General features: G+C 40.1%; 1 protein-coding gene and 1 pseudogene across 3 annotated transcripts; one reads left to right on the top strand and one right to left on the bottom strand.

The window, feature by feature from the left end:
* Positions 1–35,526: 35,526 nt before the first annotated feature.
* On the bottom strand, positions 35,527–98,504 carry AFTPH (aftiphilin). 3 transcript variants are annotated; one of them, XM_090281393.1, is made up of 10 exons: positions 98,255–98,496; positions 74,811–76,762; positions 62,478–62,629; positions 60,076–60,202; positions 59,615–59,671; positions 56,286–56,408; positions 50,424–50,484; positions 48,823–48,906; positions 44,803–44,926; positions 35,527–36,642 (listed from the first exon to the last, which is right to left on the bottom strand). In XM_090281393.1, exons 2-10 carry the CDS (start codon positions 76,728–76,730, stop codon positions 36,498–36,500), a joined length of 2,793 nt encoding a protein of 930 aa, XP_090137519.1. In that variant the 5' UTR covers positions 76,731–76,762; positions 98,255–98,496; the 3' UTR covers positions 35,527–36,497. The 3 variants fall into 3 exon arrangements, with proteins under 3 accessions (XP_090137519.1, XP_090137520.1, XP_090137521.1); XM_090281394.1 differs by lacking the exon at positions 48,823–48,906; XM_090281395.1 differs by lacking the exons at positions 35,527–36,642; positions 44,803–44,926; positions 48,823–48,906; positions 50,424–50,484; positions 56,286–56,408 and adding an exon at positions 58,889–59,067 and having other exon boundaries at positions 98,255–98,504.
* LOC150006071 (ubiquitin-ribosomal protein eL40 fusion protein pseudogene) lies at positions 41,042–41,440 on the top strand (annotated as a pseudogene).
* Positions 98,505–144,179: the final 45,675 nt, after the last annotated feature.

Genomic DNA, 144,179 nt, shown 5'->3' with positions numbered 1-144,179 from the left:
GTGATTACGGGAGGAAGTGCGTGCCACTGTTTGGTGTGGTAGTAGCGCGGGGAGCCAGGCTGCCTCTAGAAAAGGATTTATGGTCACTTATCTCCCAGCTGAGTGCCTGAAAACAGTGCCAGGTGGCCGAGTGCTTTTGAAATGGTGTTGTTCAAAGTCAATCCAAGCCACACGCTGGCGGGGAATGCGGCTTCCTTGGGCCTGGAGAGGTTCCAGCGCCGGTGATAATCACCCTCTACATTCGCGCGCGGCTCGCTGGTGCAGGAAGCATTGCGCGGACATTCATTTTATTGGATTCTCATTTCGATACTGGAGGGGGTAGGCCGATCACGCGTGGGGAAACTGAGGTACAGGGCGGGGTCAAGTCTGCTAAGTGGAGGAGTAGGGGCGACGTGCAGTCCCAAGCCCTGGCTCCTATTGTTAATAGCTTCTGCTTCAGAGTGTAAAGAAAGCGGGCAGGAGCTTACTTTGAACAGCGAGCTGTGCAGCCCTGAGTCTCATGCTCTCTTGGAGATTTGTAACAGACTCAGCAGGGACTGAAGCCATTCAGAGCTTCCCTTCTGTTCTTTCCTCCCCTGCCAGCCTCCCTCTCCAGGCCAGGGCACATGCACAGTGTCCCAGAGTGGAGGGGAGCAAAGGGGCTCAGCTGAGGGGACAGCCAAACAACACCCTGTGCCAGTTCCAGGTTGTTAGGCCCAGGCCCGGTGACACCCACAGAGCTGGCCCAAACTTTCAACCTAAAAGAAAGAAAATTCTCGATGCCTCCCTAACCACATTGCTGCTCCTAAGCCTCGCCAGGGTGGGACTTCTGCAGCATCCCTGCCCTGCCTGTCCTGCCCCCCTTCACCCCCCAGGCCTGCTCTCAGTCTCGCCTGCCCCGCCAACCCACCCACCCAGTCTCTGACTCTCAGGCTCTTTTGCCTTCGCCTCCCTCTTTGGCCTCAGTCAGCTGCTCTGCTTCTGCCTGTCTCCTACACTGTTTCTTGAAAGCCAGCTTTGCTGCTGCAGAGTCTGCCCCAGGAAGCTGATGACCTGGTCCCTCTGGCCTCTCTGGCCTCAGTCACCCCAACTCAGAGGAGCCCGGCTCCAGCCATTGGGTTTTGAGGCCCACCCAGTGGGCCTGGGAGGCTCCAGGTCTCTGGGGACGTCTGAGTCACCATGTGAAGGCCCCCTTGTCTATGGCCTTGGTGCTGCCTGAGTGTCCAGCTTTCCCATCTGGGGCTACCCAGCCTCCCTGCTATGGGGTCAGTTGGGGTACTAGCTCTGTTTTCCAGGTTGGGTGAGCAGCTGTGATGGGATGAAGTACAACTGGCCTGCAGGCAAGGAGGGTGATTCTGGGCTGGCTGAGCTGGCAGGGTGCCAGGTGCTGGGGGAGGTGGTCTCTGAGGAGAAGTGTCCACCTGGGAGGGGGACAGGAGCCAGTGATGATTCTGTTTTAAGTGGCCTGCAAGCAGACCATACAGTGTGGGCAGGGGCTGCTTGGGACCCCAAGTGAGGGCTGCGCCTTCAGGGAGATGGGGGAGATGGGAAGATGGAGACTGCCTTCTGTGAAGCCACTTCTCTCAGCTGGCTGCCCAGCGGGGCCCTCTCTGGTGACCCTCTCCTGATCCAGACAGCTGGCAGATGGGATCTGCGTGAGCCCATGGCACCCTGTCCTGCCTGGCTGTCCAGGGTGCCCAGGCCACACTGTGGGTCACTGTGGAGACAGGGACACACAGAAAGCTTGGATGTGATCCGTAGCTGTCTTTGGGCGGGTTCAGAGGGGAGTGAGGCACTAATAATAAGTTCTGGTCCCTAAATCCTAGCAGTTAGCATCCCCAGCCTACCAGACCCCTTGGGGAGGCTACAGGGAAGACTAGACTGGGCACGAGAGGATCTCTGGAGGCCAGAAGGGCTCCCACCCACCAAGATGATCTGTGTGGGCTGTAACAAATTGGAGGACAGAACCCTTCCCAGCTAGAAACAGCATGGGTAAGAGAGTCAGAAGGACCGAGAAGGAGAGTGGGATCAGACCAGCTCCTGCCCCAAGGTGGGCAGCCCATAGGCATTACCCAGGCCAGATCATTGATCGAGAGAATGAAGTATGTGCTGGTCTCATTGCTGGGTGACAGATATTTCTGTTTCCCAACGGAGATAATGCTGTGCTTTTAGCCTAGATCCCGCCCCCCTTGTCTGAAGGGGTACATTGGGCTGGTTCCCTGATGTGCTCTTCAGAGCTTTGGGTGGGGAGGGGAGATCACCTGCTGGCAGCAAACATCTTTCTAAAATTATGTTTTAGATATTTTTAAAGAATATTTAGATTTATAAGAAATTGGGGGAAAAGCACAGCCTTCTCATATATATGCATCTATGCTCCCTGCCTTCCCCAGGTTTCCCTATTATTAACCTTCTGCATTAGTGTGTTACATTTGCTACATGAGCCAATGTCAGTACATTATTATTACCTAAAGGCTACAACTGACATTAGAATTCACTTTTTGTGCTGTATATTCTACTGGTTTTGATCAATGCATAATGTCATGTGTCCACCGTTACAGCATCATACAGAAGAGTTTCAGCACCCTACAATCCCCTCTGCTCCACCTATTCGCCCTTACCCTTCTCCCTGAGCCCCTGGTAACCCCTAACCTTTTTACTGTCTCCATAGTTTTGCCTTTCCCAGAATGTCCATAGTTTAGCCTTTCTCAGAATGCCATATAATTGGAATCATACAATATATAGCCTTTTCAGATTGGCCGCTTTCACTTAGTAATATGCACCTTAATTTTTCTCCATGTTTTTTCATAACTTGATAGTTAATTTCTTTTTATTGTTGAATAATATTCCACTATTTGGATGTACCACCATTTATCTATTCACTGACTGAAGAGTTCTTGGTTATTTCCAATTTTAGGAATTTCTTTAAAAACTAATAAAGCTGAGATAAGCATTTGTATATAGGTTTTTGTATGGACATAAGATTTTAGTTCCTTTGGATAAGTACCTATGAGAATGTTTGTTGGATCATATGATAAGAGTAGTCTCTCTCTCTCTCTCTCTCTCTCTCTTTTAAATCTTTACCTGAGGATATGTTTTTATTGATTTTAGAGAGACTGAGAGAGAAAGAGAGAGAGAGAGAGAGAAAATGGGGGGGGAAGAAATATTGAAGTGAGAGAGAAACATCAACTGGTTGCCTCCCATACACACCCTGACTGGGGATCAAATCCACAACCTAGGTATGTGCCCTGTCTGAGAATTGAACCCACAACCCTTTGGTATATGGAACGAAGGTAAGCATATTTGTTTTTAAGAAACTGCCAAACTATTTTTCAAAGTGGCTGTACCAATTTTGCATTCCCATCAACAATGAATCAGAGTCTTCATTTCTCCACATCCTTGGCAGCATTTGGTATTGTCAGTGTTTTGAATTTTAGCCATTTTAATAAGTGTGTAGTGGTATCTGATTATTGTTTTAATTTGCAATTCCCTAATGACATATGATGTTGACCATCTTTTCATATACTTATCTATCATATGTATATCTTCTTTGGTGAGATGTCTGTTCAGATCTTTAGCCCAATTTTAATTGGGTTATTTGTTTTCATATTGTTGAAAAGTTTTTTGTACATTTTGGATACTAGTTCTTTTTATCAGATATGTGTCTTGCTAAGATTTTCTCCCATTCTGTGGCTTCTTTTAATTATCTTAATACTATCTTTCACAGAGTAGAAATGTTAAATTTTAATAAGTACAACCTACTAAATTTTTCTTTCATAAATTATACTTTTGGCATTTTATCTAACAAGTCATCACAAAAATCAAGGCTATCTAAATATTCCCTTATGTTGCTTTGTAGAAGTTTGAAATAGTTTTGTACTTTCAATTAAAGTCTATGATCTGGTCCCTGGCTCAGTGGATTGAGCGTCGGCCTGCGAGCCAAGTGTCGCTGGTTTGATTCCCAGTCAGGGCACATGACTAGGTTGCACGTTAGGTCCCCAGTTGGGGGTGCGAGTAAGAGGCAACCACACGGTGATGTTTCTCTCCCTCTCTTTCTCCTTTCCCCTCTCTCTAAAAATAAATAAATAAACAAAACTAACAAATAAATAATTTAAAAAATAAAAATAAAAATAAAGTCTATGATCTGCTTTAATTATTGTGAAAAATGTAAAGTCCAGTTTAGATTCATTTGTGTATTTGTGTGATTGTGTGTGCATGTGTGTGTGTGTGGTGTGAATATTCAGTTGTTCCAGCACCATTTGTTGAAAGGGCTAATGTTTCTCCATTGAATTGTTTTGGTCTTTTGTCGAAGATTAGTTGAGTATATTCGTGTGGGTCTATTGCTAGACACTCTCTTCTCTTCCATTTATTTATTTGTTTATTCTTATTCCTATACTGTGCTGTCTTGATCACTGTAGCTTTAGAGTAAATCTGGAAATTGGGTAATCAATCCTCTAATTTTATTTTTCTCCTTCAATGTTGTGTTGGCTACTCAGGGTTTTTTGCTTCTGCATATAAACTTTAGAATTAGGTTGTCAATATCCGCAAACTAACTTGCTGGGATTTTTATTGTGATTTTGTTAAAGCTATAGGTCAATTTGGGAAGAACTAACATCTGAACAATATTGGGTCTTCCCCTCCATGAACATGGAATATCTCCCCTTTATTTGGCTCTTCTTTCATATATTTCATTAGAATTTTGTAGTTTTCCTCATATAGATTGTACATACTTTGTTAGATTTATACCTAAGTACAAAGTGCTAAAGTAAATGGTGTTAATGTTTTTAACTCCAAAATCCAAAACATTCAACGTTTCAACATTCTGAACATGAATCAGGCTGCATCCTGGCCCTCTTAACTCCCCATTCCTTCCCTGACCAGTCCTCCCCTCCACCCTCGTTTTTCCTAAGTGCTGCTCTCTCACTCAGGGCCCGGCCCCTGCACTGGCCTTTCAATCTCAGACTACCACTCCAAGCACAGTTCTGTCTCAGCATCTTTGCATCTGCTATTCCCTTCCCCTCTATCTTCGTATTTCTTTGAACCCTATGAAATTACTACTTTTGTAAATCAAAAAATGGTTAAATTATAGAGGGTTCTACTTAATATTTCCTGTTCATTCTCATCCTCCAGGTCTCAATTCAAATGCCACCTCCTCAAAAAGGCCTTCCCTGACCATCCCACCCCAAGCCAGGCACATCAGTCTTTTATTTTTTTCCACAGCATTTATCACCATGTGAAGTCATCTCATTTATTTATTTGCTTCCTTGTTTCTTACCTGTTTCCCCTCCTCTAGTATACAAAACCTCCTGACAGTTAGGGACCCTGTCTTGGTCAACAAGCTCCTCAGAAACCAGATGTGCTAGAGACACCAGGTACTTGAAACACCCTAGGGACAGAAAGGTCATCCCCCAACCCTAGTCACCAAAATTTAACTGATGTCATATTCCCAATCTCCTAGTTCTCTGGTTGGAAATAGACCCTGATTTACCTGATGCAGAGCAAAAGGGAAACATGATGTTTTTCCCTGAAGTGTTAAGGACCAAATTCAAAACCTCTATGATCATGTGGCTGAACAGTAGCATGGATTGTTCAGAAAAGGAATTCTACTGGAGACAGGGGCATGGGGTGAGAATCAGCTTTGCCCCAGCGACACTCATTTATTTTCTGGGCTTCCACCTCTTCTAGCCTGTCCCCCACTCAACAACAGAAGAGTTCTCCTTATACTCCACCGTTTTCCTCCAGTTCCCACTCTGATCTACAACCTTTAGTGGCTCCCTATTGCCCTGAAGAACGATTCAAACCCTTTTCCAGGCTTTTGAGGCCCTGCTCTCTCATCCACAGACTCTTCCTGGAGTGCCCTGCTAGGATGCCCTCTTCCCCTCCCTACTTTGCAGACCCTGCCTCACCTCCTCCAGGAGCCCTCCCTATCTGCATGAGCCTACAGGCTACTGGGGTCCTCCAGTCAGTGCCCCTGTTAGTTTGCTCAACTCATGGGTTTCTTTGAGAATTGCTGGGACCTATTTCAGAGGTCAGGCTTCTGAAGAGCAAGGACTGAGTCCAGGGACTGGGAGTGCCAGCCAGCGGCTGAGTGTGACTTGTTGGAAGGGGAAGGAGGGGGCACTCAGAGTCCTCCCAGTGAGAAAGGATCTTTGTCTCCTCCCTGGTGGGGCTGGACCCCAAAAGTACATCAGCTCAGAAGGGGGACTCAAATCAAAGAGCTCTGGAGGTGAGGGCCATGTGGCAGCCCCTCCTCCCCCGAGTGAGGAGCCAGCCAGGTTGACTCGAGTGGCAGGAAAAATGCCCACCACCCCAAGCTGCTGCACATCTGTGCCCAGACAAAGCCAGCTATTAATCCTAGCTTTTGTGTGAGTGTTTGGGTGTTGAATTCCACTTGGATCTGCCGGCTTTTGGAAGGGGAGATTGGAGGGGATTTAGTGACAACAAAAGGAACCCACTGAGGGGAATGGGAGGTGGGTAGAGGCGCTAAGAAACCCAAGTGCATTCACTCTGAGTCTGGGGAGGGCCCCTGGGAACCCAGCTTCAGCCAGCGACAAGCAGGGCTCCCAAATTCCCAGGGTTTGAGTGACAAAAAGGGGCCACTCCCCAGGAGAGAAGCACCAGCTTTGCAGGACCGCCTTCCACTGCAGATGCCTCGTGGGCCCACAGCCTCAGCCTGGCAGGGCTTGGGCACTGCCCCTGGCACTGCTCCTTTCAGACTGGGGCAGCACATTGCCCAGGAGAGTTCAAGAGTAGAAGACAGGAGAGGGGACCAAGCAGAAGGCTGGAGCCCCAGGGACTGTGTCCAGATCAGGGAGAGCCTCAAAGCCACCAGGAATTCCCAGCTGAGTCAACAACGCAACAATAAAGCCAGAGGGCCCGAGGCAGTAGGCTGCCTGGGGGCCTGGGAGTGGGGCTCTCCAGGAGAGTTCTTGGTCCCCCTCATCCCAGCCAGAAACTCAACCTTCAGGGAATCCAGTCCACACAAACCCTAACTCTGGCTCAAGCATCAAATAGCCAGAATACCAAGGACAGGGGCACAGAGTGTGTGCATGTGCATGTGTGGAGGGGTACATCTTAGAATGTCAGGCAATTCCGAGGCAAAGACCTGCAGCTCATTTAGGTGTTACTTGACTAGCTTAGCAGATGCTCTGGCCTCTTGACTAGCTTGCTAGCAGAGCAGACTGGGGTGTGAACTGAACCCTCTTGATCTAGCTGTGCCCCTTCTGCTTGGTTAATTTCACTTTCTGAAAATGAGCTTCCCATCTGTGGGTGCTTGACTTCAAGGGTCCCGCAGGTGTCAGGTCACACCAAGAAGTACAAGTGGCTTTCACTCCTTGTGGGGTGAAGACACACCCATAGCTCTCTCCCCTTTTCCCTACCTTACCTGAGCTGTCTGGTAATCACTCATTCATCCATTCAAGAGGTGACTGAACTATGGCACTGTGGGCCAGTTTCTGGTTTAGCTGCTGGGCAGCAAATGCAAAATGGGGCTGCCTGCGGACACTGGTGTACTCACCTATGCTTCCAGGCTTTTTTAACTATGTGTTTTCCAGTGACTGTAGCTCATCCAGGGATGTTTTATTCTTTCTCTATCTTAGTTAACGCTAGAAATAAAAGGGTAAACTCAAGTCAGTCATTCATTCATCCATCCACTTATCCATCCATCCATCCTCTCACTCAAGAGACATGAAGTCCAGACTGGCCCACCAGATCCTCTGCACATCCTATCTGGAATCTTAATGTGAAGTTGATGGGTTAAAAGGCATGTGCATGTCACCGAAGTCCCTCGGGAAAGGTTGCAGCCATTCATTCTCATAAACAGTGTTTGAGACCCTCCCTCCCCACCCAACACACACACACAAACACACTGCTGCTCTTCCTGGGAATATTCTTTCCTTACAAAAAAAAAAAAAAGGTTGATAATTTGATACATGAAATTCTATCTCATTATTGTTTTATTTAGCATTTCTTTAATTATTAATTGGGGTCAACAGTTTTTCATGTGCCTATCAGCCATTTTTGTTTCTTCTCTAAGAATTACCCATTCATATCCTTTGTCCATTTTTCTATTAGATAGTTTTCTTTTCAACATGGTTGTCTTATTTAGGTAAGTTGTTCTCAACTATGGCATACTAGAACCACCTGGAAGACTTTTTAAACAATGGAAGGAAGAAAAGAAAGATAGAAGGAGGGGAGAGAGAGAGGGAGAGGGGGAGGAAGGAAAGAAGGAACCTCATCATCTCAGAGCAATTACTTGGTGGAGCCTGGGTATCAGTATTTTTAAAGTGTTCTTGTGCTTCTAATTTGTAGCCATGGCTGAACCCTTGTTATAAATTAGATTTCTCTTACTATCTGGCTCCAGATGCTTTCATTGCAGAATCTACTCTCATTCCTTTGACACCCAGTTTTCTCTTGTGAAAAATGGGCAGCAGAACTGTGAAGCAGCACAGCACCACCCTCCCAAATTCTATAAATCCCATGGAGGAGGCCAGAGTTTCAGGAAACAGGGTACGGCAGATGTTGTGGTCGGGCTTTCTGCCAGGTGGATTGGAAAAATTAAAAGAGTTCACTGAGGCAATTAGACTTAGCCTGAAGACAGCCTGAAATCTAAGTGGAGGGGACAAAGCCAGGGTCCTTTGGAGCATTTTTGTTCTTCTATTGTACTCACTTTCAGGTGCTTAGCAGTCTTGACCATTCTGAGGCTTCCAGGCTTAGAACTGAAGCCTTATCTGAGATAGTTTATCTTTCAGATGTCAGGCTAAGAGAGAGAGAGCATGGGCCTAAGGCCACTAGGCCTGCCCTGGTTGGGAGTGACCCCATGATGTGCAGGGGCTGCCTCTACCACCTCTCGTCCTCACAAGGGGTATATGACATTCTCAAAAAACAAAAACAAAACAAAAAAACCTTATTTTAATTAAAAACCTAAAGGATCTGCCCCACCCCCTTCCCACCTCTGGTCCACCTAGTGCAGGGGGCATGGTCTCACCTTGGAGGACAGAAAGGGATGAAAGGGTCTTTCCTATGATTCAGTCAGGAAGGTCCCAGGAAACCCCCAGGCTGGCTCAGTGCCTTGGGAGGTCAGAGGTCACAGGCTGCTGAGGCCTTGCTGAGGACTGCAAACCCTGGTCTTCCAGGTGCTGGTGCTCAGAAAGTTAGAAGCACACACTCGGTGGCTTGAATCTTAGTCCACGTGGTGCTAGTGTGTGATCCTCAGCTTCAGTTTTCTCATCTGCAAAATGGATATAGTGATGTTCAGGGTTGCTGCGGGGACAAAGCAATATGTGGTGTATTGTAGGTCCTCAGTAAATGCTGGGTGCTCTCTGTACTCCCCTCCATACCCTTTCCCTCCCCTTCGCAATCAGATCTACTGGGCTCTGAATCCAGTTCTGGAAACTCCATCCTCATTTTTTTCTCCACTTTCCGCACTTACTCCGTTGGTCAAGGGAGGATGCACAGCTCCCACCCCCACCTCCACCCCCACAAACGCGGTCTCCCAGCTGCCAGCGCTGAGCAGAGCTTACACCAGAGGCTGCGCCCCTCTGCCTGTGCCCAGCTCCCCCATCCAGGCCATCCCCATCCCCCTTGCCTTCTCTCCCACCCTCCCCCCTTGAGACCCACACCCTGCACCCCCAATTGGTTCTCCACAGCCCTTGTGCTTTCCCACCTAGACTTGATCTTAAAGCTTCTACTAAAATCTAATTTTTATTGAGCACTTATTTTGTGCAGGGACCATGCTTCATCTCCATTATCTTATTAATTGTTCATAGGAACGCTTTTTACAGATGAGGAAAGTCAGACTAGTTTGGAGTAATTTGCCTAACCTTACAGGGCACTGGGGAGCCAAAGTGAACTCTGATGCCACCCTACTCTATGTTTTGTGTCATGTACACTGATCTCACATGTGCCTGCTGCCCAAAACTTACATCCAAGCACATGCTCCCTCTCATTCTCTGAGCTCCCGCTGTGCCTTGCTGGTCACATCAGCATTAATCCATGCTGCTTCCATTGGGTACCACTCATGTCTTTTAATCATGGGCCCAGGGCAGAAACTGTGTCTTTGTAGCTTACTCATCTTTGAGTCTGGCACTGTAGGTTCTTAAATAGTTTTTCTAATTCTAAGTACTTATTACAGGGAAGAAAAAAAAAAGGAACACATAAAAAGTAAAGCAGAGAATTAATGTCACCTATGAGCCTACTATCCGGAGAAAACCTTTGTTAATTTTTTGGTGAATTTCCTTCCAGTCCGCATATATATTTTATGTATACATATGTTTTACTTAGATAAATATGTATTTTACATAAAGTAGACATCATACAGTACTATTTTCTATGTGACTTTTTTTTACATTATATTAAGAGCAATTCACATGTCAGAAATTCTTTGATGGATAAAACAGCCATGGTACATGTACACACTGGAATACTACTCAGCTGTGAAAAAGAAGAAAATTTTACCCTTTGCAACAGTGTGGGTGGACCTGGAGAACATTATACTAAGTGAAATAAGCCGGTCAGAGAAAGACAAATACCATATGATTTCATTCATATGTGGAATCTAATGAACAAACTGAACTAACAAGCAAAACAGAGACAGACTCATAGATGTAGAGCAGATGACAGCTCTGGGGCGGGGGAGGCTTAGAAGGTGAAGGGATGGAGCAAAAAAGAGAAGAACTCATGGGCATGGACAACAGTGTGGTGATTGAGAGGGGAGCGCGGGAGGTAGAAGAGGGTATAAGGGGGATAAATGGTAATGGGAAAAAATACAATAAAAATAAATCTTTAAAAAAGAAAAAAAGAAATTCTTTGAAAGTGGGATTTTTTTTGTGGCTGGAGGTTGTTCTGTTATGTGATGGGGCCCCTCCTGATTAAACCACTCCCATATTGTTGTGGCTCATTTACAGCCTCTCTGATTAGTCCCATAGGAGAAATACCTGAAGTGGAGTTGTTGGGACAAAGAGAAGGGATAGTTCTAAGACTCTTGACATTGCACAATTGGCTCTGCGCCATCAAACCCTCTCCCAGCCTCCTCAGCCCAGGGGCACCCACTGACCAGCTAGAGGCCCTATCCTTCCAAATACCTCTGCCCTTTCAAACTGCTCAGAAACATGTGGGAATGTCACCTGGCAGGTGTGACTTGAGGGACCTGGCCAGCTCTGCCCAAACCTTCCCCTCTCTCTTATCTGGACTCCATCATCAGAATTACTCCTTTAGGCTAAGGCCAGTGTGACTCAAAGGATGCTGGTTGAAAAATAGATTTCCGGCTGGAGACATTCCTCACTAAGCCACAGCCACTAAGCTAAACTTCTGTCACTTGGTTAGCAGCAGAAACTTGGCTTAGGGACTGGGGTACATTACAGAGTTTTGCAGGTTTTAAATTTTGTTGAAAACATTATGTAAAAATATTAAAGAATATTCTCAGGGGAAAAGGCAAAATATCATGGCTACATCTTTTTCATGTGTCCACATCTTTCTAGGTCAGGGAAGTAGTCTCTGCCTATGAAATTGGAATGACCTTTAGATCAGTATCTTCAAATGTTTCCCATACCTTCTTGGCTAAATTTTCACTTACCCTATAAATGCCACCCATAAAGCAATGGCCCAGGGTTCTCCAGCAGAAGGCTTGGGGTATGTTAGCCACACCAGGCACTGTGAGCCCCTCAAGGCCATGGGCAATAGAGTCGGGGCGCTTTTCCAGCTTCACTGTAAACAATTTGGGATTTAGTCTTAAGAGACACTAAGCGGATCAATTCTTTTAGGAAATTTGTGTCCATTCCCAAGTCACTCCCCGTCATCATCCAGGAAAGACCTGGGGCTGCCTGTAGAAACAAGTCTCCCTATCTCGCCAGTCAATAATCAGCAGTGGTGAAGGGCTGAGCAGAATAGCCAGCTAATTGGGGAGCAAAGACAGGATGCTAGGCTCAAGGAGCTCAGTCTACCTTCCCAGGCAGAGCTGGAGGAGGCGGTGTTATGGCTCCAGAGCCCAGGTTCTTAAACTTCAGCGGACCTGTCTGTCTCCCTCAGGCCAGTGGCACAGCCTTTGCTGAGCCTAGGGATTCTGATTCAGTAAGTTCCGGCTGGCCTCAGAGTTTGCATTTCTAACAAGTTCTCAGGGGACGCTGATGTTGCTGGTCCCTGGGCCCCACTTAGAGGGCGCTGGCCCAGGAGGTCAGAGGGAGGGACCCAGGGTTGGTGCTCCAAGGAGGCGGACCTGGCTCAGACCCTAGGGTCGAGCGAGGCCGGATCGCGCAGGCCCGAGGCCAAGGAATAACATCAGGAGGAATGTGGGCGCCCGGAGGGGTGGGCGGACGGGAGGCAGAGAGGGGAACTCCGGATTCCCGGTAGAGTGGCGGCCCTGTGAGTCGGTGCGCTTCCGCAGCGCGGGGCCTGAGGTCGAGGCCGCCCGGGAGGCTCTGAAGCTCGTGCCCAGCGGCCAGGCCGGGTTGGGTAGCCTGGGGACAGCGGCAGCAGCGGGTGCAGCGGAGGCGATGGGGTGGGTGGGGATGGGGATCTGCCCAGGGAGTGGCTGCAGGAGCCTCCTCCGGCCACCCCCGGCGTGCAGGCGACCTCACTCTCCGACCCAGCCCGGTTCCAGAGCCGCTGCGCGCCAGCGAGGCTTCCCCGAGTTCCTGCGCCCGCCCACCCGACCGAGGGAGAGGGAGAGTCCGATGCGACTGAACTGATGTTTCTCTCTTGAAATGTCCACACCGACTGGGTCCCTGACTCTCAAACCCTTCTCTTCCCCAGCTGCCTGTCACCGGAGCACAGGGCTCCCCTCCTAGTCCACAGCAGGAGACAGAAGGCTTCAAATGCACACAGCCTCGCCCCCTGCAAGACCACTGGTCACTAGTGTAGACCTGGGTTCTCAAGCCAGACACGCTATTCACAGCTCACTTCACCTTGCTGGCCTCGTTTCTCGATTCTGGGGCTCCTTCCAGCTCTGAAGAGCTGCGATTTTCCACCTTGCCCGTGTAAGGGAGCAGAACAGGGCTGAAGACAGGCAGGGGCCATGAGTTAGTTGGTGGAGGAAAGAAATCGGAGTCAGGAGAGAGGGCATCCAAGGTACCTTTGGTACCTGGCCTCCAAGATGAGGCTGGCAGCGCCCCTAGCGCCTCCACCAGGAAGGTCCCTACGGGACACCCCCCCGCCCCCCCATCTGGAGCCTGGTTTACCGTCACGTATATGCCAGAGGACGAGGGAAGGGACAGAAAGGAACGTGCAGGCTGGACTGGAAAATCCAGCTGGGCAGGAGACAGCCCTTGGCTGTACCTCACCCTGGAGGCTGAAGCTGTGCTTGGCCCCGCCCCTCATCACATCACATGCCCTGATGGACCCTGGAAAGCCGGTCGGGGACTTGGCTGCCATTGGGCTGAGAGCATTGAAAAGAAAGTCCAGTCGTTTTTAGCTCTGAGGCCAAACATATGTGCTTCCAAGATTGTGGAAATGACATTATTGTTAACTTAAATCCATTTTCCTATAGATGTACTCAATGAATTCAAAGATGCTAGTTCTTAACTCATAAACTTGGTGGTGGCTTCCAATATAGTAATCCAAAGGCCTCCATGTCCTCCCCAGCCCACACGTGCCCCCTCTGCAGGCAGGTGAAGCTCCCACAAAATGTCAGACAGTTCAGTGAAGTAGATAAGACAGTATGGTTGCAAGCAGCAGAAACGCCACTCCAAGTAGCTGAGAGATATGGATCGTCGTCGGCAGCCGTCCGTCTCGAGAGACGATGGTGTAGCTTCTTAAGAGTCCATCTGCACCGCCAAGAATGGCTGTGCAGTCCGACTCGGGAGTGACATGGTATCTGTCTCCTCCTGTGTTGAATCGACATCTTGCGATGACGCTGAAGCTACAGAGCCTGGGCAGGGTAATATGGAGGGTCTGCTGTTGCCCATGCAGCAGACCCCCCCTCTCTTCGCAGCTGAAGGGTCCAAGGGAAAGACGGAGTCGATACAGCTTGGGTTCAGGTGCGCCGCAGGAGTTGCCGGTGTTGATCACAGCATCAAACCGCCTTAGGGACTCCGGCTCCGGATTTTCTGTCGGGGTTTACTCCCTTAGCCTTTCCCCTGAAGAGGTATGCCGCAAGGCAGCGGAGGTTTTTTGGAGTCAGAGTTTTCCTTCTCTGATGTACCCTGACTGGAAGATCGAACCAGCGACACTTAGCTCGCAGGCCGACGCTCAATCCACTGAGCTAAACCAGCCAGGGCCCGAGAGATATGGATACACACATAATATGTACATATATATTTGGCTCACAGACTATAGGTAAAGGTTAAACACTAGTGGGAACAAGGGAAGGGATGTGGCTGTGCCCTAAATGTAACAGAATTGCCCAATGGCAGGCCTCAAGCTGAACAACTTGAAGTCTCACTGACACTTTTTTCCAAAAATCTAGAGCAAGGGAATCCTTAGCAAACCACACAGAACATTTGAGAAAGCACTGTGGGAGGCCCAGACTGCTTCACCTGGCCCTGGGTCTCAGGAGGGGCTCCTCTGGATCTAAGCTTGTGTGGGACATGTGGCTTACTTTCTGGTAATGGCTCCAAGTTACAAGAGCCCCCACTCCTCAGTACTGGTGAAGCCCACACCATTCTCAGGCTGGGACCCACCAGCCAGTTCTGGTGGAGAGGCTCTGAGCAAATCTGTCCTCTGCACTCCTAGCTGCTGGTGGTTGCTGGCCATCCCTGCGTTCCTTGGGTTGCAGACATATCATTCTGGCCTCCACCTCCATCTTCACATCACTTCCCTCTCTGTGTGTCTACTCTTCCTTTCTCTCCTCTCTTTTTTTAAAAGTTTAGTTAAATTAAATTTTCATGGTAATAAAATAGGTATAGCATAAAATTTACCATTTTGGCTATTTTTAAATGTACAGTTCAATGGCATTAAGTACATTCACATCCCTGCCTTCTTTACAAAAACAGTTCTCATTCAAGGTAAAGACCACCCCAATCCAGGATGGTCTCATTTTGAGATCCTTAATTATATCTGCAAACATTTTTTTTTTCCCCAAATAAGGTCATATTTACAGGCTTGGGGAAGACTTACTTTTTGAGGGGTCAGCAGTCAACTTAGTACAGCTTCCAAGCCTCAGTTTTCTCTTCTGTGAAGTGGGAATCATCATACTTCCATCTCTATCTTCTTTATTGGTGGCTGTGGGCACTGAGGTGCCATCTGTGCTGAGGGGTTGGTGGCAGAGGCCTTACCCGTCCTGTAACTGTGTGGCCCCTATGAGCTGGGTCTACATGTGGCCTGAGTTCTGGAACCATGGAGGTTTCCTCTCCCCATGAGAGAACCAGAGGGCCCTCTCCGGCAGAGATACAAATAGGCACCTGGTTTGTGAAAGTGGGACAACAGGCCGGAGGGGGAGGGTTGGAGTGGGTCAAACTGGGGAGGCTGCCTTGTTAATCCCTCTCACCCCATAGAAGGCCCCCAGTGACTTAGCTACAAAATGGCGGTGAGAGTGAGGATTAACCTTGAGGCAGGGCTCTCTTCCCTCCTCTACAAGTCACCTTTCCCCCTGGGCTGGGGCCTCTGGAAGGAGGCACTGCGAGGCGGCAAAGGCTAGGGCCTGGGCTTGCTGGCCCCCAGGAGCTGTCCCTCAGGTACACACATCTTGGTGGCCTTCCAGATTTCCACTGTCCCCTGCTGGACTCCTCCCCTGGTCACCCCTGAACAGAGTGACCTTTGCCCCTCTGAATTCCTTGGCCTCTTCTTTGGCTCTCAGCCCTCACAGTGGGAGGTGTGAAATGCCCAGGTGACCTTGGGCAAGTGACCCAACCTCAGTGTTATCACCTGCAGAGTGGAGATGGTCATAGTAGGTACTCCAGGGGGTGGTTGTGAGGCTCAAATGAGACAATGAGCTTGAGGGGTCGAATAGACCGGGATGCAGGTCTTCCGGGTTTAAATCCAGTCTGCTGTGGTCTTTTGGGCCACTTACTTGACCTCGCTAGGCCTCAGTTTTATCGTCTGTAGGTGAGATGAGAATAGGGGTGTCTAGTTCATAGGACTCTGGGGAGATTAAGTGAGCTAATACATGGAAAGCACTTTCAAGAGTCCTAGGTAAGAGCTAGTTATTACTATTGTTGTTGTCATTGTTATGGAGTCTAAGACTGTGCTATGCATATAGGAGGACCTGAAGAAATAACTTAGGAAAACCAATTAAAACCTAGACACCCTAACCTGCCTCCTCCCATTGGGCCTATTTTCCCAATTAACCTGAGCTTCTGGGTGGGATGGGTGCACAGCAGGAGTCTGACTTAACTTTGTGGATTTGCATATCCAAAGAGCTGCCAGGTGCTGTCTCTGGTTTTTCTTACTTTATTTATTTATTTATTTTTTTTTTTTGTGGTGGTGATGATGGGGGGAGGGAAAAGGCAGTATTACAAACTTCACTGGGAAACTGATGCAAGCTAGGACCTTCTCCCCAGAAAGCAAATATTCACAATATGCTGCACAGTGTTTAAGGGGGTCCCTGGGCCCCCTGAGGGCCAGGTGAGAAGCCCCTCTTTAGATGATACACTCTTCTATTTGTGGGTTTTACGCCAACAAAACAATAGCTAGTCCTGCTCCTTCACTCATCAGTGGGCGGCACAGGCTTCCACCTTGGCTCCCAGGCCCGACTACCTCTCCCAGGCCCCCTGGCTCAGTGCCCGCTGTAAGCCACAGCCCTTGGCTAGGAATTGAATACAGCACCTGTTCGGCATTTGAGGGCTTAAAAAAAAAAAACAGATCAACATTAAAAAAATCAGACAGAGGGATCATCCTACCAGCTGAACATCATAATTCACAGGGCTCTTATTTGCTGAGTGGGACTAACTGGTATTTATGACCATGAGGCCCTGGACTCACCCTGAGCTGAGTGATCCAGGAGTTGGCCACACTTTGGCAGGGGTGACTTGAGGGCTGGGAGAGCAGACAACTTGCAGGGGAGATTTTATTGTTGTTATTCACGGATGAAGGGATCCCCCCCCCCCCAATCCCATTAACGTTAAGTATTATTTTTGAATTTTAGTATATGATATGTTTCTGGGAAGATGATAACCCAGATAATATGTTTATCTGAGGTCAGTTATGTGCTTAGAACTGACCTGTTTGCTGTGGGGCCCATTCATTCATTCAATCTTCCTTGTTTATTTGGTGCATTCTTTATATGAGAAGCTATTCTAGGCATTGGGGATACAGCAATGAACAAGGCAACAAAGGTCCTTGTCCTAATGAAGTCTGGGCAGGAGAGGCAGATAATGCAAAATAAATAATAAATACATGTCAGAGAGTAATGTGTGCTCAGAAGAAAAACATGGCAGGCAGGGGGCTAGAGAGGGCTGGGGACACTATTTTAGCTTGTGTACAGGAAAGGCTTCCTTGAGCAGAGGCCTGAAGGAGGAAGGCAGGGAGCCGTGCAGAGGTCTGGGGAAGGTCACAGGGAGGAAGGAGGGCCATCCACCAGGTGGACAGTCCTGGTTGGGTTGGGACAGCTGAGCAAGACTGATAGCCCACAGGACCAGTTCCCACAGCTGGGGTTTCTGGATGACAAGGTTGCTGGATGACCCAGCCCTGTGCTGGAACCCTTTCTAGGGCACATAGTTCCTTCCTTGCTGTGTGCTTGGGTCCTCCTGCCATGCTTAGAGCACCTGAGGACTGTTGCTTCCTCATCCTTCCCCTTCCTTATTGTACCTATGCTTTGCAGAGCCCAATAGCTTCAGTTGAAGGCTGGATGAAGTTGGTGATATTTCAAGATACTAACCTTTAGGAAGGTTGTAGTATTTGCTAGAGATAATGTTTGTGTTCCCCAAATTCATGTTTAAATCCTTACCCTCAGGATGGTGATATTAGGAGATGGGTCTTTGGGAATAATTAGGTCATGGGGGTGGAGTCCTCTTCTCTGAGATTAGTGCCCTTATAAGAGGCTCCCAAGAGCTCCCTCACCCCTTCTGCCATGTGAAGACACATTGAGAAGATAACTGTCTATGACCCAGAAGCAGGCTCTCACCAGAACCTAGCCAAGCTAGTGCCTTGATCTTGAACTTCCCAGTTTCCACAACTTTGAGAAATAAATTTCTGTTGTTTACAAGTGACCCAGTCTGTAGTATTTTTGTTAGAGCAGGCAAAAGGGATTAAGACCCTATTAGAAGAAATATAGGGGACAGAGTGAGGACAAATTAAATGTCACCAGGAGGAAACAATCAGATAAATCCAGAATGTGGGATGTTCTACAAGACAACTGGCCTGGTCTCTTCAGAAAAAATAAAAATAAAAATAAAAAATTAAGGCAATGAAAAGCAAAAGGATGGGAGAACTGTTCTAGATTAAAAGGAACATACAGCCAAATGGGAGGCATATTCCTTGAGCAGACCCTGATTTGAACAGACAAGCTGTAAAAGACATTTTAGGGACATTTGGGGGATTTTAATAGACTGGGTTTCAAATGTTATTCAGAGATTATTGTTACATTTTAAGGTTTGATAACAGGATTAGCAGAATCGTCGTCGTCGGCAGCCGTCCGTCTCGAGAGACGATGGTGTAGCTTCTTAAGTGTCTATCTGCACCGCCGAGAATGGCTGTGCAGTCCAACTCGGGAGTGACACGGCATCTGTCTCCTCCCGTGTTGAATTGACATCTTGCGATGACGCTGGAGTGTCCTCTCCAGTGGAGCTGAAGCTACAGAGCCTGGGCAGGGTGATATGGAGGGTCTGCTGTTGCCCATGCAGCAGACCCCCCCTCTCCTCGCAGCTGAAGGGTCCAAGGGAAAGACGGAGTCGATACAGCTTGGCTTCAGGTGCGCCGCAGGAGTTGCCGGTGTTGACTACAACGTCAAACCGCCTTAGGGACTCCGGCTCCGGATTTTCTGTCGGGGTTTACTCCCTTAGCCTTTCCCCAGAAGAGGTATGCCGCAAGGCAGCGGAGGTTTTTTGGAGTCAGAGTTTTCCTTCTCTGCTTCCTTGATAACAGGATTAGCAGAATATCCCTTAATTTTGGATATGATGTTGATATGTGTGTTGGGAGGGAGAGGCATAAATCATCGGAGATTGTTCAGTGAAGTAAATAAGTATATAAAATCTATGCTATGTGAGATTCAGCATGGTTCAAGGGAGAAGGATGAATGCCCCAAGGGACACAACTCACCTTCTTGGGCTCTGCCATGCCCTAAATGCTTGACAAACCCTGGAGTGGGCACTTTCTGTGTGATCAGGAATGGAATGTGCACCAGCACCTGGCACACAGTAGGTGCTTAATTGAAGTTGAAGGAATGAATGGATAGTCTTTGTGGGGCTCATCACCTAGAATGGGCTTGGGCTAAGTATTCCCTCCCAACACATTTACATCCTACCCACACTTCAAGTCTGCCACAGAACAATGGAAAACATGGGTCCATCACAAGACATAGGCACAGTGACAACAAGGGTCACCTTTTATGGAAATGCTAGGAAGGCCCTCTGAGGTCTCCCAAGGTGATTACAGGCACCGCTGCCATCTCCCCTCCCTGAGCCCCCTCAGCAATCTCCCGGAGGCACAGCGGTGGAACTCAGTTACTTCTGTAGCCTCTTGGTTCAGGTCAAGAGTAGGTTGTTCATAATCACCCGATCATGAGCAGCTGGCGTGCTGGTCCCTAATTATTATACTGAATTAGGTGCTGCATCTTAAACTGCCTGTACCCTAAAAGGCTTCCAAGTCAGACAAGACACATTGTAGGCACCCAATAATAACTTGGTGATAATGATGATGATGATGATAATAATAATAATAATAAATAAAAACAGCTAACATTTATTGAGCACTAGGTATTTCCAAGTGCCACGCTGTCAGAACACGGCGGTGTGGTCAGCGCGACTGGCCAGAGGGAGTGCAGCTTCTACTGCCGCTTCTCCTGCGACTGTGCAAGCTTCTCACCCCGTGGATCCTCTCTTCCCAAATGCTCCTCCCTCCAGCCCAGTTCCTTGGGGGCATATGTGTTGTCTACACTTTTCGTTCTTTCTTTGTCAAAACAGGGCGGTGGCTGGACCAGTGGCCCGAACTTTTGACATATGCAAATGAACCATATGCAAATTAACCTAGTCCCATCTTCTACCCTAAGAAATAAAAATGGACTTCCAGCATAGACATACATGCTGCATCTCTCTCCACAACTAAGAAGGAATATAACTACCTCAAAATTAGAAACAACCAGAAGTTCCAGAAAATCGAGCTGCATGGAAGTCCAACAAAGATATAAAGAAGAAATACTCATCCAGACAGGTAGGAGGGGCAGAGCCTGGGCGGAGAGGACACGCTCCGGTGGTGGCAGCAGTGGCAACAGCAGCAGGCCTGGCGGAAAGCGCAGTTACAGGTTTTAAAAAGTCGGGAGGGACACTTGGGAAGTGTTCCCAGCTCCTCACCAGACCGCGCAGCTCACTGTCCCAGCACCGGGGAAAATCAAGCCCCATTGCTTTTGACTGTGCAAACCAGTGGGGATTGGAGTCGAGGCAGAAACTGCCAGTCTCTCAGCAGAGTCCACTTGTTTAAAGGGCCCCCACGGCCTAGAATGTCCGCAGACCCACCCACTCTGGGAATGACGGCCAAGACTAGAGAGGTACCAGTCTGGTTCGGAAGTGGGAGAAGTGCATGGAAAGGGGGTGAGTGCTGGGCAAGCAGTATTGTTCCTTCTCAGACCCCCCCCCCCCCCCCCGCCGACATACAGCGCCATAACATGGTGAAACAGGTCGCCCATTACTGACCAATACCTAAGGCTCTGCCCCTTACAACGTAGTAGGAGTGACAGCTCTACCTGGGACACAGAAGTAAACAAACACAGGAGACTTCCAGCCAAGATATAGGCCTAGACTGACATGCTCCATCTCCCTCCACAACTAAGAAGGAATACAGCTATTGCAAAACCAGAAATAATCAGAAGTTCCAGAAAATAAATGGAAGTCCAATGTATGAAGTTCTAAAGAAGTGGTGCTCATCTGGACAGGTAGGAGAGGCGAAGCCGGGGAGGAGAGTTCAAGCTGTGCTGTCCGTGGCAGCAGCAGGACAGCGGTAAGCACAGACACCTGTATTTAGGGAGAGGAGAGAAGCACCTGGGGAACACCCCTGGCTGCAGACTAGACCTGTCAGCTTGCAATTCCAAAGCCAGGGAAGGCAGACCTCCCTTGCCTTGTGAGGCCTGGAGGGGTTGGGGACAGAGGAGGAGGCTCCAGGTCTCTCAGTGGAGAGTGAACAGCGGGAAGCCATCTTGGACCCCCACCCCCACAGAGAATGCCAGTCAACCAGTGCAGAAAGAGGAAATGAGAAGTGAGGAAAATGAGAAGAGGCTCAGAAACTTATTGGACAGCTATAAGCGGGCCAACATCCAAATCATAGGGCTGCCAGAAGGTGAAGAAGAAGAACTAGAAATTAAAAAATTATGTGAAAGAGTAATGAAGCAGAACTTCCCTAACTTGGGGAAGGAAATACACTTACAGGTCCAGGAAGCACAGAGAGTTCCAAAACAACTGGACTTAGGGAGAACCACACCAAGACACGTTGTAATCAAAATGTCAAAAATTAATGATAAAGAGAGAATCTTAAAATCAGCAAGAGAGAAGAAGAGAATTACACACAAAGGGGTCCCAATAAGACTTTCAGCTGATTTCTCAAAAGAAACTGCAGGCAAGAAGGGACTGGCAAGAAATATTCAAAGTAATGCAAAGCAAAAACCTACAACCACGATTACTCTATCCAGTGAAGCTGTCATTCAGAATAGAAGGGCAGAGAAAGTGCTTCCAGGACAAAGTAAAACTGAAGGAGTTCATCAGATCCAAACCACTGTTATATGAAACATTAAAGGGACTTGTTTAGGAGAAAGAGGATCAAAACTATGAACATTAAAATGAAAACTGTATCACAACAACCAACAGCAGAAGCTAGGGAACCGAAACAAAGGCAAACTAAGTAGGCAACAAGAGTGTGAAAAGAATTATAGGTATGGGAAACATTTTGGGGGGAGGTCAGTGGGGAGAGGAAAGGGGGGAAAGGGAGGGAGATGGTACAGGAATTAAGAAGCATAGTAGGAGGGAGTGGAGTAGATAGGAAGATGTTGAGAAGAACTATATGCACAATCAATGAGCATGGACTAAGGAGGAGACAGCTGGAGGGAGGGGTCACTGGGTGGAGGGGAACAAAGGGAAAAGAAATTTGAACAACTGTAATAGCATAAACAATAAGGCATATTAAAATTTAAAAATATTTTTTAAGAAAATGAACTTTGCTCGTTCCCAGAAGGAATGTTAATGGACCTAGCAAGACATATTGACTGGGGAAAAGTGGGGAGATGTAAATAACCTGTTGAATGTGTTGATGGGTAAATTCACCCTAAACGAAAGGTATGTTTGGAAAGGTGTGGAGAGGCACCTGCAGGTGCAAATTAGAGTTCTACAAGATCCTGAGATGAACTGGGAGCTTCTAAGGTCCCCAAGTTGGAATGGAATTTTCTCTTTTCTAATTCCTATCTATTCCTTCCTTCAATAAGTCTGGTGTAAAATTGTGGACTGTTCTCTGGGTGACTTCTCAGAGCAGAGACAACCTGACACTAAGTGTTTACCACATCTGTTTAATTCTCTGAGACACCTGTTTGGGTATCTTTTAACTTTAATTTCTATTTGCATTTTATAGACTGGTTCATAATCTAACAATCCAGGGAGTGGCAGTACCAGGACTCAAACTCTGTGGCCTTGTTCCTGCTTCTCTTCCCAGAGTGATGGACAGGCCATATCTGTGGCCCCGGAAGGCTCATGAGTCCTTTGTGCTTTGGCCAGTGAGTGCTTGAGAACAGCTACCTGGGAAAGTCATGAGCCTCCAGGTGCTAAGGCTGCAACTCTGGATAAATCCTTTTTTTCCTACCAAGCTCTGGTGAAACAATGATCTCAAAGAAGAGCTCGTGCCCCTTTCTCTCACCGTCCTTCAGAAGCACACCACAAGACAATGACAACTCCGGCAGATTGACAAGTGCTGTCTTGTATGGCAGTGCCTGGGAGGACCCTTTCCTCAGAGGTCAGCCTGTGGAGGTACAGACCATGGTCTAGAGACACTCCCCTTCAGCTGGGAAAATGCCTTTCTTGGCAGTCATTAGAGAAAGGCTTCTTGGAGGGTCCCCACCAGCATCTGAGCCGGGACAGACTGCCCTTTCTTGTCTTTGCTCCTCTCTCTGCCAATCTCCAAGTTGGTGGAGGCTGATGTTAGAAAAATACCAGTTGTCACCGGTGGGCTCTGCTCAGATTTTCTACCCCTGAATGCATCCTTTTAACAGGTATCTGGTGACCAGGGCCCATGGGCTCCAGCCTGCCTCACAGATGTTAGGTTCCAGCCACAAAACCAAAAAAACCCAGGGTTGGAGAGAAGAGACCAGATTTCCCTGAAAATGAAGCTTTCCAGAGCTGCTGAGTAAGGATTTTTCTTTCCAAACATCTGAAACAGCAAACAGATTGTAAATTAAGCGGGAGTTACAAGATAGTAGCTGAAGGGAAACAGGCCTCTCTGTGTTCTGGGTTCTAGCTGCTGCCTCTTTTACAGGACCTAGGCAGCCAGGAAAGGTGATTAAACAGGGTGGGGGTAGGGAAGAGGGGGCCGGAATGGAGCGGGGTGCTGCTGGGGCAAGTATTAGGTCACTGGGGAAAGAGTTGAGGCCTCTTCTTTGAGCCGAGGAAAAGCGGCTGGTTCTGACGAGAGGTGGAACTCTGGTCTGTGTTACTCTCTTGAGCCAATGAATGAATGATTCCCACCCAGATCAAAGTTCAGGCTCCCAAGGCAACTCAGCAAAAATAAAGCGAAACAAAGTGTAACCCCACTCAAATGGATGCTCCACCTGACCCAAGCATTCAGCAGGGAGGTGCACGGTCCTTGGGCCATGCCTCCTTCCTCTCTGTGAGTTCAAAAACTGATTTCAGTAAAATGTCTCCAGCCACCTGAGGCTTGGATTTATAACGAAAGGAGAGCCCCTAGTGTGGCAATAATCCTGCTGGGTTCCCGAGGCCATGGTGGGGAGCCTGGGCAGGGAACCTCACAGTTAGAAGCATCTCCCCTACCATGCTCCCAGCACCTGCAGCCCCAACAGCAAGTCCTGCTTTGAATGACAGAAAAGGAAAGAGGAGAAGTAGATGGGATGTTGAAAGCGGATGGATGGCCATGGCCAGGCAGGTTCCAACTGGGAGCGTGTGTCACTCGAGTTTGATGACGTTGTCTTTCAGGAATATCAAGCTTTGTCTGAGGGCCTAAGAATGTGGCTATCTGAGTCCTACTGGGCTGCACGCGGCCTTGCTCAGGGCTCTGCTGATTTCCTGTAGCAGCCCCGCAGGGCAGGACCCAGGGAAGGGCAGGGCAAGTCCAGGTGTGGGGCTTCTGTAGGCAGCGTGCTTTCCCCCCGGGCTTCCCCGTGCTGTCCGCGGGAGAGTTGGGCGCAGGAGTGCCCGAGATCCCCCAATACATCGCTCCTACTTGCTGCTTTTACAAAGCGGGGGTTTAGACAAAAACAAACACACCAAAACAAATAATTTTTGGCAAAATGGAAGCCCCATGGAGTTGGTATTGGTGTTTGAGTTAGCTTCAGAGCTTGGAGAATTGGATTGGTGATCAACAGAATAGGGTTCTTTTGTTTTTTGTTTTTGAAAAATTAAGACGGGGCTTGAGGTGGGATTCACACTATTTTCGGGCAAAGGCAAAGCACAGATTCTGGAAGGGTCGCTGTTCATTTCAGAGTGAGATGAGTGAGGAAGCAAATGAAGTGGAAGTCAGCCCATGGCCGGGCCCTGTGCCAGGCGTCAGGGGGACAAACCCGATCCAGACACGGTCCCTGCCCGTAGTCAGAGGGAGAGAAACCAGCATATTGGTCACACAGAGCAAGGTGACAGGTGCTGTGACAGCCCTCATCCCGCGAAGAGGCTGACACTCTTGGCTAAGTGTTCAGTCTCTGAGATCAGAGTCTGGGCTTCAGACTCTCCTGCTTCCTGGCTGAGTGACCTTGGGGAAGTTACACAACATTGCAAGTCTTGGTTTCCTCACCAGTAAACTGGAGATAAGTTCAGTTCAGGTGCCTCTACAGGTTCGTGGAAGGATTGAGAAAGAGAACGTGTGCAAAAGTCCCATGTCTGGAGCTCGGGAGCGCTCTTAATAAACGTAAACTAGGCTTATGCAGAGAAGTTTGCTAAGCACTCTGGGAGGCAGGAGAGCTGGTTGTGTCTGATGGGATGAGGGTGGAGGGCAGAAAGTGACATTGGCCAATGGTGAGAGAGAGAGAGCTTTTTCTGGGAGAGGTGGTAGTCTGGGCCACCCTCCAGGGCTATTCAGTGATGATGGCAAGGAGCTGGCCATTCAGGCAGGAACTCACTGCCCAGAAAGGACAAAGATTCCAGGTACATTGTGACATGCTAAGGAGTTAAAACCTTGCCCAGAAGGCAAAGGGGTTACTGTGAAGGATATTTAACAGAAAAATAGTACTCTGTCACCACAGTGGAAGATGAGTGGAGCAGGGGGCACGGTGGGGGAGGGTGAGTGTGGAGGCTGTCACAGTAATCAATTAAGAGACTAAGGGAGCTAAAGAGGGAGGGAGTGGGCACTTAGGGGCTAAGTGATAGGACCCCAGAACCAATGGGATTAAGGGTGAGGAAGGGGAGCAGGCCAAGAGCAGGTTTGGAGTTTGGGCAGTTCCGGGTGACAGGGTCCATCGAGGTCAGGGAGTGTGGCGGGGCTGCGGGTGGAGGGTCGGAGGCCAGGGAGAAGAGCACGGCTTGCAGTGCCCAGGCTTCACTTCAGGAGTTCACAGGATGTCTGGGTGGGGACGGCCAGGGCGCTGTCAGAATCATGATGTAGAGCTCAGGGCAGGGGCAGAGATGGGGGGCTTGACCAAGAGCGTTTATTACCTGTTTTGATTGAGGATGCCTCCCAGGAAATATTATGTAGAAGACCAGAACAGTCTCTTTCCTGAGCATTGGACACAGCACTGATGACACAGGGCCTCATTTTCATTCCTTGACCCTTGTGATCTTTCGTCACCCTAGTCACTGACCCTCAGGAGAGAGACAATGATACAGGAGAGGAGAATGAGCTTAGGTCGACAGGGTGAGAGCCAAAGGGGCAAAAGTCACAGCTCACAGTGCATTGTAATGACTATTGTTTTAGTCCCTACATCCTGGTTTTGGCAAACTAAAGGAAGGGAGCAGTTTTTTAAAGAGGTCAATTAAAAGTAAAATAAAATACATGAAGTGACATGAAATGCTGTCTTCAGAGGTAGGCTAGGCTTAAAAAAAAAAAGAAGCTAAAATGATAGATAACTTAAGAATACGAGCTATACTAAGGGCAACTTGAGTAATCTAGAGGTCAGCCTGGCTTTTTGATGACTGTCAGGAAGACAACCATATTCTTCTACCATCCGCCTTTATCTGCATCAGCAATGATGGCATACTCACCTGGATGAACAATGGTTCAAAATTTCTTACTGGGTGCTTACCACGTGTCTGTGATTACACGGGCTGTCCTCATTTGATCTCCCATCTTGAGTAGATGTTATTTTATCTTCTACTTATTTTATCACCTTTTACTTCTTTTGGAGCACTGGGTCACGAAAGTCTTCTAGCTGAACAAGGTGTTGGAGATCATCTGTAGAAGTGCTCAGGGGGCCCATGAAATGCCACAAGCATAGTGTGACCAGATTTGGCAAGGTTGCATCTGTTTTTGAGGAGTTGTGCACAAGATGGAGAAATGTAGTTGTCATTGTGTTGAGAAGCCAATATTTGCATGATTTGGATCACGGAGGTTATTTATGAATCTGTAGATAACGAAGCTGAGGAAGGAGGGAGACTATATGATAGATGGTACAATTAAGATTTGATGAGCCCTGACTGGTGTGGCTCAGTTTGTTGGGCATCATTTCATGAAGCAAAGGGTCTCTGGTTTTGTCTCTGGTCAGGGCATATTCCTGAGTTGAGGGTTCAGTCCTCAGTCAGGGCACATATGAGAGGCAACTGATTGTTGTTTCTGTCTCACATTAATCTTTCTCTCCCTCTCTTTTTTCCTTTCCCTCTCTCTAAAAATAAATAAATAAAATCTTAAATATTTGATGAAACAGGCTGAAACAATCATCAAAAGCTAACAAAATAAAAGTTGTAAAAGGATAAATGTAGAACTTTTACATTTTTTAAATTAAAAATTGGTTTTTCAATTACAGCTTACATTCGATTATTCTGTATTAGTTTCAGGTGTATGGTGTAGTGGTTAGACAATCATGTACTTTACAAAGTGTTCTCCCTGATATTTCTAGTACCCACCTGGCACCATGCATAGTTATTACAATATTATTGACTCTATTCCCTATGCTGTATTTTATACCCCCATGGCTATTTTGTAACTGCCAATCCACCCTTTTCAATCCCTTCACTTTTTTCACCCAGCCCCTTAACCCCTTCCCATCTGGCAACCATCAATCTTAGATTTGTTTTTAGATCTAAAAATCCAATGACAAAAGTAGATGACAGAAAATCTGGCTTGATGGCAGTTACGGGGAAAATGCTATTTAGACAATGAATTAAGGAGCCAACGTTGTTGCCATAAATAGTAATGCAACTTTAGGCTACATTTAAAAGAAGAGTCTTAAATAAAATAAATATGAGACCTGTGCCAGTGATGAGGCAACATCCGGCCCAGTCCGGAGCGCACACTGAGGAACTTTGACAAACTGGAGCAATGTCCAGAGAAGAATGATGCACATGGGAAAGACCTAAAAACTGTGTCATCGTGGAAGACCCTGGAAGAAGGGGACAGGGAACCTGATAATGGTCTCCAGATATTTATGGAGAAGGGATTTGGTTTATCTCATAAAGCTTGAGAGGGGATAACTTGAACCAGTAGCAGGTTATGAGGAAGCAGGTTTCCTTCCATTCAACAGAAGCCCTAACAGTCAGTGCTGGGTGGGGGGCAGCCTTGAGAGACTCTGAGCCCATATGAGGTCTCTAAAAATGTTCAGGCAAAGGTTGAACTGGCCACCCACTCCAAGGGGAGATGCAGGAGGGTGTCAAGGAAAAGGTCAAGAGTCAGGAAAACTGGATTCAGGTCCTGCCTCTGGTTATAGATGTGTAATGTTGTACAGGTCAGCTTCCTTGTCTAGAGTTCACGCTCTCCAGCTCTGAGAAGTTTATCATCATTGGCTTTGAATTTTTCATAGCAATGGAACCAACCTTTTCATCAAATGAAATTTTCTGCAATCTCCCCTCCCTGAAATAGATAAGCCCAGTGTGTTACTGCTGGACACCCCATCACTGCACAGCTGAGCCCTCTGGATGCAGAAGCAGGGCCCCTGGGAGTGGTTTGCAAAGCACTGGACCAACCAATCTTCCAGCCCTACCTTAGTTTTCAATTCTATACACTCAAACCCCCCATTTACACATGAGGTATGGGAGACTTAAAAAAGGGATTTATCCAAGATGTTATAGCTGATTAGTGGCAGTTACATTTAGAACACAAAACCCCTATGCCCCTTCCACCCCAGCAGGCTGCTCCCTACTTCCCACCCATGATTTGTCTTAGCATTTGTTTCCCTTGAGATCCCAATGTTGCCCTCTATAAGCAGCTCCCACCTAGGTAAAAGCACCAGAAACACAACACATCTGGTCTGCAGCATTGTTGCAGTTTGAGACAGTGATTCGAATTCATTTCTCTATGTGTCCCTTTAGCTCAGTGAGATACTACTGTTTGTATGGACTGAGAAGTGAAATACAGGTGTGGCCAAGATTTGGGTTGTCCTGACACCTGTTCTCTCCTTTTCCCTTACTACTAGACTCCTTTGTGAACTGTCACCCAGAATAAATGTACGTCCCAGTTTCTTTTGCTGCTGCAACTAAATTCTGGCCAAAGTACATTGTGTGTACTTCATGAAAGTGTCCTTAATGGGAGGGAGAATACTCTTCTTCCATGACTAGATGTAGACATGGTGGTTATACCCTCAACAGCCACTTCAGATCATACGTACAAACCATGTGTTGAGAATAGTGGAACAATACGATAAGAGCTTCAGTCTCTGATGGTCTTATAAAGACTTTATCAGCCCCAGGCAGTTCCTTCAGTTTTACAGGCAAGAGAAATAAGGTTCTATTGTTTAAGCCTCCACTACCATTTTTCAGCAACTCTGTCATTGATTAGAAGACAGCAGTATTTTATACATCATGGAAAAAAAAAAAAGGAAAAAAGAAACCACTGACAAATAAATGGTACCCTATCCCATGGTAAGATACATTCCAATTTCAGAGTTCAACTGTGACAAAAGTATGACTCCTACTACATGAAATGCAGTATTTTGGGTTTTTGTTACAGCTAAGCCTAATCCCAATTCAAGAAACATGAGGGAATAAAAAGACGACAAGTTCTAAATACAGGACACGATAATCACGTAGAGGGAAGTACGAGTTTCTATATAAAAGAATGACTCATAAAAATTGTAGTGACACATGACTCAACCTAGGCAAGCTTCTCCTATACTTCCTAGGCTGGCTGGGATGAACTGCAGAATCAAGTATGGCTATTTGGATCTGGCCATCCAGTGATATGAGACTCTAGGGAATGAGTGAGCTGGCTTTAAGATGTCAAGGATGGACTTCTGGCCAAGATGGAGGCCTAGACAGACACGCTGCATTTCTTTCCACAACTAAGAAGGAATACAACTACCTCAGAACTAGAGACAACCTTGGCCCTGGCTGCTGTGGCTCAGTGGATTGAGCGTCGGCCTGCAAGTCAAGTGTCGCTGGTTCGATTCCCAGTCAGGGCACATGACTAGGTTGCACAGCAGGTCCCCAGTTGGGGGCGCGAGTGAGAAGTAACCACACAGTGATGTTTCTCTCCCTCTCTTTCTCCTTTCCCCTCTCTCTAAAAATAAACAAACAAATAAATAAATAATTTTAAAAAAACAAACAAAACTAGAGACAACCAGAAGTCCTGGAAAATAGAGCTGCATGAAAGTCCAACAAAGATATAAGAAGAAATACTCATCCAGACAGGTAGGAGGGGTGGAGCCAGCATGGAGAGGACACAGTGTGGTAGCAGCAGCAGCAGTGGCAGCGGCTGCCTGGCAGAAAGTGCGGTCACACAATTTAAAATTCAGGAGGGACACCTGGGGAGCACTCCCAGTACCAGACCAGACTGCACAACTCACAGTTCCAGCGCTGGAGAAAAATAAAGCCTCATGGCTTCTGACTGTTCAAATCAGTGAGTGTTGGGGCAGAGGAAGAAACTGCCGGTATCTCAGCAGTCTGTTTGTTTAAAGGGCCCCCACGTCCTAGAACGTCTGCAGACCCACCCACTCTGGGAACAACGGCCAGGGCAGCAGCTAGAGGGGTGCCAGTCAGGTGTGGAAATGGGAGAGGTGCCTGGAAAAGGGGCGAGTCCTGGGCAGGCAGCATTGTTCCCTCTCGGACCCCTCCCCCACATACAGTGCCACAATGTGGTGAAACAGGTCGCCCTCTACTGACAAATACCTAAGGCTCTGCCCCTTACAATGTAACAGGAGTGACAGCTCTACCTAAGACACAGAGGCAAACAAACACAGGAGCCTGTCAAGATGAGGAGACAGAGAAGTATGGCCCAAAAGAGGAAATGGATCAAGGTTCCAGTGGGAGAACTAAGCAATGAGGAAATAGCCATTCTAACAGATGCAGAGTTCAAAACACCTGATAAAGATGCTCACAGACTTGACAGATATGCTTAAGTATGGCAAATGCATAAGGGAAGAAGTGAAGGCTATGCTAAATGAAACGAAGGAAAATCCACACAAAACCAGTGGTGAAGGGAGGGAAACTGGGGTTCCAATCAATGATTTGGAACATAAGGAAGAAAAAAAGCTAGTACAGAATGAGGGAACAAGAATTGAAAAAAATGAGGAGAGGCTTAGGAACCTTTGGGAGAACTTTAAATATGCCAACATCCAAATCATAGGGGTGCCAGAAGAAGAGGAAGACTAAGAAATTGAAAGCTTATGTGAAAAATGATGAAGGAAAACTTCCCAAATTTGGTGAAGGAAATAGACATACAAGTCCAGGAATCACAGTCCCAAACAACCTAGACACAAAGAGGACCACACCAAGACACATTGTCATTAAAATGCCAAAGGTTAAAGATAAACAGAGAATCTTAAAAGCAGCAAGAGAAAAGCAGAGAGTTACCTACAAAGGGGTGCCTATAAGACTATCAGCTGATTTCTCAAAGGACACTTTGCAGGCAAGAAGGGACTGGCAAGAAGTAGTCAATGTAATGAAAAGCAAGGATCTACAACCAAGATTACTCTATACAGCAAAGCTATCATTTAGAATGGAGGAGCAGATAAAGCGCTTCCCAGACAAGGTAAAGCTAAAGGAGTTCATCATCACCAAGCCATTATTATATGAAATGTTAAAGGGATTTTTTAAAAAAAGTTCTATTGACTATGCTGTTACAGTTGTCCCAATTTATTTTCCCTTTGTTCTCCTCCACCCAGTGACCCCCCCCTCCAGTTGCCCGCCCCCCCTTAGTCCATGCCCATTGGTTGTGCATGCAGTTCTTCTCAATATCTTCCTATCTACTCCATTCCCTCCTACTATGCTTCTTAATTCCTGTACCATCTCCCTCTCTTCTGACCTCCCCCCAATATGTTCCCCATACCTGTAGTTCTTTTTCCACTCTCGTTGCCTACTTAGTTGGCTTTGTTTCGGTTCCCTAGCTTCTGCTGTTGGTTGTTGTGATACAGTTTTCATTTTAATGTTCATAGTTCTGATCCTCCTTCTTCTAAACCAGTCCCTTTAACATCTCATATAATAGTGGTTTGGATCTGATGAACTCCTTCAGTTTTACTTTGTCCTGGAAGCACTTTCTCTGCCCTTCTATTCTGAATGACAGTTTCGATGGATAGAGTATTTGTGGTTGTAGGTTTTTGATTTTCATTACTTTGAATATTTCTTGCCAGTCCCTTCTTGCCTGCAGGGTCTCTTTTGAGAAATCTGCTGATAGTCTAATTGGGACCCCTTTGTACATGATTCTTTCCTTCTCTCTTGCTGCTTTTCAAGATTCTCTTTACCTTTAATTTTTGACAATTTGATTATAATGTGTCTTGGAGTGTTTCTCCCTGGGTCCAGTTTTTCTGGAACTCTCTGTGCTTCCTGGACCTGTAAGTGTATTTCCTTCCCCAAGTTAGGGAAGTTCTGCTTCATTATTTTTTCACATAATTTTTCAATTTCTAGTTCTTCTTCTCTGCCCTCTGGCAATCCTATTATCCAAATGTTCGATCGCTTATAGCTGTCCCAGAGGTTTCTGATCTCCTCACTTTCCTCACTTTTTGTTTCCTCTTTCTGCACTGGATGTCTGTTTGTTCCTTCCCTATGTTCTGGTTTGTTGATTTGATCTTTGGATTTTATTTCCTCACCTCTTGTCTGGTATGTGTTTTCATTCGTTTCAGTATGAGTAACTTTTGTTCCTTCCCTGTCTTGTTCCAAATCTCTTAATTCTGTAAGCCACCTTATAACTAAAGCTCTGAACTGAGCCTCTGAAAGATTTTTTATTTACTCCTCTGTCAGGTCTCTCATATGCTGCCTGGTGAGCTGCGTGACTGGGATTTCAATCATTGTCTGCTTCATTCTAACAGATTTATGTTTAGCTTTCTTCCCAGACAGGCTATAGGGGGTGGAGCCTCATGCACTCATTACTGCCTGGCGACCGGGAGCAATGGGCGACCAGTGGCAATCAGCGACCTTTTTTGCTGCTCTGCGACACTTTGTGTGGGGGCGGGGGTCCAAGATGGATTCCTGCCCTTACTCTCCGCCAAGAGACCAGGAGGCTCCTTCTCCACAGCCTCACCGTTCAAGGCAATGGGGGGGGGGGGTTTGCCTTCCCCAGCATTGGAATTGTGGGCTGCCGGGTCTCAACTGCAGCCGGGATTGCTCCCCTGGCGTTTCTCACAGTCCCGCCACTATTCTCGAGGCTACCGCGGACAGCTCTGCCTGATCCTTCCGTCCTGATTCTGATCTTGCACCTCCTACCTGTCCAGAGAAGCACCGCTGGTTTATAACTTCATATGCTGGGCTTCCATGTAGTTTTATTTTCTAGAATTTCTAGTTATCTTTTGTTTTGAGGTAGTTGTGTTCCTTCTTAGTTGTAGAGGGAGACTGAGCATGTCAGTCTAAGCCTCCATCTTGCCGGAAGTCAAGGGACTTATTTTTAAAAAAAGATCAAAACATTAAAATGACGACAAACTCACAATTATCAACAACTGAATCTAAAAAATAAAAACAAACTAAGCAAACAACCAGAACAGGAACAGAATCATAGGTATGGGGATCATCTGGAGGGTTATCAGCTGGGAGGTGGAAGGGGGAGAAATGTGGAAATGGCCCAGGGACTAAGAAGCATAACTGGTTGGTACAAAATAGACAGGGCGAAGTTAAGAATAATATAGGAGCCCTGGCTGCTGTGGCTCAGTGGATTGAGAGTTGGCCTGCGAGCCAAGTGTCGCTGGTTCCATTCCCAGTCAGGGCACATGACTAGGTTGCATGTCAGGTCCCCAGTTGGGGGCGCGAGTGAGAGGCAATTGCACAGTGATGTTTCTCTCCTTCTCTTTCTCCTTTCCCCTGTCTTTAAAAGTAAGTAAACAAACAAATAAATAATTAAAAAAAATATATAGGAAAGGGTGAAGCCAAAGAACTTATATGCATGACCCAGGACTGAACTAAGGGGTTAGGATTGCTGGAGGGAAGGTGGATACTGGGAAGAGGAGAGCACAGGGAAAAGAAATTGGGACAACTGTAACAACATAATCAATAAAATATACCTAAAAAAAGAAAAAAACAGATAATATCAGTAAAACATAAGAAGACCTTGAACTAAAAAAGGATTATCTTTCGTGGTGGCTAATTGTTTTTCCCTTCTAGAGATATTAGTCATTAAATATAAAAATATCTATTATAGCTGTTTATAGAGGAAGTGGTGAGTGGCAAATAAAAAGTAAGAAAATTGAAAAAAAAAAAGTCAAGGACACAGAGCTGATTGCTAAACCAGTCTCCACTATGTGTAATTTGGCAGGTAGAGTTGCTGACTCTGGTTTCTTCTCCCCAGTTCTGCAGGGTCTCCTGGCTGACTTTTGAGAAAGACAAACGAATAGCTGACAACCAAGACAAGCTTGCATCTTACAGTCTCTCCCTTGGCTGCGAGCACTAGACACTCGAGACTCCTCTTGTAGCAGCCACCAGGATCACTTTCGGGGGAGATCTGAGCCCTGGCCTGATGCAAAAAAAAAAAAAAAAAAAAAATTGCTGTAGCACTTTTGGTCTTCAAGACTAGAGACCCAACTTCAACCTGTGACAATCCAATATTAATACATCTGTTGTGGTGAAAACATTCAAGGCTAATATGATAAACAAAAGGGAAATCTGGCTTGGCTTCTCTAAATGTGGTTGTAAAATGAAGCATCCATTCCATGAATCATAAAGCAGGATTACTTTCATGAGGAAGGCACACTTGACTGTTTTAAAATAATAATGTATTAACTTGTTATCTTCAGTGCTCCTTTCTATGAGTGTTTCTTAAATTTACCAGGATTCCCGAGACCTTCATAGATTTTGCTGATATCATTTATTGACTATCTACTCATGTAACAAGAGTTTTACCTTTATTATTTAATACATCAACCCCACAGGTCAGTAGTATCATTCCCATTTTAAGAGGGAATCTAATTAAGGCTCAGAGAAATTGATTAACTTCCTTATGGTAACACAGCTAATAAATGAGCTCTAAACTTAGGCTGGTGAAGGCTGCCATTACAGTTTAGTTGTCATGTACCATAGAAGGAACCATTTAAGCTTCCATTACTGAAATATGTTTACTTTAGTTCTGCTGAGGATAACTTTATCCTTCCATTCAGAGGATCAGTGGGCACTGAAGAGTACTGGAAAACCTTCTCTGAAAGACCAAAAAAAAAAAAAAAAGTTGGGGAAATGACAGAGGTGGACTGGAGGATAAGCATGGTCACTCCAGGCCACACTTCCGTTACACTGAGGTCATTGTTACAATGGCCCGTGTAATAACCTGGCAACACAGAAATCTCTGGAAATGAAGGAGGTGCAAAGGTTTCCATTGGAACAGTCCCATAGCAGATATGAGGTGTTGGGTTTTGGGGCTGACTGCCTATTTCCAATGAAATATATCATGTGAATTTGGGGGGAAACAATATTTAATATTTTAAGATTACATTTTAGAAATTTTCTCCTCACCTTAATTTCAGTCATATATTTTCTTGGAAATAAAAAAATTCCCTACATATCCCTATTTAACCTTGCCAGTTCTGATGAAGATACATTACAATGAATCATGGGAATTTCTTTTATGAGCTCATGTTCTACATAAAAACAGCTCAGCTACTAAAAGGGACTGATCCAATTCTTATGGACCAGATTCAAATTCGTCCTGGTTTCAAGAAAGTGGAAGCTCTACCAAATGATTTCCTCCGGACTGAAATACATTAAAACAGAATAAAACTTAACACCCAAACTTGCTACATTTTCTCCAGTTACCAAAGAACAAAGACACCAGGCTAAATTTCTTTTAAATTATTTTATTTTTGTGTAAGCTAAAAGGAAATTTACACACTGAAATCTCAAAAGACCTTGGGCATGCACATTACCCTTGTTCTTCTACATATCTCTCTTTTTTTCCATAGGAATTTCCCCAAACATTTAAAACCCATAGTTTTTACTGTATATACAGCCTAAACCATAGCAATCTATGATTATGTCATTTTACACTGTGCAAAATCCTCAAAAAATAGTGGTATGATAGAACAAAAAAATCAGTAACAAGTAAATTTCATGGTAAGACATTCATATAATTTGGTCCTTCTCAAAACCAAACTGATTTAAAAGACAAAATCTCTTTAAACCCCTAGAATCAAGTTCTGACAATGATCCATACCTTATAACAGAGGAGCAATCGATGAAGTACCTTGCAAAAAGGTCAAACAGCAATATGCCAGATTGAAAAGATTAACAAGAGCACAAAAATGCTAACAAAAGCCAGATCTGAAACAAACCCACCCCACACAAAAATTTTTTAAAAAAATTTAATGATGACTTGAGCTTATTTATGATAGCAAAAGTAATTCAACATATGATATGAAAAATAGGACATTCAATGCAATCTGAAAAGACTGAAGGGGATTTCACAGACAGTGGAGATTTGAGTTTTTAATTTTCTTTTTTTTTATTTCAAAAGTTTTGTAAGAAGGACACCACCAGTGTATTTCACAAAGACATAAATGTATACACCCCAGCAACACAAAAAGAATAAATCTTCAAAAATGTTCACCCCCAATTATTTACATTTTTTTCTAATATAAATTTAGGACTTCAGTATGTAAATAAATATACATTACTATGTATACCTTTCTAGTGTGGCTTACCAACAATTCAGCTGAACTTGAATTTTTTTAATTACAGCAGGTACGCTTTTGATGGCATGGAAGGGATGGAGGGAAGGAAAAGCAACTGGAACTGTCCAATTCCTATCAGTTATCAGTCTGCTTTCTCTTGGGAGCTTGTGGAAGGTGTTAACGTGGCTGGGAACATCAACACCTTGGCATGCATGAACGTTAAGTCAGGAAGGCTAGTGATCACCTTGATGGCTTCTTCACTGAGGTGCTCTTCTCTTTTTGGTTTCCTGTTGACAAATGAAAAGTGAAAAGTGTGTTAATGTGACTCTGCTGTGGATCAAATAGGATAAAAGCCACTCTCAGGGCAGTCAGTTAGCAATCTATGGGGACTTGACTATCTTTTTCTCAACCTGAACCTCATAATAAATACTTTTGTGCTGTGTACTTCCTTCCACATCTCTTATGAAGATGCATGCCTTATTTATGTATTATAGCTAATATGTACAAACAGATATTCACACGTACCCGTGTGTAGCTCACAGCTTTCCTTTTAAGGTTAGGAGCATCTACCCAGGCATACTTTTAAAATGTTACTAAGCAGAAATATAGTTCAGAAACCCTAATAGCACTCCACCCAAATGGACTTCCCCCTGCTTACAGTGAAACTACCAAAATTACCTCTACATAAAGTATGTCTGGCACAAGACCTTGTAAGTCATTTTAACTTCAGGCACTCTTCAGCCCTAATGGGGGGAATTCCAGGAGAGAAAGCTCTCGGTTTAAAATCACCCATCTCAGCCCCACTGGGATGCAGACAGCTGGTTCAAAAGCAGGACCACTAGGAAGTCAGCTGCTGATGCTGAGGGTGTACACAGGCAGGAGGGACTCAGGAAGAGGGGAAATTCTGAAACACTGTGGGTTCTCTAGATGAAGTACATTTTACTACAATGGCTCTGGGTACGAGAAGTGGGCAGTTTGGTGCCTAGCAAAGATACAAAGAACTCCTGGTGACCCATGTCTTTCTAGCAGGTGAGCCACAGAAAATGCCAACAGAGCCTCAAATGGGGTTCAAACTGAGCACATGATTGAAACCCAACATTTATTGGAAGAATGGTTGTGGTGATAAAAATACTAATTTTAGACCAAAGTTCATTTAAAATCGCTGGCTTTAAAAAGCCTCATCCCTTTTATGATAAAGGGTAGTTGGTACTCTGTGAGGTGTCACAAGTTGTTCCTGCCACCTAAATACTGTATTTTTCGCACTATAAGATGCACCTGACCGTAAGACACACCTAGTTTTAGAGGAAAAAAAAAATTCTGAACCAAATGGTGTACTAAAGTATTTAATAAAATATAACAGAATAATATTTCAGCCATGTAAAGTGAACATCAGTCAACAGTGGTATTAAGAACTATCATCACTGTCATTAACAAATGAGGAGACTTTAAGGTTCAAGTACTCTTCTATTTTCTGGGAACCCCAAGAACTCATCATTGCTTAGTGTCAGAATTTATGGGAGCCTTTAATAACAGGCATTGGGGAAGTTAAGAGGTATCACTAGTTGTGACAGTCACTGAGAGTATCACTATCCTAGTTACAGGTTCTGGCAGACTACCCCCAGTACCTGTTATGGCTAGTGATACCCCTTAATCCCCTCAGTGCCTGTGTTACTACTAGAATAGTGACCCCACCATAACTCCCTTTCTATACTACAAACTTCAGCATTTATGGCTGCTCACCCACCTACTGCTGGCCTCCTCACACAGAAATCTGGTGTGCACTGGAATCAGTATGGAGGTAGACGAGACAGCTGTAGCATCTAACAGAGCCAGTAACCAGCCAAGAACATGTTACTTCAGCTCCACCCATCTGCCTCTCGTGAATGGCAGAGCTTAAGACGCAGTGACTGGTGATTGGAGGTGGTTCTACTGACACAGACACCACCCAGGTCAAAGACAATTGGCAACTGGTACTGTGCCTCATACCCGTTATTAGCCTCAGCTGATTTGACAGGTCAGCGGTCATAGCTGGGAGTGTCAGGTGGCCCTCTGCACTCTTCCAGGTCCCAGCTGATGAGCAGAGGCAGACGGCAACTGACCAGACACCCTGAGATTCAGCAGTAAAGTGGGACATTTAAGCATCCCCAGGGGTTTCGTGTGGGCCCACTGCTTTCTCTTCCAACAGCTGTTGTCACCATTGACAGGTTAGGTGATACACATCATGGTCTGTGATGCAATATTTGCTCCGTAAGACACACAGACATATCCCCCCACTTTTGGGGAAAAAACAGTGCACCTTATGGAGCGAAAAATACAATATGTTCTTTGTTCTGCAAATGGGTAGCAGAAAGTCAGGAGGAATACAAGATAGACGCAGGTTTTTATTTTATACCTAGACTTTCCTGTTACTACTTCTGAATTCAGGCTGAAATCGAAAGATTTTATAGAATGAAAAATCAAACACCAGACTTTTAGGAACACAGCTCTTCCGTGGGGCACAGGTCAGCTTTAGGCACTGTGAAACCATCAGCACATCAACCAATAATGAACTCAGTTCTAGGGCTTTTCAGCAGAATGAAATAGCACTGAAATTTTTTCTGATTAAATCTACATTTAATTGTACTTAAATGGTGGCAAAACTGTAAGGTGGATGTTTGATGGGAAATTAGATATCTGCATCATTCTGAAGTAAAACCAGATAGTTCACTTTTTAGTCTCAAAGTAAAAAATACATAAACTGGAAAATGTTAGCCTCTCACCAATGGTTAATCTTAGTATCACTAATGATGGAGTCAACCAGAATTGATGTGTCTTTTGATGCGATACAAACCTATGATGTATTCTAGCCAAAATGGTTTACCTGGCTTCATCAAACCTTTGGATATACTCTCCAGTTTAAAGGAAATTAGGAGGAATAGAGAAATATTAACTACTACTTGGAGGAAGCAAAAAGAAAAATCCAGAGGTTGGGACATTCTTCAGCACAACTGGCGTGATCTTTTTTTAATAAGCTAGTGTTATAAAATGCTAGGTTAAAAGGGACTTAAGAGCCATAACAGCCAGGTACAACAGTGTCAGATGCACACTGGTTTGGACACAGCAGAGAAAGTACGCTGTCAGAAATCTGAGTACAGCCTGCGGCTTAGATGAAATGAAAATCTGCTGAAGCTGACAGGGGGAGACCACTGATTGCAAGGATAGATTCCATTCATTGTGGACTATAAAGTCTAATTTTTGGTTAAAATAATACACAAACATGTATATTTGCATAGAAAAAAAGCTGAAAGACTATGCACTAAGAAGTTATAGTGAGCTGAAAGGCAAGAATATGATAATTAAAAATTTTTTGTTGGCTTATATTGTCTTACTTTTACAATATATGTTATTACTGCTTTTGTAATAAGAGGTTCTTAAGAACAGTAACAACATTGCACCTAAATGGATGTCTTCAATTGTTGAGTACAGTTGGGGGATGGGAAAGGAAGAACCTTCTACGCAAGGAATGATTGGTAAAGATCATTCTAGGGTTTCTACCAACTCTCATTTCAGAGGCACTATTTGGAGGCAATGTGAAGCTACATTTAAAGATAAGCAAGGAGTTTTCTTTGTGCGTTTATCTGAAGTCACTGTGTATTGACGTGATTTAGTTTTCTTAAAATACAAGAAAATGCTTGTGGAGAATTTGAAAATAAAAAATTATATCAAAACCTTTCTCAAAGCCAAAGGCAATGACCTACTTTTGATCTATACTCTCTCTCGTTAAGATTTATCCTTTTTGTCAACAGAGTACAATTAAGAGTTGGCCCTGGCTGGTTTAGCTCAGTGGATTGAGCGTCGGCCTGCGAGCTAAGTGTCGCTGGTTCGATCTTCCAGTCAGGGTACATCAGAGAAGGAAAACTCTGACTCCAAAAAACCTCCGCTGCCTTGCGGCATACCTCTTCAGGGGAAAGGCTAAGGGAGTAAACCCTGACAGAAAATCCGGAGCCGGAGTCCCTAAGGCGGTTTGACGTTGTAGTCAACACCGGCAACTCCTGCGGCGCACCTGAAGCCAAGCTGTATTGACTCCGTCTTTCCCTTGGACCCTTCAGCTGCGAAGAGAGGGGGGGTCTGCTGCATGGGCAACAGCAGACCCTCCATATCACCCTGCCCAGGCTCTGTAGCTTCAGCGTCATCGCAAGATGTCGATTCAACACGGGAGGAGACAGATACGATGTCACTCCCGAGTCGGACTGCACAGCCATTCTCGGCGGTGCAGATAGACTCTTAAGAAGCTACACCATCGTCTCTCGAGACGGACGGCTGCCGACGACAATTAAGAGTCCATAAATAAACCCATACATTTATGATAAAATGATCTTCAACAAGGGTAGTCTTTCTAACAAACAATGCTGGTACAACTGGTATCCACGTGCAAAAGAACAAAGTTAAGATCCCTATCTCACATCACATTAAAAAACTAACTCAAAATGGATCAAAAACCTAGATCTAAAAACTGAAACTAAAACTCTTAGAAGAAAACCTAGGTGCAAATGCTCCTGACTTTGAAGGAGGCATTAGTTTCTTAAGATGTGACAGCTAAAGCACAAGGAACAAAAGAAAACACATATACATTCTACTCATTAAAAGTTAACTTTTGCTCTTTCTCTTCAGTGAGGTGGCCAAAGAGCCTCCGCATCAGACGCAGAGATGCATATCTTTGCGAAGACCCAGACCAGCAGGACTGTCTCCCTCCAGGTGGAGTCCAGTGGCACCACTGACAATGCTAAAATTAAGATCCAAAAAGGAGGGCATACCACCTGACCAGCAGCGACTGATTTTTGAGGGCAAACAGCTGGAGGACGGCCGCATTCTCTCAACTACAACATTCAGCGTCCCCCCTGCACTTGGTGCTTCGTCTGCTGGGTGGCATCTTCGAGCCCTCCCTCCGCCAGTTCGCCCAGAAATACAACTGGGACAAGGTGATCTGTTGCGATTGTTGGGCCCACCTGCACTCCCTGTGCTGTCAACTGCTGCAACAAGTGCGGCCACACGAACGACAGAATCGAAAGCACATTAGTGGTTGCCAGGGGCTGGGGAAAGTGGTAGACAGGGAGTGACGGCTAGTGAGTACGAGATGCCTTTTAGGAGTGATACAAATGTTCTGGAATTAGAGAGTTGTCATGGTTTTGCTAACTCATGAATATACTAAAAACCACTGAATTGTACCCTGGAGAAGGGTGAGTTTTATCTCAGAAGATAAAAAGAGATGTACCCCTTTCAACAATTAGTCCTTTGGCTTGTATAAAAACTTTAGTTAGAGGTCTGTGGCTACTAACTAGCTGGTCACCCACTGATTAAAATGAGGAAGTAATTCTTCTCTATATTAGAAAAGTTAAGCAAGGAGGTGAAACTATTTTAAAACATTGCAATTCTTTAAAAAATAAGTCACTTTCACAATCAATGTATGGAAAGTGAAGAGCACACGTACTTTCTCTCACACGTGAAAAAGCACTTAGAAGAAAGGGTATGGGGCCTTGTTTGTTACACGTCAAATTCCCTCTGCCTAAACCACTGTCTCTTTAACCTTCTCTTACCTTCCAGTCCCTCAAGGCTTTTCTACCCTGTCTTCTCTGTACTGTCAAGAGCCAAGAAGATTTTGCTGAGCTTTGCACTCTATAATTTACTCAAAAGCAAAAAGAAAAATGAAACAAACAAAAGGAAAACAACAAAGACATTAAAAATGCTTTCTGAAGCTATATATGCCATCCCTTTTCTCTTCCCTAGACAACTGAGAAGCACTTATGGGGACATTTTATAGTATTTCCTTCTAGTTGTAAGACTTGTAAATATTTGTACCTCTCACCATTTTCAAACAATTAATTTCTCAAAATAGAAAACACAAAGTTGGCAACTTATTTTCTTTTCAATTTATTGTATTTTAAATATAAAGCTGAAGCCCTGGCCAGGTAGCTCAGTTGGTTGGAGCATTGTCCGAGTAACACCACAGTGGTGGCTTCGATCCTGGGTCAGGACACATACAGGAATTAATCAGTGAGTGCGCAAATAAGTGGAACAACAAATCCACGTCTCTTTCTCTGTGTCTCTCAAATTAATCAATCCCCCCTAAAAGGTCGTTCCATAACTATAAAGCTGAACAGGTAGTAGAGAGTAATTCAGTGCAGCTACAACAACAGTGGTCACTAGGATATCTCAGTTCATCCCATAATAGCACAGAATAAGGGGGGAAAATTAAAATAACTTCCTAAAGTGATAGAAGAGTTGGAATAGTTCCCTAGTGTACATACAGCATGTTTCAAGGAAGAGCTAAAAAGTTAGGCGAGCAAGTTAACAACGTGGTTTTAGAGCTCCTCCTAATGGTACAAAGAATGAATCTGCAACACTGGAACATCCAAAACTCAACTTGTTCTTTCAGCAAGAGTGCAGAGAAAAAAAAGTTAAGGAAAACAGTATGATTGTTCTTAGAAAAGATTGTCTGAAAAATAGCAGGGTAAAGTCCAAACAATATAAACATCAGTTTTTTAAAAAACCTTAATGTTCATTAGCTTTTGGTTAGCATATACAGAAAAAAATGGGTAAGAAATGTATGAGAACTTCAACTTGAAAATTTAATTTATTTGGAAATAGAAAAAAATTAGAAAGCAAGCAAAACACTCGCAATGGCTTTACTTACAAGTAGGTTCACTTAATAATAGGTTTCAACAATGCCCGTTAGCATTATGTCAAAGAAATAGGGGTAACGAGAGCAATGGAGAGAACCTGTGGATAAATGAGCACATGCATACTACAAATCCATTTCAGGGAAAAGTTAAGGGAAGCCATAATTATAATTATAAAACAAATAATAGCTTTTCATAATTGTAAGTATTATCGTCGTCGGCAGCCGTCCGTCTCGAGAGACGATGGTGTAGCTTCTTCAGAGTCTATCTGCACCGCCAAGAATGGCTGTGCAGTCCGACTCGGGAGTGACATGGTATCTGTCTCCTCCCGTGTTGAATCGACATCTTGCGATGACGCTGAAGCTACAGAGCCTGGGCAGGGTAATATGGAGGGTCTGCTGTTGCCCATGCAGCAGACCCCCCCTCTCTTCGCAGCTGAAGGGTCCAAGGGAAAGACGGAGTCAATACAGCTTGGCTTCAGGTGCGCCGCAGGAGTTGCCGGTGTTGACTACAACGTCAAACCGCCTTAGGGACTCCGGCTCCGGATTTTCTGTCGGGGTTTACTCCCTTAGCCTTTCCCCTGAAGAGGTATGCCGCAAGGCAGCGGAGGTTTTTTGGAGTCAGAGTTTTCCTTCTCTGATGTACCCTGACTGGAAGATCGAACCAGCGACACTTAGCTCGCAGGCCGACGCTCAATCCACTGAGCTAAACCAGCCAGGGCAAATTGTAAGTATTAACAGCATTAATAATAATGAATATCTGCTGAATGAATCAATAAACATTTTAAAATGCTGATGTATCACTGACAGCAGAGATGGTATGCCAATCAACCAATATTTGCTCTTGCAGTAGTGATTTATTGGCTCATAACGATTAGCTTCTTATTAGGAACTGGCTCATTATCAGGGCTAACATGCCAAGGCAATGGCTTAGTTCAGTGATAAACCATGTAAAAAAGGTCTCCTGAATCCTAAACCCAAGGCCTAAGTGACATTCCTTATCCCTGGTTCTGACATTGAGAGATAACTGTTTTTCTTTTCTTTTAATTTTTTTATTTATTAATTTTGGGGGGAGGGGGGAGGAAAAGGGGTGGGAGAGAGGGGGAGGAAGGGGGGGAGAGAGAGAGAGAAAGAGAGAGAGAGAGAGAGAGAGAGAGAGAGAGAGACTGAGATTTGTTGTTCCACTTATTTATGTATGAGTTCATTCTTATATGTGCCCTGACTGGGGTCGAACCCACAACCTTGGTATATTGACTCGATGCTCTAACCAACTGAGCTACTCAGCCAGAGTGATAACTGCCTTTCTAAAGGCCATTCCCTGAAGTGGCCCCCAGAAACCTTGATGAAGTAATGAGAGATGCTGCACATGAGCAAAAATTCAGAAAAAAATAGCGGTCATCTCCCTATCTTCACCTGGAAGTAAAAAAATCAGCCTTGCTGACTGTGGTAGTGTGAGACTGGGTTCCCTCCCAAAGGTCTCAGTAGTGATGAAGGGAGAGAGGGAATGTTTCTACAGTGGCTTTATGATCTCAGTACTTAGAATTAAAACTCAGAATTCTCCTCTACAAACTTGAGGCAGGGGGGGTAACATCTGTTAGCCCTTTCTAGTCAGTCTCTTATGAAATAAACTGCTCTAATATATCTCATAATTAAACATTTGATATTATTTTCTGGAATTAGGCATTAAGTGAATTTTAATACAATACAATGAACTACCATCAACTTATTTGCTTTCCCATTTGGGCTGTTTCAACACAGAAGTCAAAGGGTGTAATGAACACTAATTGTTTACCTGGTAGATGTGCTTGTCTTCTCTACTGTGGACATGAGTCTCGCAAATGCATCAGTCACTTTGAGGCTTGAGGTGGAGATTTCCAGCTTAGAAGTTGTTAACTCATACAACTCTGGATCCACACCTTATAGTATAAAATGATAGTCAGTGATGGCAAGCTGCAATGGGTCACTCAATTAGCCACAATCCAAGATGCAAAAGGCAACTATTCTGTAAACATCTGAGTCTTTTACAAGCACAAGACATCTTTATCTTTAGTACACTGTACTACTGCATTTATTTTTTAAATTACAAGTTCTACTTTTGAGTCTTTATAAAATAGGAAAACACTTTCAAAATTCCACTTTGGTATAAATATAATCTTTATCTAACATAATACCATCCAACACTTCCAAAAATTCTATCTGCTATAGAAAACTCCTTCAATTTTGGATTGGTTTAAAATATGAACGTTAACAATGTCTTATAAATAGAATACACATAATTTGTTATAAAATAGGGCACCTTAATTTTTAAATTGACTGATTAACTTATTTTTTGACCCTTCATCTTCTCCTACCTTCTTGACCACTTTCCTGCATTATTTTCTTTCACACCAGAAGATTCAGAAACTAATATAAAGTTCCAAATATGGTAAGTGATTTGGTTAATTATTCTGACAATCTGAGGGCACAAGATATTACTCAAAACATCAAATTATTACTAAAGGTAACTTAAATATCAAGTTGTTCTTTCTAAGATGTGAGAGGGTTTAATATTCTAAGAAAAAGTAAAAAATAACTATTTTTGGATAAAATAAAAATTGTCTCAAGGGTTACTTATATTTCTTATAGTCTCATATCTAAATCTAGTAGTTAGCTAATAGTTCAAATATCTTGTTAAAGGAATTAAAAATGAAACTGTGTTAGAGGATTAGATTTATTGTAAAAGTCTATAAAAATCCTCCCTTTGTGACTTTAGTAAAATATACATATGTATTTTTATATTTCCCTTGAACACAGATTTATATTAAATATGCCTGAAAACAATGAAAAGAATAAATAAATATTTCAACTCAAGCTAAACTTTAGATAATAAAGATACTCAGATAAAAAAAAATATTTTAAACATATAACCTTCTTGGCCCAGCAAACTACTTGAGAGAAAAAGTTCAGTAGCTTCAGCATATAACTGAAAGACTGTAAGAAAAAAAATGTCTTATAGCTTCATCAATCTACTTATTACTTCTAAAAAAGTTGATGATCACCTGATAAAATTATATATAAATGCACATATTGATATTAACAAGTTTCCTCCTTTTGGTATATTTCAAGATTAAGGAAACAGAAAAAACAGGAACTGCCTTCGATTAACCAACTTTGCAGATGATTAGTAGATGTAAACACAGATCTCAGATGTTTAGAGAAATCAAACGAGCAAAAGCAGCTTCCACAGTTACCATGTCCAACAAGGGAGGAAGGCTATAGAAACTGTTCGTTGACTCTCCCAAGTTCTTAATGTTTCATTAAGGTACATTTCAAAATATATTTAGAAGACCTTTTCTTTATATTTTTATAATACTTTAAAGTATATAGGTGGCAATTAAAATGCAAAAAATTGTAGATGCCTGTTAAGGGGCCAAACGAACCCAGAGTACCTCTTTCCTCCACTGTGAAAGGTTAGCTTCTAAGTAGGCACAAAATTCAGCAGATGTCTAACGAATAATGCAGAATAAACTGCATTCTGACTGGCAACAGGAAAGTGCTGGTAAAAATTTACTTGGATTTGTAAAATACTGGCCACTTGGCTGTCAAACAGTAAAGTAGAAGATAAAAATAAAATAAAACATCAGCCTATCGAAGCTCAAAACAAACACTATCACCAAAAAAAAAAAAAAGTACTATGGCTATATTTTGTATTTTTCAAAAACAAGATAACTACCTACTCTATACTAATAATTAAGAGTAATTCTTTTCAATGGAAGAGTTTACTTTTTAAACAAAACCTTAATGAGGCATAGTTTAGTTAAATAAGTAAAGCTAGCCAACCAAGTTCTATGCCAACCTCCTAAGTCTCACACACAAATAATTAAATAACCGCAAGCTAAGACAAAGTGACTTTCCCAGAAACAAGTCAGAAAAGGTGCAAGCAAGTGATGAAATGGAATACTAAGGAACGTGTCAATAACTGTAGCTTGATGGTAAGTTTTAACAAAACCCAATAGCAATAAAAAGAAGCCAAAGCAACTTCACAGTAATCAAGTTTATACAGCAGCTAGAGCATATTTAATGAAAATATGGAAAAAAAATATTTAAAAGGTTCCAAAGTAATGAGGACTGCATTTGACCATGCTAATTTCACTTCCATCAGAGCTCTAAGCTTCTGAAACACTTGCTCTTCTCTAGCTGTGTATACTGAGCCTGGTTATCAGGTCATTTCTGTACTTCTTTATGTGGTCAGATTATCTGTACTTCTATGGATAGTTTTTAACTGAGTTTGAAATGTAACCAAAAATTAAATTTAAACCAGGTTTTTAGGCATCCAAAAATAGCGACTCATTTAAATTATAATACAGTCATGACAAAACAAAGTTGAGATCAAATTAAAAATGGCAGCTTGGTAATTCATTCTTGGGACTACAGTAATAAGGAAATCAAAACACCTTTTTTTCATCATTAAGTATTAAAAACAACTAATTAGCTCACCCAGATCATTCCATAGATCAAATATATTTAGAAGTATTATAAGTAAATCATGAAATATCATTTTGAAGTCAAAACCAGACACAGATTGGTTTTTTCATATGCTTGCAAAATCCTGGAAACAATGAACATGATAACCAGGGCTTAAATTGGAGGAATCGAGTCATTCTACCAAACGGCCTTGGACCTTCCTTATAGCAGGATCAGATTTCCAAAACCAGACCTTAGAGAAAGGCATCCTCGTTCCAGGTTGACCCTTAGCTGACTCTTTTACTCTCCCCCATTTCCCATCATGGCACCTAAAACTGCTGGAAGTAGGTGGCAGGATTATCTAGTTGAATAGAACAAACCCAGCAAATTCTCAGGAACCAGGCTGGCTGTGCAACTGGACACTAGTGGGGGCACAGAGGGATTCTCACTATGTATTCTGGGCACAGCATCTATATATAGCACCCCAATGGCATCTGATGATCAATGGGCATGATTACCAGATCACAAGTTGGGATGACAGAGAGTTATTAAAATCATAGTAAATAAAATATAAACATAAACATAAAAATGCCATTATATTTTAATCTTTTATTCAGTTAGAAAATGACAGAGTACATTAGTTCTTTGGTCAATGAACTGAACTTTTGCAGGGCTGAACATTAATTTAACAGGCACTCCAAGTAAGATTTAATTTCTAACTTTTAGTATCTCATAGCAATTATTTTCTGCTATTAACTTTTGTAAGTTTTTTTGTCCTTCACATGGAAAACTAACAATATACTTTTATTTAAGAGCTACATAAAAACAATAATAGTTTATGTGGGCCTAGATAACTAAGTGCTAGACTCCAACATTTTGGAACCTAATTATACATTCAGCAGCACTGATAAACAACTAATTGAATGCTAGCATTAATAAAGGTTCTATTATCACGAGCACTACAATGTAAAGTCATCTTTGTGTACTAAAATATTCTTATATCTCTAAACTTTTATTTTTTCAAATGGCTTTATAGAATATGCTTTAAAAAATAAGCATATAAAATATCACATTTTTCATTTACAGGAAGAAAAAAAACACAAAAAAACCCTGATTTAACTAAGGACATTAGGTCTGTTTTATTCCTAGAAACTATTTTGAGCTCTGAAGAGTACATTCTGAGAAAGCTTTCCTTAAAATACATTTCACAGTCAGCTAATAGAAAATACAATATATAGATGAAAGAAAAGTACTAGAAAGACATCATAGAGAATACAATCTACTTGTCTCCTTGTTTATAGGAAAGTCAAGTGATGTGGTCATGCTTTCAGTAAATAAACTAGAATTGTGGTTTTAACACTCTGCTGACCTGGGATTGTGGTGCTGCTGCTAGAGCTACTGTCATCCACGGGCCCAAAGAAATCAAGGTTCAGAAGAGTGGAACCTCCACTAGCTTGAAATTCAGTGACCATGTTGGTAGGCAGCCACACAGAAGGTAAGCCAAGGGAGGAGGGGTTATGTGTAAAAAGGGGTAAGACACACACTTGAACATGCAGGTTATAATTAGTAGTCATTACACATTTTTAAATCAACATTAAAACAATGTGTACAGTATTAGTTTTTCATTCTAAGGACATTTCGGAAATAACAATTAATTCAATGTACATTTTCTCATGTACAATGTAAATAATTTAACACTTAGTAAGGTTTTAGTTAGAATTTCAGTTCTTTCAATCAAACTCAAAGCCATACCAGAAAGACCAAAGGGAAATATACTGTTAAAGGGAAACAATACTTTCATTTCAACCCAACATTAAATCACTCCACATGCCCAAATCAATCTTTCATGTTAGTAATGTTGGTTTCCAATTAGTAAGTTTTCAAAATGACAAGGTTTTCGGTTTTAGGACACACACCAATACATTAACTTATTTTAAAATGAAACAACATAATAAGGAATGTCATAATCGCCCTACCCTGATGTGCAACCTCAAGCTGTACTGTTCCCCTTTAACTCTGAAACAGTAATCAGAAATAGTATACATTTTTAAAGAAGTTGTTTGTTAATAAAAAAGCACGAGGATTTGACTAAATAAGACACCAGACAACAGCAAAAGGTGCATCCAGGCTTTCCTTCAGCACTGTTATTCAATTGGATGCTTTCCAAATATCCTAGGACCTCCACTCTCAGGCAAAACTGACATATGACAGGTGTTTTAGACAATGGTTCAAACCACTGATTGAAGTAAAGGAGTAAGAGTAATAATATCTTAAGGTCCAATTTAAACTTGTAATGTCAGCACACTGGAAAGCTAGCATTCTTTCTTATTTTAAAGACCCTACTTTAACTAGAATAAGTTATTTCTTTTTCAGGAATTTCTTTTAAAGCCATGAGTGAAACCAATTATTTCTAGAACTACCTATCAGTATTTTGAGATAAATTTTAGAAAAGGATTGTGAAAACCATTCACTTTCCATTTGCATATAAGTGCTATATAAAATATTATTAAATCTGAAAACTACTTTGAGTCAATAAGTATGGGTCTACTTGCACATTGTTTTTGGTTAAATAATTGTGCTCTGTGCTTTAAAGCAGCCTCTAGTCACAATACTTGGCATCCAAGGAAATTCTATAAATTAAAACTACAGAAACTAATTTCAAGTAACTTGATCCTACCTAAAATATTAAACTACCTAGATAGTTGTAAAAAATAAAGAAGCTTTTTGATTTACGATAAACTAAAAATTTACCTAGCTACCTATACCTATATCTGGATATTAATAATGTTAATAATAGTAATGGCTAATTTCTTGAGCAATTACTATTCAGAAAGAAAGCCTGAATTTCCAAAGATAAGAATAAGAAGTTATGTTCAAACAAAAAAGGAAATCAGCAGAGAGAAGTTTGTCTGAACTTTGTAGCTTTCTTAACTCTAGCTCTGGTGCTAGAGGCTCTACGGAGAGACGTACCATCTAAAGGGTTAGTAAGGCCACTGCTACTCCAGTCAAACTGGACGGGTGGTAGAGACTCCTAGAGTTGAAAACCAAAAAATCAAAATTAATCAGTACAAATTGTAGCAACGTAAAGAATCCTTAAAAAAAAAAAAAAACTATTACAGCACGATAATTAGGCAATAAAATACCTAAAGACAAAATTGGGATCACTTACAATTTCAGAAGGTTAACTACAACTATTAACCCAAACTGAAATTGCAAAATTTACAAACAGTACAGTTTGTTAACATTAAAGAAGCTGTTTCTGAGAAATGGAATTATCTTTCCATTTCAAACAGAAATTTATGGACTGTTTCTATGTCAAGACTTCAATCTATTCTGAAATCATAATTGAAAGTATTGGCTTGATTATAATAAAAAACACTAAAATATATATTTAAATCACTGACTTTTTTCCCGCTAGTGTGATAACTTTAAATGACTAGCCACGTAAAATTTCTTGATAGTATAATGCAATAGAAAAGGTACCCTAATACAATTGAGGAAATTTGGGTTGAGACCCAGCAACTACTAAGTAACTAGTTATATGACCATGTATGGTTAATTTAGTTGGTGTCATTATATATAAAATGAGAAGATTCAAACTCCAAGGTCTCTGGTTCTTTGCACATTTCCAAATTGTCCACAAGATGAAAAGCAGTATAAAATGTTATTAAAATGAGTATCGCTTTAAGAATATTCTTGATGAGAAAAACTTGTGGTTTTGGGTTTTCTTTCTTCTTTTATTTTGGGGAGGCATTACCAACACTTACTGAAATAACCCTGTGTTTTTTATTAGACTCTTAACATCAACGCGTCTTTTTTTTTTTTTTTTTTTTTTTGGTATTGCTTTACTGTATGCATATGTCTGTGTGTTATTGTAAGGTAGGTACTATTAAAACTTCACACTCATTTTCTTTTTTTTTGGTGTAGATAGACATTGTTCCCTATAGAAAAGGGGCATGAATCCATTATTTTTGAAAGTCCAGGACCATGATATTAACAACAACTATCTTGATAATTGGGATACCACCAATGATACACATGTTACTATAATCATCTAGCTGCCCACAAATCAGGCCAGGCCTGGAGGTTGGTGGGGCGGGGGGGCATGTAAACAAAGCAAAATGCTAACGTTAGTGGATGCCAGGAGTTAGGGATAGTTGTGGGAGTGGGGTGACGTGGGGACAGTGGAGAGGAGGTATTAGGGGAGCTTTTGGCGATGAAGGAAGAGTCCTATATCTTTACTGCAGCTGTAGTTATATGAATCTTTCCAAATGATAAAAGTGACACAGAGCTATACACACATATTTCACAAATGTCATATCACTGGTTTTGATATTGTACTGTAATTATAAAAGATGTAATCATGAAGGAAACTGGTGAAGGTATAAGGCACCTCTTTTGTATTACCTTGGCAGCTTCCTGTGAATGTATAATTATTTTAACCAAAAATGCAGGTGAAAATATAGTTTATAACCTACTTGCAAGCCAGATAAACAACATTTAGAAAAGTTCTTCTTTAGCTGACCTCAAAAACAAGCAAACAAAAAGCTCTAGGCATTCCAACAAATTCAACTTATAATATTCTACTTCTATATCAGTGATACCTTTATTTATATTCAACAATGACTAAATAGACAAAACCCAGTTTATTCAGTAACAAAATTTCTGGATAAATGGAACAAAGCTCTTTCATTAACGTGTTTTACCTAAATGATGTCAAGCAGCTGGATATTTAGAAATATTTCAGTGATTTGCTAGAATTTTAGCTTTTCATATAGGTGTTTGGCATTTTAAAGACACAGCCAATAATACAGATGGAGTAAAATAGGTTTACAGTTATTTGTATGGAAAATAATATAATAATAAATAATAATACAAGAAGAAACTCTGTGTTTTGTGTGCTCACAACTATAAACCTACTTTTGCCCCACACTGTATAATAATAAGGTGCTACAACACAAATCAACATTTTGTGGAAATGAGACAGATGAAAAACAGGACACCTATGCAATTTTGGCTAATAACACTGACAAGGCAACTTGAAAGAAGAGCACTGGAACAAAGCATTTTAAAACAATTTGAAACATTGTGGTATGAATGATATGAATGATTACTGTAGAGACAAAAGAAAACAAGGTCATTAAAAAAAAAAAGGAGACTTGAGACAGGAGACTTGGGTTCTCTGATCTTAGCTGTACCACTCACTATTGGATGATTTTGGGTATATCACTAGCCTTTCCCAATATGTTCTCTTATTGTAAAAGGAGAGGACAATGATAGATAACAATTTTTTCTTCCTTCTAATTCTAAAATTTGGATTTACAACTGAAATAGCCCCATCAGGTAGTCTAAAACAGGAAGCTTGATAGTGGTACTAGTTGAGTAACTGGTAGAGAGTCAGCACTGGATATAGTGTGGTTATAAGTATTGATCCTACTAAAAGGAGAATCAGTAATGACACTATGGATAGTGTGAGCTTGAAATTCAGTTGATAAAGATTTTAAAAAGGAAAATAAAAACCAATGAATCATTACTGCTTTTTACACATAAGTTGTCTTTTCAAGTAACAGTATCTTAAAAAAAACCCACCATTAACAGTTGTTGGTAAGTTATTAAATTCATAAAGAAGATATACAGAGGTTACAAAATTTATGAGCACAAGCTAATTTGGAAGAAAGAACAAAAAATTCAGTGGGTACCAAAACTGAGCTAGAATAGACAGATCAAAAAGCATGTAGTCATAAGAAGAATTATGCAACTATGCTAAGTTTGAAAGTCAATGTTTAGTGATGCCAAAAACAAGAACTTTATAAGAAGGTTTGGTATATGTTCTTTTTTTAAAGAGATATTAAACAGGTCTTCCTGACACACATTTTGTTAAGCTTCTAGCACTTATTGCTTTTTCATCTGAAAACTATGACTAGCAGGGAGATATGAACATTACTGCATGCCCCAAAAGTAAAAGTAATATTTATGTTGCATGCCAAAGAATAGTGGTAAAAAAATAGCACTCTGTATAAACAGAATCTTCATCATCCATATCAGATGTCTGTTAATTGTTTTAACCCACATCACAAGTATGGAGCCAAGCAAAGATCATACAATTTAGTGAAGGCGGTCAGGCTTCCCAGCACAAAATTCTGATATGCATACTGAAATCTGTTTGAGAGTGTGTGGGGGTTAGAATGAAGGCTTGCTTACACAGTCTCAAGTCAATTCAGAAATAAGTTTGAACAACTTCCACTGGAAAATATTATTTTCACTGGTTCCCAGAAAAGCTTAAAAACTAATGCTAAGGAGGATCACAAACTACAACAAAAAAGGTACAAAATAAACTTAAAAAAAAATTCATTTCTTCAAAATAAACTTTTTAATTCACTATTTATAACTATTTTTTTTAAAAGAAATGTGTGCACTAACAGAATAAAAAGGATGAGAAAGATTTTTTTTTTTCTTTTTTAATTTTTAGAAAGAGGGGAAGGGAGAGGGAGAGAGAAAGAGAAGGAGGGAGAGATCAATGTGTGGTTGCCTCTCGCACACCCCCAGCTGGGGACCTGGCTTGCAACCCAGGCATGTGCCCTGACTGGGAATTGAACCTGAGGCCTTTTGGTTCGCAGGCTGGTGCTCAATCCACTGAGCCACACCAGCAACGGCTAAAAAGATCTTTTTTATGTAAGTAGAAGAGACCGAGTTCCATCTTCTAACGAAAGAGTTAGATATGCTTAAATGTTGCTAAAAATTTCTATACTTGCCTATAAATAGGGAGACACCAATCCTCTGATTATAGGGACATAGGGGTGTATGTTCATGAATAGAGATGGCAACATACTGTGGAGCTGCAACTGACCTCCATTACATATTAAAAGTCTTTCATTAAATTAACATGTTTGTATTAGGTCATCTAGACTACTTTTAGTCATGTCTATAATTATATAATAAATGTATGACTAGAATGAAATATGTAAGATCAGTCAAATCAGCAAGCGGTGAAAATGACAGGTGACAGCTAACGGATAAAATAAACAATAGTTTATGGGCTATAACACACGGCAGTAGACAAATGGAGAAGAGGAGAAGGAGAAAAGCAAAACTAGCAAAAAGTGGCCTCAATGAAAACAGCACCACTTTCAGTAAATGAACCAGCACTGTGAAAATTAAGAATGTTGGTTAAGGCAGAAGTGGAAATGTGCTGCAGGAAAAGTGATTTGGAGATCTGCACAGATAAGGCAGGTCTAAAGACAGATCTACCTACTGAGACATTCTGCTCAAGTCTGTGGACCAGAAAGAGAGGCCAGGAATTTTACCCATCAGGCCTCCTTGCCCATGAATTCAGTGCCAGTTGTTAACTGGTTTCAAAGGGATTTTTAAATATTTTTTTAATTTTTATCCTCACCACAGGACATTTTTCCATTGCTTTTAGAGAGAGAAGAAGAGAGAGAGAGATGCATCGACTGGCTGTCTTTCATATGCGCTTGGACCAGGGTTCATACCCACTTGGACCAGGGATTGAACCCGCAACCTAGGCATGTGCCCTGACCAGGAATCCAACCCGCAACAGGACGACACTCCAACCAACTGAGCCTCACGGGGATTTTAAGCGATGTCCAGGTATAAACCATAGTGGTACAGAGCAGTAATAGTGGATGTTTCTTGAAATACACTTGAAGGGGCATCATTTACATCATCATTTCCTAAAGTATGTTCTTAAAAACACTACTGCTACAGGTGTTAGGATTCTTCTCCCCTAGTTACGGCAGAAACGGTCCTGTGGCTAAATAAATTTGAGACATGAATTAAAATTAAATAGGGTTATTCACTACAGGATTTTTCAGAGTCCTTAATGTGTATGTTGTGAATCTCCAAGTAGGGTATGGTTTCCCAAACTTACTTTGCCCCGAAACCCTTCTTTAGTGGCATTTCTCTAAGGTTAGTATTTAATGGAGCACACATTTTGGGAAAGGCTGTCCAAACATACACTTTTGTGTTAGATATAACTGAAGATGATATTTAAGGTTAAGAAATGACAAACACAGCAAGGATATGGTTTAGAAATGGTAATGTTCATTTAAAAATATCAGTCTTCTAAAAAACAGTATTTTAGCAGCACTGAATCCATTTCTGATTTGATGTGGGAAAAAATAAGCAAACTAAAATGGCTATTTTCCCTAGATAAAAAGTGAGAGGGAGGCTTTGGTCTTACATATGTTAGACTAAAATAAAATTTGTGCTTAGGAGGTAAAGAATAAGAAAGGCAAAAGAGCTTTCTTTTTTTAATTCATAGACTGTTTTATTAAATGTAACATCATTTTCAACCTGAATAACTGTTTTGTCCAAACTCCCCAAACAACAGTTTTTGATGAGATAAACACACCTAAATTTTATTACTTTATAAAATTTTACAAGCTTCAGTACAATAGACAAGTTGAAGAGTTGGTATAAATGCAGTGTCCCCCATTCCGTTTTTGGGAGTAGGGGAATCTAGCACTTACCAGGTTTGTGTGTCAGTAATTATGATCACACAATGTTCACGCTGTGTGGGATTTTTAGAGATGTTTGCTTCAAACTCATTTTATAGGGAGAGGTTTAAAGGACTTACCATAATTAGCCAGTCCTCAATCTGTGTCTTTCTACTCTTGGAAATTAAAAGATAATCTGATCATTGTATTCTAAGAAACATTATTAAGTAAGTAATCAAACTCATGTACATCAAGAAGTCAAAATTTTAAAATATTTTAAAAACTAGAAGTTATATATTTAGGGAAACACCAGTGTGTATAGACTTATGAGTATAGATATGCATGAACGTATCTATACACATACAGATATTTTTACCTGGAATTGTTCAGATGTACATGCATTCATTTCTGGTGACATGGTGGTTGTCTGACCGATGGAAGCAATTTTTTCTGCAGCAGATAGTGGTTTCAATGGTTCCTTGGTGGGCTCTAACATACCCTGAAAAAGGTATATTAGCCATTAATTTGAGAAGGGTGTGGATATCAACTTATAAACTTTACAAGAAATTTAATCTATCAGAAAGCAGAAAGAAAAAAACAGGTCATTTGGAAAGTTACTGAAGACAAAAGGAACTATTCTTAAATTTTATTTTGAGAAAATTGTATAGCACTATGATTGGAAATGTTTCACAGTAATGCGTTGGGAACCCAAACTTTTTGAAGTAAGAACTTGTATTTTAAATCAGATTTGTTTTAAAGTGCCTGGTTATCACTGCCACATAAAAGCAAAAGTACAAGTTGTGATGGTGGAGATGGGGAGAGTCTAAGAGGCCAGCACGAAAGTATAGTACATCCCAGTCCTAAGAATCCAAAAATTTTATGATGTTTCAGATACTGAATCTGCAGGAGTGGGCACCCTTCATACACATTACACCATGGTGGTGCCTGGAGAAGTGAGAGCTAATTTTAAAACACACTATGTAATGTGATGATGTCTACATGCTTCAATGTGAATTTAGTGTTCAATTCTAGCTCAACTCAAAAATAGGAGCCTTAATACTTAGTTCTTTGGACTGGCAGCACAGAGACACATCTATTTCAGCAGGGAAAATGTTCCATTAGGTGTGTCAAAATCTAATATACTTTTTGGGTAAGAAAGAAAGACATTCAGAATGGGTATAGAAACAAAGAAGAAAAAACATCAGCATTTTGCATCAACACTCTACAAAACACTAATACAGCAGTCCCTTCTCTATATTGTGGTTCACTTATCACGGCCTCACTGTATTGCAGGATTTTTAAAAATATATTTAATTTATCACAGATTTTTCGCTATATCGTGGGATTTTGCGATACTGTATAGTATGTTGTTAAAAGTTACGTAGGTTTAAGAGTGTAGAATATGTTTAAGAACATAAGTAGTGTTTATAAAAGCGTGGAAAAGGTTAATAAGGGACTGGGAACGGTTTATAAGTGTGTGAGAAGGGTTTATAAAGCCTTAAAATATATATAAATACTAAAATAAATGTAAGGTTCCTACTTCGTGAATTTTCACCTATTGCGGGGGGTGGGGGGTGTCTAGAACGTAATACCCGTTATAAGTGAGGGAATACTGTAATAATGGGTAATAATCCAGGTTACTGGCCTGAAAAAAGCTAAGCTTTTACACAGTTTAAAATAATACTTGATAAGCTCTTGAATATTTATCAACCAGACCCAAATAAAAATCTCCCTTTACTGTGAGCTGGGTGGTGGGGGTGGGCAGAATCAAAGCCACTAAGTAAATAATGTTAGAATCTGTAAATTTCTAAAAGCAAGTTTTCAGGAAAACCACCCCGCAACCCGCCCCAACAGGGCACAAGCTACCTAAAGCAATTTACAGATTGAAGTCATGAATGCATGGTCTCACAACACCGCATATGTTAATACAGGCTTTCCAAGGTGGTGCCCGTATGCAAGTAAACTATGCGTTTGGCAATTACTAGTCTTAGCCAACTTTTAAATGTGAACTATCACTAAACCAGTGGTTTTCAAAGTAGTTCTCAATCAGTAGTTTCTGCATCAGCTGGGAACCTGCAGGTGTGCAAATTCTCAAGCCCCACTGCAGACTTGCTGAATAAGAAACTGGGGGTGATGTCCAGCATTCTGTGTTAACAAGTCTTCCTAGTAATTCACATTAAAGTCCAAGAACCAGTGACTTAAATAATCATTTCAGATACTATTCCTCCAGATGAGATCAAAAGATATTGAACATCGCATACTTGTAAAGCACCATGGGAAAAATTGAAGTATAATTAAATTTTGAAGCCAGATATGAAAAAGAATAAATTTCTAAATGTAAGGCATCACTAAAATGGATGAGATGATGCATTCACTAAATCTACTTTGGTACTAAAAAATTATAAAAATGGCAAATTATTACTAATAAAGATTGTACGTAAGGCAGCAAAATGGCGCACAAATATCTGTCTCTTAACTAACTAAACTTCAAGGACTGGCTAATGTGATGAGCCTACACACAAGCAGTAAGAAGGTTACTACTGACTGAATGTGACCATAATACCAACAACTTCTAGAATGCTACTCCTTGAGAAAAAAAGAATACAAATAACCAAAATGTTAAAGAAATGTTCTAGATTATATTTACCCATAAAAGAAAAGAGTGTAGGGATAATCAAGGTGTTTTGAAAGTACAAGATAACTATTTATTAAGGAACAGAAACTGGTAAGAATGAGCTCAGAAAAGGTTTTTGTCCAATTCCACAAAACAAGCAAAACTACAAAAATAAAACAAAGCAGAACAGTCCAATTTGATATCAATAATTAGAACTTATTCATGGAAAATTCTGAGATTAAAGAAAGGTCAAGTTCCACAGCAAATTCATTTTTACATGCACATAAAGAGCTACAATTTAAATTTCACACCAAGGGTTTCTTAGTTTTTTATTTCTTTCTTAAACATAGTATTTTCCCCTTATTTTCAAGTTATTGGCAAAAGAATTTTAAAATATTTTTAGTTTAACAGATTGGACATTTTTATTTACCAATAACTCAAAGACACACCAAAAAACACAAACACATCCAACTTTAAAATGTGACTGAATCTTGATAAGGTACAGAATGAAAATTCCTCAGTTATCCTGGACTACCTGGCATATCTAAAAAAAAAAAAAAAATTTAACACATTTAAAACATTAATGGAGAAAGTAAGGACCAATTATGCATCCTGGTCACTTTCAGTTAGTATAATTTGGTATTTTCAAGCTTTTATATACATTCATAGCATCAATATTTCATTACTTAAATTGATCACAACTGGATTAGAACAAATGGTATCTAAGCCTTCAGATACTTCAGCTTTTTCTATTTAAAAGCAAATTTAGGAGAAAAAAAAGAAAAAAAAAACAGGAAAAAAAGAGAAAGACCTCCAGATGTGCATTTTACAAAGACTTATGGGCATTAACAGTACTAAAAGAAAAGTAATTTTCAATCTAAAACAAAAGTCTATAACTAATATAATATAGAAAAATATCCTCAGATCAAGATTTAAAGGGATTTAATATAAAAAAGGATATTATATTTATTCCCTTAGTGTTCCCACACTAAATGCCCTTAAAATATACTTTCCATGTCATACTACGTAAAATAATTTTACAGAATAAATGCAGCAATGATAAATATACAAAGGGACACTCCTATACTTACCAATCCTGCTGCATACATGGGCACTATAACAGGTTGCTTCTTATTGCCCGTGAAGAGCTACAGACATGTGTTAGAGAGAAAGGACATATATTTAGAGAATGATCTGTCATGCAATGAAATGCTTTCCAAAATGTGCTTGCAATGCTTTACTACATACATTGTAAACGATAAATTAAAGAGATTGTCAAATTGCCCATATTGTATTTTTGATCTCCTAGTCCAATTACTTCATTTTATAGTTAAGAAAAAATACTGAACAACTATTTCTAAAAAATAAGAAATGCTGATTAAAGAAAAATTTAGATTTATGTTTAAAAGGTGGCATATTCAAAATACATAAACATGTAAACTAATATTTATTTTTCTGAGAAACTAGTTTATCACAAATTGAATAGAAATATAACCATTTAAAAACATCCATAGGTTGATCAAAGGATTTCCCAAGGCAATAACAAACTCACAATGTTTCGGGTGTCTATTCCCAAGGAGCACAAAAGCTTCTTGTTGCTATGGGAGCCTCCCCACTGATATCTCAAGCCATGTGCATCATGGATATCCTGTAGCTCCGTCCATACATCCAGCAGTTCCCTATAAAGGTCACAATGAAGCCACCAATAATGGTTTATTCAGTAGCTTTCACCATGAATTCTACTTTTACTGTGACTATGAAATATTATACATTCCAATTAATCTTGAGTCTGTCATAAATATACAACTATTAATCTGAGTGAAATCAACAGCCAACACTTATAGTTATTAGAAAAGTAACTAAGTAAAACTCATTTGAAATATTATGCCAGTAATCAAGCAAAAATTTACCCTGTATGTTTTTATATTAAAGCAAACATATTTAAAGGGAGGAAAGAAATCAACTCAGCATTCCACCTTCTATTACCACCATTTAATATTTGTGTTTTCTCCTTGAGTCCTGATCCCCCCAAACAGCTGCAATTATAGTGTGTGTGTGTGTGTGTGTATATATAATTTTGTATTCTTTTTTCAGATTTACATACATATCTATTTCAATGGCTGCGCCACCATTATTTAGCTAAGAAATACTGTTCAGCCCTTAGTGTTAAGGCAAAAGTATCTTTTTGTATTTTATGATGTGTGTTGAACTGTGTTATTTCTTCAGACTGAATCTCCTAGAAAGAGATTTTTAGGTCTAAGAGTATGAACTATCTGCACAACTAGCAATTAAAATAATACATCTAAACAATTTTAAGCTGGCAAAACATAAATCTTTGTGTTCCCTTCTCTTCTATCACTCCACAACAAAAATCAAGAAGCAAAAATGATCTCCATCTTTAATGAAATTAAGAAATACTTAAGACCCTGAGCCACAGATACTGAGGTCACAAAGAGGGATGAAGGAAAGACCTGTGCAGGAAGACAATGCCTTCAGAGGTGACAGTAATAAAATGTAAGAGTCTAGGAATGAGAGTAACCTTGAAATTAAAATTAGAAAATCAATCTAGACCCTCTAACAGCTTATAATTAACAGGAGTTCTGGAAAGAAAACAGAAACAATAGAGGGAAGATAACTGTCACTCCAAGAGAATTGCCCCATGCTGAAGAGCAGAGCCTCCAGATTGAAAGGTCCTACCCAGTGCTCAGTCCAATGAATGAATCAAGACTCACACTTCATTTTGAAATTTCAGAACACCAGCAATCAGAGAGCCTAAATTATAAATTTAATGTGAGAGTAAAATAAAATAAAACTTCATCTTCTTTGTTCCTTTTCTTCTCAGGTTATTAGACGATGTGCTCCAACAAAATGGGATCTAAGTGAAAGGAAGTTGCCAAGACAACATGTGTTTAAGAGGCCTGGAAAGGAAGATGGGGGGCTCCAGGAACAAAATGGAATGGCCAGTCTGACAGGTTGGATAACAAGTACAATTGTATTAACAGGCTGTTGGCTGATGGGAAAAGACTTAGAAACGGAAAAAGAGAGCCTATTTTTAAGTCCATAAAAATGTTGTACTATAAAGAAAATAGGGGTTAAGGAAGGAACATTATTTACATGATAATAACAAAAATAGCAAATAAAAATTTAACCGAAAACTATAAATGTATTGGGATGATAAAGGGAGGAGAATAGCAGATATAAGATCTAAATCCCCATCTATTGGCCCTGGCTGCTGTGGCTCAGTGGACTGAGCGTTGGCCTGCGAGCCAAGTGTCACTGGTTCTATTCCCAGTCAGGGCACATGACTAGGTTGCACATCAGGTCCCCAGTTGGGGGCGCGAGTGAGAGGCAACCACACAATGATGTTTCTCTCCCTCTCTTTCTCCTTTCCCCTCTCTCTAAAATAAAATAAACAAACAAATAAATTATTAAAAAAATAAATTCCCATCTATCATACTACGAAGTCAAAAGATAATATATAAGACTGTGTGATTAAAATACTGGTTTAGAAATATATATATATATATATATATATATATATATATATATATATATAAGAAGCTCAAAAATGGAAAAGCAGGGACGTTTAAAAAGAATCATTTGCCCTGGCCAGGTGGCTCAGTTTGCTGGAGCATTGTCTGTACACCAAAAGGTTGTGGATTTGATCCCTGGTCAGGGCACATACTCAGGTTGCAGGTTCGATCCCTGGTCGGGGCACAAACAGGAGGCAATAGATCAATGTCTCTCATCTCTCTCTCTCTCTCTCAAATCAATAAAAACATCCTTGGATGAGTATTAAATAAATAAATAAATATCATGTCTTTTAGCGCAATATGATTTTTAAACTTCAACACAATAATGTTTCAGAATCTTAATGTTTTAAGAAAACCTTATACATTAGAACAGTTGAAACTAACACATATTCATGTTATCTAACAACTGTCCACTACTTACCCACTTTCAGCTAAGGCCTCTCTTGTTTTTATTGGCAAGGTGCTTGTTTCCAGTAAGTGCTTCAGGGAAATAACTTCTTCTTCAGTATCAGGTACAAATATGGAAGGAAAACATGCTTCGAAAATTCGCTCCAGGCGGTTCAGTAAAGCTGTCTGTACCAAAACACCCCCCAAAATTTTATTTTCATTTCTCCAGTTTTAATAATGTCATAATTTTATCATTACACACACACACACACACACACTGTCCATTACTATAAGACAGAGAGAGGAGAATTAGGTAAAGGAAACACGAAGTGAAAGAAGCACAACTACTCACAGAAGAGCTGTTTTAAATGATTACTTTATATGATCACGGCGATACAGTGGTGAAAAATAAATGTAGTTATACATCAGGCACCGTACCTTGTACTATAGGAACATTACGTTATTTAATTCATTAGAAAAATCCACAAAGAAGACATTATTACCCAGTTGTAAAGTGAGAAAGCAATCTCAAATTTTGAATAAGCTAAAAGAAAAACAAATACCAGATAGCATTCATATTCTTTACACCACATTGGGATGCTTCTCATTACCACTCACAAACTCTAGATTTAGGAACAATAAGATTGGATGCTTGTAAAGTATGCTATTATAGTTAAACAAACCTTTTTCTTGGACATAAACTTGAATTTTGAAATTCTGTTGCTAACAGAACAGGCCAAAGTAGGGAAGAATGTCTCAGTTTTTACTTAGAAATTCAACAGCTCATTTATTATTCTGATGATCAGGGTTATCCTTTAGAAATTCCATTTCTGTACTCTTTCATGGTATGTATATATGTATTTTTGAATAAAACACTGCCTTTCCTCCAAGCAAAACCTGTATATTCCCAAGTATTTTCACCAAGAACGTTGGCATTTAGAGTATTTATATTAATTAAAACTTATCAGATTTAGATTAACTTATTTTTTTGGTACTACTAGGTTTATTCTACATGTGCAAACCTACAATAACATTTATTCCCACTTTCCTATTTTAATTTACTACTTTAACATCAGATAGGAATACAAATTGTTAATAAATTAAAACTTGTTGGAAGATTAAGTGTACTTCTGAAAATGACACCCAGTGTACAAGAAAATGCCACATCATGGTGGTACTTCCTGCCAAGCAATGCAAACAGGTCAACACTTGATTTCTGTTGTTTAGTATAGTCAGTAAACAGGAAAATGAAAACCAAAAGGAAAAAATTTCACAAACCTATTTTCCTAACTAAAATCTCTTCTGAAAGCAGTATCAGAGTAAAAAACTTAACACTGCATAATTAGTCTCAGGATACTCTTCTGCTATCTTTACAAGTTACTCTAAAATCTTTATTATATTCATGTCTGTGATATGAGAAAAGTTCTCAGTATCAGTTATGAAACCTCCAGTAACGAGTAGACTCAAGATCCCAAGGCTTGTGAAACTTGAGTATGTCAAGGGGATCGTGCTTAAAGCTTCAAGAGAAGGAATGGGCAGACATTACTTCTAAAGGGATCAGATAACCATCTAATTGGAAACATGAGGAGGACTGTTGGCCTCTCCTGGGCAGGGAAGGTAAACAAAAACTCACATAAGACCAAATTTTATTTCTCTGTAAATTAAAACAGAATCTTTCTGATATCATCTTTTTCATCCTTTTAATGAAATAGAAAAAAAAAAATTATCAAAGGAAGAAATGACCCCAAAACACATTTAATCATCTGGGCAAGATTACAGGTAACAAGTCTAAGGTACACCAGTGAACAAATTCTTAAATTAGTGCAATGCACTTGAGGAAACAGAACACTGCATTCATCTAATCACCTCAGCTTTTTACTTTTCTCCCAACCTTTTCTTATTAAGAATATAAATTACATGGAAATTTAAAAAGAAAGTTCTATATATCTTTAGGGTTAGATTTTACATTAAATAGCTTCAAATCTATTGTTGAATGAAGCAGGCAATTTTTTCTAAATAGGGTCAGATAGTAAATATTTTCAGCTTTGCAGACCATCCATAAACTAAGTGTGGGTATGTTCCAGTGAAACTTTAGGCCACAGTTTGCCCAACTGAGGTAGAGGAATAAACAAGTAACAAAGATTCAAGTAACCAGGGTCCACTAACTGAACAGCACTGCCCAACATAAGGAGGAACTCCTCAACAGTTCAACAAGAAAGTAGCTAACAGAATTAACAAAGATTTTGACTAAAATTAATTTCCTCTAACATATTACTTTAAAAAGTATATCAATTTCCAAATACCCACAGAACCAGTTTGATGGTAAAAAGGCAACCTCTGAAAGGAGTTTCTCACTACTGTATTCTCTTGTTCACAGTAATAAATAATCCCACATTTTATTTACTACTACTTAATTCCAGTTAGTAAATGGCTGATATAATTATAACACTTCAGTAGAGATCTGTGGACTCAAGGGGCTGGGGCTCAGATTCTGGATTTATGAACTTGGAGATCTAAGGGCCTACCTCATGGAGTAGATGATAAATTAAGAGGATAAGTACTTGGCACCTAGTGTGTGCTCAAGAAGTGGTAGCTTTTATCACTACTATGTCATTACATAGGTAATACATATACATACAGTGGCCTGCCAGGGAATAAAAATGTCAAAACTAGGTTCAAATCTCTTTAAGAATGTTTCTCTATCACTGTTTAGCATTCTACATCATTATGGAAAAAGCTTGTCTCAATCTATCAATTTCTACCATATTACAATGTGATATTAAATAATGCCAATATTTTGCATCCTCCCCAAGATCCTCCTATTGAGCTGGAAAAAAGAACCTGATTTTAAAAGATCTATATAAGAGCTGCATATGTAAATAGAACCTGTTACTATTACTATCTATGAATATTAAACTTTGGAAACTGGTAAACATTTTGGTTGGCTTGCTGACATTTATTTAAATCTTGATCAAATTATGAAATATAAAGTGTATAAACCACACATTAGCTGTGTTTACGACTGCTTTACTTTCCAAGAAGCACAAAGTTAAAAGTTCAAAAATGTGTTGGAACAATGTCAATACTTGGTAAGTACAACAGGTAAAAGAACATAATATAATGCTCAGAAGACAAGTTAAACAACATACCACAAAAAAGTTTCTCTTGTGACCAAGCAGATAGGTTCTTTTAAGAAGCAGATATTCTAAAATAAATTATAATCAGCCACTAAATCTTTTAAAAAATCATTGTTATTTTGAACATAAAATTTGAGCATGAAATAAAAGGGATCCAAAACTATTATAAAGGGATGGGCAAAAGTAGGTTTACAGTTGTAAGTATGCAAAACAGCTCATTCTTATATTATTATTTATTAATTATTGTATTATTTGTTTGAATTACAAATGTAAACTTACTTTTGACCACCCCTGTATTGGTAAAGGTTTGGATTTTATTTTTAAATTAAGTAATTTAAAGTGTTTTAAAATACATACAATTTTTCTTCAACACTATCATCCAAGGATAGTTTAATATATGCAACAACCTTAAACCAAATCAGTAATGCAATTAATAAAGCATCAAAACCAGTCAATAAAGTAAAACATTACTTAAACTTGCATACATAAAAAAGAACCTTAGTTATATTACCCTAGTAATATGAACTCTTATTTCTATATCAAGTAAATCTAGCCGAAACAGGAAGTCTACTTCTGATCTTAATTAAATTAGGGCACTACTCAAATTTTAAACTCCTTGTAGCTTATTAACTTGGGAAAAGAAGATGTGACTTGAACAGTAATATTTATTAACATGTTACAGTACATGTGGATTTATATTAGATGTAAAATTCCAAAAGATTATATTACTTACAATTAGTGGTAAGATATTATATTTTGTAAAGCAGACAATATCAGTATAACCTGGTCCAGAAAAAAGTGAGTGCCAAAATTCAGCAAAAGATCAAAAGATGTTTTCTGAAACACAGCCAGAAACTACAAAAGCCTCTTACAGTGCATTATGGTTTTTATTTAATGCTTACATAGTGCTTAGCCCCTGGCTGGTTTGGCTCAGTGGATTGAGCTTCGGCCTTCGAGCTAAGTGTCGCTGGTTCAATCTTCCAGTCAGGGCACATCAGAGAAGGAAAACTCTGACTCCAAAAATCCTCCGCTGCCTTGCGGCATACCTCTTCAGGGGAAAGGCTAAGGGAGTAAACCCCGACAGAAAATCCGGAGCCGGAGTCCCTAAGGCGGTTTGACGTTGTAGTCAACACCGGCAACTCCTGCGGCGCACCTGAAGCCAAGCTGTATTGACTCCGTCTTTCCCTTGGATCCCTCAGCTGCGAAGAGAGGGGGGGTCTGCTGCATGGGCAACAGCAGACCCTCCATATCACCCTGCCCAGGCTCTGTAGCTTCAGCTTCACTGGAGAGGACACTCCAGCGTCATCGCAAGATGTCCATTTAACACGGGAGGAGACAGATACCGTGTCACTCCCGAGTCGGACTGCACAGCCATTCTCGGCGGTGCAGATAGACTCTTAAGAAGCTACACCATCGTCTCTCGAGACGGACGGCTGCCGACGACGACGACAGTGCTTAGCATGTGCCACACATTATTGTAAATGTTTTACAAACATTAGCTCATTTAATTATTAAAAGAACCACATGAGGGCCCTGGTAGGTGTGGCTCAGTTTGTTGGGCACTGTCCTGCAAACTGAAAGGTCATAGGTTCGGTCCCCAGTTAGGGTGCAGTTGTGGTGCCTACAAAATGTTTCTCTCTCACATCAATGTTCCTGTACCTTTCTTTTTCCCTCCCATTCCCTATCTCTAAAAACCAATATGCTTGTTCTCGGGTAAGGATTAAAAAAAAAGAAAAAGAAAAGAAGAATTATATGAGGGAGGTACTATCACCCCCATTTTCTAGATGAGAAAAATGGAGCACTAAGAAGTTGTTAACTTGTCCATGATCACATGAATATTACATAAGGAAGATGACTCCTAACGTAGGAAGTACAGCCTCAGAGTCTGTGCTCTTAACCACTGTATTATGTTGTCATCAAAGCAGTTCTAAATTCAATTTCTAAAATTTAGGAGCTTTGAGAGCAAGGACCATGCCTTATCTTGAATCTCTAGTACCTAGGTTCCTATACATAGTTGGTACAGGAATCGTCGTCGTCGGCAGCCGTCCGTCTCGAGAGACGATGGTGTAGCTTCTTAAGAGTCTATCTGCACCTCCGAGAATGGCTGTGCAGTCCGACTCGGGAGTGACACGGTATCTGTCTCCTCCCGTGTTGAATCGACATCTTGTGATGACGCTGGAGTGTCCTCTCCAGTGAAGCTGAAGCTACAGAGCCTGGGCAGGGTGATATGGAGGGTCTGCTGTTGCCCAAGCAGCAGACCCCCCCTCCCCCCTCTCTTCGCAGCTGAAGGGTCCAAGGGAAAGACGGAGTCAATACAGCTTGGCTTCAGGTGCGCCGCAGGAGTTGCCGGTGTTGACTACAACGTCAAACCGCCTTAGGGACTCCGGCTCCAGATTTTCTGTCGGGGTTTACTCCCTTAGCCTTTCCCCTGAAGAGGTATGCCGCAAGGCAGCAGAGGTTTTTTGGAGTCAGAGTTTTCCTTCTCTGGGTACAGGAATATTGACTATATTAATATACCATAGATTTTTTTTTTAAGTGTTTCACTTTTATTTAAGACTGCAGGGGGCATATTTGTTCTACTTACAAAAGTATATATTATTGTAAGCAAAACCATTTTTGTACACAGTTTGGATATATTTAAATAATTATAAAATGTATAAATAATAACAGCTGACTGAATGTCTTTATGTAAGGTACTATGCTTGGTGCTCTACATACATTATTACTTGATAAAGCTTTTAAAAGAAGCCCTGAAAGATAAGTATTATTGTTTCCATGTTACAACGAAGAAATTAAAGTTAAGGGAGATTAATATACTAACTGATCTCATGTTGGTATGGCGCACAGTAAGAATTTGATCCCAAATCAGACTCTAAATAAAGCCTACTTTCTTTTCATTAACTTTTGCTTTTACCCACTTTTTTGACCTTTCAAGCATTTCTAGCCATTAGACAAGGTATTCAACTATTCACTGCTGAGGTGATGAATACACTTTAAAAAGCAAATTATTTCATTTCATTTAACACAACAATGCATAGTTTTCAACAAAGCAAAATAAAAATTTTTACTGAAAAGTCAGTGTTGTGTTCTGCATTATGTGAGGATAACAAATAAGTGCATACACTTAGCATACTAAATTTTAGCTGAGGTTACAATAATAACTAAATAAAATAATATTATCAATTACTTATATTTTAAATGCATTTGACTCCAAAGTCAAAGAGGAAAAATAGTCATCAGTTCTCCCATAAATTTGGAATTAGGAAACTAGTGAATGGTTAGCTGAATACCAGTTTACATAACTTAGTCAAGTCCTTCAACTCATACAAGTCTCAAATTCTAAGCCTAGCAAACAGCAGGACATCTAGCCATTAAACATTTTAAGAAGTAGGGGGGCTCTAATAAATGTAGGGTTGAAAGTCAAATGCTCTTCAAGGCAGACTCCCTTTTGATTTTTCTCTATTCATGTCCAGTGCTAGGAAGCCAAATGAGGAGGTCTGCAAGCAACACAGAAGAGCACTTATGCCCAGAAGAGCTCCTACCTGTCAAAACTATTCTGAGAATGGAAACCAGCCCAAAGCAGCAGCTTTGCTCTCAAAATAGTTTGATGGGTGAGTATACGCCAGAAGTAGGAGTGCTCCCACACAAATTCTCATTTGCCTCTCTATTACTCTCCACTACTCACCAAGAAATCCAGTTGGCAACACTATTTCTTGCACCTTTGAAGGCCATTTTCCAAGAAGTTCATTTCTGAGATTATTCAGTAACAGTTAACATTTATTGAGCAGTTATTATGTGCAAGACACTGTGCTAAGCACATTTACATGTACAACTGTATTTTGTCTTCATAATCAGAGTTTTGAAGTAAGTACTTTTATTATTCTTTCCATCTGAGGTTCAGGGAAGTGGATAAGCCAAGTTGGTGCTGAAACATAAATCTGAATCTAGCAGTGTTCCCACTGCTAGAGCATTGCTGTGAAGCACTATACTATGCTCAGGACCAACTTATGCAGTAGGCACAGGGCCTAGGACCCACAATAATTTTAGGGCTTCATGACAATGTTTTAATATCTAATAGTAACATACTCATCTTTATACTGTTATAAAATAAATTTTTAAATATCTGTTTTGGGGAAGAGGCTTACAACAGTCCTACGTGGCCTGGGAAAGCCACTGTACTCTCTAAAGGTTCACTGGCTTTTACAGCACTTCTCATTTTAAACATATTTGTTTTCCTGTCAGGGTCCCTAATTACCTTGAATGTCTTTACATTTTTATTGTTTTTAACCAGGTAAGATTTCTGGGAAAGCAGAAATGATTGACTACCTGATTGTTTAATCCATCAATGGGGCAAAGGATCAAGCATGAATTCGTTTATACTCACTCCCAGTTCTGTAATATCTTCTGTCTGTGGTAGGAGGAAGAAAGCTCTAGGGTATATAAGCAGCCATTTTCATTTTACCCACTTGTGAAAATAAGTCATATTATCTAATACAGAGTTTCCCAATTGGTATGCCTCAGTCACACACAGCTTACAAGTTTTCTAAAAAGTCTGAAAGCTATATATAGACATGCAGTGTTCCTATATGGTTAATTTTACGTGTCAACTTGACAGGCCCATGAGGTGCCTAGACAATGAATTACACATTATTGTGGGTATGCCTGTGAAGGTGTTTCTAGATGAGATTAACACTTGAATTGGTAGACTGAGTAAAGCAGATTGTCTTTCTGAATATGAGTGGGCCTCATTCAATCACTGAATAAAGCTTGCAGACTATAGGGCTTCGAACTTCTCAGCCTCCGAATTCCAATTCCTTATAATCCCCCCTGTCCATCCTCCCCCATCCATCCATCCATCCTCCTAGTTCTGTTTCTCTGGAGAACGCTAACTAATACATCTCTATTTTATAAACAACTACAATAGAGTATGAGCAGCTTAAGTGTATTGAAAGTCTCATTAAGTTTTTCAAAGCAGTGTATAAGAGCAGCATATGTATGGTCCTAGACTCTGGTTCTTTTGCCACTCAAGTGCGTATCTCCTTTAAAATATCTTGTATTTATGGTAATTACTTAAACATATTTCTAGTTAAGTTTTCCTTTCTTTCTTAGGAACAGAAGTTGATTATTGTTAATAGTTTTTAATATTGATAGCATTAGGTCTTGCTCGTAAGTGGAAGTTTAGGAGAAACAAAATCCACTGGGTAACTTAATCTTCCATTTAAAAGGCTACCTTATGCCTCAATACCATTAAATATTAAGTAAGTTATCAAGTATTGTACAACCTACAATTGTATACTTATCAGTTCCTAATTTTAAGCCATATAAGAGTGACTAGAATAGTATTTACCATGCTGTCAAAAGATGCTTTCCACCTTCTGCATAATTTTTGGATAAATCTAATAAAGTATTTCTATTTTGGAGCCACAGGCCAGAATTTCCCATTTTCTGAGGGAAAAGCAACTAAGGAATTTCCATCCAAATACTTTGGATTAGCAATGAGTTATAAGGCCAAAATCTTAATTTCTTGAAATATAAATGACATACATTATATTAGTTTCAGGTATGCAACATGATGATTTGATACATGTGTATACTGCAAAATGACCACTACAGTAAGCCTAGTTAACATCCATCACCAGTTACAAAGTTTTCTTGTGATGAGAATTTTTAAGATCTACTTTCTTAGCAACTTTCAAGTATAAAATACAGTATTATTAACTATGATCACCAAGCTGTATATTACATCCCCATGACTTATTTTTATAACTAGAAGTTTGTATCTTTTGTTGCTATGTTTGTTTAGAATAAGTTCAAGTGTTCCCAAAATAAAGGAAAATTTCCATATAGCTTAGGCAGATGATTAAACAAAGGTGAAAATACAGGATTAGTTACACTCAGTTTGACAATGCTGACTTTCTGGTGAACAAACCAATAACTTAATCTCAGAATAACAGAAGCCAAAGTATTAGTGATTCTCTTCATTTTCCTTTTCGTGATACTCTTAATATTTAAAGCTCTCACAACAAATCTTCATCAAAAATACTTTCCCAGTAGTAATATCAATTAGATGGCTAATAAGAAAGAATGACTCAGAGGTCCCTTTTCTACGGCCAATTAATATAAAAAAATTACTAATTACCTAAATTCTCAGATAACATCAGGGCAGTACATTTCAAATTTTATAAAAGCTCAAAGTTAAATGTAGTGCTTATGACATTATCTCCTTTACTATACATCTAAGAAAAAGGCATCCTGGGTAACAGTCAAGGTTCCTTTCTGGCACATGAACAGGTAAAAAAATAAAACAAGGAAGGAAAAAAGGAAGGAAACTGTAAAACAATATCCATAATGGTCTTTCGGAAAAAGGGACTGCTTTGAAAGTAACAATGATTTTGGTTTTTGTTGTAATTCTGTTTTATTTTTAATCTTAACCCAGAAAGAACAGATACCTTTACTTGCTTTTCTCTGCAATTTATAAGAATGTTAATAAGATCATGAAATATACTGAACTCTGAGTTCTCATAAAAAAAATTTTCACTGTAGAGGAAGAATATTTCTCAATAAATGATCATGTATGGCTTTCATATCAAGGCTTAAACCTCTCTTTGAGGCTTGCTGGATCCACATCTAAGAATTAATTTGTCTAAGAACAATTTATAACTTTGAAAGATTTCTTCTTGGATGGTTTTCCCCTACGTAACAAATTATTGCAATAAAGCTGCAATAACTGATTGTTCCCTGACCCAAGGAATACGTATTTTATTGAAAAGGCTAAGATATCCTTTTGGTAGACTGGAGAGTATTACAAAATAGGGACCTGGATAATGTCACACACCAAATACAGCGAAAAGTTGAAGACATCTGAAATGACAACTACACTCTATCTGATTTCACAAGACAAAGACTCATTCCCCATGTTTGTTTAACTGAACTAAATGAGCTCTGAATTATCTAAGACTTTCACATTTTGTTAAAGCAGAATTTGCACAAAACCAACTTGATAGCACTCTGTTCAGAACAGAATGGTTGTATCCAGGTTAAGATTGAACAGGAATGAGTCATTTAAATTTTACCATTAAAAAACCTAATTTTTCCTGTCATTAATTATGTGAGGGTTTCTGTGCTGTCCCCAACACTGTAGCAACTACAAGAAATACTTAAGAAAATATTAATAAATCTAAACCTCTCCTATAAAAATAATGGATTTTTCCAGCATATTCCAGGAAAGGAAGAAACTGAGGCCACAAGCCTCCTTCACAACAACAGAAAAAGTATGAAAGTCATTTCCAACTACTTACTTATTAGCTAGCAGGGCTTACCCATTCCCTACCTCAACTTTCTTCCAAAGTTCTCTTCCAACTCTTTCCAGAAGTTTCTCCATTCTACCACCCACCTCCAAGTTCTGCTCATTTTGCATAACCCATTCAGAAAAAAAAAAAACCTAAGGACTGAGCCAAACAAATCTCAGAAGCTTTAATGCATCTTGCCACATCTATACAGTTTATTTTTACAAAACAGAATCATATACAAAACTCTGATTTTTCAGATTGTTTCACTCATTTAAAAATCTATTGTCATTTTATCTTCACTAAAGTCCTCTGAAATAGATATTACAGATAACTGAGTTCACAGTTAACTTGTCCTAAATAATAAAGATTATAAAAGGCTGAGCCAAGATTCAAACTCAGATCTGTAAGATTCCTTAAGGCCCATATACTTTATTACCGCCTATATTCACTTATCGAATTATAAATAAATAACTTCAATTAACTTGCATGATGCAAAAAATTTCCTTTTTAAAGAGACCATACTTTTAAAATTTCATTATCTGATGATGTTAAAAGTTCTAAGGCTATAAATTAAATATAATCCAATACAGCGTCACCCTATATTCGAGTAGGATGAAACTAAACAGGAAAGGAAATAGGTCAAAACCAAGTCTTTGCTTTGCATTATATAATTAATTCACTCCTTGTTTACAATTGCAAGCTTCTGCCTCAGTAATAAATTCCTCAATAGAAATAACACATATTAGCCAAACATGTAATAACTGAATTAGCAAATCAAGCTATTCAGATACTCAAAGTCAAATGAAAAGTGATCAGCGGTATACAACAACTGGTAATATCATAATTTGACACTACCTTAAAGTATTAAAGATGTTAAAGCAATGATGTACAACCATTTCAACTAAAATTCAGACTTTGGAAATATTTCCAGTTAAGAATGGTTTGCTTAGCAAAATATAACTGGAGAAGTAAGAGTTTATAGATTCTGGTTTTGTTCTCACTATCTTTAAAATAAGCCCATGGGCCAGGTGTTACATACGTCAATTGTCAATATAAAGCAGTTATTTCCAAGTGTTCTCTTTCATACCCCTCAGGTTGAGGAAAGGTAAAAACAACTTGGGTATCAAGCTGCACCTCTGGGTTATTTTAAGTCCAAATACATCTTAATGAATCTTCTCTGAAAGAGACGAGACCAGAAGAGGATAAAGTACAGGAGGGTAAAAAATATTCTCCTTGACATCCCTACTTAACAAGAGTAACTGTAAATGTACATTTTTGCAAGAAATTATAAGCAAATAAATATAGCCACAGTAAGTCAGCCATGGTTGTTTCTTACTAGGTCTGAACTTTAATCTCTCTCTCACACCCTTACCCCAGGTCTTTGAGTACCTGTTAAAGTAAGAGGTCCAAATCTATTTTTTTCTAATTCTTTTTCTATCCTCAAGTCCCTATAGACTTTTAAGCAGAGGTTTAGGTTTCAAATTCTGCTTACTCTCTTCTGCTATCAAAACTGTACTCCAATTTCCTAGGTCTTTGATAAGACAAAATTAAGACACTGTTTTCTGAAGCTTAAAAAAAAAGCCTTCTAAATCTTAGTTTAACCTTCTTTTAAAATCATCGTTAAACTGAAGGATTCACTGGAATAACTAGCTAATTAGTGAATTTTACATAATTTATATTTATATGCATCAAAAAGTTAATGTCTTTAAATATTAAAAAGCTTATGATAAAGAAAAATTTTACCAAGCATTATTGTAGGGCTGTCTATTTTAAGTTTACCAAAGTCTTGTGAAAACTGTAACCGATCAAACAATCAGGCAAGCATTATGTATCATAAAGAAACTCCTTAACAGGCAACCAATTTTAAAATATTTTTTTGAAAAACTAAATTAGAAGCCTCCACAGCATATGTCATATAAAAGAGAGAAAATTAGTATATACCTGAACTGGAGTGGCTGTTTCCTGTAAATGGCCACCAGCAACTGCTACTTTGGAAGTTGCTAAAGGGACGCTGTGCGTTTTAGGGGTTTCCAGAGTGTAAGTGTTTTCATCTGTCCTATGTGACTGCCAGGCTTCCTTTCGATGATGAGATTCAGCAGTCTGCTGGTCTCCAAAAGCAGCCCAAGAGTCACTCTCTTTCTGTCCATCCTCAAAAGCGTTCCAATCTACAACTTGGCTAGGACCAGCTGAACTGAAGTCCGCAAAATCATCAGAATCTTGAAAAGCACTGCAGTCATCTTGAATATTTGGCACAGAATCAAAATTTCCAAAATCGCCTTCTTGTCCAATTTTTAGTTTTGAAACAGGTTCAGTTCCTGCAGACTTTCTTGCCAACTTACATTCCTCTGAAAAACTATCAGAATTCTGTTTTTGATCTGACTCGGTAAATATAATTTCCTCTTGGCAAGAAACAGCATTTGTGTCCCCAAATTCTCCAAAGTCATCACTTGGTTCACTAAAATGTGGAAAGTGCTCTGAGGACTCTTCAAAAGTGACATCACTCATTGAATCTTGAGTACCAGTAACAAAAGGAGGAGTTGTGCCACTGGCTGTGCCAAAGTCACCAAAATCATCCTCAATGGTATCTTCACAAGTCACAAAGTCATTACTACTATCACCATTTTTTACACCAATAGAATCATCCACAACATTTTCTTCTGTAGGATCAATGCTGGGGCTTTGGGAATCAGTAAACTTTCCACTTTCTTCTTTGGAAGAATTAATTTTATCTTCAGCCTCAAAAGTTTTAACAGAATCCATGCTCAGGTCAGTACATTTAGAAGTAGGTAAGTCAAGTTTTTCTTCAGTTTTACATTGTTCTTTCCTACTGGCTTCTGAATTATCAGCTGAGTCTACCAAACTCCAAGCCTTTGACTGAACACTTGAACTTAGAAATTCATCCTGTTGCAGTGTTGGAAGACCTTGTTTTTTAGTACTGAAATCGCCATTGCTCTTCATGCTTGTTTCTGAAATGCAAACCTGATCCTCTCCTTCAATGTCTCCTTTATCATCAGAGGTTCTACCCAAAGACACTTCTTTTACAGAATTCAGTTCACTGACTCTATTAATTTTATTGTTTTCCTGAATGGTTAGTGCTTCTCTATCATTTAAAACTGCACATCCTATTTCTTTTACTTGTATCTTTTCCTTTTTGGAAAATGTGGCAAAATCTGCAAATTCCTCAGCAGGATTATGTGCACAGTCTAAATTATACTCAGTACTATGAGTGCTAAGAGGCTTTCTTCCTTGTGAATCTGCTACATTGTCCAGATCATCTGTTCCCTGAGGATTTCCAGTTTCCAATACTGCAAACCCATTTGTTAGAATCTCCAGACAAGGTTTTTCACCGTTGCAGCTCTCTAACTGCTTGTTTTGATGAAGATTCCTATCAGTTCTAAAATCTCCTGGAGAGAAACTTCCAGCTGTTCCAACATTCTGTCTCTGCTCCATTATTTTATTTAAATCTCCTGGACTTTGTATGTCATCACTGGAAGTATCTAAAGTTTTAGATGGAATTACTTCTTTGCTGGTGGTAGAGAGTAAAACACTAGACTGTTCTTTCACAGGAGAAGAAAGTTCAGCAGTGAAGTCCTTATCATTACCATTTTTAGTGGATTTAAAGCTTGTAAGGCTATCTATATTTTCTGAGAAGTCATGAATTGGCAAAAAATGATTTGAAGGTACAAACTCTTCCTTGGGACGAGTATAATCTGGTGTGTCAAAATCAACAAACCCTACACCAGAAGGGCTAACTTCTGAAAACCCACCAAATTCCCCAAATTCATCATCATCTTCATCCTCGGCTCCATTGTCTAGTGGTGGTGGGGATGAAGAATACATTCGAATGATGTCTGGCTCCATTGTTCAGTTGCTTTTGAATAATTAATTTATACCTGAAAAAAAAAAAAAAGAGAGATTTTTGAAGGACAGACTGCATATAACAAGATCTTTCAAAATTCTCTAAGCTACTTAAAAACAATGCAAATTTACAATGCTGTTTTTTATCTTTTAAATTATTTTCCTCTTAGTTGAGATCACTTTCCATAGCTATATTTTTACCTGCCAAAAAATTTTCCCTCTACTAGTATGTTTCCAAGGACATTCAAAAGTCACTAAATTTGGGGATTCCAGAAAATGTCAAATAAACACTTACAAAAATGTTACCTACAAAATTCTCTTTGGGGGCATGTGCTTCTTCTCTTAAGCCCTCTTCCCAGTTCACTTGGGGCTTGCCTTATGAGTTTGTATGACTTCTTTATAAATAAAAGACATGAATATTTTATCTCTAATAATTGCTGCAAATATTTTCCTCACTTTGCTTTTCAATATTTCTATCTAACTCAGGTTGATTTTGGTCTTATTTTAATAGACTTTATTTTTTAATAGTTTTAGGTTCATAGCAAAAGAGCAGAAGGTACAGAGATTTCCCATATGCACAGCCTTCTCTATTATGAATATCTTCCACCAGAGTAGTGTATTTGTTACAATTGATGAACCTACATCAACACATGATTTTTACCCAAAGTTCATAGCTTGTATTAGGGTCCACTCTTGGGTTTGGAATAATGTATAAGGACATGTGTCCACCATTATAGTTTCATACAGAGAAATTTCACTGCTCTAAAAATCTTCTCTGTTCCACCTATTCATCTCTCCTCTCCCCTGCTCCTGGCAGCCACTGATCTTTTTCCTGTCTCTATAGTTTTGTCTTTTCCAGAATGTCATATAGTTGGAAACATATAGTACATAGGTAGCCTGTACATACTATATGGTTCCTTCTTTCACTTAGCAATATGCCTCCAAGGTTCCTCCATGTTTTTTTCATGGCTTGATAGCTCATTTCTTTTAAGCACTGAATATTCCACTGTCTGCCTGTACCACAGTTTAATTTTTTATAACTTTCAATTTTGAAATAATCTAGGATACACATAAGTTGAAATAGTTATTGTATATTTTCCACTCAGTTTTCCCAATATGGTAAATAATGACAGTACATGACTAAACAGGAAACTGACATCACTACAACACTAATAACTCTGCTCCAGACCTTGTTTAGATTTCACCAGTTTTTTTCTTAGTGTGTAGTTCTAGGATATTTATCACATATATAGATTAGAAAGTAACCATCACTACAATTGGGATAAGAACTGTTTCAAAAATAGTTTAATATTCATCAATATCAAGTCCCTTGTGTTTCCCCTTAATAGTCACATCCCTCCCTACACCCTGAACTCTTGGCAACCACTCATCTGTTCTCCATCACTATAATTTTGCTACTTAAAGGGTGTTATATTAATGGAATTATACAACATGTAACCCTCTGAAGTTGTCTCTTTCCACTCAGCTTAATGCCCTTGAGATTTATCCATGTTGTTGCATGTATCAATAGTTCATTCCTTTTTATTGCCAAGGAGCATTGTATTGTATAGATATACCAGTTTTGTTTCTCCATTCACTCCATTAAGGACATTTTGGTTGTTTCCTGTATTTTACAATTACAAATAAAGCTGCTAGGAACATTTATGTACAGACTATTATGAGAATATGAGTTTTCATTTCTCTAACATAAGTACCCATAATTGTGAATGCTGGGATATAGTATGTATGTTTAGTTCTGTAAGAAACTGCCAAGTTGTTTTTCCAAATTAATTTTTAAGGGTCAAACCAAATTGATCTTCTCATTCATAATTGGCAGGTAGCCTTGCTCTGAGAAATCACCCAGAGACTTTAGGATTAGACAACAGGTTTATTGAGGGAAAAGGGGAAAGAGGGGTGGAGGAAAAGAGGACACTCCTGGACCAACTCGAGGGCCCATAGGACCAAAGGGAAGGGGGAAGAGGAAAGGGGAAAGGGGCAGTGGAGATTCCCCATCACCCACATGGCCCACAGGAATCGCCTGCCTGAGTTTCTCCAGGCACCTTTTTTAAACTTGCCGAACACATTTGGTTAGTGTGAGTTTACTTATCAACCCTGGCTGGTTTGGCTCAGTGGATTGAGCGTCGGCCTGCGAGCTAAGTGTCGCTGGTTCGATCTTCCAGTCAGGGCACATCAGAGAAGGAAAACTCTGACTCCAAAAAACCTCCGCTGCCTTGCGGCATACCTCTTCAGGGGAAAGGCTAAGGGAGTAAACCCCGACAGAAAATCCGGAGCCGGAGTCCCTAAGGCGGTTTGACGTTGTAGTCAACACCGGCAACTCCTGCGACGCACCTGAAGCCAAGCTGTATTGACTCCGTCTTTCCCTTGGACCCTTCAGCTGCGAAGAGAGGGGGGGTCTGCTGCATGGGCAACAGCAGACCCTCCATATCACCCTGCCCAGGCTCTGTAGCTTCAGCTTCACTGGAGAGGACACTCCAGCGTCATCGCAAGATGTCGATTCAACACGGGAGGAGACAGATACCGTGTCACTCCCGAGTCGGACTGCACAACCATTCTCGGCGGTGCAGATAGACTCTTAAGAAGCTACACCATTGTCTCTCGAGACGACGGATGGCTGCCGCCGCCGCCGCCGACTTATCAACACTTTTTTGATAGGTCATTCACATCTTTTTGCTTTTCCCCCACCAGGTTAGTTAACATATTGGGCTAGGTCTATTAACATTTCCCTCTGGGAAGAAGCTAAGCTATTAGCATTTCCTGTGGGAGGGGCTAGGACATGGTCATTTGCATATTGTTTATTTGCATATGTCAAAAGTCTAGGTGGGCATTCTAGCAATCCCCATGTTCTAACAATAATTTTCTTCATTTTTTTGCTATCATAGAAGTTTAAGATTTAATAAATAGTATCACTTTTTTCTACTTTTGGAGTGTATTTTTAACATTTAATTTTTAATCTGTCTATAACATTTTAGTGTACGATTTAAAGCAAAAGTCTAAGTAAATTTTTTCCCTAGTCAAGCAATTATTATAATCCCATTTATTGAATAATCCTTCCCAATCCTTTAGTTTATCATGTCTCTTTTTTTAATACACTTAATTCTTAAGTGCAATATATGTTTGGGTTATTCTGTTCCTCTGAATTAAACTGTCAAAAGTGCCACAGACAAACATTAAAAGCAAAGGGAGAATTAACAACCAAAGTCCTAGAATAAAATTAGCCTATAAACAATGAATGGCTACTTCCTGCAATTTACAGTTGCCAGTCAGATACAAGAGGGAAATGCTTACTATAAAATTCAACCAGTTTTGCAAACTAAAAAATATCAACTTCTTCCAACTCTCTTGAGTAAAATTTCACATGATCTTACAGTTTTAGAAAGAAGATGCCTTAGAAACAATATTAACTTAACTTGGAGGTGAGGAAAATGGGGCCAACGGATGATAAACTTTCCCAAAAGTCATAGAGCTGGTTAGTAGAAAATGGCTTCAGAATTCTGAAAAGGATCTTTGAGGTCAATGACTGGTCAGTCACTGAGAGTTACTTGAAAGAAATGTTAGCAAGTCATGAGAAACGTAAAAGGCCATATTGTAATATATCTACTTTAAATGGTCTTCCTTAAGAAATCTGCATCATAAAGAAGAAAATAACTGCTTTAGTTCTGAGATAACTTCTTTTGTGCTGATTTATATAGGAAAAAAAACATTAAAAAATATATATATATATAACAGTAAAAATGTATGTATATATGGACCCTATTTTCTTCCTTTGTTCAGAGTCCTGATAACTACTTCTAATGTTTAGCATACAGGGTAATTTGACCTCTAATAGTTTCTCTGTAATTATGAAGTTCTTATTATTTAAAAATACTCTGATTGTTAGTGCAAGTATGGAGAATGGACATTTGCACACACACACTGCTGGTGGGTACGCCTTTCAGAAAGCAATCTGGCTATACTATACAAACTCTTTAATTCAGAATAGCAGTTACTTGTAGGGGGTTGAATACTGACTGGAAGAGGATAAAAAAGAGCCTACTGGATGCTAATACTGTATCTTTGATCTGGGCTACAGTTACACAGGAACAAATATGTGTAAAAATTCATCCCACTGTACACTTAAAAGAGTTGTGTGTTTTGCTGTGTATGGTTTCGCATCAAGAAGAAACAAAAACTATTCCTCAGAAAAATCAACATACTTAAAACAGCAACTACATTACAAATAAATGTGGATATATGACCATAGTTATAAATATACCACTCTTTTTAAAAAACTTATTTATACCTTGCTTTATTCTGGGTTTTAGGGCAATACAAGGTCTGTCTGGAAGGTATCCAGCTATGTAATATGAAAAATAGAGACATTTATTGAAGAGGATACAAGATATTATACAAGAAACATTGTTCATAGGACAATGATGCCTCAGTCCTCTCCAAAATAGGCACCTTGGGACCTCACACAATTCTCCCAATCGCCATCAGCTGCCCTGTCTTGTCGTATTTTCCCGAATCTCATTGAAGGTCTGAAATCTCTCCCTTTCAAAGGTGATTTTACTTTTGGGAAAAGCCAGAAGTTGCAGGGCACCAAAACTGGGATGTAGTGGGGCTGAGTCACCTGGGTGATTTGATTTTTTGACAAAAAACCCTGCAAAAGATGAAAAAGATGATGCACAGGCGGGCATGTTGTTGTGATGAAGCTGCCAATCACCTGTTGCCCATAGCTGCAGCCTTCTGAACCATCGAAATAATTTCAGCAGAGGAACATTTAGGCTTAATGCAAAATTTGATGCAGATTCGTTGTCCTACCCGCTCAGTTATTTTGAATGCAATGGCCACATAGTACAACATGCTCACTCAACAGTGCCTACTGCCTCCACTGACTAGTACAGAGAAGTCATCATTGGTCATACATGTGCATTCCAGTCCACTCTCCTTGGCTGCCTGGTTACACTGATGTTGTGTAAACTATTCTCATTATATTAACAATGGCTGGACTTCGTTCCAGACAGACCTTGTATGTCTCAAGTGGTAGGTAGCATGTTATGGGGAAAAGATCTTGGACTTGGAGTAAAATGGATCCTAGGTTCAGATTCCAGTTTCCTCATTTACTTTCTGAGTTTGCCCTCTCTAAGCTTCAGTTTCTTATCTATAAAAAGGGGCTAGCAGTTCCTACCTTTCAATGCTGTTGTGAGAATTACAGAAAACAGACCTTCAGTACGTGGTACATTTTGTGTACTCAGTAAGTTATCGACTTACCATCTCATTTTAACTTTCACCACATCTATGGCTCAAATCAGAATCTACCCTTAACAAAATTTAAGCCAATGTTTGCTTTGTTGGCACAAACATTCACATGACTCTGAATATATTTTAAAAGGTCACTTAAGAAAAATATTACTAACAATACTAAAGATACATGAAGTTGACTGTATTGCTGATTTTTATAACCAATCCCTAGAAAATAGGAAACAACACCTAAGATTAAAGCACTGAGACCACAACACCTGAACCAACTCCATGGACGACCAGTGGGTTAAAAGATGGAAGTTTTAAAGTGGAACAGGATAATGCAACACAGAAGTTGTCACCAGTACCTTGAAGTAATCTGACTGTAGGTACTATCCAGATAAAGGAAAGACCATTAAGAATAAAGACTTCTAAGAAGGTGCCTGTTTGAGATGGAAAGGATTCTACATATTTCTCTAAGACTTAGAGGAAGGCCCTCTAGGAATTCCCCAGAATCAAACACTGAATAAAGAGTTCCTTCCAGACAAGCTAAAAACTCACCACAGGAACTCCCATTTTTTTTACAGGCACCAACAGCATTCATGTGTACATCAAGGCCAGATAAGCACACCTAGATTATACAATCTAGCTCTTCCGAGGACCACTCACTCCAAACTTATTTTTATAGGAACTGGAATGTGGAGTGGGTAGGTGTGGAGAACCCAAACAGGAAGGGTGATGGTAAAAAAAAAAAAAAAAAAGAGAGACAAATAACTGTATCTAAAGTTACTTATGCTACTGAAGTAAATAATAACAAACTATAAGAGCACGGTTTATTTAATGGATCAAAAAAATTACTTGTTAAATCTGGGTGAGTGAAGAAAAAAATCTATTTTCTTTAGAAAAATTAGTGAAAATGTTACATAAGAAATTAACAACATCAATTTGCATTACAAATGTTCCCTGCTTTTGCATTAGTTCATATTACTAAAATCTTCATTGTAATATCCTCATGAGAGTTTTAAGATACTATCAAAATGTACTGTAAATGAATCTTCCCAGCTTACATTCCTGCTTAAGTCATCTTGTATTATAGAATTGTACACTTGAAACCTATATAATTTTATTAACCAATGTCACCCCAATAAATTCAATAAAAACAAACACATTTTTAAAAGGGTCATCTTGTCATAAAGAAACAGAAGAGCCCTTCTTCTGAGCCATATGAAGGTTTGGATTTTAATTAACTTTTTGGTTTTCAATACATCTAGAGATGACTGAACCATAGTGAAGACATTTTCATGCCCCTGCAATTTAAACCTACAAAAATGATCTTTTTAATTTTCTCTTTTTCAGTGCTTTGTCCTCAACATATTAGCTCAATGGTGGCTGACAAAACAGAGAAGCCCTAAAAATAGATGTTTTTTAGTAACAAATGAGAAAGGTTTTATTGTTTGTTGCCAGGATGACCATCCTCCCCGACTTCAACATATGCTGCAAACTTTAAGGCTACTTAATAAAACTTCCACAATCGCACAGCTAAATATTTTTAAGAGATCTCATAATTCCTTTGAATTTGTCAATTCAAAAACAAAAACCCAAGACATCAGAGATATCAATTTTATCAGTATATCACTATGTCCTCAAGTGCATAATAATATCAGTATTATTTAAAACATGTTAAAAAAGTATATTCCATATGCTTTCATTCTCTGCTTACACCAATATCAATATGTATTCAGTGCTTACTATGTATAGATACCTTATGAAAAGCACTCATTAATTATTAATTTCCTCATTTAGTCCTCACACTACACTATGAGGTAAGACTTACTATCATTTTACAGATGTATTAATAAAAGCTTAAAGAGGTTAAATGATCCCTCATAGTAATATAACTAGTAAGTGGTGGCTCAGTCACAAGCTAATAAAATATCTGAAAAATGTCTTACTGCATTAACTCCTGATATAATTGACAGCAAATGTTAGAAAATGGTTTTTTCTAAAAGATTTCTGAGTTTTTCAGAAAAAGGTTTTTAAAACTTCCAAAAAACTTAAAGGAGACAATAAGGTATTTACCGGCGATGAAGAACGTATAAACAACAAAAATGCCAGGAAGTGAATCTCGTTTCAATATTAATGTACATAGTAGTAAAAATGTGGTAAACAATGAAAATAAGCAGCAAAATATCTTTATACCTACACTGATCAGCCTTAAAAGGCCAGACTACCAAAAGTGACAACCAAAGTCTTTGTCTTTCTGGTTTTGATGTCAATAAGGATGACTCACAGAAATACTAATATCATGCACATAATGTAAATAACAACATGAAGAGCAACACACATTCACTCTTCAATGAATGTTGCTAAATTGCAATGAGTTATCATTTTATAGGAGCTAGTTTTACAAAATTGCTAAGAAAGAGCATTTTTTTTACTGTATATTTTAGCCTTCTATACAAATCCATAAGCCATTTTACTTATGTTTGCATAGTTTCACAGTAAAAATTAAACAAAATAAAAACATTAGTAATTGTTTTACCTTAACTTGTCCAATCAACTGACCACATTTGAGAGTTTACTACCTATTTTTCCCAAAGGCACTTATAACTGCAATCAAAAAAATCACACTGGATAACTGCTGATAATAAAGGCAACAACAGAGGCAGCAATGAGAAAGGATGCATTAGCCCTTGGAAAACAGGTTTACCCCCCCAGTACTCTCTGCTCTTATTGTACAATTACAGAATGAATTAGCCACTCAAATTTCCATCCTAACAGTCCAGAAACTTTATAATCTAAAAGCAGGAACTAGTTCAATTTCATGCCCCTTTACTAAAATCTTGCTTACATTCACAATATGTCTAGAGATAACCTCTGGGCATTGAGTTTATTTTCTTAACTGCTTGCTCAGGGTGCTCTTTAAATTTTTCCATTACTACTGATGCTTTCTCATCAGCCTATACAAATCAGATCAAAACAAAACAAAACAAACCCCTTCCTTCTGTGCCCTTCTAGCTCCCCTCCCGCTTACCACCAGCCTTCTTGAAGGGACCTGTCTGTTCACTATCTCTATTCCTAACCTCCCACTTCTCAGCCCAGCACAATCTGGCTTCCACACTACCACTCCACTGAAACTGCTCTTATAAGAGTTACTTTACTTGACCTCAAAAGACTAGCAATGTTGTGCGGAAATAGGTCTCTGTTGTTGAACATGCATCCTCAGGGCCTGGCTCATAGTACGAGCTGAATACATTACTGTATTATTGTTCTTGGGCATTTATTCCACTAGTTTCTCTTGAGCTGCCTCCTCCACCTCCCCCACTCCCCCACTCCCCCCACCACATACACAGACACACACTCCATATTTCTATAACCCTGGCTCTGGTCTCCTAGTGCTCCACCAAATAAGTTAGGAAATATCTAAATTCAATCTAAGAGAGGCTGGCCTGAAATGTGACACATGAAAGCAAGTCCAATCATTTGTTGCAATGTGTCTGAAGAAAGAATATATTGAGAGGGGTAGTACACACGTCTAAGTCAGGAAGGAAAAGCAGCTTAAGGACAAAAATTTGTTCATGTATTTGTAACAGACCAGCTAACATGAATATCTGCTTTGATGTGAGGTAGTTTCTCAGCATAAGTAGAGGTGTCAGCTGGTGTCACTAGAGTATGATGCTACTCTGGATACTCCATCTTATTTCCCTTGCTCTATTCTATGCTTCCAGCAACTTTCTTTAGTACTTCATGTAAATTTTCCCACAGATTTTTCAATCAGCCGACATGAATAGCTGACATGCTTTGAAAGAAATTTCTTGCTGTGAAGTTTTAAATTAGCATTCTGGTCAAGACTGATGAGTTAAACCTCAAGATCCCAGGGAATTTTGGGAAAAATAAAAACAAAAACAGGAACACCGACTTCATGGACGTTCATAAATAACTAAAAAACACCACTCTAGTCTGTAACTAAAATATTTACACCTCGGCAGCTGCTCTTCCTCTGCCAGTGCTAATCTCTGTATCACAAATGCCTACCATGAGAACTTACCTTTTAGAGAAGAAAACATCTACTGAAAATTATAAAACTACAACCAAATGCAGTTAGAATTCAATTATCTGGGCTAATGAGGAAGGAAGCAGACAATGCCTTAAGATAATCTAAAACTTACAAATTTGGCCTGAAAATATGACCTATGTAGCCGATTTATCTCATAAACTAATATGTCTTTGCTAAGTGCTATTAGTTTTACTTTGTTTCTTGACCACCTACCAACTGAGGGGGAAAAAATGACCTAGAGACATGCGAAGCAAGAGAAGAAAACCAGAACGGAATCAAGCTTAAAAATAGTCATAAATTATCCATACATAACAACATATAGTAACATTCTTGGGGTGATTTATCATAAAACGAAAGCTTTGTATAGTTGAAAAATCAAATGTAAACACATTCCAAAATAGTGCTCATGATTAGCATATACCTGTACCAGCAACTTCATGAAAACTATGAAAGGAATTCCCACAGCAAACAGATTTCTAGCTGGTTGACCTTTTAATGGTGTTATTGCTTGGTTTAAAGTTTTACTTTCCCCTGAGAGTAGAAAGGCTAAAGGGTAAAAAGAAAACAGGTAATATTTATTATTTGTAATGCACCATTATACCTTTTGTTAGAAATTATTTGAGAATTAGCTTGTCCTATGAACAGAATTTTTTCAAACTTTACCCCCATAACCCACCAAAGAAATACATTTTGCATGATTACCCAATACATACATACATGAATTTAAAAGAAAAAGTTTCATCAGACTTTTTTTTACCCTTACTCTCTATGTACGCTTGACATTTTTAGTTCTATTTTATTTTATCTTAAAAGTTAGTCATGATCCCCCAAATTGATTTCACAAACCAGAAACAGGGCACAACCCAAAGTTAAATAAATAAATAAATAGATAGATAGATAGATAGATAGATAAATAAATAAATAAATTTTAAAGAGAGCCTGACAAAAGGGACACTAATGAGTTTAGGGAATGACTAAGACTAACAGTCGATTTACCCACAAATACTATTAGTATCACTGAGGTTAGGGAAAGGCAGTGGTTTTTCCATATAGGTGTTGCAAACAATGTCATGTAAGTAATTCAAACAGCAAAAAAGCTGTGACATATTTTACCATTCAATTATGTAAGTAGTATAATTTTGGCAACTTAAAACTTTTGCGGTATTTCTACTTTGGGTATTTTCTAAGCCATCAAGTCTCTAATGATCAGTTTTACAAGACTAGCAATTGCTTGAAGTTTGCTACAAGAAGAAAAAAATTTCAAAATATTTATGTAAAAACTCTTAGCACAGAAATTGTATTGGTCACATCAGTCTGTCTATAACAATAGCAAGAACTGTTTGCATGCATCAATTCTGTTCTAGGTTTAATCCAGCTCACAATAATGCTATCATTCTCTTCCTTCTGATCCACTTCCTCTAAATCCAATTATTACTTCCAGCACAAGACAGAGCTTCTTCTAGTACAAAGAACTCCACCTTGATCTGATGCTTATAAGGAAAAAGTGCATTCTTAAATTACATTATTTAAATGAAACAAATAACTTGATAAAATGAAAGTGTTTTCTCTTTATAGAATTTTGCATAAAAATAATAAATAAAAAATAATATTTATTTTTCAAATTCCACTAACCTCATTCGAGGAAGCAAGCCACTTCAAAGATAAAAATAAAGATACTATTTGTGGGAGTATACAGTTAACATAACATACTCTAGGAAATTTAGTAATATATCAAAATTTTAATGCACATTCCTTTAAGCTATTTCATCTCCAAGAATATATCTTAAAGATGCACTCATACAAGCATGAAAAGATACTTCCACAAAATTATTAACTTCTGCATTATTTGTTTTTTAAAAAGCAACTGAAAACAACTTAAATATCTATGAGTAAGGAACAGGGTAAATAAAAAGTGCAGCCATTAAAAAAAAGATAAAACTATATGACTAATAGGTAAAAGTGTCTAAAATACACTTTTAAGTGAAAAAAGCATTTCTAAGAGGCATTCTCTCTTAATTCTCCTCCTACCTATGATATTCTTTCTCCTCCTTCAGTGGATCTGCTGCTTCTGTCTGCTCATAAATGTCAGCGTTTCCCAGGCCATGGCCTCCCTATATCCTAATCCCTGAGAGGTCATCCAGCTTTTGTTTTTATATGCACATAATGCCCTAACCTCCATCTGTGGACTGCCTGAACTCCAGATCTGCCCACCCAAAAGCCTTTTTGAATATCTTTACCTGAATGTCCCGAAGACATCTTCCAAACTGAAGTTAACCCCTATTCAAAAAATAAGTCAAAACCACTTTGTTTCTATACAATATTGTAAATTTTCAGTCCAGAAATCTGTTACCTTTCACTACTCCCCCTTTCCTTTTCCTCCCCCAACTTAAATCAACTATAAATTAAATCCTTAACATCTTTTGACTATATTTGTTTTAACATCCCACAACCCATACCTTATTTCAGGGCCTCATTATTTTTGGCCAGGATTACTGCAATCCACTTTGAACTCCTTATCTTAGCCAAAACCACTAAGATACTCCCTCTTTGCTCCAGCCAGACAAAAGTACCCCCTACCTAGTTCCTCCATTGGCACCATGCTACCTCCAAACTGTCACATATGCCTTTTTTCCCCCGTAATTTCCTATTCTTATCTGTCCAGAGAAGCCATATACTAAGCCTTTAAAACCTTATTTAGGCAGGAAGTTTTCTGTGAAGTGAGAACACCAATATTTATCAAGTCACCAGGTGATAGGTATCATGCAAGGTGCTTATTCATACATTTTCCAATTTAATCCCAACCATCCATTTTACAGATGAAGGAACAGGTTCAGTGAGGAGAAGTAATCGGTTTAAGGACCCACAAAGAGTAGGTTTGGAAAGTAGGGCTTTAACATTAAAGCCTGAGTTCTTTTCATTATGTCAGCTTGCCTGTCTGAATTAAGCATTCTTCTTTATATCTACCCTCTTTTATTAAATTTAACAAAGTGAATCAAACTTGTTTCCATGTTTGTCTCCCCAGTAGATCATAATAAACCAATGCTTCTCAATCTTAGATTTGTGTTAATTTTTTAAAAATAGAACAGGTGCATTTTAAATATGTATCTTAATATCTGTATTTTAAAAAAAGTTTCAAAGATGGTTCTGATGTTTAGCAAAGGCTGAGAACCACTGTGTTAAGCTTCTAGAAGATAAGAATATTACTGGACTTTATAATTCTGGGGATGACAAAATGTCTCTAAACTTCACTGCTGAACTCACTGAGAAAGGTAAATCAACGAAATAGCACTTTTTCTTTTAAAAACTTTTCCCTTACAAATATTTATACAAATTTCTTAAAGTTCTGTCATACACATTTACCTGAGACTATCACTAACACTCTTAAGACTACCACTCTTAAGATTTTAAATACAAAAAGTTCACTAAATCTTCAATACTTTTCTTAAAAATGAAATTTGGAAAATTTCCATAAAGGGTCAAATTTAAATTACTGAAATAATCCTTGAAACGTATAATTATGTATATAATTTAAGTGTTATACCATTCTTGCAAAAACAAAACACATTTATAAAATTAATCACAATTTCACTTGTAGTTGAACATTAAGAAATTAGTGTGAACAACAGAAATTTCTCCACTTCCAGAAACCAAGGTCACTAGTAATCGATTAAAATCTGCACTTTTTATTTAGGTGTAACATTTGCACTGTGCTTCAAGTAAACTTCTGAAACCTAAAGAGACAGAGAACTATCAGTTGTTGGCTCAGTACGATGTAGGGGAAATAGTCTGAAATATATAAAAAAGGAGTGAGAAAAAATGATAAAAAGTAGTGAATATTCAAGCACTCTGTTTTGGCTTCAGGTAAGAGAAAATTTAAATTTGATACCTGTAACGCTTGATATGAATTGTTTTCTTTAGGAATAAACATACTATTATAAACATTCGGTGTAAAAAGTTACATGATCTCTTAACCATAGGTTCATTCACTACTTTTTATAAGTAGCTACTAAGAACAAAAGCCTTAAGAAAATAAGTCAATGCTTCACATTTTGAACATCACTGCAGAAGCATTTTATCTGCAAATATTCCATGCCAACATTTCTTCATCCACCTAATAAACAAGATGGGAGATAATAAATCACAGCAAAACAAAAACAGACTACTACAAAAACATAAGCAATGACTAAGAATAAAACAACAAAAATACCTACTAGGGAGGGTGGGTGAGGCAGAAACATTCATTTCATTCATTCAAAAAACTGGTCTCATTAAGACATATGCAAATATTAAAAAGCCTACTCTTAGAAATCTTTCTTTGAAAAGTATTTCAAGTTAACATTTCAAGAATAAGAAGGTGTGACTTATGAATGGTCTCTTCTATTACCCGAATCGTTCATTTTATTTAACATAAAAATTGAACCTGTTAGCAATGTAGGGTTTTTACATTTGTTGTTAAATTTATCATTAGGTATTATACCGTTTTTTCCCCTGCTCATGTAAAATGAGGTCCCTCTACTTCTATTTTCTAACTGGGGGTACTGCTTATAAAACTGAAAGCTCTTGGTACTTGTATACTATACCATCACATTATAAGCAAATTGGGGTACTCTGACTTTCTTCTTTCAAATTCTTTATCTCCATTTTTCCTTATTGATTGCTAATGGCTCAATATCAAATCTAATGTGATCATAGGAATCTAGTATTCCCCCATAATCAAGGTATTGATTTTTGGTTTGAGGTATATGTTTTACAAAATTTCTCATAAGTGTTAAACACATTCAAATTAGCAGTATAACTCTTCAGGTTTCATCCAGGCTCTCTTCTTCCAACTCTTAATGAAACAATCGTATCCACCTTAGGCTTTAACTGCCACATTCTAGGACTCCCAGACCAACCCCTACAGCCCAACCCTCACACTTAAGCTTCAGTCCAGACTCACCACCTCTTGACTAGTCCTCTCCACTTGAATTCCTTAACATCTCAACCTAAGCTTAAGAATAAGAGCTCAAGCTCCTCTTCTTCACATCTGGTCTTCTACCAGGGCTCTCTAACTCAGAGTGGCCCTACCACCTATCCAGTTACAAAGCCAGAAACTTAAGCACTCCCCACCCTCCAATATCTCTAAAGAATGATTTTTTATCTCACAAATCCCTTAATTTTGAAATATCTCTTTGTACCTCTTTTGATGCCACTCTGGTCTAAGCAGCCATTATCATCTAGTTTCACTGATTATTAATGTAATCTAATCATTCCCAACCCAAGTATCTTTCTAAAAGTCAATCTGATCATGTCAAATGCTTATATCTAAAAAAAATCTTTAACAAAGTCTATTAAGCCCAATTCCATCTGTTTAGCCACACTCTTCCTCCCTTCTCCCATTGTTTTCAAAGCTCTAAGCTAGACCTTCTTTCAATTTTTCAAAGGCAGAGACATTAACATTCTTTTATGCCAGAGGGATTTGGCACATACATTGCCACAGCCTAAAACATTCCCACATATCCTTCAATTCTTAGATGAGGGATCAACTCCTCAGGTAAGTTTCCTAACATCTCCCCCTAAGTCCTCTTATATATATTTCTTTTAGAGCATAGGAACTGTAGTAACTCATAGTTTGTAATCAAACACTTATAATTTGAAAAATTACTATGTGAACTGTGTATATATAGTGTGAAAAACTTATCGACAGGCTTAAATGTAATAAAGGGATTTTTAAAAAGCTACTTACTACTTTCTGGAATAGTGAAATGAATCTTAATATTTCTTCTTCAAAGATAAGTCAGTGTCATGCTCTACAGGAGCAGTGCCCACTTTAAACACAATATATATACAATTTTAAATTCCCCAGTAGCCAATTAAAAAAGAAACGGATGAACTTAATTATATTTTACTTAACCCAAGTATCAAAAATATATTATTTTAACATGCAATCAATGTAAAAATATTACATATTTTACATTAGTTTTCAAAAACTAGTTATGTATTTTATACTTAAAACATGTCTTACTTTGGACCAACTTTATTTCGAGAGCCACATGTGGCTAGTGGTTATTTTACTGACAACACAGTTCTAAAAAATAATATTCTTAAATAGCTTGCTAACAGAGCACAGTTATTTTTAAAAGAGCATGGTATTAAGCAATTTTAACCTCACATCAAACAAGGACATCCCTCATATTTAAACCCTTCAAAAAATATTAAATGATGCCAACAGTCTACAGTCATATCACCCTGAATGCACCTGATCTCATCTAAATGATGCAAACATTCCACACTCCTGAAAAGCCTAAATCCAAACTAAAAATTCAGGTAAACAAGTTAGAAACTGCATATTTACTTTTTTCCCACCATCTTGGAGCCTGTGGAGGCCTGCTGGGAACAGGACTTCAAATATGTCTGGACAACAAGTATGTCTGGAAGGCTGTGGTCCAAGGCCATTTCTGCCAGCTATAACCAGGGTCTCTGGAACCAGAGGGAGCACACAGCTCTTCTTAAAAATTGAAAGCATTTATGTTTAAGATGAAACTGAATTCTATCTAGACAAAAGATGTGCTTATGTGTACAAAGCAAAGAACAACACATTCCTGGTGGCAAACCGAACAAAACTAGAGTCACCTGGGGAAACGTAGCTTATGCTAAATTCCGAAGCAACCTTTCTGCTAAGGCTATCAGACACAGAATCTGTGTAATCAAGAACTTAAACTTAATTGAAAAGTAAATAAATAAAATGATTTGTTCTCTTGAAAAAAGGAAAAAACTGCACAATACTGATCACCTGAAATTACAGGAAGATGACTGCTCTCAACCATGGCTGATAGCAATGTTATTAGAACTTCCTGGAAAGCAATTGGCTTGCCCTTTGATTTAGTAACTCCACTTCTAAGACTCGGTCCTATGGAAATAACCAAGGACAAAGTCAAAGATAAACACCCAAACGTGTTCACAAAGACGTTTTTCTATGATAGTAAAAACTGGAAAAACCCGAACAATCTGTAGGAAATCACAGAGAAAACTTGAAACTCACCAGATGGCATTCTACACAGCCATTAACAATCATGTTTTAAAGAATATTTAATAACACAAGGATGCTCACAAATTAACAGTAAAAGAAAAATCTATGCAGAAACCCTACATATATGTTGTGTTATATATAGATACATATATGAGTGACATATATCCATAGGGAGGAAAAAATAAAACTAAAGGAAAACAGTTATCTCTTTGTAGTGTGATGACTAGTGATAACTGTCTTCTATTAATTTATATTTATCAAGTACTACTCTGTGCCAGGCATTAAAACAGATAAACTACTGCCATCAAGGGGCATACTAGTTTTCTTTAAATTTTCAAAATTCTTCATAAGAAGTATATTATCCTTTCATAATCTTAATATCCATAAAAATATAATATGGAGTGGATGCTAATTTTGGCAAATCAGCTGTAAAATTACATTTTTTGATCAGCTGGGTAAGAATTTGAATATAGCCTTGAATATTAGTTTAGATGAAAATTTCCTATAGTAAGAGCAATCAAGTTGGCTAAAAAATACAAAAATCTACAAAGCAGTCTGTACAGTAAGATTTTCTTTTGGTAAAAAGTGCACACATATAAATATATATGTGTGAAAAGATATGTACTAAACTGTTAACAGTGGGTATCTCTGGGTAGTAGAATTACGATTTTTTTCTTTTCTATTTTTGACAATGCTCCTGTATTCTTCTGTCCTAAAAGATTATTTTTAAAAGTTAAAAAATATTTACATCCTCTATTTATTCAGCATTTACTACATATAAAACTGCTAGGTTCTATAAGGAGTAGAAGTGAGTAAAAGGAGTCACAACACAACCTTTAAAAAACTAACAATTGGAGGGTCAATACAAGAAAACAGTAAAAACAATTAATGTGAAGCAGAATATAAACATATAAACTAAATGTGGCTATAAAGATTCTAAGAAAAAGAGCTCACTTGATTGGGAAGAGGAAAAATGGTGAAATGAAGGGAAAAAAAGCTTTCATAAAAGGAAGAATTTGAAATGGGAAGGATTTTAATTGAGAGGAAATAGCAGGCGCTAAAGATAAAGCACGTGACAACTGTCAAGGAACAAGAAGTCACAAAATAAAGAGTTTGGTTAGAATGTAGGATATACTTAGGAATCAAGGCAGCATGCTGACAGCCTTGAATTTTCAAGAGGTAAAACCTGTAAGTTTTTTGAGTTTAGCAATGGGTAAATTATTAAAGGTTCCAGTTCAAAAAACTATCCTATGACTTCTCATCACCTCTATTGCCACCACCATCTTGGTTCAAGCCACTGTCATCTCTTAGCTGCATCACTATAACCACCTCCTAATGGAATCTTCCCTTTCCCATTCTTGCTAAACAGATCCTTTTAAAACATAGGTTGTCATGTCTCTACTCAAAAACCCTGCAATGGCTTCTCATCTCACAGAGTAAAAAGTCTAAGTCACTGGAATGTCTACAAAGCCCCTACAACAATGCCCTCTCACCCTCTAACTTTCTGATCACACCTACCACTCTTCTGCTTGCAATTTCTTGAATATTACAGGCACACTTCTACCACTCTCCCCTTTATTCTCTTCACCTTCTTCAGGTCTTAAGCCTTCTATGACCCAATCTTATATAAAACTGCAAGTCCCACCCATCTCCCACCCTGACTCAAAGTCAAAAAGTCTGTACTCACCTATCTCCCCCAAATGCCTCTATTTTTCTCCATAATACTTAACATCATCCACCGTCTATATTTTATTTGACTATGCACATACACAGACTTGCATATGTGCACATACATATATAAGAAACTGAAGCGTTATGAGGGCTAATTTTTTCTCTTGATTGCATATTTCAGTATCCCCTGGTAAAACAAAGACTAATATACAGCAAGTGCTCAGTAAGTATCTGCTGTTTGAATGACAAGTAGAGAATACCATGGCGTTAGTAGATATTTAGTTGAAATGGTTTGTGGCATATTGTAAATATTTATATAAACAGAACCTATGTGAATTTATTCTAATTTTCTACTTGATTTTCCTCTGGTAACCATTCACTAAAATAGGCTTGCAAATTAAGCTTTGAACATAGAGACTACCTTTAATTTATTAACAATTTATCTTTGCAAGGTTTACTTAAGTTATTCTGAATGGAGTGGTGGTGACTGAGGAATAAGACTGTCTTAAATCTCCCATTTTCCCTCTTTTCACTCTTCCCAAACTAATGAGCAATGATTACCATCTCCCTGCTATCTAGTTTCAGACCTTTTCCATCTCCCAGGGAATAGGTCTAATCCAGACCTGAGTCCCTACCCTAGAATAAGGCCAGAAATAGAAACCAGGAGTGTGATACAGGGCCAGTGAGAGCGTTGGCAGCATTAGAAGAGAGCCCAGGCAAGGGAAGTTGCTACAGAGGAACCTGGAGAGGCCAATATTTAATTCAAATACTTTTAAGTTAGAGGTCCCTTCTATTTTAAAAGAAAGTCAACACAAAATAATACCAATTCCTTCTTAGTCCTCTTTTAAAATATACTATGCTGAAAAATAACAGTGATACTTTACATAGCTTTTTAAATGAAAAACATGATTTTTAAATTTATTGATTTCAAGCAGACAACAAAGTTTAGGGGGAGAAAAATGTAATGAATGACCAAGTATCAACCACCTTATAGTGTTGAATCTTAAATCTTCTACCAAATCAGCTACCGATTTAAAGTCAGTAAAGTATGGCTGGAAACACATGGGCCCTTCCTAGATCCTTGATTCCTCTTTAGTTCTCCAGAGACAATTTTTATTCTAATTTGCCATTTATCATTTCCATGCATGTTCTTATACTTTTGCTACACAGCCCGATTCCCAGAATATATGTTGTATATTTTTGCATATGTTAAAACCTTATAAATGGCATCATATTATAGCCTGGCTGTCACTTACCTGCTGTTTCACTTTAGGCAAGTTACATAACATCTCTGTGCCTCAGTTTCCTCTCTAAAAAATGGGGATAATGTCACTTACTAGCTTACAGAGTTATTGTGAGGATTAAATGAGTGAATATACTGTATTGTATATAAATCATTTAGAAAAGTATCTCACTCATTCAAAGTAGTGTATACCAGTGTTAGTAATTACATAAAGTTGCAAAAGGACGTGTGACTGTATGTATGTGTATATATCCAGTATATGCATATATATGGATTGAGAAAAGATTAACTACCAAAATGATATATAATCCAGATAATGTCAGCTTCAAAATTACATGAAAACCAGAAAATACTTAGGAAGTTTAGGCAGGAAAGGTTCATTAGGAACTTAAAGAGGTGTTTAAAGTGCTAGGCATAGAGGGGGGAAAAAGTATTTTTAACTCACAAGTTGTAGGTAACATCAAATTAGAATATAAACGTTTGATTTACATAATTTATAACTGTTAGGAATTTTGGGGGGTAGGGTTAGGAAGAAAGAGTAATCTATCAATGTGATGCTATACAAAGACTTCTCAGACTGTTAAGGGAGGTATTTTAGATTTAATACAAAATAAAACATTTTTGATATTTCACTACTTCTATGAATTAAGTTTTCAGCTGTAAATTAATATTTAAAATGATATTTTATAATAGGATTCATCTAGATACATGATTTTCATAAAGGCAATTGGATTCTGTAAAACTTATTAATGCAATTAAGGACCCATGATCTTTGTTATGATGTAGAATTACTTTTATAAATCTTTAGGTCAAAAAATCAGAAAACATCAAAACTGTAATGCTCTACATATTACGTGAAATCTATTCAATTTCTTTCGAGAGACTTTTTAAGATTTAAAAATATTTATGCTTTGATGATAAATTAATATATCTAATACATAAACAGGTGAATTTGAGCTAATGAGGCATTTACCAGGTACTATTTACTGGGCTAGATGCTTTACACAAGATCTTTTAATCCATGTGAAATATATTCATGGACAAAATTTAGAAAACTACCATAGACACTGTGTTTAAACATATAGAGTACTCCTGCAAAGAGTTAAAAATAACTACAAAAATGAATATGTAGGCCAACAAAGGGCATAACATGCACATCAACTGTATAATTTTTATCAACACAAGAGTCTTAAAACATTTGTTCCACCTAGAGTTTAGCAAATATCTGTGTCTAAAAGTTTAACCGAAAGCAATAGTTAAATGTAACATGAAGAAATAAATTGTCTCCTGTTCCGACCTTCCAACCCACCCCCCCCATCGGAAGTACGTGAACGAAGTCTATGAAAGGGAAGATTCAAGTTCAAAAGTGAAGTTCTACTTTTCTTCTCCTAAAAGAAGTTTGAAACGGAACCACTGCTCTTGACTCATTTATCCCCAGTAAGATTTACAAGTATGCGTTAAGAATTGATCTTTCCCTGGCCCCAACAGAAGATTCGGTGGGAAACTAAGTTACAATTTGAATTAACCAGCCACAGAAAAATCTAGCCACACTCAGTACTTTTCTAATGGAGAAAGGGCCCTACCACCGTTTATCCTATACTCTGTCCCCAGCCCGAGCAAGGCATAAGCACCTGGGTGCTTAAAGAATGGTCCAACTTTTAGAACGCAATCTGGAGAGGAGACAGACTGTTCCTTGAGGAGTGCAAGAAGGGAGCATAAAAGGTCCTCTCTGGAAGGGATGCATGAGCTTTGGGGTCGTCTCCTTCGCCCGTTGGAGTATTCAAAATCCGCTTGCTTCAGAGACCACTGGAAGCAGCACACTCCGGTCGCGGCAGGCCTCCAACCTGGGCGAAGCAGGCAGTGTTTACACCTGTCACGAGGGAGGAGGAGGAAGAGGAGGAGGAGGAGGGGGCAGAAAGAAGCACCAGCAAAGCCCCAAACTTCTCAACAGCTCCCGGGAGGGAACGGCCGGCGCGGAGCTGCGGGCAGGTGAAAGCGGAGGGGCAGGGCAAGCCGGCGGCGGCTGGGGAGGTGAAAACGGCTCGTACTTCCCCAGCAGGTGCCTGGGGTGGAAAGGAGGAAGCCGTGCGCTTCGGGCACCGCCGCCGGTTTCCCCGCACCCGCCGCGGAAGAGGGCAGAGCCCAAGCCCGGAGCCCGCAGGCCCGCAGAGCCGGCAGCTCCACACAGCCCCCGGCTCCGCAGCAGGCAGATGCCCCCAACCTCGGCAAGAGTCTGGCGGGTGGGCAGGGTCCCCTCACCCTCTTCCCCGCAAGCGTGGCCGGGGGAGAGGAGAGGTGGCGCTTACCTGGCTCGTCTGGGGCGGCCGCGACGGGCATGGCTCAGGGGGCCGGGGAGAAACTGGCTCCCCCGGGAAGGACCGGCTATTCCGACGCGGAGCTGGTGAGAGCGGAAGGCAAGCTACACACAGCCCTGTCAGCGAAGCAGCGCCATGGATGCCCACCCGGAGTTTCAGCGCTGCCGCGGAACCCCCATCCCATTACCCTCCGCCCTCTTCCGCCGTCGCCGCCGCCTCCACCTCCTCCTCCGCGGAGACCCCCCGCCCACTCCACACACTCTCCCATCATGCAGCGGGGGAACCGCTGCTGCCTAACGTCACTTCCGGGCGCAGTCGGCTAGGTCGGGCCAGGCGCTGGCGAGTGCTGGGGTGTGCGAAGGACACTAGGGGAATTAGTGTCACAGAACGCTTACTCCGCGCAGGCGTCGTCGCGCAGAGCGCCGGCCGCCATTTTGGGTGAGGGCAAGTTGCCCTTTGCTTTACTTCCTTACGAGTCACCAAACTGTGGTAAGGGGAAGACGTCCTTCCTTACTCTGCTGCCTGCTGGGGCCGTGCTTCGAAAGGAGGTTAGGCGTTTCTTAGTCTGTTGATATTAACCTTCAGCTCGGAGCCGAGTTAAGTCTCTTGCTCTCCAAATGAAATTGCAAAGGTTTTGAAATACAGAACCATATCTTGAAAAACCTGTGGAGCACTGATCAGCTTGCGCTTTTCGCCCCGAAAAGCGACGTTTTCATTCAACGTCTAAGTCTCTTCCTCTTTTTAACTTACTATGACAGAAGAGGAAGCTGATATTTAAAAAATAAAGAAGAGATTGTTGTAAGTGAAACTTAAGATGGGAAGTAAGAGGAAATGCAGCCGCCAAACTGACAGGTCTTCTGTGAGACCAACAACAAAAATTGGGGATTTTGCTAACGGATGGAGACGGTGGTCGTTTTTTATAGATGCTGCGGGAGAATATCCGATGAAACTAAAGACATCAAATCAACTTGCATTTTTCTAACAGGGGTCATAACAGATTTTTTAAATAATCAGTCTTGAGCAGTTGGTCCCTACGTTCTTATAAGCCCCCCCCCCGTCTTTATCATGAATTATTAAAACACCTGCTACTGTAAGAATCAGACTACAAGGATTATTATTAACGTCTGGAATGATGAGCCGCGGTCCTACCCTGCAAATCACAAGCCCTCTCCGGGTGGTCTTTCTGCTCATATTTGCCAAACCTGCACCGGTTATCTGGATAATTTAAAATATATTCAGAACAGCAAAGCCCAGCAGCTATGCAGAGAAACAAGGATGAAAGACACCCCCTTCGGCCACTGAGAAGTGGCAACCCCTTTGAGTGGAGGAATTACACGAATCAGGGAAGATAAGGACAAAAGCAGTTCATCATGGTTTATCCCGCCTCTGCAATGTTCTAGACAAATTAACTTGGAGCACTAAAAAAGGCCCGCGTTTGTCTCTACAACTCAATCTCTGTCAGATATACCGTAGACTACTCACTTTAAATTGGAGTACCAATTGCTCTGTGGCTGTGCTGGATTTTTGGTTACTGTTCAGTCAATAAAGTGAGAAAAATCTACAAGGCTTGTCAAATTTATTCCTATTGTATTTCGCCCCCTGCTGGTTTAGCTCTCGTGCAAGCTTGAATATACACATATATATTACTGCAAGTTTATTAACCGGGAAGGAAACAAAAATGTCTGCGTGTGTGTTCAGAGAAACGAAATTATTTTAGATGACACATACCTGTTTAATGTGATATCTCTACTCAATAGAAGTATCAGAATGGGAACATAGGACAAAATTTTGAAGCTGTTCCTACACCAAGAAAATGTTTAAACTGAAATAATAAATTTAAACATCACAACATTAAAAAGAAAACCCTGCTTTTGGAAAAATATGTTTCTGACATCATACATAATACATGATCATAAAAGGATGATTTTCACTGACCTAGTCCATAATAAATATTTAATAAATGCCTAATAAATAAATAAAAGGATGATTTTTGTTAGGTAAATGCAGAAGCCAATTCTGTTAAGGACAATTAAGAAATCAGTGTTCAACTTCGTACATGGAAATAGGTATCTGGCCAGCTGACTTGTGTATACAACCAACCAATTGTAGTTGGTAATCTTAGCATAATTCTGAACACAGCATTTCAATGCTTATAAAATTGTTTTATAAAAGGGAAGTCTTTATCTCTGAATGTTTTTTAAGATGATGGATCTGGGAAATATTAAAATTCATTGCATTTAGGTACTGTTTTTGTTTACTTCTTAAAAATTATGACCATAACTACATTACCTAAGATTTTGCATCAAGAAAACAAAAAATTAATGACCAGTTATCATTTGTTGTATTTACTTCTAGTTTCTTCTGCTGTGCAAACTTTTTACAAAGTTGTAATCATAACTTGATTTTGTATCCCTTTTTTCACTTAATAGTATGTTGTAAGCATTTCCTACTATTACTAAACAGTTTGTAAAACCTTAATTACCTACATAGTATTCAACGGAGAAGACAGACTGTGATTTATCCATTATTCTATTAGTAGATATTTTCACTATTACAAATAATACTTTGATGAACATTTTTTACATGTGGCTTTGTCCAGTGTTAGGATTTTTTTCTCAATATAACAATGATTGAACCAAAAGTCTATGTATATTTTATGGGCACTTCATCACCTCAAAATATTTCTCAAGAGACTATACCAGCTTACAATACCACCAGTGATACAAGAAGGTACCAATTTTATCACCTCACCAGCAATGGATAATAATTGAAAGAAATAAAAAGAATAATACTTTATAGACTAAAAGTTGAAGGAAACTTAAACTCATAATATGTTGTATAAGAAATCAACAAACAAGCAAGCATCAAACCCCGGTAATGTGTTGTTCTAGAAAAGCAATATACATAGATCTGGGTCTATGAACAGGCTCTATTCAATATTTATTCAAAATCACTGATTTTGTGTACATTACTTAACCTGTCTGGGCCTCAAATATGTCAAATGAGAAAGGAACTATACCACAGATTCTCAATTTTATTAGGTAAGTAACTACTACTGTATTTAGCACATGTATCTCTTTGAGAACATGGTGACCCTTTCTGAAGAAGATACCCATTCCACAAACACTCAAATTTTTTAGACTTACAGCTCTTTAATGGAAGAGGGTCTATGAATGCCAGCTTAAGAAACTCTGTGCCAGATGATCTCCAAGGTCCTCTTCACATATAAACATTTTCCTATGATTTTATTTTATAACCCAGTAAACACTTTCTGGCTAAATAGTACTTTTTAGTGGATAAATAAATTGTGATATATTCATAGATGGATTGCTATTTAGCACTTAAACTAGAGCTATAAGTATCAGTCTGGTTAGATTATTTAAAAAAGTTAATTTTCAGAATGAATATGAATCTTACAATGAATGTTACTTTAAAAATAAACCAATATTTTATTATTTATGAAAATATATTTTATTGTAATGTATAAAAATATGTATTGAAGTGATATACACAGAATTCGTTATGGGCTAGTATGGAATGGGTCAGAAAGCATTAAAGAAGACTATCTGTAATTTAAATGTTTTATATCTTTAAAAATTTGATGTAATATTTTTCCAGCTTTATTGAGACATAATTGCCAAATAATTGTATACATTTAAGGCGTACAACTTGATGTTTTTAAATATATATATTTTATTTATTTTTAGAAAGAAGGGAAGGGAGAGAGAAAGAGAGGGAGAGAAACATGAATGTGTGGTTGCCTCTCACACACTCCCAACGGGAGTGCCCTGACTGGAAATCGAACCAGTGACACTTTGGTTCGCAGGCCAGTATTCAATCCACTGAGCTACACCAGCCAGGGCCAACTTGATGTTTTGATCGAACCACTTACATTTAATTCTAGGTGGATTGTACATGGGTGTTTGTTTTATAATTTTGTAACATGTTCTATGGTTCATTTTTTTCTTGGGTAAAAAAATAACTTTTCCAGAACCAGTTAGTTTCAAACTATGAACTGTGAACAGCATCCTAAAGATAGTTCCTGATGTATCATGCTAAGGCTAAAAAAGCTTAGATTTGTGGAAATTATCAGTGCTTTTAAGTACATTATCACTTCTGATTCTCAAACAGATCAATGTAGAGCCAATTAATGACATTTTACAGAAGATGTGATCAAAGATTTTGAGATTCGTACAAAATTAAAAAGTTGGAGATGGAATTAGGACTACAACCATGATCTCCTGATTCATCATTTGGCCTTCTCACTTTATAGAACAGTACTAACATACTCCCTCAATTTCCTCATGGGTAAAAGAAGATTTGCCTCATTTCACAATTTAATACACTTTTCTTATTTTCTTTATGTTTGAATTATTTTCTAATGAAGTTTTTTTTCCTCTCACAATGAGTATGGTTAATAATTGGAATAGCCTTCACTATAATCTAAAGTACTATGTATTTAGATTTAAGCCATTGAAAAAATTTGCTGAAAAAGTCTCAGCAGCTTGAGAAATCTTCTAGTCCAAAAGAGCAGTCTCTCCCCTGCCAGTCTTACAAGATTCATAACATTCTAAGAGTTGAAATTACAATTATATCTTCAGTCATCCAGTTGGATTGTCAAGAACTAGAAACCAGGTTTCAAGTTCCTAAAACAGAGTAAACTCCATTTTTTACTCCACGTTATTTCTTGTTTCATACAATCTTCTCTTTTTCAGTAAAGCATATAAAAAAAAAAAAAAAACGAAATTATTTGGGACCCATGTTTTCTGTATGCTCTCAGCTGGTTATGGCCATAATATAAGATATGCTGAAGATAAATGTTCATGTTAGATATAAATTGTATTAATCATATGGAATAACAATATAAAAAGAAACTTGTTCTATAATAAGAATACAATTAAACAATTTTTATTGCTGATTTTTTTGTTGCTGGTTTGATGGAGGTTTTACCATTTTACACTTGGTAAAAGTGTGATGAGCAACATGGGTTTATTTCTTATCATTCCCACTGGTCTTTCTAGGACTTGCTTATCAAGTTTATTGCATAAATGATAAAAATTAAAATGTAATATTTTGATACTTGCTGGACTACTGGATAGCTAGAACATTCTGTACAAATATTCAATATGTCAGGCATTATAGATGTTTCTAAAAATAAAGTTTTTAAGGATAGGCATCTGGTAGTAGTAATTCATATTAGTATTGCAATATGTAACATTTAAAATAAGGACCATAAGGACATTTCCTAAATGTAAGGGAAAAAGGGCTAATGCTGAAACTTGACTCCTCTTTTGTTTGCTTTATTAACCTGTTGAAATGACCATCACAGAAGTCACTGGCTAATTAAATGTGCTACTTAAAAAAAAATAACTAGAGCTACTTTATTTGATATGGTAACTACTAATCACATGTGGCTGCTGAGCACTCAGAATGTGTATAATCTGTATTGAGATGTGCCACAGGATTTTGAAGACCCAGTACAGAAATTAATTTTAACAATTTAAAGATATTGATCACATTTAAAAATAATGTCAGATATATTTGATTAAATATTTTTGAAATTAATTTCTTCTGTTTCTTTTTACTTAAAAAAATGTAGCTACTAGGATATTTTACATCACATATGTAGTTCAAATTATATTTCTATTGGACAATGCTGAACTAGAGTATTACCTTTGTGGAAAACTTACACCTGTCTTTAACTTTGTGTGGTAGTAGGATCTAGGGAAATGTGACAAAGACAGTTTCCTGCAAATTACACTCACACAAAGGCAGAGATTTCAGTCTGTCTTATACATTTTTACATTCCCAACTTCAAGAACATTGTCTGGCATGTGGCTGTTGACAATAATATTTGTAAAATGAATAACATTCTCTTAAACCAATGGATTGTTTCTAGAAAATTTTTTTAAATAGTTCATTGTTACTACCTTTTTTGAGGCTTTGCTATTTATCATGTTCTTCAATGATTTTATAGTTATCCTACCCTAGATTACTTTTCTAGTTTGCCTTTTAAAATTAATTAACTTTTGGTTATCACAGTTTGGGTGGGGGTGTAACTAGCATCTAGGAGGTGGAGGCCAGGGAAGCCACTAAGCATCCTACAATGCAAAGGATGACTTCCACACCAACAAGTTATTCAGCCCAAAATGTCAGTAGTGATGAGATTGAGAAACCTTGCTCCAGGCCATCCTGAAGCTGCCAGTTGCTACTGTACTGTCTTGGGTAAATCTGTCCAATGAGGTCAATAATCCTGGGTCTTTCAAATGTCTGCTACTGCTTCCAAAAGCTTAAAATCAATTCAGGAATCAAATTACCATACTAGCTTTCCAGAGAACTCTTTATGGCCATTTTGAGCCTCCACTGGAGTGTGAGAACTGACAGAGACAATAATTCCAGTATTTTGGCCCCTTGGTCCATATTAAGTGCACCATATTAAGAGCTCCCATGAAGTAAATGTTGCTGTACTACTTCTCCTATTAGGAAATTGAACCAGACTTCCCCCAGAACAGGGCATGAGAGACTTGTATAAAGACTCTGCTGGGACCTTCCTATTCTATGATGTACAGGAGGACAAGTCGTCAGACCCCCAGCCAGGATCTTTGCCTCCATTAACACTATCAGGATTACTGACTGTCCTCTTAGCAGGGTCAGTCAGCCCAAAGTTAAAAACCCAGAAGCACACAGTATCCATGGTACCTGGCTCTCACTTCTCTCCACACCTTTAGTTCTGCTGTGACCCTGTCTTAGACTATTTTGCCTCATCCCTCCTGGTGTTCATTACTTTGTTCCCCACTCCCCAGACTGAAAGACAAAGACAACTGGACACAATAGCCCCCTGATGTGAAGCAACGTGAAGTAGAGAGAACACAGATGAAACAGATCGCATCACCACAGAGATGGCAGAAGTACATAGTGTTCATGCCAAATATATTTTACCTGACTCTAAATAAGCCTTTAAATCTACCTTCCCGTTTACAGGAAATACTGGAGGAACAAGTTAAACAGGACTACAAAGAACGGTCATACCAATCTAGTATGTAGATTATTCTACAAAACAAAAAACTTCAAAAGGAATGATCTAGATTAAAAGTGACTTAAGAGACACACACAGAAGGAAGACGATATGAAGACACACACACACACACACACACACACACACACACAGAAGACAGTCCTGTGATGATAGTAATACAGCTACAAGTGAAAGAATGCCAAGATTGCCAAAAGCACCAGAAGTTCATGAATCTATTTCACCCAAAAGACTCAAGTTTCTTAGGTGTAAGTAAAAGAGGGAAGCAGAAATAAGCTTTACTCCATACTATTTAAAATTGAGACTTCCAGTCAAGATGGAGGCGTAGGTAGACATGCTTTGCCTCCTTGCACAACCATAAGAAGGATCACAACTAACCTCAAAACAAAAAAACACCTGGAACTGCCAGAAAATTGAACTGTATGGCAGTCCAGCAACCAAGGATTTAAAGAAGCCATATTCATTCAGACAGGTAGGAGGGGTGGAGATAGGGAGCCAGGGTGGAGAGGACCTAGTGTGGTGGTGGCAAGTAGTTCACAGTGAGGCAGCTGTGGCAGTGGCAGTGGAATGGGCAGTCCTACATTCATGAGTGGTGGATAAAAATTAGGAGGGATACATGGGGAGTGAGTGATCCCAGCCCCAGGCCAAACCAGCACCAGGTAAATAAAGTATCATAACTTCTAGCTGTAAAAACCAGAGGGGGTTGGGGCAGCAGAAGAAATTGCTGGTCTCTCAGGACAGTCTGTTTAAAGGGTTCACTTGGTCCTAGAATGTATACAAACCCACCCATGCTGGGAACCACCAAAAGGGCAACAGCTAGATGGGCACCAGTCACATAAAGGCAGTGGGTGAAGTGACTGGAAGTGGGGCAAGTGCCAAGCAAGCCTCCAGCAGCCAGGCAGTGGCATTATCCCCTTTCTGATCCCACCACCCCCACATACAGAGCCATAAAGCAATGAAGTGGGTTGCCCCACCCTGGCAATTACCTACGGCTCCACCCCATACAATGTAACAGGTATGCCAAACAGGGAGTCAAAGCAGCTCTTCCTAATACACAGAAACAAACACAGGGAGGCTGCCCTATTGAGGAGACAAAGGAATATGGCTCAAATGAAAGAACAAACCCCCCAAAAAGAACTAAACAAAATGGAGGTAACCAACCTATCAGATGCAGAGTTCAAAACACTGGTGATAAAGATTCTCTGAGAACTCATTGAGTATGGCAAAAGCATAAAGGAAGAAATGAAGGCTACATTAAGTGAAATAAAGAAGAATCCACAGGGAACCAACAGTTAAAGGAAAGAAGCTGGGTTTTAGATCAATGATTTGAAACATGAGGAAGAAATAAATAGTCAACCAGAACAGAATGAAGAAACAAGAATTCAAAAATGAGGAGAGAATCAGAAGACTGGCACATCTCCAAAAGTGCCAACATCCAAATCATGGGAGGCCAGAAGGAGAAGGGGAAGAGCAAGAAACTGAAAATTTATTTGAAAAAATAATGAAAGAAAACCTCCCTAGTCTGGAGAAAGAAATAGACGTACAAGTCCAGAAAGCACAGAGTCCCAAAAAATTGGACCCAAAGAGGGACACACCAAGACACATCATCATTAAAATGCCAAAGGTTAAAGATAAAGAGAGATTCTTAAAAGCAGCAAGTTACTTACAAAGGCGTTCCCATTAAACTGTCAGCTGATTTCTCAAAAGAAACTTTGCAGTCAAGAAAGGACTGGCAAGAAGTATTCAAAGTGATGAAAAGCAAGGACCTACAACCAATACTCTATCCAGCAAAGCTATCATTTAGAATGAAAAGGCAGAGAAGGTGGTTCCCAGACAAGGTAAAGCTAAAGGAGTTCATCATCACCAAGCCATTATTATATGAAGTGTTAAAGGGACTTATTTAAGAAAAAGATTAAAACTATGAAGAGTAAAATGACAAACTCAAAACTATCAACAACTAAATCTAAAAAAAAAAAAAACTAAGCAAACAATTAGAACAAGAATAAAATAATAGCTATGACAATTATTCAGAGGATTATCAGTGGGGAGGGACAAGGGGGAGATGCAGGGATCAAGAAGCATAATTGGTTGGAACAAAATAGATAGGGGCATGTTAAGAACAGTAAAGAAAATGGAGAATCCAAAGAACTTATATGCACAAGCTATGGACATGAACTAAGGGAGGAGATTGCTGGAGGGAAGGCAGGGGTACTGGGCAAATAGGGGCAAAGTGGGAAAAATTGGGGCAATTGTAATAGCATAATCTATAAAATAGACTTTTAAAAAAGTGGCTTAAGAGAAATAACAACCAAGTGAATGTGTGGTTATTTATAGGGTCCTTATTTGAACAAACCAATTATAAAAGACATTTGGGGGATAACTGAGGAAATCTAAATATAGACTGACATTAAGTGCTCTTGAGAAATTACTATTAATTTTTAAAGATATAATAATTAAATTATTAATATATATGAGAATATCCTTACTGTTTAATGGTGCCTAAAATGTCATGGTGTGTGTAATTTATTTTAAAACGATTCCCAAAATCCCATATATCTGGAGATAAAGCAAATATGGCAAAATGCTAACAATTCATCGGCAGCCGTCCGTCTCGAGAGACGATGGTGTAGCTTCCTAAGAGTCTATCTGCACCGCCGAGAATGGTTGTGCAGTCCGACTCGGGAGTGACACGGTATCTGTCTCCTCCCGTGTTGAATCGACATCTTGCGATGACGCTGGAGTGTCCTCTCCAGTGACGCTGAAGCTACAGAGCCTGGGCAGGGTGATATGGAGGGTCTGCTGTTGCCCATGCAGCAGACCCAAAATGCTAACAATTAATTGAACCAATTCTAGGTGTTTGATACTTGTTTATTGTATTATTCTTTCTATTTTTCTGCCCTATTGAAAAATACCCGAGTGTACAGATGAGGTCTGGATCTCCCTTACGTTTATTTCCAAATTACTGCATTTCGTAGGCAATCATTGTCAAATGCACTTTCCGACTCTGGAGATGCCTGCATTAACAGGGATCTTGTAAAGGATGTGGAAAGGAGAAAACGACAAGGACTGTAACTTCCAAATCAATTGTAATTAGTTTAAACCCTCTAATATGTACAAACACAGTAGAATTACAACTCTGCTCAACAAGGTGCTTCTTCTAATTCAGTGTTAGCAAGAGAACAGTGGGAATTATATTATCATAAGTAGTGCACTATTTAAGTGGTAGTACCAGCTGAAGCCCTCTCTGTGACTTTCCAATACCATTTCCTCTGCTTTGAGTGCCCTTCTTCCTGGTTCTTATAGTGAACAATAGTCTTTTTTATTCTTTTTTGAGAGTTCACCATCTGAACCCCTTTCCTACATTTGGGAAAATCATCAATTTATGAGTCCAGGTGAAAGGCAAAGCCCTTCTCCAGTGTAAAAGCTGAAAGTGCCAGCGTGGGGAATTAAAGACAGCTGCAGATATTTGTTGCCACTCTTCACATTTTGAGATGGGGTTTATCTTTATTTTCTTTGAGTGCATGCTAGCCTGTGGCTTGATTTGCCCAATAGAATGGGTGGAAGTTGTGCTGTGTACCTTTTCAGGCTGAACATTAAGAGATCTGGAGCTTTCCTGATTTTGTTGCTTAAAATGCTCTCTCTTGGAAGGGAGACACTGTGTAAGATGTGCAACTTCCCTGAGAGCACCATGGTGATGGAAGCCCAGTCTATGTGATGAGGCCCCATGGAGGAAAACTGACCTGCTCAAGTTCCATCTCTTTATTGGTCTTGTTTTGTCCTTAACCAGGTAATGCTCCACCAGTCAACATTGGCTGACTTAAAAAAAAAAAATTCCTAAAATTATATTAAGTAGCTCACAGAATATTAAGTAGCTGGCTGAGTTCCCAGTCCACAGCCAGCCATATGAGCGAGCCGTCTTGGACATTCTAGGTAAATGAGCCTTCAGATAATTTTAGACCCAGAAGATACTGCTTGGAGGAGGACTGTCCAGTTGAGACCAGTCAACCTACAGAATCCTGAGATATAATAATGGTTGTTGTTATTAAGCCATTAAGTTTTGGGGTGGTTGTTATGCAGCAAAGGAAGGTAGACAGATACTTACTTTCCTAGCTTCCTTTGCAGCTAGTTGTAGCATGTGGCCTAGGCTGTACTAAGCAGGTGCCTCTCCCAAGACTTTGAATTAGGAACAAATGACACATGGAAGCAAGAACAACAGAGAACTTTTCTAACAGTGATGATATCAGTTGCAGCAAAACTAAACTTCTGAGGCAGCAGGGACCAGTTGCTGTTTTATGTTCAGGGACAGTGACACTGATTACACAGGGGAACAATTTTTAACATAATTCCTGTTGAGTTCAATTTTTTAGCTGTTTTACACTTAAATAGGCATGCTGATTTCAAAACTGCAGTTAGTTTTCTTATATCATGTGAAGTTTTTTTTGTACAACTTGTCTTAATGCGACTACTCTAGGCTGGATTCAGCCTGGATCGAGGGAAGCACTAGTGCTCTCCTATTGGCTGAGAGCAAACTTCCCTCAATTGGGAAGGGGTGGGGGACAACCTTGGAGACCAGCGACAGGTTCATACTTGTCTAGGCTATTCAGTTACACATGAGACAGTGTGGTGAGAGGTTGTGTGCCGCTCTATATAGTGAATCGTATTCTGAAGTGTAGTCCAAGTTCTTGTCTGTATACAAGGAGTTAGCAGAATTTATTTTTTTATTTACATATGTACTTATTTCCTTTCCTTCAGATCATGTCTGCCTCTGCTATTTCTCATCATAAGTGCCTAAACAACCCTGATTCCTTTTGTTACATCCATGGCAGTTTCACCATTCCCAGTCAAAGGACAAACATCAGCACATTTGTCAGGCAAGCCTATTTTGCATATTTTAAAGTAAAACTTGGTGATCAAGATAAGTCTTGGGCCCCTCACAAGGTGTGCAAGCAGTGTGTCGAGAGTTTACAGATGTGGACGAAGGGACACGTGATAAATTGCCATTTGGTATACCTATGGTTTGGCAAGAACCCAGAGACCATTCAAGTGCCTGTTACTTTTGTATAGTGAAAACGTCAGGATATAACAAGAAAAATAAATGTAAAATAGAGTATACTAGTCTACCATCAACTATATGCCCAGGGCCTCATTTAGCTGAAATCCCAGTGCCAGGTTTCATTGAACTACTCTCTTTTGAAAAGCAGGAGTATGGTGAAGAACTAAGTGACAGCAATGATGAAGATTTTGAAATTGAAGATGACTCAGTTCATAAGGGATTTGATCAGCATGAGTTGAATGATTTGGCACAAGATTTGGGACTATTTAAAAAGCCTTCAGAACTCCTAGCATTAAGACTGCATGAGAAAAACTTGCTTGAAAAAGGAGTGAAGGTATCCTGCTTTCAGTCAAGAGTACTTTCGAAGTGATGGTGGCTTTGTGTATTGCCATAACATACATGGTTTAATGGAGGAATTGGGAATTCCAACCTATAATGCAACTGAATGTTGACTGTTCATTGATAGCTCAAAGTGGAACTTGAAGTGTGTCCTCCTCCACAACGGGAATTTATTTGGTGCAGTCCCAATTGGCCATTCAGTTTTTTTTTGTGAAGAATATGAAGACATAAAGAGAGTCATTGATCTGTTGCAATATCACAAGCACATTTGGATCATCTGTGTTGACCTTAAAACAGTCTGCTTCCTTCTTGGTCAGCAACGTGGATACACCAAGTATCCCTGTTTTCTGTGTATGTGGGACAGCAGAGCTCGTGAGAAGCATTGGGTGGAGTCGAACTGGCCTCCAAGATCTGACCTCAAACCTGGTGATCCAAACATTCTACATGAGCCACTTGTTGACAGAAAGAACATTATATTCCCACCTCTGCAAATAAAACTGGGTCTCATGAAGCAATTTCCGAAAGCTTTGCCAACTGAAGGAGACTGTTTCAAGTATCTCATTTTTGCATTTCCTAGCCTGTCATTTGAAAAGATAAAATACCTTAATATGTATGTTTGGTAGCAGAAGTTTACTACTTGTACACAATTTGACTTACAGTAACAATATATAGCCTTTATCTGAATAAAATAACTAAATAAACAGTATATTCAGGTAATTTTTTTCTTTATTTTCCTTTGTATGTACATTTTGTATGATTTTTGGGACAAAGGAAGGGTATCCTGTACATTAAAAAGCTGACATCATAGAGAAAAACTGGAGTTATTTTTGGATTCAGATGCCAAAACTTAGTCAAAAACAAGAGTCAGATCTAACTCAACGAAAGTTGTGTTTCCCAGTGTTATACCAACTTCAGCAGCATCCTCACTGGACTATATCTCCGGCATGATTTTGGGAGATGTTTCTGGCTGCGTGGACTCTGAGCCTTGTTCCTGAGTCATCCAGGAAATTTTGAGCTACCTAATATCATTTTAGCAAATTACTTTTCTACTTAATCAATGAATGTCAATTTCTGTTGCTTATGACTAAGAACTCTGATACATACTCCTCAAAGTAGCTGGCTTCTATTTTTTCCTTAAGATAAAATTCAAAGCTCAAGAAAAACTCCTCCTGGAAACCTTCACAGATATCTTCTCTGTATTCTCCCTCACCCTCTCAATTTTTTGCTCCTCTTTTAAGCCCCTGCAGTGCATTGTGTATATGCATAATATTTCTCTTATCATATATGTTGTAATATACAATTTTCTAAACTATATCTCTAGTGCTTAGTATAGTATTCATCTAACATTTGTTGGAAATTGAGTAATTGAATAAATGGAATCGATGACATGAAATTTAGGATATTTATAACAGTTCTGGACATAGACATAATTTCAAAAAATTACACTTACAGTGTTGTCATAATAGGACATTAATGAAAAATAGAGCAAATTTTAGAGTATTATAAAAAACAACTATAAATTCTTTGGATATTACTGATATTCATAATCTTAATGGATTCATTCTCAACCTAGTAACAATTTCCCTTTTATGCACTGCCAGGGAAATTTTTATTTTTATCCCAATTATCACTTTTATCCTTTTTGATGTAAAAATGTTGAAAGTGTGGGCTTAAAAATCCATTTACTGATGTTCCCTAGAGTATTTAAATATTTGTAAGGAGGAGCTGTATAAGAACAATCATTTTAGAAGGAAAAAGATGATAGATACTTATCATGCAGCTTCTAGCCTGATATTTTGTGGAGTCATGACAAACATGTTCTCATTTAAGAAAAGCATGGAGTTAAAGGTAAGTGAAAATACTGGTATGGTCAAAAATCCAGCTACTGATTAAAGATTCTCCCACTGCATCAAGATCTCCAGGCATGGGGCATTGGCAGCTGTGTCATTCAAAGTTCCACGGGTGATAGTGAAGTGCACCAAAAGCTGAGAACTATTAAGACAAGGAACCATTTATTTTCTTTTGACTATTACCTTATTATTTAACCACCTAATAACATTAAGTACTATTTCAAGGTTCAGTCCCAGGTGCTATGGGGGCATACAGATAAATAAGGTACTCCCTATCCTCCAGGAGTTTACAAATTGGCATCAGGTATGTTTTATGTAGTTTTCTATATGTTTTATAATTCAGCAAGACTATTGTTAAAAATAACACTTGTTACCTCATGGATCCAGGCCTAGGTGAGATGCTGTAAATAAAGTATTAAATATAGGGCTTAGGACAAAGTAAGTTTTAGCAAATGTCACTTGTTGCTGATGTGGTTACTCCATGAATGTTGTATCCCTACCAAATGGGAAATAGAACCAATCTCTTTCTGCTACATCAATGGCATGGAGTTTGAGATAGACAAGTGATGTCAAGAAGAGGATGGCATGCCTTTGAATACTGTGGCTCATCTCAAGACTCCTGAGCATGGGTTCAAGTGGATCAGTGTTCTAGGTTTCCCAAGCTTCTTCCTTCCCTGTTGTTTTCAAAGCAGTTCTTGGAGTGGGTGAAGCAGGGTTGAATCTTGGGTTAAACTCAGGTATAAAAGTGAAAGTATAAAATCTGTGCACTAAGGCACTGGAGTTTTTGGTTCCCAGCCCTTGGGAGCTTTTATGAGCTTACCATGATGCTTTTATCCTTCCGTAAGTATAATACACTTATGATACTCAAATGGTTATTGAATGAATGAGCACATATGTCTCTAAGTCTCTTACTTTTCACAGAAATATGTCCATCCTGAGCAGCTGGAGCACTGACTTTCCAAGGCACCCTGCTAAGGGGATGCTAGTTAATCACCTTTTGTAATGCTCAACCTGGAGAAGTGTGACTAAAGCTCACTCTTGCCAGCTCCATCACAGGTCAGCAATCTATATAGCTCTGCAGTCACACAGATTCTGAGTAGTTAGGTCGTGTCTGTGAGTCACTTCTGGATATTCTGGCCACCTTGCCATCTGTCAGTTTTCACCAGTCCAGCCTCTTTCAAATACAATCTCGAAACTGCTTCCAGAGTGACCTACCTGTGTTACAAATATAACTGTGTCATTCATTACCAAAAACACTTTACTAGTTTCTCCCAGCCTGCCTGAATGATAAAAACAGAACTTTTTTGCTTAGTAAATAATATTTTTCAGAATCTGTTCTCAGCTTCCTATTTTGCTACTTCTTTATATGCATGCAATTACTTGGAGCTCCCTAAACATTTTTCAAGTACGCATGCATTTTTCTCACTTGATTCCCTCTGCCTAGAACACCTTTCCCTTCTGTAACTGGTTAATGACTATGAGTCCTTAAGACTTGCTTAGACATCAACTTCTTTGGGAAGATGCTTTGACTCACCCATCTGAAAATGCCCTTTCTCTATGCCCCACAGCACACTGGATGACACATTACATGGTATAGTAATAGTTAAGGTCCTTGAGAACAAATAAAGTAGGGTTAAGGAATATGACTTAGTAAGGATAATACTATCAAAATTAACCAAGCCAGCTGGTAAGGTCCAGGGAACATTTAATTTGTAGCAATGCTGCTCACACTTTAATGTCACCTGAATTCTTGTTAAAATGCAGAATCTGATTCAGTAGGTCTGGGACCTAAAATTCTGCATTTCTAATAAGTACCTACATGATGCCAGTCATGCTGGTTTGAGGTACGCACTTTGAGTACTGAGGAATTTAAACTATGTAAAATGCACCCTCCTAGTTGCTGGGAATTCTAAGGAATCTAACACGTAGTCATTCTGACAAGGGACTCATGGCCTAGTTGGAGAGATAGAATATACACATAAAAAGACAAATAAGGGCCACACAATACCATAAAATTCTACTTCTTTTTTTTAAGGTGAAAAGAGTCATTATCTGACTTAGTTCTATCTGTTACCTTAGTGTAGGTTTTAGGTTAACATACCCTAAAGCATCAAACCCTATCTATTCAGAGATAGTTAAGACCACATGTATTCATAGAATTGTGGGTATGTTCTATAAATAATTATTTTTGTTTTTATCTTAATAAATAAAATATTTTTTGGTTTCAGAGTTCATTATGAAGAAGTTCATAAAATATGTATGCTAATAACTCCCATGAATCCTTCCAGCATCTGTGCTGAAGGAGTAAGGAGAAGAGAATATCCATTGCAGCTCTATTTAGAACAGCAAAATAGTGGAAGCAATTCACCTGTATGGGAATGAGTAAATAAAATGTGATTATTCAGACTTAAAATGAATGAACTAGATAGATCCACATGGGTAAGTGGATAAATCTCAAAAACAAGGTTTTTTGAAAAGCAAGTTGCTAAAGGATACATGTAGCATGAAATTGTCCATGTAAATTTAAACATAAAAACAGTATGTATGCTATTTTACAATATAAAAACATGCACAGGAAATGTTGTATGCAAACTTTAGGATGATAGAGCTAGATTTCTGGAAAGGGAGATATGCATTGGGAGGTTCGGCTGATCTTTGGGAAAGGAGATAAGAGGAAGGGTTGGGAGAGGAGGTCTTAATTTTGTCTGCTATATTGTATGTTTTAAAAAGAGAGAAATATTTGTAGTAAGTAAAGCATAATGTTAACTGCATATTCCCAAAGGTGGGTAGGGCCTGTGATGAGGAATAAGTTCCTTCAAAATCAAAGACCCTCGTGTCATACATTCTAAAAGTTAAAAAATTAACAGGTCTTTAATGTTCTAATGACACCTGTTCTTCAAAACAAATATTGTGGCTCCCCTTTTTTCTCCCAGATGTATATTTTTATTTTGTCCTTTCAAATAAGTGTTTGAAATTTGTTAATAGGCAAGTGGTATGTCTCAGGCCATCCATCAATACTGAGTATGAGTGGCTCTGGCTCCGCCACCTCTAGATCTACTCCTACAAATAAATAGGGAAAAGTTAAACATCCCAATTTAGTATGAATAAATAATATTAACAAGTAATTCACAGAAGAAGAAAATACAAGTGACTAATAACCATAAAGGGATTCCCAACTTTGCCAGTCATCAGAAAAATATTAGCACCACAGTAAGACATAATTTAACATGTCTTAGTTTGCCAAATTAAAAAAAAAAGTACTGACAGCACTGAATGTTGGTAAGAATGTATAGCAAAAGGAACTTTCATTTTCCTGTTGGTAGGAATCTATTCTGGAGAGCAATCGCCAATACCCCCACAACAAATGGCACGTACCCCATGAACCAGCCGCAACTCTACCTCAGAAGTACATCTCAGAGAAAGCCTCGCAAGCCAGCATAATGAGACATGAATGTGAATGGTGATGGCAACATTGCTTGTAACAGCAAAAATCTGTTAACAACTTATGTTGTCATCCAAGAGATTGGATAAATAAATTATTGTACAGTTATATCGTATCGGCAGCCGTCCGTCTCGAGAGACGATGGTGTAGCTTCTTAAGAGTCTATCTGCACCGCCGAGAATGGTTGTGCAGTCCGACTCGGGAGTGACACGGTATCTGTCTCCTCCCGTGTTGAATCGACATCTTGCGATGACGCTGGAGTGTCCTCTCCAGTGAAGCTGAAGCTACAGAGCCTGGGCAGGGTGATATGGAGGGTCTGCTGTTGCCCATGCAGCAGACCCCCCCCTCTCTTCGCAGCTGAAGGGTCCAAGGGAAAGACGGAGTCAATACAGCTTGGCTTCAGGTGCGCCGCAGGAGTTGCCGGTGTTGACTACAACATCAAACCGCCTTAGGGACTCCGGCTCCGGATTTTCTGTCGGGGTTTACTCCCTTAGCCTTTCCCCTGAAGAGGTATGCCGCAAGGCAGCGGAGGTTTTTTGGAGTCAGAGTTTTCCTTCTCTGATGTGCCCTGACTGGAAGATCGAACCAGCGACACTTAGCTCGCAGGCCGACGCTCAATCCACTGAGCCAAACCAGCCAGGGGCTGTACAGTTATATAGAACAGTTAAAATGAATAAACTATATAGAGCTACATGTATACACAGTATATGTTTCCTAAGTATAGCATTGAGTAAAAAGAAGTTGCTAAATGATACATACAATATATTACATATATATAATATCTGAAAACCTTACACTATCACTTACCATTTAGGGATACTTAACATATGTAATAAAAGCATGATGACATATCTGGACATGAAAAACATCAAATTTAGGACAATGGTTTCCAGTGGCTGTGGGTTAAAGAGAGGAGAGTAATCATGGATAAGTTGAACAGAGGGCTTCAACTGTTTTTGCAGTTTTGTATCTTCTGTTGGTGAGTACATTGGTATTCACTATATGGCTTTTTGTACTTTCGAAAATGTTCGTAAAGAAAACAAACCTATAAGCAGGTTTTGTCTGGAAAGAAAAGAACATTTAGTCTGGCGGGAGCACGGAGTTGAAGACTGAGGTTAGAAGAGGTACGGGCCGAGCGGTGGCAGGATCAGATCAGGGGACGGTGGAGCTGGCTTGCGCTGCGCCTGAGGATCCCGAGGAGCCGCTGGGGAGCCTTAAGCGGCAGTGTGGAGACTGGCATGGAAGCTGTTCACAAGTTAGAGGATGCTGCACAATTCAAGTGGCAGGCGACCTTGAGTGGGTGAAGCTAAGAATGGACATGGTGCCTCCTTGGTCCCTTGCTTACTCCCCAGGCTCCTTTGCCAGGGCCTCTAGGTAGCTTCAGTTCACTGGAGGTACAGGGGCCGGATGCAGGTGGGAGGGAAACTCTTCACGTGGCCTCTCCAACAGGGGCTGTGCCCTGCTCCATGGTCCAGCTCCTATAAGAAAGACCCTCTGACTGTGGAGTCACTTCTCACCAGGCAGCCCTGGCTTTGAACCCTGGTAAAAGTTTTGTTCCTCCTGCCTAGTGAAGGTGGTGACCTCCTACTGTTGCTGATGCCAGTGGCCTTGCTTGGAATCTTAGCTCTTCCAACATTTTGATAACTGGTTCTCTGTATTAAATCTCCCCGACTGATCTACTGTTTCTCTGGCTGGACCCTAATTAATAAACAGCCTTTTGGGTTGCTTCACACTGTTTTCTGTGGGGAAAAGAGGCTATGGTGACAAAATGAGCAGGAACTAGAGGCAACTGAAGCTCTGACTGAGATACCTTTTATTTTTTCTAAGCGGAAACTGCTGACATGTTCTCTTCCAGTGATGTCAACACCTGCCATCAGATCAGCCAGACAGGCCAGTCATCAAAGTTGACCCCTCCATTAAAATTAGCTTTCTCATTTGAGGAGTCATCCTGATTCTTCCCTGGACAGACACACAGAAGGGAATCAGAATATGGACTGATGCTTCTTCAAAGTAGTCTGTTATTGGTCTCCATTTTTTTAATTGCTAAATTTTATTGTATATAAATTATTCCTCAATGAACTAGATGTTTTAAAAGTTCTATATGACCCCATAAAAGAAAGTTATGTTTCCCTTTTTAACTTTCTTGTTTGTGAGAGCTTCAATGAGGTTTTTGCTCCATTCGTATAGAAAATTATAAATTAGAAATATTTAGGAGTTTTGTATGTTCTTTCTTTTTTTGTTAGCATTATTTCTCTTCATTTTTCTTAATTTTATTGTTCAATTACAGTTGTCTCAATTTTTCCCCCATTGCTCTCTCCTGCAAACACCCCCTCCCCCACTCCCACAGTCAGTGCCCACCCTGTTGTCCATGTCCATGGGTCCTTTATACTTGTTCCTTGACTAGACCCTCCCCCTTCTTTTCCCTGTTATGCCGTTATGCCCTTCCCCCCTCCACTCTGGTTGATGTCAGTTTGTTTCTTGTTTCCATGTCTCTTGGTCTCCATTATTTTTAAAATAATTTTTATGGTTACAAATTTTAAAAATTATTGTAAACATTTTGGATAATTCAGAAAATACTGTATTTAAAAAAATAAATAAACAAAAACCCAGAAGTATATTTTTCATTGAGAAGGGAATCCATTTTTATTAAATGGGACCTATGAAACAAATCATTAGATCTAAAATATTTTGTTTCTTCCATGCTATGTTTTAAATGCCTTGATCTTTGCTGATAAGGAAACTGAAATGAGGACCTAGTGAACTAAACATAAAACCTTTGTGGTCTGACTACTAGGATAGTAATGAACGTCTTGAATTAGAATAAACGTGTCTGTGCACGGATGATATCCATCAAGGTATAGATTTTCATTAATTATAAAAGGATAAAAACACTATTGCTGATTGCTTTTTCTACAGAGCCTTATACATATCAAATGTAAACCTGTTATATTTATATGGACGTAAACCTTGTGATAAAGGTTGAGACAGTCCTGGAAGAAAATGGAACAACTGTAGGAGATGATGTTGGTTCACAAACTACCTTTTATTAATCACATGGGGAGGTATACATGAACTTCCATTAAATTCAAGCGTTTTGCCTTCTCCTTTCTCACCTTTCCCTGCGTTTTTCTTCTTTAAGACCACATAGCAAGATTTCCGGTGTTTGAGGCAGCAAACACCGGCTCTGTATCTTTCTTCTGCACTGGTTTAAAAATAAATAAATAAAAGTTCTGACAATTTATGAACTTAAAACTCACTGAGGGGTCATATATATATTCTGAGCTAAGAGACTGGCTGTAGCAGTGGCTGTCACACCATAGCCCTACATGACTTGAAGCAGCTGGCAGGACACCCCCCAAGTAGTACCTCTCCCTATGGCATCTCTCTTGTCTTTTCCTTTCTCCTGTCCATTCTTCTCTAAGACCAACCTTCTCCCAACCTGTCTGAGCCAGAATTGGCTCTGGCTCGCCACCTGTGGATTCACTCAGTGTATATATACTCAACCCAACCCAGCAAAATTCCTCTTGGGCCTTAGCCAAACAGACCGCCTGTTGTTCATCAAGTATACCCTTGGGGTCTCAGGAAATCAATAATTTTTTATTTTATTTTATAAAGATGAAATCATCTGACTCCAGGCATACTTCTGGGAAAATTACTTTTTTTAACAGAACAATATGGACATTTTCACCTATTCATTCACATAGTGATTTCTCCTTCCTTTTAATGACTGTATAGTATTCCATAATATGCTGACCATAATTTTTTAAAACCAATTCCAATGTTGATTAACTTTAAGGTGTCTTTCCTATGTTTAACTGTGACAAATAATGCTGTGATTTCTTGATGGATTTGTCTGGGGAATTGGGTAGAAAGTGGAAGGAAAGAAGGGCAGTATGTCAAAGGGCTGCCAGCATGGTTTTAGATGTGATAACTCCAGCTCCTTCAGTCACCACTTATTTGGGGAGGTGGTCATGTCCTCCACAGTATATTTTGCAAACAGCAAAGCAACTTTAATAATTATAGCCACATGTAATATGATATGATCTTTATATACACATCTGACTGCAATGTAATACCTCCAGATTGCAACTGATTGTTTTGGAAATGGTATGAGAGTGAAGGAGAGAGGAAGTGGAGAAGGCAGCAGAGGTACTTTCTATCAATTACGAACATGGTGTTAGAGAGACCTAATGTTAGCTCATTTTTTCCCAACCTACTGCTTCACTGACTGGCTCCTTTATGCCTTAGTTTGGGAAGTCAGGCTAATACCAATGGATGAAGGGTCTTTAGTTCCCCACCAAGTAGTCTACAGCAATAGAGAGGCTGTAAGTAGATTGTGCTTGAGCTGAGACTTCAGTCAGCACAAAAGTTTTCTTTGCAATTACTCAAGTGTTCTTAGGAGATAAACAGCACAATTAAAGAAGAGCCAACCTTGTGAAAGAACACTGGTCTGTTTCTACTCAATGGTTTACCTTTACCACCCAGGGTGGCCTCATTTCATTCTTCATACTTGTTAACTGTGCATAACTGTGTCCCCATAACATCCCATCCCTATAGCCCTGCTGTTTATTTATTTTTTTTTTTTTACCCATTGGTGGGTTCCTCATGCACACTTACAGCACCCAGCATGACTTTGAGAGGTAATTATAACTTGGTCCCCAAGCTTGACTTTTTCTAAAGCATTTAACCTTATGGTTATTTTTCTTTTTTTCTTCACAGAATTGTGCCTTCAGTCATCACTTATTTGGGGAGATGGTCATTTCCTACAGAGCACATTTTACAAACAGCAAAGTAACTCTAATAACGATAGTCATATGTAATATGACATGATCTGTATATACTAAACTACACATCTAACTGCAATCTAACACCAGCCCTCCAAAAGCAAAATGATGGAAATTCTCAATTTTGTAGAGTATATTTGAGTATCTTAACTTAATTAAGACACTCCTGTGACTGCACAGGAAGGCTTTCATTCCCTTTTCTTTTATTGATGCTCATCCTTTGTTCATAGAATGGCTATACTTCCCCAACCTCTTTCAATCTTCACTCCATTCTTGGGTTCCCCTTTGGGCAACCTGCCATAGAGCTTCTGTCCAACCTGGTGCTTCTCAGATTGAGTTACAGCTCACAGAGAAGCCCTTTAGGGACTGGAAGAAGGTGCCTTCAACATTCAGTACTTTGCTTCTGGCATCAGTCTCTTCTTAAATCACTCCCCCTGCCAACCTTTTCCTACCTCTCTCCAGAGAACTGTCTCCTTCCCTGCCAGGACTTTCAGCCTTCATTTCCACAGGAAATGATTTTCTCAGTCTCTCCAAAAAACTCCAGGAGGAAAGGAACTGGCCTTTCATTCACAATTGGCCACAGAATGGTAGAGAGGCAGTAGGAGTCGGAGTAAATGTTCACCAGAGTTGACATAAATGCATCTTCCAAGAAAAAACAGCTGCTGCTGTCACTGGAATGGGTAGAAAGCTTAATTTGTTTGGAATGATCAATGATGGGATTAACAGAAAGTCAATGTGTCAAGGAGTGACTTAGAATATCTACTGGATAAAGAAATGAAGATCGATTTGTTTTATTCACGGTGTATAAAAATGGGTATGTGTGTGATTTCCTTCCTTTGTAAAGAGCTAGTTTCCAAAATTTAGAGGGCCAGTCTCCAAGGGGATAATTAGGGTTTTAACAGCCTACTGTGGGTGGAAAATTTCACTTCCCTCAGTATTCAGCAGTGCATACCAACAGTTATCCCAGCCATTAGTTAGTCTGCCAGAGATTTCTATCAGACTTAGACGTTCAGATAGATATTCCAACAAGCACCACAATCAGCAGAGTCTTGTAAAGACTTTTCTGGAGGAAATCAGTTCGTACCCAATGCATTATCCAGGAATGTTTTTTTTTTTTTCAGATTCTTAAGTTATTTTGTTGTCAGAGAAGCCTGTTTATTCCTCTTGACTTTCTATTGAATTCTTCAGGGCAGCTGTTCCAAATACTTATCACTCTTCTCAAAGAACTCCTGATCTTCCCCCCATCCCCAAGATAACCTGCACAACTAAGTTACTGAGAATGTCAAGGCTTCAGCTCTCCTCTCCACTCTCTCAATTTTGTCTACATCATCATCATCTACTCTTTTCTTTTTTCCTTCATCCTTTCTACCTATTTCCAGAGAAGCTACAACCTATCTTTGTTCCCAAAACTAACATTTTCTAGGATTCTCGATTCTATCAATTCTCCATCTCCATCTCCACCTCCGTCTCCCTTTTTCTGGCATCTTCAAGTTCATGTTTTGTTCTACTTTTTCCTATAATGTCTTGACTGAAAAAACCTATACCATGACTATGCTAACCTGTCTGTCTGGAAAATGTAGGCTATAGTGAATTTTTCTGGAACCAGCACAATTTTTATTAAAACTGGCCTTTTAAAAGTTGTCAGTGAACTGCTTAACTACCTCACCTTGCTGATTTCTGTAACCCTCAAAACTCCTGACTGTGGGCCATGCTTAGAAAGGAAGACAATGGGAATTAGAAAGTAAGAAAGAGGTAAATGAGAGTCCAGAGGGAAGTGCAGTTTTTGCAAAGAGCCATCGAAGAGGTAAAGCTGAATCAAACACACCAGGACCTTGTGGAGGGGACAGAGTTGGCTCCCATGCCCTCCTGTCAGAGCCAGGCCAGCAGTTCTGTACAAACTGGTGAGCTTGGGTACAGCTCTGCTTGGGCAAAGGAATGGCCATGTGGCTTTTGTTTTAGGGACAACAGTTAGACAGTCACCCCAAAGGCCACGGGAGGTTTCCCCTTACTTTATGGATTTGGGCATATTGATAATGCACATCTCAAATTTTTCTAATCTAAAGAATCCAAGTTACTTCAAATCCAAGACTACACCCAGGAATGAAAGACAACCTTAGAGGCTCTCTCTTTCTTTAGATTCTGATCATAGTACCACACTATTCCTCCTTCTCTGGCCTTTCTCTGTCACTGGCTCATCTGTTACATGTGCTGTAGAAGTCAAAACACCCCAAGGTTCCCCTGCAGGCTGATTCCTCTTTTATCAGTTTCTTTACCCTTGATTTCTCATTCATTCCTATGCTTTCTGATAGCTTGATGAAGCTGTCTTTAATGTGACCAAGAGTATACTAGGTCCTGGGGGGCACAGTTTATTTTGGATAATTTTGAAAGGTGTGTAAATATGCATTAAGTTACCCCACCCTAATTCACCAATTTGGGAGACTGTATGGTGATGGTGGCCACATAAACACATGTTAGAAATTACAGGATCAGTTCCTATAGAAACAATACTGCTCATTTTCTAGGTCCCTTGATGTTGCTACATTCTTTTATTGTTTATGACCTTCAATTTAATAGTAAATCTCCTAGTTGGGTACCTGAGGGCCTATTTCTTTAAGAGGGTCATGATGTATTGAATGTAATAATAACTAATGAGGAAATGCAGGGATTAGAATGATGGGATTAGAAAATTACCTCCAGCCCTTACCACAGTAATAATTGCTTTAGGCCAGATTTATCAATAAAAGCTAAAATTAGTGAGCAAAATTATGATGAGAAACAGACTATGCACTGACAAAACATCTCCCCATAAGATACTTATTAAAAAGGTAACATTAGTAATTTTACAATGAAGAAATCTGGAAGATGCCACCTTAACCAAGTGATCAAAGGGAACATCCCCATTAATGGGATAAACAGGCATTGTGTACCTCTTGACATGAAGCACTGAGAAAGCTACTCCATGATTTATGGAAGTCTTGACAAAAAAATACGTAACCTGATCCAACTATGAGGAAACATTAGACAAACCCAAACTGAGGAACATTCTATGTAACAACTAGCCTATACTCTTTAAAAAATGTCAAGGTCATGAAAAACGAAGAGGAATTTTTTCAAATTAGAAGGTATTAAAAAAAACATGATAACTAAACACAACACAAAATTCCAAATTTGATTCTGGGCCAGAAAAAAGAAAATTAGTGGGGCAATTGGCAAAATTTGAATAAATTTTGTAGATTAGCTAATAATATTGTTTTAATGCCAATCTCTTGATTTTGGCAATTGTGCTATGGTTAAGTAAGAAAATGTCTTTGTTTTTAGAAACACACACTGAAATTTTACCTGTAAAGAGACGTTGTGTCTGTAATTTATTCTCAAATACTTCATTAAATATTGTATGTGCATAGAGAGAGACAGAATAATTAAGTAAGTGTGATAATGTATCAACATTTGGGAAATTTGGGACAAGTCTATAGAAATTCTTTGCACTATCTTTGCAACTTGTCATTCTGGAATTACTTTATAATATAAAGTTTAAAAACATCGCATAATAATAATACTAACATTTATTGAGAACAATGGATACTTACCAAGGACTTACTAAGTACTCTTCGATGTACCTTGTATGTATAATTTATTTTAATCTTCACGTTAACCCTATGTGGTATGTACTCATTATTATCTTCAAGTTACGAAGGAGGAAACAGGTTTAGAGAGGTTAAAAAACACGTGGCCAAAGTCACTCTGTTAGAGTCAATAATTTAATGGTAGAGTCATAATTTAAAGGGAGGCTTTCTGATTCCAGAGCTCATGTACTTGACTTCTGTGTCATGTATAATTTACCAAAGATTGTTTAGATAAGTTAGTCACTTGGCTGGCTAGCTCAGTTTTCTGGAAAATTCAATGACAACACATTATATAGATATAACCAGGTGGCTCTGGCTGAGACACAGTTTTCAAACACAGTTTTAAATAGGGGTAGGGGACTTCAGGCCAAGATGGAGGCCTGGACAGACACGCTGCATCTCCCTCCACAACTAAGAATACAATTATCTCAAAACTAGAGACAACCAGAAGTCCCAGAAAATCAAACCGCATGGAAATCCAGCAAACAAAGGTATAAAGAATAAATGCTCATTCAGACAGGTAGGAGGGGTGGATCCGGGGTGGAGAGGACGTGGTGTGGTGGCAGCAAGAGCAGTGGCAATGGTAAGCTGGCAGAAAGCATAGTAACACGTTTTAAAAGGTAGGGAGGGACAACTGGGGAGTGCTTCCAGCACCAGACCAGACTGCACAGCTCATGGTTCCAGTGCCAGGGAAAATAAAACCTCATTGCTTCTGACTGTTCAAACCAGTGGGGGTTGGGGCAGAGGAAGAAATTACTGGTCACTCAGCAGAGTCTGCTTGTTTAAAGGGCCCCCATGGTCCTAGAATGTCCACAGATGCACCACTCTGGGAACTACGGCCAACGCAACAGCTAGAGAGGTGCCAGTCCCATATGGAAGTGAAAAAGGGGCAAGTGCTGAGCAAGTGGCATTGTTCCCTCTCAGGCCTTTCCCCCACATACAGCACCACAGTGCGGTGAAATGGGTCACTCATACTGATGAATACCTAAGACTCCATCCCTTAAAATGTAACAGGTACAAAAGCTCTACCTAAGACACAGAGGAAAACAAATACAGGAGCCTGTCAGAATGAGGAGACTGAGAAGTATGACCCAAAAGAGGGAATGGATCAAGGTTCAGTGGGAAAACTAAGTGATGAGAAGATAGCCAACCTGACAGATGTAGAGTTCAAAACACTGGTGATGAAGATGCTCACAGACTTGACAGATATGCTTAAGTATGGCAAATGCATAAGGGAAGAAGTGAAGTCTATGCTAAATGAAATGAAGGAAAATCCACACAAAACCAATGGTGAAGAGAAGAAAACTGGGGTTTGAATAAATAATTTGGAACATAAGGAAGAAACAAACAGTCAACTAGTACAGAATGAGGAAACAAGAATTGAAAAAAATGAAAAGAGGCTTAGGAACCTCTGGGACAACTTTAAACGTGCCAACATCCAAATCATAGGTGTGCCAGAAGGAGAAGAGAAAGAGCAAGAAATTGAAAGCTTATGTAAAAAAATAATGAAGGAAAACTTCCCAAATTTGGCGAAGGAAATAGACATAAAAGTAAAGGAAACATAGAGAGTCCAAAACAAGTTAGACCCAAAGAGGACCACACCAAAACACATCATAATTAAAATACCAACGGTTAAAGATAAAGAGAGTATCCTAAAAGCAGCGAGAAAAAAGCAGAGAGTTGTCTACAAAGGGGTGCCTATAAGACTATCAGCTGATTTCTCAAAAGAAACTTTGCAGGCAAGAAGGGACTGGCAAGAAGTATTCAATGTGATGAAAAGCAAGGATCTACAACCAAGATTACTTTATCCAGCAAAGCTATCATTTAGAATGGAAGGGCAGATGAAGTGCTTCCCAGACAAGGTAAAGCTATTATTATATGAAATGTTAAAGGGGCTTATTTAAGAAAAAGGAGATCAACACTATAAACATTAAAATGACAACAAACTCACAACTATCAACAACTGAACTAAAAAATAAAAACAAAATCCAACTAAGCAAACCAAAATGGAACAGAATCATAGGTATGGGGGGCATTTGGAGGGTTATCAGCTGTGAGGGGGAAGGGGGAGAAATGGGGAAATGGTGCAGGGATTAAGAAGCATAATTGTTTGGTACAAAATAGACAGGGGGAAGTTAATAATATAGGAAAGGGTGAAGCCATAGAACTGATATGTATGACCCATGGACAGGAACTAAGGTGAGTGGGATTGCTTGAGGGAAGAGGGGTACTGGGTGGAGGGAAGCAAAGGGAAAAAATATTGGGGCTACTGTAACAACATAATCAATAAAAATATACTTAAATAAATAAATAAAGAAGGGTAAGGAAGAGACTAATACTTCTTACTTGTATCTGGTTCTTTATCCTTCCCTGGACACATCAAAAACCACACTTCCTAGCTTTCTTGCAGTTTGGCAAGACCATGTGACTAGTTTTATCCAATAAAATGTGAGCAAGAGTGATGTATATCATTCCCATGGTGAAACGTTTAAGGGCATGTACGTCCCTTCTATACTTTCTTTTTTCATCTATGGTGACTATGAAGCCCACAAGTTGAAAATAATGTAGTCTCGATTCTGGAATCACTGCAGCAAGGATAGATGCCTGGAAGAATCACCCATATCTATTGGATTTTGTGTGTCCAAAAAATAAAAGTTCTGTTAAATTAAGCCACTGAACTATTGAGGTTTGCAATGACTCTAGCCTAGCCTAGTCTGTGAAAACTAACAGGGCTTAAACAACTGTAGGGGTTTGACAAGCAGGCAATTAAAATGAATTAAGTAGCTAAGAGGGAGACTGAGAGAAGGGACTAGGGGTGCGGAGGACTATGTAGCATTGAGGGGGCGGGTGTCTCATTATAGAAAAGAGCTGCTACTCAGATGTAGCTCATTCTCTTTCGAAATACTCTGGGGCCATCATTGCTAGATCCTAACCATTATTCTTTTTTTTTAAAAAAAGCTGGAAATCTGGATGTTGATGTAAAATCCCTCAATTTTTAAATGTTGTCAGCTCATACAGATTTTTTAAAAAACTGAAAACAAGCCAAAAATAAAAAGTAGATAGCCTTACTGTTTCCTAAGCATCATAGGTATGTTTCTATCTCAAGATTTTTGCACTTGCTTGTACTTCTGCCTGGAATATTCTCCCTGTAGGCAACTGCAAGCCTTGCTCTTTCTTCTCTGCAGGTTTTTGCCCAAATGACACCTTTCCAGCAAAGCCTTTCCTGAACACCCTCTTTAAAATTACAACACCTCTCCCTCACATCTTATACTCTCTCCCCCTTCACTGGTTTCTTTCTCTATACTATTTACCACCTTCTAAATAAATAATAATTTTTAAAACTTATTGATTGACCTACACATTTCCTACCACTCTAACCAAAGTGTACGAGGACAGGATTTTTATCCTGTTTTGTTCACTTTTGTATGCTAAGTGCCTAAAATAGTAGTATCTGGCACATAGAAAGTGCTCAGTATTTATTTGTCAAGTAAATAAATTATTTAAAACACCCCACTATGTGGGTCAGACCAAGATCAGCTGGAGATTTGATTCAGTTCATGGGCCATCAGTTTATAACTTCTGTATGAAATTGTTATTGAGCCGACCTTGGAGAGAAGTGCCATTTAATGCTGCAAGCAGTTTCCTGCCTCCCACAAAGTAGACATTTGATTTATTTTGTTCTGGGAAATGGACCACAATGACTTTTAGGAAAAGTCTTGTAAATTCCAGGGAGCTTCATGCTTGCCTATGTCTTCACAGAACACTGACAGCAGTGCACTTGTCATCTGGTCTCTGCTATAAATCCTTGATTCATTCACACCCAAGTTTCTGCCTCCATCCTGGTGTGTGGACCAGTCCTGGTCTTTCCTGTTACCAGATTGCTTCCCCGCTGCCACCACCAGGACTGGTCCTGCCTTGGCCTTTCCAGGAACTTTCACAAGTCAGACGATCTGCAAGTCCTTGACTCATCCGGAAAAATTTCAGATGAATCCGAGTGAGAACAAAGCAAATTTTACTTGGGGAGAGAAAAAGAAAGAGGCCGGGGCATGGGCACTGCTGTGAAAAAAGGAAAAAGTATGTGTCCAAGTGGACGGCCAGCTCCAGAGTGCATGGCGCATGTAGTCAGTTGTTGGGGACCCCCGACTGCAGAGATCCCCTGGTGTCATGGATGAAATGAAGACTTCTCAGGCAGCTTGTGCTAGGGGAGAGAAGCCTGGCAAATATCTGAGAGACAAATGCCTCGATTGCCTTCCTCCAAGGTCTTTTACCGAGTGCAGTAAGCTTAAGGGCATATAGCATGCAGGTAAAGCTCATCAACCAATGTTAAACAGTGCTGATTACAGAAAACAGATATTGGTCAGGGATAGCAATTGAAGGAATGTTGAGATCTCCCTCAGGTCAGGGTGTGTTGGACACAAAGACTTCAGATGGCTGTAAAATAGGGAGGGTGGGTTCGTTCTGAGTTACAGTTAAAACTCTGCTGCTGGTACAATAAAGCGATCAAGTGAGGTAAAAGAGCAGGGCAAGCTTCAAAGGACATAAAGCATTTTCTCATGGCCTGATTCCCACCGGGGCCCACTGGCTATAGCAGTGAGGCACATATGCACCCAACTTTCCTGGTTTTCTGGTCAAGTCTTACAGGCTTCATTTCCTTTGACTAGCCTACACGGAGCTCCAAGTCTCGATACTTTCCCAGGGGGACCCCGACAGTCAGTTTTGGGATTTTATGTGTTTCCAAGGGTGCAGGTGGATTGTCTCGAAGTTTTGTGGCTCTAGAGTTTGACTCTGCCTTCTGTTTGGGAGGGGACCTTGTTGTTGTGACTTCCAGGGCCACCATGAATGCAGGGGTTTCCTGACATTATCTGTTTCCTTTTGATCATGCCCAGAGGTGAGGGGATGTCAGCTCCCACTTCCTCACTCCCCTTGATGGACTCTTCCCTTAACTTCTTTCTATCCTGCCTCATTCACAGTTGCATAAACCAAAACGTTCCCTTTTGCTTAGTGAGGATTTGGGTTTCTGTCACTGTGAACAAGAGTCCTGACAAGTCTAATGTGACTTTGAGCAAGCTGCTTCCTATTCTGAGTCTCAGTTTCCTCACTTATAAAAAGGAAGGGGAGTCCTGTTAGATAAGTACAAAAACCTTTTTTAGGATTTTTACATTTCAAAATTCTAACATATAAGGCCTCAATCTATGGAGCCCAAACATTTTTGACTGTGGGTGAACTTGGTTCCCTGGAGGAACACTCTGCCCCTATTACCATCAATCCCTCTGACTTATGGTGTCTACTGCTCCCACTTCATTCGAGGTTGGGAGTTCTAGCTGTTAGCATAGGTAGCTAGATAGTCATAAAATAAGGAAGTAAAGAGACTCAGACATTGCTGAGTGAGCCCAATGGGCTGGGGAGCTGAATCAGATGCTGAGCCTACTTGCTTCATAAGTAAGTTACAGCTTCACACATTGCCCAGGGCATCATCCATCCTTGGGACCTAAGTCCCTGAAGCAGGCAGGGAAGAATAAAAACAGCAGAAATTCCCCTGCTGGGCATATGCCTGGTAGAAGTTAAGATCGTGAGGAGGAGGTGCTTCCACTTTGAGGCAGGTGCCGTAGGAGCCAGGATAGTGACCAGGGAGGCCTGTTGGTCTAGCCTGGCAAAAGGATTGGATTGCATAAGGGGCACAGCATTGCAAGAAGATCTAGGAAATAGATTGGTTAGGGGAAGGATCCAACACCAGCTGCCAAAGATTGGGACGCTGATTGTTAGTTTGAAGAAAGGCTTGGTCCTTCCCAAGCCCAAGATAATGAATAACCCAAGCTAAAGAAATACTCCCCCCACCCCCCACTGTGAGCCCCGGCACATTCTGGCTCTCACTCTGGATCTGGCTCTAGCTTGGTGTCACTGCTTGCTCCATTCATTTGGATATTTTCTCTCCATAGCAACCGTGGGGCCCTAATGCCCACCTGGGGTCCAGCAGCCTGGGCACAGTGCCAGATTGGGACAGAGACATGGACTGAACCAATGGCACAAAATGTCTGAACACTGGCCCTATTTCTGGGCCTGATGAAGACAAGACTGAACTTTTTCAAAGGTGGGATGAACAGAGATGGGACACTGGGAACCCAGGGGCAGTCCTTTGATTTTGCTTCTACAGTAAAACCTTACCATGCCACACTTCCTGTATGCGAGTCTCCAGAATGCCTTCCTTGTGATCTTGTGAAAGAACACCATTTCCACCAACAAAATGGCCACACGTTTAGGACCTGCACTGGCAGAGCCATTGGTATTTTGCTTCTGGTATGTCCAGATATGTCCTCCAACACGATTCTTCTTGGCGCATTTTTCTTCTTTATGACCCCCACTTCTTCTTACCTTTTTCCCTTCTCTTGTTCCATGTCTGGCTAAAGTCATATTTACTTGCTAATCTGCAGCCTTCAGACATTTTTGATCTTTCATTCCCAGACCCTATGATGTATCTAGATTGGTCTTTCATTTTCTGGCACCCTCCAGTTTTCTCTGGGATGGGTAAGAAACTTACGTTACCACCTCAAGTTAGAAAGCTACATTACTTTCTTTTTTTTTAAATCAGTGTAGAATCTGATTCTGAGTCCCCATTTGGTAGGACTGGTGGGAAATTCAGTCTTAGTCATTATTAGAGATTCTTTCCCTCATTCCAGAGTCAGATAAAGATCCTGGGGATCTTATCCAGAGCAAAACATTTGGAAGGGTGCTCCCAGTTCAGAGCATGCTGGTTTACTGTGGATACTTCTTTAGCCTACGCGATACCCTGGCATCTGGTGACTGCTAGGCCACACCTGGGCATGACAATAACACCAACAACAATGAACATGTATTGAATGTTACTGAAGCCCCAGGGAGTAGTTGTGCTTTACATAAACACAGCAGTCCCTCTCCTTATCGCGGTTCACTTACCGCGGGCTCACTGTATCGCGGGATTTTAAAAAATATTATATTTGATTATTTATTGCGGATTTTTCGCTATATTGCAGGATTTTGCAGTACTGTATACATATGTTGTTAAAGTTACGTAGGTTTAAGATGTAGAATATGTTTAAGAACATAAGTAGTGTTTATAAAAGTGTGGAAAAGGTTAATAAGGGAGTGGGAAAGGTTAATAAGGGACTGGGAACAGTTTATAAGTGTGTAGGAAAGGTTTATAAAGCCTTAATATATATAAATACTAAAATAAGTGTAAGGTTCCTACTTCGTGGATTTTCACTTATCGCGGGCGGAGAGAGGGTCTAGAACGCAGTACCCACGGTAAGTGAGAGAATCCTGTAATTTCATATGCATCAACTAGTCTTTGATCTAGAGCTTATTTTTCCCAAATAACTCATGATTTTTCCCTCATCTCCTTCAAGTCTTTCCTACATATGAACTTCTCAGTGAGGCCTATCCTGTCTACCCGCATCTGTGCCTCATCTCTCCTTCCCCTAATCCCCCATCTCTTTCCCCTGCTCTACTTTTGTTCCTGTTGCATTTACCTTTTAACTTACTATGCTGTATGACTTACATAGTACTAGTGCCTTCTGTCTGCCTGCCGCACTGGAATGTAAGCTCCATAAGGGTAGGATCTTTATTTTGTTTACTTTGTCTCCCAAGCCTCTGGATCAGTACCTGGGATAGTTCAACAAATGCTTGTGGAATACATAAGTAATCATTATTTCACAGATGAGGGCATCGGGACACATAAAAGAAAGTAACTTTCCCATGTCACATAGCCAGCAAGCGAAGCTTGGGTTCAAACCCAGGCCATCAGATTTTATTTTAACCACTGCACTATTTGTGTAAACTGAGTAGCACAGACCTAGATCTGGCCTTGCTGGGCACATCACTCCTCCAGGAGGCCCGGCTGTGGCCCCAGGCACCAAGAGAGCACAGAGTGCAGGTCCCAATCATCAAGCAACCCATGAATCTTCTTCCTCATCCAGTTCAGCCCTTCCCCAAGTGCTGTCCACTTCCAGAGTAATAGACTATCCTCAACAAGATTAAACTTTCATTTAGGCCAGGAAAAGTTTATCTTCTAGAAACACCAGATTTCCACCAAGCAAGTGCTTCTGAGGCTAAGGAATAAAGATTGGCCACTTTCTTGGAATGAGGAGGTGAAATACTCAGAAAACAAAACAATTAGTTGTGAGTTTGAGTGAGTGTGTATGTCTGCATGTGTGTGCGTGATGAGCATGCCTTTTATACCCTGCGCTCCCCTTCCCATACCAGCTCCAAGAGTCTCTTCTTTTAATTCCAGTCCCAAAGTCCAGCCATGCTATCAATACCTGCTGAAACGCCCCTGGATGGAACAGACTTGCACAAAGCCCACCTCCCAAGAGAGCTGGAGGAAGTGAAGCTCCTGCTGCAAGTGTGAAACAAGGTTGGTCTTCTTTCACTGGATGATTTCCCCACTGCTCGATACCTTCAGCTGCAGCCTTCGATTAAAGCCTCCTGCGAAAATGACTCCTCCACATTTGGTAAGAAAAACTAGCTTCTCCTTCGTGTAAAGTCTCCTCCACTCACCCTCCTGCCCACTGGGTAAAGGATGGTGATGTTTTGAAACAAAAGAGCATAACTAGTGGAGAAGGAAAGAAAGACCTTCTGTGACTGAGTGTAATGCTACATGGACAGTACTTAGAAGGGGGTAGCAATGACTTTTCTGCCCTTTGAGAGAAATGTTAGGTTTGTGCCCAGAAGAAAGGAGGAGTTGGGTGGACCAGTTCAAAGCCTTTAGTGAAGGATGTTCAAGAAAGCGGGCTGAGTCTGAGCGAACTACAGCACCAAGGGAAGGGGTAGGGGGATTTTTGAAGGCATGGAGCAGACCCCCAGTGGTGGGGGTGGGTGGCATGGTTAGTCACCCTGCCAGTCAGCTGCAGAGTCCAGGATGTAGGGGAAACAACAATGTCCTCTGGTTAGGGATGGTTGCTGTGGGAACAGAAAGTCCAGGAGATTTAGGGCTGTTGTTTCTGGGAAAGACTCAAGGGGGAGAGAAACCAGGTCTCAGCAGGATAATGGTAGCTAATAGGGATAATAGGGAACTTTGTGATCAGGTACATGGCTGGCAACACATACCCTCTTTGTATCAGCAGAGGTGTGGGCTCAGGTCCTGTGAGACTGCAGGCCACAGCTTCCAAGAAGAACACAGTGACCACTGACCATAGCCTGTTTTGCAAGTCCTGACACAGGTAGCAGTTCGGGGGTAGGCAACCTGCGGTCTTTGGCCCTAACAAGAAACATGTGTATTCAAAGTGCTATCTCCCCTTTGGGACCCACCCCCTTTGAAGATGTTCACAAAGACACTAATATTAATAAAGATGATATTCTTTTCTCCTCCTCCTACCTCCCGTCTAGAAAGTCAGCACTCATGAATATTACAGAAAAGGAGAGGTAGCGCATTCCCTTAATCTCAGTATGCCAAAAAGACCCTGACAATTTTTCTGAAAAGACATCTGTGCCATATGACTAGGCTGAGGGGGTTGTTTTTCCATCCTCAAATATGTCCTTTTTAGTGACCTCTTCTCTGTGATTGACAAATAGTTTTACATGCTGGAGGTTGATTTAAGAACAAAACCAAATCCTGTTGTGATCCTTTCACAGCTGGACCCTTCAGGTCCCATCTCTGAGCGAGAGGCAGCCAGGACCAGTGTGATCAAAGACAGAAAGTTGAATGCACCATTGCACTCAAAGAGAGGGGAAGACAGAGCAAGGGGCCCAGAGAGAGCCTGTGATGTGGACCTGCAGCTCTGAGCGACCCCAGTCCTGTGACTGGAAGAGGTGACCCCACACAAGAGGCAGCGAAGAACCCTGAAAACCAGAGGAACTCCACGGGGGTCACTTTGACTGGCCTCCCTTTTCCTCTCAGGTAATTTGGCTTGGGGGGAATTCCCTAACAGTACTGCCTTGGGCTGACCACCCATTCCTTCACTTCACTGATCCCATTTGCAAAGGGAAGGGGTATGCAATGGATACCTCTGAGATGCTGTGCTTCTGAGGCTGACAGGAGGCAAGAGGGGCTAAGTCTCGTGGAGCCCACCCCTTAAGTAGGACTTACTAGCAGAGGTGGCCATACCCTTCTCTGGGCCAGTGGTTCTCAAACTTGAGAATCCCCCTTGGCCCCTCGCCAGGGCTTGCTAAATTATCACAGATGCCTGGCCACACCCCCAGAGTTGCCTTTCTGTAGGGCTGGGGTGGGGCCTGAGAATATATATTTCTAACAATTTCCAAGTGATGCTGTGTCTGGGGATCAAGTGAGGAGAGCCACTGCTCCAGTTAGCCCCCACCCAGTGGGAGGAGCCCTCTAAGATGAGGACCACCTGTGTGGGGCTCCACCTGTAGGGGGCAACCTGGTTCTGCCTCAGTATAGAGGAAGCGCTGGATTAACTGTAGTTAACTCCTAAAAAAATCCTCCCATTTCCTGAAAATTGTAGATAAATGCTAAGGCTGCCTCATAGACCTGGGTCTGGGCCTTGAGCTCAGAGCCCCGTTAGGCTGTGGTCCCAACCTGGGCTGGCTAGGGCTTTACTACCCCAAAGAAGGCAGCTTTGCTTATGTTGGCTCCCAGACGCAGGGGGTGTATCTCATCCTCTTTCGTGTTCCCACCGCTAGCAAAGTGCTGGCTCAGCATCGGGGCCAAATGAATGTTCTACATACCAGCACATTAAGACCTTGAGTGTTTGTGCAAGAGCTGCTGAAAAAGAAGAGCAGAAAGTGATGGATCAAATTTTGACATGATCAGTCCACAGGGATACTGACCATTGTTTCTGAAAGCAAGAGTATCTTCTGAAGTTAAATCATTCTCCCCTGTGAAACCACACAAGACTTGACAAAGATTCAATAAAGCATTTTGACCGGCAGAGGGCTGCAGGGACAAAAACCAGACAGCAGGGGGAGCCTCTACCATTCCTCCCTAGGCTCTTAACCCCAAGCAAGGCATCCCCCTCTTCTTCTCCTACTCCTCCTTCTAATAAACAAACAAACAAACAAATAAGTCTGTTATGTTGCAAGATGACTTGAACCTTTATTTAAAACAAGGTAAAATAAATAAGCAATACATAAAAAATTCTCAAGCTTAACAAAAGCCTTCTATTTGTACAATCAGAAACAGACAACCTACCCAGTCCAGAGGTAGACTGCTCCAAAAGAAGACAACTTTCCCATTCAAAAGAAGCTTCCGGTGAATAGAGTTGCCCAGTGTAGGAAAGGAAGGCATCCTGACAACATGGAGGGAGCAGCAGAGGCTCTGAGATGGGCAAAATGTATTGGGGGAGGGGGTGTGCAGAGAAGACTAGGCTGATTGAAAAGGATTCCTCTCCTCCCTCCATCCCTCAGGCCAGGTGGTCAGAGTTGGGCAGAGACTCAAAGGAGGGCCTGAGGACAATCACACAGTCAGATCATCTACCCCCGTGTACTCAGTTTTCTACTACCAGGAGATTTCTGTCCAACCCTTAGATATTTAGAAGATGTGAAAATGGTACCACACTAGTCCACTATCAGTAGGAGAAGCCTTCTGGTTGAGTCTCTCGGGGTGGCCCTAGGCTTGTACTGCTCCATTCACACACTCTTTCAAAGCTCGTGTGGTGACCATAGTGATCAGGCATGATCAGCCTGTAAGACAAGCCATTCCAGGGGGATCAACTCACAATGGACCATTCGAGCAACAACTGACATGAGCAACATTATCTGTCCTTTACACTGGGAACTTGATACATGACTGAAATCTTAGGCATCATTATATGGTACTTTCCACTAAAGCAGTTCCTCAAGCTTTTTATCACCTCTCCTCCAAAATGAGTCTTCCTACTTTTAGTAGTCATCATTCACAAAGTCATGTGACAAGCTTTCTTATTTTCACTCTCTCTACCATATACATCCAGCCAGCCAAGATATCCTTATCATTCTACCTCTTATTAAATAATCTTTTTCTTCTCCCCTCCATGCCACTATTAAGACTCATCTGGATGGCAACTAGCCTCTTCTTCTCTAATTCTGTCCTCAGCACTGATTCCAGATGATCTAAAGATCATATCTGAACATGGAAGTTCCCCTGCTTAAAAACCACAGATAGCTCTCCAGTGCCTATAGAGTATGAGGATGCATTGCTTTCAGGAACAAGGCAAGATATGAATAAACAAATGAGTGTATGAATAGAAACAAACAGATTGGGAAGAGGAATTGGGGGTAAAAGGTTTTTTAAATTCCTGTCATATAGGAGACCACTCGCAGCCATTCTGCAAGCCCTACAGTTGAATTCCAATCAACACAGGGGAATCAAAATTGTATTTAAAGTCTTTCATTCTACTATTCATGCCACCCCAACCAGGTATGTTTCTAATTTCCTTCCCGCCCCCCACCCCGCTCTCCTTTTAAAACCACTTTGCACTGTTCTCCTAAGATTCACACTAATGAGAAATGAGGTGTCATGTGGTCAGCCCCATGTAGATAGATGGCCTTCCAGTTGTCATTCAGATGGGTAAGTCCAACTAATTACCCATCAAAATGATTTCCCTTCTGGCCCTACTCAGCCTCTAAATGGAGAAAAGAATGTGATCTCAGAAGCTGAGACATATTTCTTCTTTAAACACAGGACCTTGTCTTATACTCACATTAGAAAAATATCCTTTTCTGAACATTCATGCATTGTTTAGCTTCTTATAGAAACCGCTGTTATTGCCCTGACTGGTGTGGCTCATTTGGTTGGTGTCATCCTGCAGAGCAAAGGGTCGCCACTGGTTTGATTCTTGGGTAGGGTACATGCTTGGGTTGTGGGTTTGATCCCTGGTTGGTGCTTGTACGAGAGGCAACTGGTAGATGCTTCTCCCTCACATCGATGTTTCTCTTCCTCTCTTTCTCCCTCCCTTCTCCTCTCTCTAAAAATGAATAAATAAAATCTGAAAAAAAAAAAATCAACCTCTGTTGTTACTGTCTTTTCATTCTTAATATTTGCATTTTGGGGTGGTTGGCCCTTGCCCTGCACTTGACAAGAGCTAACATGTACCCACTTGTGGGTGTTACCAATGCCGTGTCTGAAATGTCTCAGGGATGAGGTGAAGGGAAGCTGGCTTTATGTTTATGCACCCAGGCAACCGTCATGTTTACTGTCTCTTCGGTCAGCTTCCAAACCAGCAGCACTGCACTCGTTAACATAGGTCTTCACGCTGGTTAGTGATGGGCTGGCCTGACAGTTGTGAGGAATTGTTACTTTTAACTTGAGCAATTGGTGTTTCAGCTGAGAAGCAGTTTTACAAACACACATCAGAGTTTCGCCTGACAAAAATTTTTAACGCCCAATGAGGCATTGAAACCAAAAGGTGTGGCCATGTACCAATCAGACTGTCTGCTTTCCTTCTTGAGAGACTAATAAATATTATGTCTAGCAACCCATGTAGATTTGCTGAGATCCTCTAGTGTGTCTGGCATTGATTTAGGCTTCAGAAACCCAAAGATAACTAAGGTATGGTCTGCCAGGAGTGATAAGTAGGTGAGCAGGGCAATGTAATACAGGGCCAACATAAGGCTAGAGAAAAGCAAGCAGGAGTAAATGATGTGGGAGTACAGAGGAGGTGGGGGACAATTGGGAGGGTGTGTGAAATAGTTGCTATTTGAGCTGGGTATATGAAGCAAGGAAGAAGATTTTAAAAAGAGCAGCATGTGCAAGGTACTTTGCTTAGTGTTTCAACTACATTGACTCATGTGCAATGCTCACAAAAGCCCCGTGGGAAGGGAACTATTAGTTACCACCATTTTACAGACGAAGAAGCAGAGGCCTGGGGGAATTAAGTCACTTGCCTAAGGTCACACACCTACTAAGTCAAAGAGCTGGGACTTGAGATACTGCCAGGTACAATAGTAAGCCCTCAGAAACATTAGCTATTATTATTATTTTAAACATGATGATTATCAAACCCAGAGCTACTGTCTCAAAAGCCTGTGCCCTTGACTACATGTTATCATGGTTCCAATGGCATGTGAAAGAAATGTGCCTGGGTCTAACCCTGGATCACTAGAGGCATGAGTCATTTTTGGTGACATTTTTAAAGTTCTGAATTAAAACTTGGAATCCTGCCTAAATTAGGAAGAAGGCAGAGTTGGTCTTCGTCTCCCTCTTATGCATGCCTTTTCCTTAGGCTGTTGCTCCTATGCTTTCCCAATTTTGAAAAACTGATTTCTTTGTAAAGGATCAGACGGTTTAAGTAAGAATCTTAGAACTTGGAATATGAAACAAACAAACAAACATGGAGATCATTTAGCTCAGCTCCTTGATATTACAGATGTAAAAACTGAGGCTGAATTAAGCAAGATTCTTTTTACTTTAAGAGACAGAACCCAATTTAAAGTTTTTTAAGCAAAAAAAGGGAGATTAGCTTTCTTGGGTGGTACTCACTTTAGGGATTCAAAAAAGTCACTAGTTTGTTTTTATTCTCTGTTTAATCTCAATTCTTTTATCTCTGCCTCAAAATGTGATGGCTTCAATTGTTTCTGGTATAGTTGGAATTCTTTATAAGGTTGGGAGAAGATATGGCCATGGGAAACCCCATGCTACATCACTCCACATTTGTGATTTTAGATGAAACAGCAAGATCTCAATATCCTTGTTTAAGTATATATAAAATCAGGGAAAAACTGTGATTGGTGAAGCTTGGGTCACATAGCTATTTCCTGGTCTAATCACTGTAGCCAGCTGGATGTGCTATGATGATGACATACCTGGTTTTCATGCTATCCCAGTGTGGAATTAGGTGGGAATGGCAGGTGTTATGAACATAAGCCCCACCAGAATCATATGGACATTTATAGAGAAAGGAGGATTGCTCTTAACAGAAGGACAGTGAAGTTATCAGTCTTCTAAGATGGTTCCCAGTGATCACCACCTCCTGGTATCCAGGCCTTCATGTAATCCCCTTCCTTTGAAAAGAAATCCCTTCTGACATTTTACCAAAGTCTGTGATTCTCCCTCTTCCATGCTCACTCTGATGAAGCCAGCTCCCATATTGTATGCTGCCTTGTGAAAAGGGAAATGAGAGTTGCCTTTGGCCAATGCCAGCAAGGAACTGAGACCTTCAATCCAATAGCCCACAAGGAACTCAGTCCTGCCAATGGCCACTGAATGAACTTGAAAGTGGATGTCTGCCAATGGCCACTGAATGCATTTGAAAATGGATGCTTCCCATTAGTGCCTTGACCAACTCTTTGATTGCAGCCTTATGAGAGACCCTGAGCTGGTGACCCAGCTAAGCCACACCCATGTTCCAGACCTAAAGAAACTGTGAAATAATAAATGTGCATTGCTTTAAGCTGCTAAGTTTTGGGGTTATTTGATACAGCAATATAAAACTAGTACAGGGAGGAAGGACATTGAGTAAACAGAAAAACACAGATACCAACCACCATACTTAATAGAACACAAAATAACATCATTGCTCTGGTTTGTGAATGTCCTGAGCTTTCCTTCTCAGACTTTTCCTTCCAGCTCTGTCTTCCTCTCTGCCTGGATTACCCCTTTTTTCATATATTTTTATCTCGTCCCATTTTTCATGCTTTTATGAGAGCCAGCAGAAAAGAGAAAGGAACAGGGAAGAGAAATGTTAAGAAAGTAGGAGTCATGAGGGCCTACTATGTATTAAGCACTTTGCAGGTCACATTCCATGATTGATCCCATTTAATCATTCTCCCAACCCCTATGAGGCTGGTTTCATTAGTTCTATTCTACAGATAAGAAAATTAAGCCTGGAGAGTTGGCATAACTTGCTCAATATCACTTACCCAGGAAGTGGCAGGGCTGAGACACAAGTAGAGCACACTCATTCCCCTGTGGCGTACTGCCTCCTGATACACGGGTAATTGTTTTTATCCAATAATGAGTGCTTGTTTCTGCTCATGGGGCATGGGGCTACTCCAACATCAGGTCTTCACACAGAGAGGGCTGACCAGTTTGATTGTACAGCTTTCACAGAATTACTCTGTTCTTTTCTTTCTATGCTAACAGGTAAATTTCTAACCAGAACTGCTGCCAGCTAAACAAATCCCCCGAGAAGAAATCCCTTCTTCACTCTCCAAGTCATATCACTACTGTGTTACACCAAAGGCTGAGCATGCCAGGGAGGACACAGTGCCACCCGCTGCCACAGGTGCCTGGGACAGCCTTTGTTTACTGAGGGGTGCTGCCCACCCCAGTGGAAGAGGCCAACCAGGAATTTTTGGGACCAGAGAGGATGTCACAAGCCTCCACACCAAGAAGTGGGAGACTCTAGGGTTGACTTCTCCTGCCACACCAATGGAGACACTCAGAGTGGAGAGGCTCTATTGCAGATACAACTCTGACTCCTTCACCAACACAGCATCATAAAGTCTCATCAGCTGAACTAGCAAAACCTATAACAGAGGCTGGACTACAGGCCTACTTTCAGAGACAGAGAAAAATAATTTCCCTAAAATGCTATACAGTGCCATGTGAGTCATAGCTGAAACTGCCAAAGGGAAGCGTTTTTAAAGCATCACAGGGGGGACAGTCATTGGTCTAAACCTTTAAAGGACTACATTTTTAAAAGGTCAATTGTTTTTTCCCTGGAGAGGGTCCTTCTAATAGGGACTATAGACATGAATAATTAATAATTGTGATGTTGAGAAAGTGACCTTAAAAAAGGAAAAATTACTTGGAACCAGCTTCTCACCTAAGACATGCCCCCTGCCTTCCTGCATTGCTCTCATCCAGGGCTGCAGGGACGCTGGGAAGCAGATCCCAGCACTCACAGTCTTGATAGAGTTGCGAATCACATTTGAGCAGGAACCTCTAACATGGAAATGTATTACAAATTCTTTTTCCTTCATTTGCATCTTTAAGATTCTTTATTAATTGCCATAACCTTTTTCCCATGACAAACATATGATGTGTTTGTGCACGCACCAGTACTGAGCACGTACCTGGTGTGTAGACTAATTAAAAAAAAAAAAAAAAAAACACTGGGGAAAGGAGTTAGACTTATGAGTTTTGAAGGCAGAACTGTCTCATTTCTGTGACAAGCCACCCATTTGCAGTTTTCATCCTCACTTTGAGAATTTCTCCTAGGCTAGTCTTCAATCCCAACTGTCCATGAATTCCAAGCTTTTCTGTCCCTGTTCCTTGCGCTGTTCTGCTGCTTCCTACCAGATTCTCCAAGGCTATCCGTCTGTTGGGACTATGAACCGCTGATGCTACATCTTTTCAATGTTGTAGTGGCCCCAGAATGGATTAGCTAGTTTTTTGCTCAGCTCCTGTTGTGTTCTTGTAAGGCTCACCCTAATTCAAGGGTTGTTAATAATTAGCTCCCTTATTGAGCATTTAGTATATGCTAGGCTTGTGCTAAAGTCTTTACATGCATCATCTTCATTAATCCTCACAAGAAGCTTGTCCTTCTTATCATCCCTGCTGTACAGATGAGGTCACACTGAGGACCAATGAGGTTAAATAACACACACAAATTCGCAAATCCAGTAATGGTGCTGGAATCTGAACCCAGTCACCCTGGCTCCAGAGGCTATGTTCTTCACCATGATGCTGTAGGCTGGTTCCAGATCTTAGACCATTCCCTGCAGGGTCCTTTGGGTCAGGTACAGCTCTAACATGAGATAAGGGTAGTCAATAAATTCTATTCAAGAATCATGTGTTGAACATCTATTGGGGACAAAGCAATGCTAACTCACAAACTTGGGGTGTGGGATTTGGTGTGCAGATAAAGCATGCTAATCTCTCTCTGAATGACTGGAAAGGGAACCCTTGGGTGTGCCAGAGTAGGAGATATGACCTGAGACAAACAGTGCGGTGTCTGTGTCTCATTGTCCAGCCCTTCCTGAGCCTTGCTCTGTTCTTCTTTCAACTTGGTAAACTTTCTCTTCTTCTCCACCAGGATGGCCTCCGCCTGCTTCTGCGCCCAGCACTGCACTCAGAACAGAAGTAGGACACATGCTACTCAGTGCATCTTTGATGTAAGCTTTATCTTCAGATTATCCAGGAGTACATATTTCAACATTTATTTATTTACCTGGCTCTGAAGAAATCATAATGAGTCACAGTATCCCAGCCTCACTGAGCTTATACTTTGGTAGGTGAAGGCAGACACTCATCCTTATAATAGAGTAAAATAAAACAAATAAGAACTCTGAAGGGGAATACATAAAGTGAGGTTGGACTCCAGGATGATTAATAAAAGGCATTGTTCTTTCCTGGGGTGATGGAAATATTACAAATTTTGATGGGAGTGCTGGTTGCATAGGTAATATATTTTTTAAAGCTCATGAAATTGTGCACTGAAACTGTGCATTTCTCTGTATGTAAGCTTTACCAAAATAAAACCTTTTTTGACTAAGAAATGTAAAACGGCATAGATCTAAAGGAACACTGGTAAGCAGACACAGAGGCACTTCTAAGTGTCATAGAAGTAAATCATCCAACAGCCACTCATTCAACTAAGATTTATTGAGCACCTAATATGGACTGGCACTGTTCTAGGAGAAGAGACAAAATTCCCTGTGCTCAGGAGCTTCCATTCTAGCAGGACCCTTAAAGGCCTGGGAGTTGCGGGGGTGGGGCAGGATCTCACTGGTCTCAGCAGGAGCAACTGGAAGCTCTGTTCTCAGATGGGCTCAATGATCCATGAAAATGCGGATTAATGAAAAAGAAGCAGAAAGAGAAAATCCCTTACAGGCTTCGGAGATTAGACCTGCTCTTTCGGGTGGGGCCCAGGCCCAGAGGCTCCCTGAGGCTGGAGAGGGCCGCGGCCGCACCACCTCCCCGCCTGCGACTCCAGTGGGCAGAGAAGAGAGCACTCGGCCAGAGCTCCGAGCCCGCGGCTCCCTTCCACACCACAGTGCCTGGACTGTGGCCAAGGAAGGCAGCGAACCGGCGGTTACAAACTCATTTTCTGAGCACTGGGAGGGGCGAAGAGATGTCGGTGCTTTTTGAAGTTAAACCTATGTTCTTCCAGACACCACAGAAGGGCCTGGCAGACCCCCTGGGAGTTGCTGGTGCTGCTGAGAATCACAGGAACCCCAAGCGACTAGAGATGGGAAGCAGGTTTTTCTGAAGTCTCAAAACCTTTGTTAAAAAAGGATCTGGGAAGACTTGATCACACAGCAAAGTTTAAGAACATTATGTATAATAAAGGACAGTGAAGCAGTTTATAGTCGTTAATTTTAAATAATCTAAGTGACACATAATCTCTGAATTTACAAAGATAGCACAATTTAGGCAATAAATATTTTGGATTTAGTCTTTTTCAGTGGCAACAATAAGAGGATGTTAGTGGGGTAGATTTGGGGCTATAGATTATGAGACAACATTTTTCACCTCTCGCTCCAATTTTTACCCTTCCTATAAACCATTTCTTTTTGTCTTTTAATTGACCACATACATATTGTTTGCTTTCTGTTGTATTAGTTGAAAACATATACCGCACTTTCAGGTGATATGGAAATTTTATTTGGACATTAAATAAGAGAGAGGAGGTTTCCTTAAACCTAAAAACATGAAAAACTTCAACAATGTTATGAAAAAGATCAAAATGAACCCCAGGAATAAGCAAACATCCAAGTTCTTCCCTAGCAGTTTGGAGCCCTTATCCAGAGGTGGTCTCATCTGCTGGTTTACTCAGTGTAGCATGCTGACCCTCAAGGCAAAGGAACAGGACTAGAAAAGACTGATTCAGTAAAGAAAGAACAACACACTTTTGGAATCTGGAAAGCTGATGCATCTTTACAGGAATCATCACATTTCTTCCTTAAAGATACAGGTAGTACAGTATTCTCTCACTTATCG

Source organism: Furipterus horrens, unplaced genomic scaffold, assembly GCF_987537825.1.
Source record: "Furipterus horrens unplaced genomic scaffold, mFurHor1.1.pri manual_scaffold_6, whole genome shotgun sequence".
NCBI classification, from domain to species: domain Eukaryota; kingdom Metazoa; phylum Chordata; class Mammalia; order Chiroptera; family Furipteridae; genus Furipterus; species Furipterus horrens.
The sequence above is the reverse complement of the archived record's forward strand: the minus strand, read 5'-3'. Positions and strand labels throughout refer to the sequence as shown.

Excerpts from the sequence above, each read along its gene's own strand:
- AFTPH (XM_090281393.1), bottom strand. The coding sequence starts at position 76,730 with ATGGAGCCAGACATCATTCGAATGTATTCTTCATCCCCACCACCACTA. Across the intron at positions 56,409-59,614 it reads CCATGTATGCAGCAGGATTG|GGTATGTTAGAGCCCACCAA; the intron begins GTAAGTATAGGA and ends TACCTTTTTCAG. Across the intron at positions 50,485-56,285 it reads GTACATCTGAACAATTCCAG|GAGTCTCTACCACCCGTCCA; the intron begins GTAAAAATATCT and ends TTTCAACTCTAG.